Genomic DNA, 116,957 nt, shown 5'->3' with positions numbered 1-116,957 from the left:
GCAATACAAAAAGAAAACAATACTTACTGACATCTGCAGAGCGTCTAATGCACCCTCTGTCTGAGAGAAGGAACTGTCACAGCAGTAGATAATATAGAGTTCTTATAGCAGTTTCTTTACAGTAGTTCCTATTATTGGAAATACAGTTCTGCCGTGTAGAGGAAGCAGCTTTTTGTTAGCTGTGGCCATGGCCTTGGAGAAACTAGGACAGAGATTATGCAGAGAGAAAAGAGATACAGATGTATTTCTCAAACCAAAGGATAGAAGTGTATAGGAAGTTCTGGGTCAAGGTTTCTCTCTCCAACATCAGCTGAACCGTGTGTACACTGGTTTGATATTTTACCTCTGCAACAGATTTAACATTTAATTTGAGGAGAAGAAGCAGCCCTTAATCTTTTTCAATTTGTGGCCCCCCCTTTGTTGTAGCTTCGTGATAAACCACATTCCACCGTCCTTGCAACAAATCTACGACGAGCACAACAAAAAAATATTCTCTCTTCACATCCGACACGTCATTTTTGAGTCAGATGTCCCTGGAATCCCTATGGCAACCGGCTGTGTGTACAGGAGGTGATTTGGACAGCAGTGGTTGGTTCGGAGGTGCACGACTGGTGAAAACTGGGCAGCAGCTGAATGGCTCCTTTCCAGGATGGTCACCTAGCAACCAGCAGTTAATCATGTGAGGTGAACTTCCCCACAGAACCCCGTCCACACCCTCAAAAACAAACAGTATCAATGCCTCTGCTGCCATTTCATGATGTTTTTGTTAGGAGTGGTGGAAAAATGATTCAGAGAAGGAAAGTAAATGTTTTTAGGAGAATAATTGTCCTCTTTGTTTGAATGGTATCAGCGATATATGTGGTGACTTTGCATAGTGGTGGCTTCAACTTCTGAAGCAAAATGTTATAGCCTAGTTAATGTGATGTTTGATGCTTAAGTGACTACTGATCCTGCTATTAACAAAACATATTGAGTTTGGGGGAAGATGCAGTTGCTCAGTTCTTAGAGTACGCATCCCATGTAAAGAGGCCCTGTCCTCACTGTGGCGGCCCAGGGTTCGAGTCCAACCTGAGGCCCTTTGCTGCATGTCATCCCCCCCTTCTCTCATCCCATTTCCTGTCACCTGTCAGAACTATTCTGTCAATAAGGCCAAGAAAATACTTTAAAAAAAAGAAACTTTGGAGCCGGACATAAATATGTAGTCTATTTTACTTCTATGTTGAAGTTTTGTCACTTCTAGTAGGTACAAAACTCACTTTAAGTGAGACCATTTCACTTTTGAAAGCAAAACATCTCAACCTTTGCCAAAAATAGTTGAACTAGCTAGCAAGGCTGAGTAGCTTAGTTCACTTAGGTGGTTGACCCTTATTTGATGTTCAAGAACTTAGCATTTAATAAGTATATTTGTAAAACAGAAATTTACAGGGATTAAGGATGTGGAAAGAAAATTTACACTTTTGCATGTTGATATACTTACAGTTCATAGTTACAGTGATGCAATAAGTTAAAATGACTTAAAATGTGTGTATAATCTCATTTATATTGCTTTTGTAATATTTTGGAAGTAGGTTACTATGATTACATGTTTCTAGTAAATGTGTAATTTTACTTCTACTTCTTCTACCTCTATAATGCCTGATGATGATGTGTTTAAAACAACAGTTTGACATTTTGGGAAATATGCTTATTTGCTTTCTTGTGGAGAGTAAGATGAGAAGATCGATGCCATTATCAAGTTTGTTCATCAAATGTAAGGCCAAAGCCAGCAGTTCTTCAGCTTAGCTTAGCTTAGAATTGAGACTAGAAACAGCAAGCCGGGCTCTGTCCAAAAATGTGTCTTTTTAATTATTGAATTATTGTTTCATTATTTAAGTATCGTGTGCTGTACTATTTCGTGACCAGTGGCCAATGTAACATGATTGACATTGACATGTTTCAAGATTAAACTAGACTAACAAGTAAACGGAGCTTTAGGGGTGCTGACAGGTGACCTTTGCTACCTTTGAATGGAGCCAAGCTGGCTGTTTCCTCTCGTTTCCAGCTCTGCTCCATAGTTACGGCTTCAGGTAGGCTACATTTAGCCCGAATACAAATGAAAGTGGTATCAATCTTGTCATTAAGCTCTCAGGGAAATCAAAAAAGCCTGTTTCTCAAAATGAACTGTTCCTTTAAAGCAAATGAGTCAACATAAACCTTAAAGTTAGGAGAAAAACAGTGTGCTATTATCCTGTAACTGCTGCTTGTGGCTTCAGTATAAGTCGCACAGTCTCATTTAAAGATTTTTAATTCTTGTAAATGAGGTGCGTTCTGAATATGAGATCCCTCCGTTGCAGCCCCGCAGGCCCATTTAGGCTAATAAGACTTTAACCTGGATATCTTGCCAAGTGCCTTCAGAAAGGACAAAAAGCTGCAGATACACTTATACTTATGAGAGCCATGTATCACATTGATAAAGGAGTGAGGCTGAGTGACCAGTGGAGAAATTACTACTGGCAGTCCATTTGTGCAAAAATGGAGCACCTCTCTTATGAGGGAGCAGATGTCCTTGCCTTGAATCCTGCAGCCAAATAAAAAAATACAGCGGCTATCAGCTGGGTCTCAGCTGGTGAAGGCATTTCAAAGTCCAATTTGAGAAATGTCTTTCATCTCATGACTGATAAGAGAAGAAACACTGGTTCAAGTCGCAATCTGTAGACAAACTGGGGTTAATTACATCTTTTGAAGGATTTGATCCATCAAAAATAGTTTTGATTATATCAACAGATTCAGCAACACGTATTGCAACAGTCTTTGATCCTTGATCATTAAGTTTCTCAGTAGCCAGAAAATACTCAAGCTAAGTCAAAACAGGGGAGCCGACTGTTTTTCAAAGCCGAATTTCAAGATGTTTTTTTAGAAATTTGACTCACGCATCGACACACCCTATTCTGTTATGACACTGCATAATGAAGCAGGTGTTGTCTTGCAGCTTCACATCAGTGTAAGAGGAAGGGGATGTCTATGGGGTTTTTCAAACCGGCTCCTCCCCTCACAGATGTTGAGTTAAATTTGGCCCTCGACACCTGCAGCAGGCTCAGCAGGAAGTTCTGGAGCTCGAGAGGAGCCGCCTCCGCAGCTGCTCTCACCACTGATCAGACGTACACATACATATCTTACCTACACCTACACTATGTTTACAGTGCACACATTCTTAATTAAGCCTCTGGGAGTGTTCATCTACAGTCTACGGTATGCTTCAAGGCAGCTGAGAGGAAATTTGGAAGCAACATATTTAAAAATGTAAAAAAAAAAAAAAAGAGTGAAATACTATTCATTTAAAAGTTGGCAAGCATTAGGTATGATTTGCGATGTAAGTGATATATGGCTAGCATTAGCAACGTTAGCTACAACAAACTGGTCACCACTTGAGGGGGCAGATGATTTCAACAACATGTGACAGGAATGCAATGGAAGAGAGGAGATGCAATGCCACATTTAGTGGCTGAATGTCACCAATAACACCTTTAAAGGGATAGTGCAGGTCTTTAGATGTGGGGTTGTATGAGGTACTTATCCCTAGTTAGTGTATTACCTGTAGTGGATGACCGTCAGCTCTCCTCCCGTGTGGAGGGGGGGAGCTGCACCGACAGCAGGACGTATTTTAGCCACCTAAAAGTAGGCACACCTAAAAAAATATATATCCGATTAAACTGATGCTTTATTTTGAAAATTTTTGGTGCCTCTAGTTACATTACATTCAAGAGAAGGCCAACATCTCTAGGGCCAATGTCTCCAAAACTTTGCAACTCACACCAAAACAATCTAAATGGATACATAGCACTATGGGTAAGAGGAACATTTTTTGTTTTGATTTTGGGGTGAACTGTCCCTTTAATAAGCTGGTGATGATGGGTTTCATGATCACCTAACATATCCCCAAGATTAGTGTTGATTGAATCACTTTCATAACGTCTGACTGCTATAACAAGCTTGTGCAATGACCGAATCTTACCTCAACTTACTGAACATGTCAGGCTGAGACTAATCATGTGTGACCTGTAACACTTTTTAAACCACGAGCAACAGCTCCCAGACAAATAGTCAATCCCAAGAGTTTCTGTGCAAACTAAGCTGTGAAAATCCCATTACCGGTCCTTTCTCACCTTTGCGGCATCCGGCACAGACTTTGTCATCATTCTGAAAATGTGACCTCTATCATTTAGTTATTATGTTATTTTTATATAAGCATCTGCATTTCATTGTATTAGATTTGTTTCACGAATGCTGCAACCAAGTAAATTAACTGTAGAATGATTATAATATAAGTGGATCTAAGTCAGAATGATGTTCATGCATGTATGTAGTTTTTATGTGTATATTATGAATAATATAGCATGTACACAGACTGATTTAGGTAACCAGGTAGGTTATAAGGTGTGGTGAAAGTGAGGCCAAGGCTCCTACAAGCCAACTGATCCTATTGGATTACAGTACCTGCAGTTAAAGCAGCTTACAGAAACGGTGAGTTCAGACCACTGCCTCCTTGGCTATTGTTCTCCTTCAGCGGGATTAGCTCAAACAGAGTTTAAGCAGCAACAATGCACAAAAACTACTCATATCTGTCAGACACCTGGCAGATAATTTCCCTGGCATACGTGCACGGTCTGGCATATTGATTATACCGTAACCAAGGGGATGTGCTGAAGTGATCCTCCCCTTTGTGCACAGTGCTCATGAAGAGGGGACTAGCTGAGAACAGCTGGGTATTTCATCAATTCTGATTTCCATACACCACCTGTTGTAAGAGCCGGTCAAGCACATGAAATTTGTTACCACTAATACGCATTTTCATCCAGTCCTATCCAAGATGCAGTACAGAATGTGAAACTTATTTTTCTTACATTGGTAACAAGTTATGGCACAAAATCACAAGGCCTAATTAGAATATCTCTGCAGCTGGTCTAATCAGATTATTTCCACTGGGAATATGCAGGCCATTACACCAGCATAATTGTCTTTTATTTTTAGTGAGGTAGATCTCTACCTTATACTAGGGTGCCGTACCAATACCTGTTGTCTTGCAGGCGAGGCAGGAGGTGGGACGTTGAGTGTGCGTCAGCGTGAAAATCAACTAAGAGGCTGCAAGTTAATAAAAATGCGGAACAGAAAGAGTCTTCACTGTGTCTTAATCTTGTGTCTGACAATTCAGCTGCATATTCTCATATAGCCCTTCTTGCTCAATGGTGGTCTGCAACAGAAGTGCAAAAGAAGAAGAGAAAGCTGGTGACAGGCAGGGTTTCTTGGGAGGGTGTATTTACAAAGTGGCACTCTACTTCCTCATCTCTGAGTCCTGTGTGTGATCTGTGTGAAGTGAGGTACGGTAAACCTCTTAAGCTTTGACAGTGGAAATGACACAACTCTACGGGGACGTGATGTCATTAACGGATTATCAATGACATCACGTCCCTGTAACAGAGTCCAAAAGGCTGGCAGACAGACAGAGGGAGGATAATAGAGCGTTGTTTGGATGACCTTCCTCTCACACTACGCTGGAAGGTCCTGTACTCGGTGAGGGATCACAAAGTGTGTCATCCAGTTGTGCACGCTGCATGCTGATCCTCAGAAAGCCTTGACTCATTGTTCCAGCTGCCAGAGCTCCAGTAATAGAGTTAAAATTGTCAAGTGGAACAAATTTGCGCGGAGTTTACGACTGTGGATGTGAGGTTGCTCAAGTGAAAAGAAGTTCTATCAGTTTTCTATTCTAATGAGCTATTATCTATGTTTCTTGCTCCCAGCGGTATCAATGTCTTCAGTGGTTCACTGTCCCAGATCCAGAACTGCAGTTAGAGGCCACCACATTGTTTATAGAGTTTTTATCGAGCCCTCCATCTCTCCTCCTAACACGACTGGCGGATTTAGAGGGACTTAACAATCTTTAACATGGAATCAAGACATAATGAGGAATAATGGAAACACAAGAGACTCTTTGTTCCTAATATATTTAGCTTCGCTCTGACATTTCCTGATGAATGCAAGGATTCGTTTGCAGGCATGGCCCACACAGAGGACTATGGGAGCCTCAGACAAGAAAACTACCAACCATTGTGCCCACACATCATTGCTGCTCAGGGAAGGCCTGAATCTGCACATGAGAATACTCGCTCTAACACATGCACAGTGATGCACAATCTGTGCACCCACACAGACGGTGGCTGCATTTTGTCGTCCCTCTGTCTCCGGTGCAGTCAAAGCATGCAGATGCTGTGTTCATTCATTTGTTAGTCATTTTGTCAAATCTGTTTGGAAAATTCTAAGTCAGCTGTAAGTCAGACTACCAATCAGAATGAATCACCTCTCCCTCCCACTAAACTTGTGCTTTGCTCATGACCCTCACAGAGAGCACTACTGTCTCCCCATCTATCCCATCTCCTGTCTATCTATATCAATGGTTGTGGACTGTTGTTGTCATGCATTGTGTGGGGAGAAAGCCCTCTGGCAGTGGAAAACTTGTCAGGTTAACGCAGGTTACTATAATAAAACACTGAGCAGAATACGCAGAGAATAAAAAAAGGGCTTATTTTTATCAGATCATGTCTGACATCAGAATTGCTGCGATTCACAAACACAGCAGCAGCTGTGTCCACTTTTATATATATACAGTAAAGCCCTTTTTTTCCCACTCTGGTTGATTGGTAGCCAGTCGTCTGTACACTGTATCCATGACAACTGAGTTCTCGGTGATCTGTATTCAACTTCACTTAATGTCAAATGTAACCAAAGCCTGGAAATACTTTTTTTAAATGGAATATAGGTTAGCTACTGTGATGTCATTGAATGTAGACGCACATGTTTGTATCAGACAATGATGCTGAGCACTTATCCTTCATCCTCCCCTTTCACATTCAACAAAATGAATAACAATGTCTGTTTTTGCACAAGTGGTTTTGGATGTACTTTTAATATCTTTTGTCATATCACTTGATAACAATGACTGATTGCATAACCAGTATAGGGGAGAGTGGCACCACATGAATAATGTGTGTTTCTTTTTCTTCCACTGCATCATACCAGAACTGGATTTGATATCAGCACCAGGAAAACTGTGCATTAAAACACGAACCGCAGTGGAGAAGCTTTTACAGCATAGCAATTTACATCTTAAAGACCTCACTTTGCCTGGTGAAAAAAGAAGCGAAGCACTTTAATGGAAATGGCCACTTGTATACCCCCACTTACTCCACTCTGATTTTCCCTCCAGATTCTGTAACAAAGAAACCAAATTAACAGCTCATCACCGGATTTGGTTAATATCATTGAATCCAATTCTATGGATGAAAGTGCGCTTTCTCTTCCTGTCTCGCTCTGTTATTTATAGTGCAATTAGGAATAATTATGAATAATGATGCTTTTACACATTTTCAAATGTTGCCATCCACTCTGTGCAGGCTTTCACAGAGAAATTGGAGGTGAGCCGGTTTCTTGTTTTGGAAGAATTTATAGGATCACCTTGGGAACAGTGTGCCTACACTTTACTTTATTAATATGGCAAGTTATGTGTGAGTTCGGTATCTGAATATTTTAGTACAAGGTCTGTTCTAATTCCAGTAGCTGAAAATGTCGCAGTGTGATTTTATTGGGTCAATTTCAAATAAATCAGATCACTCGAAGTTGTGAGACCACAAGAAGCTCTATCTGTATGACTATGGTGCTTAAACCCTGCAATATTCAACAATCGTCTCTTTGAAAGAAAGAAAGAAAGAAAGAAAGAGAGAAAGAAAGAAAGAAAGAAAGAAAGAAAGAAAAAGTGGCTGAATCAGTGTTTCTGACAGGAGACTGCACACATAACAGATGTCTTTATCTCATGTCCTTTCACACTTTGACACGCACAGCATGGCCCTCTCTTTGTGAGGCAGAATGTGTGCTTCTGTTCTTGACATTATATACATGAAATAATGTAGACATTGACAAAAACCTCTGGTCACATGGATTTGATCATTCAGCAACATGTTCACTACAGTCCACAACATGTCACATCTAAAGGCGTCCATATGTACTTAGGGGTAGACAGACATGATCGAAGAGAAGCTGGGAGCTTCTCCTCTATTCTCTTCTCTTCTATTGCAATCATTGGATGAGTGAAGTGTCAGCTACCGGGGTTTCAGACAAGACTAAGATTCAATTAGTCTATAGCTGCTGTTCTGCGAGGATGTACTTAGGCACAAGGGTGCTTTGAGGTAAATGCTAATGTCAACATGCTTGCTTGGTCAGAATGACAATGTTGACTCATAAAAATTATACTCACTCAAACATGATTTAAAGGTCCTCTTTCACATCTATCCATGTTTCCACAGTTGCCCATAACAGAAAAAACAAACACTGGCTCTAAGGCCTTTAGATTTTCATATTTTTAGCAACTTCCTTATGAGATGATGAGACGAGGGGTCTTCAGTTAGTTGCAATCTTTAACCTCACTGCTAGATGGCACTAAATCCTACACACTGGACCTTTACATGTTAATGTTATTTGCTATTTACCTGTCTTTTTTTCTTATTCATTTTTTTTTTCTGTTTTAGCATGTTTGAAATAAAACACTCTATTCTAAATCTAATCTACAACATACTGATGTAAGAAGGCATCATGTTCACCTCCTTATTTTGTGTGCTCATCACGCCATCGTAGTATTAGTATGCACTTGGTTACATGTTTGCTAATTAGCAATAAATACAAAGTACAGCTGAGTCTGAGGGGTATATTATTAATTTTGCAGGTATTTGGTGTTGAATCAAAGTATTGGACTAATGGAAACTTTGAACTGATGATGGCTCTGGAGGAAAAGCCAGAGGATCCCTTAAGTCATACGATGCATCCTCTGGGAACAATGAGTTTCTATAGTACACAGTGATAATCCATCCAATAGTTCTTGAGATCCATCAGTCTATATCAATAGTGCAGTCAATGAAGGACTGATAGACCGACCGCCATGGCCATCCCTGGAGCCACAACACATTTTCTTTAACTTAATACAATTATTATTATCATCTTATTATTTTTGTTTAAACAAAATAAAACAGAATAAAATAAAACAAAACAATAGGGGTCGATCCAGACAACAATGCCTCTTTGACTTGTAGAATCACTTATTATGAGCACTGCAGGTGACAGCGCTTTAAAATGCCTGAGGAACTTCATTACCCAGAGAGCTCCGCTGCAGTATAAATAGTAACGAAAGGGGCGTTCCCTCGGTGACATGTGGAGGAGGTAAGAAGAGGATTGTTGCCGAGGACGCATTCAGCTGTCAGAGATAACGCCGCTCAGCCTGCTCTTACCTGGAGTTTCACCACCATGGACTTAACCGAGGATAGCGCTGTGGAAATTATCCTGTGCTGACCCACTTCTTCACACGTCTGTCCTCCTCTGTCCGTCTTTGACGCCTCCTTGCCTATCTGCCAGGTAAAGTCCGTCTCCATCCGTAGTTTTTTCCAGCGAGGTTATTGTTCATTTAGTCACTGAGCCGAGCATCCCTGTCAGGAAGTAGCCCACGCGCTCATTTGTTGCTGTTGTTGAGCTGACGCTCGTGCGATTAAAAAACGAGGCTACTTGACAGTTAATGTAGCTAGCAGAGATGTTTGTGTCTCATTTCTCACCGCAGAAAGCATTTAAAAAGCTGAAATATGTCACAAGACGTTAAAATTACGTGGTATATTAAGAGAAAAAGGCGGTATAGAACAAAATACAAACTTTACATAGTGTATTTGCTTTGCTTTGCTGTGGTGGAGTGGTGTGGGACATCTGACTCTGGGTAAGTTAGGCTAAATATGACCTTCAGCTTCATACGCACACATTTATTTGACAGAAAATAAACATATATTTCATTAAAATGGTCACATTGTGTGCTTTCGTCGTTTCTAAGACGTTCCCTTCTGGTGGCACAGCTGCTGCATAATGTGAGTTCACGTCAAAGTTTAAGCTAAAATTCTGGCAAAATGTCTGCGGTTTGAACGAGAGCATCATCTATGGCAGTAGTAAAAGGATTGACCACGATAAAAACCACTTCAACTCTGTACGTGCTGCTGGGTGCTTTCATACAGGCTTAGGTTCTCTCAACTTGGAAACAGACTCAAGAGTGGTGACCTAAATTGGAGGTGTATTGGTTTCACACAGCTAACAAAAGCACTGTGCACAGAGAAACCTTATTTCGTTTTTCTTTGCAGGATTTCATTCATTGTCATTTTCTGATGATTCAGTGCATTTGTACAGTTGTAATAAGCTCATTCATGGTATCTGTTAAATGTTTAGCCTATTCTTTAAAGTGAAAAGGAGAAAACCATATTAACAAGATGCACAGCTCTTTGCTTTACAGCTAAGTTATTTATGTCTAATGTAAAAAAAAATATCAATTACTCCACAAATGTTACTCATGGTCTTACAGTAGGTGGTGCTCTGAGGATGAGCTGAAAAAACATTCAGATGCTCCGTAACCAAACAAACTCCAGCAGTTGCAATGTCCAGAGTCCAGAGATATTATTGCCTGAATATTCCAACATGTGATCCAAATATAATGATATCAACAGTGATAATCTCCAATCATGATAGTCACAGATTTTATGTTAGGAGAATATCCTACTCCATACTCCTAGTATGGGACCACTTCTATACTGCTAGAACCTGGAGTTCATGTCATCCCAGATACTGAAGAAATGTGCTCATATTTGGACATACATCTTCAGTATAATATATGTCCTCATGAAGTATACTGAGTCCATATTTTACCCTTATATGGCTCTTATCAACGAAACTCAGAATATGCATCAGAAATAGTGTGTATTCTCCAGGGAATCTCAAAGATATGCGATCATAATATACCTGGATTCTGGCTCTTTTTCACTCAGTGAATGTTTAGTTATAAATAACTGTCATTGTTGATCAGTTAATTGACCATCTGAGTGAAATGTTTGATAATAATTCCAAGTGAGTGATGTGACTGACTGCTTTAAAGACTTCTGGTGTCAATCTTTTGCAGGTGTAGTCCAACCTTAGGAACCATGTCGGACAAAATGTCCAGTTTCCTCCATATTGGGGACATTTGTTCCCTGTATGCAGAGGGCACCACCAGTGGATTTATCAGCACTTTAGGGTAAGTCTGCTTGTTTGTATGTGTGACTGTTTTACTACCTCCACTTCCCCATGACCTCATGCTGCAGGATTCTAGGTGAGCTCACTAAATGGATGGAGCTTCAGATAATATAGTCCCACTGTGCAGAATACGCAACTATTACACAATAGAGGCTCCAGAATAAACACAGTAACCCGTGTAATTATCTACATGGTTGCTGTTTTTGAACCACAGACATGGCTGTGCTGAGTCGATGGGGTAGTTTAAGAGGTGGATTCACATAATGGATGGATTTAATGCATCTGTCTGGCTGGTGGAAATAACCAAAGTGTCAACATGAGCTTTACCTATTTGGTTCTCCACATTTTATGGCGAATACTAAGTTATCTGATTTCAGTGAAACAAGGGAACCCATTTAGTTGAGGTATGCAGAGACAGAGTCGATTTTGATTATATGTCAATTCATTGTGCTCCCCTAATTCCATTCGTTTTCACGCCTCCATTATAGACTAAATGATGGAACAAACTGATGTTTTTCCGTGTAGTCGCTACTCTAGGGAAAATGGAAACAATCCAGTTATCTTTGTGACAGCAGTGGCAACAATAATCCAACTTGGAAATGCGAGAGGAAGGGAGTTGTTCCCGCTTTAGAGTCAGGCCGACCTCCTCAAAATGAATCTGGTCTGAGCCCTCCTTTAGATATTTGTTTTGTGTAATAAGCAGGACCAATTTGTATATTTTAACAAGAACTTTCAGAGCTGTATCTTGGGGTATTGTAAAAAAAATCATATTTAACACAATTGGTAGCTCTACTGAGAGTACATTTTCAAGATCTCTTAAATCGATGTTTTGACAGGAGAAACACATGAAGCCTTTTTAATTTTTTCTCAGCTTAGAAGTTAATGACTACCAAATGCATGTACTCATTTGCTTTTGTGGACATTGACTGCAGTCACATGTCTATTCTCGCTTAGTCTGGTGGTTTTGACTCAACAATGAATATAGGAAGGTATACTGAGTCCCTCTTCATAACACTGTCTCCAAAATGTTGTAAATAAAGAATGAGGTTAGTCTTATTTGAGAAGTGGTGGATCCTGCAGCAGTCACAGCCTTTTATTTCCTTTTCTATTGTGTGCTCAGTTGGCACTCTGGATTCAAATTACCCTGTCTCTTCCTGCTGCATGCTGAACACCATTTATTTAAGCACTTGACTTCTTCCCTCCTTCCTAATTGTAGGCAACGAGTTAAAAGTGCATCTCATTATGTACAAATTTAGCAAACCTTGACATACCATTGACAGTCAGAACAGAAGGCTAAATGAAGAAGATGCAGTCAGAGAGAGGGCAATCATTAATGTGATTTTCCCTGTCCAGCATGTGACAGCACATCCAGCGTGTGAGGCTCCATTCTCTAGACTTTATTTTCTTGCATCAAGCCCATCTCTTGCTATTTTCTCCCCCAGGGTGTTTGTTTTTCTATTCCAAGGTGAAAATGAGCACAGCATCTGTGTTATTGTCCTCCTCTTCCTAAGTGCTGCAGTCATCCTCCTCTTGCCATGTCACTCTAATATTTGCTACTAACCACAGGCCGTGCCGAGCCCTCCTCCTTGCCAGCTCTCAGACACCATGCTCTTTCACAGTTTAGAGTTGTGCGTCACCCACCATGGCAACAAATGTGTGCACAGCTTTGAAGACTGCCACCATGACAGTGCTCATTTGTCAAATATCCCACCTCATATTGCTATGCCCAGTAATCACCCCCCCACCCCCCACTGTTACTGTGAGCGCTCCTGTTCAAGAAAAGAGCTTAGAGGACGGTCGGAACTATAAATAGCATTATTGTATTAGGTGTTTTGCTGTCAGCGTACTGAATGTGACCTCTGAGAGACAGCTGCAACCACCTGGACCACTGCTGGCTCAGAGAGGATGCCACTTAGGGCCGTGATGCTGGGAGACTGGGATGTAGATATGAAGCTGCATCCCAGAATGTGAGAGGAGGTTTCTTCATGACCTTGGAAACTGATGACCATTGAAACTCCCGTTCTTTTTGGACTTCCGCCTAACAGTGCATCAGTGTGATCAAGGCTATGACTCTTTATTGGATTGCACAATATAGATACATTTTAGGCTTGATAATGGGCAATTGATATTATCGGCTATCAGCCAATAATGAATATAGCCAATAAATACAGTTTATAATATGAAACCAAATTGTTTTTCATTTACTTTCAATGGCTTTCATAATCCCCATCGCTACGTGAAACAACAACAACCTCCAAGCTAGCTAGCAAGTTACTGTAACACTAGAAAACCTAAACAGGCTAGCAGCTGTTATCTTTCCTTTTGGTAGGATTTAGCCATTTTAATCCCAGGCCTCCACACATGCAAACCAAGTTCCTCTTTACATTGTTTTACAGGGGCACCATCGCTGCATCCATGATTAAACACCGCCCAAGATGATTGTCATTGGTTTAAAGACATGCAAATAAGCCAGAGTGTGTGTTACCCATACCAGAATAAGAATTGGTGTAGCCAGACCTTTCTCCAGCACTGACATAGTGCATAGGAGAAATGCGTCTGGCAGTCTCATCGACTTAACAATTTCAGCATCTATACACTAGGTGTATGTGGCGGTAGACATCTTTGAAATTGGTTTGCCAATAAACAGGAGAAGAATGACGTGACACATGACGTCAAACTCCTGCATCTGGGTAGAGCCACACAGTGTATGTTGGAGACCCAAACATGTTGTTGCCCGTGTGGTTTATTTTATTTTATTGTTTTCTTATTTTAGGAAGGGTTCTGAGTGAAAGGAAATAGTTTTAAGAGTTTTGACACAACAAATCTGTTTAGAGCTATGAAATATTAAATCGTCCATCTTTGGTCACCTCCCTCAGGTGTGCATTAACTACAACGTATTTTTAAAATACAAAAATGTTAAATTATTGATTATCTTATCAGTTGATTAGCATGAGAAGCAGGTCATTATTGGTGATCGGTATTAGCTGAAAGAAATCCATATCATACATTCCTACTTTTTATTCTTATAGAGGAGATTCTCTGTGCTTTCTACCTTCATCATGACAGTGCTCCTGCAGTACAGTGTATACTGCATGAGCTATAAAAAGATGTAACTGACTGGACTGGCTAGAGCCTCCTACTGAAGTGTTGTTTTTGTGCTGATCTACTATCTCATAGTATTCCCAGGGGTTTCCCCAGAATTCCTTGCTATGATGGTGCTAAGTTCAAACAAGTGTTTTATCAACACATTGTGTTATATTATCTGGAAGAATCGCAAGATAAGGTTAATTAATGGTGCTCCTGAAGAGTATAATTAGGTAGCACTGTTGTTGAATTCTTTAAGGAAGGCCCTGGGTCCCCTGTTTTTGTACAATGATGGTACAATCTATCACTTGTGCTCCAGTTTAGAAATCTAAAACCTCATCTTCTGACTCCTGTGTTAGTTTCTACGACACCACATATTTTTTAATAATAATCAATATATTAATTTCAGGCCATAATGCAGAGGAAACCTGTTACCCCTGCTCCAATCATTTTTAACTTTGGGAAGCTTCAGTATGTTGGCACACCCTTTTGTAGTGTGGAAGAGGTTTAGACAGTTTAGATAGCCTGATATCAGACCAATGCTTTGAACTAAGATGCTTGACAGTATTGACCACAAGAGCTTCCCTGTGTCTCCAACATAATGTTTGACAGTATTCATGTGCTATGAATGAGCTGGCTTTTCTGATTAAATTGAACAGTTTTTATGTCCAATAAAGATGCCCTGATGAGTTTTCTTATAAATAACATTACATGGTGTTAGTCACCAATACTCACCAAATTATTGCAAATCCATCCATCATTTACATCCATGTTTGCTGCTAGCTTCTGTGCTAGCTTCCTTTGCTAGCACATTGCTTGTTGAATAGTGTGACACCATTGACAGGACTGTCCACTGGTTTCTATTAGCTAAGTTATTACACTCATTAAGAATTCTGTTACAACAGTATTATCAGTGTGATCTGATTGTTCATGTATTGAAAATGAAAGTCTATAGAGGTTTAAAGTATATTTAAGTAGCATGTGTCTTGAGTGATGGACTCATCATAATGACGGCTGTGTCCCCAGGCTTGTGGATGACCGCTGTGTGGTACAACCAGACACAGGTGACCTCAACAACCCTCCCAAGAAATTCAGAGGTAAGGTCTCAAAATCACATACTTCTTACTTAATGATATCTTGAGGTTTATGGTATACTATAAATTAGGATTTTTGGCAGTTAAAGTGGTTCATATTAAACATTATTTTCCTTATGTCACTGTTGTAGTTTAATTTTCAGATGATAAAATGTATTGGTTTATTTTCCTGACATTGTTATTTAGTATCATGATGTGGTCCTGGCTGCTCTTTCAGAAGGGTCAGATCGGCATTTAATTCCCTAAAATTCAATGGATAAAATAGGGTCAGGAGAGTAAATCGGAAGTGATGTAAAGAAAAATGCTTCACATGAACTATCCTTATCCTTATCCAACTGTTTCATGGTGCGTTACAGAGGTCTCCATCAAGTATCTGCAATAGGAATTCCCATATGTTGTGTCCATTGAAAGATACAAGCCAAGATAAGACAGACTTATATAATTAAATCAATAATAATACAAACCTGTCTTGTCTCAGTAATGGATAAAATCATCCAAATGAGGCTATACATGTAGAAAGGTTAAACACTGGCTTGTGCCAGTCAGTATGCAGTTCTTGATTTGTTTTAATTTCTTTATTTGGCTGCACTGATGATCACATTACTTAAAGCTTGGTTAGATGAATCTCTGTTAAGTTGATTGGGGCATTGACATGTTGAAGGAGTACTAAATTCATAACTACCAGCTATGACAGTGGGGGGTAATATATTCAGCTCGTTAGTGTGCGTGTGTCTCATCAAGGCCAAATTGGCATATGATGATGTCCACAGTGAAACATCGTGATGTACATGGAAGTCTTTGTTGGGTGGGGTCTAGTAGTTGATGACTGTCAGCGATCTGCGATGGACCATCATGGCATCGTTTATTGGCTCAAACCTAGTTGCGGACCATTGTATCCTGGTTTCAGTCATTCCCGTCCACTCGAAGACATTACTGTATGTAAAACTACAGACTGTCCTGCGATGGGATCACATCAGCTGCAATGCAGGTGAAATGGGTGAACTGTACCATGTTTAATGTTAAACATTTCTCGTATTAAACAAGAGAATATTTCAGCAAAACATATATATCAATACTAACATAGGTTAGAAGTTGACCAATCTGTCAGGATGGTTAGGCATATTGAAAAAATCCAGCCCAGTTCACCTGTTTCATCAGACTCTCATGTGTTCCATTGCACCAAACACACAGATTTGGTGTAGTGGCTGGTGTGACACCATTGCAAGATGGTCTCTTGTTCTAACTTGATTCTGGTGCTGTTAAATCTTTACTTAACGTAATAGTAGAGTAAGTACTGAGTTATATAAGAGGCCATTTGGATTTAACAGTGTAAATTCTTTGAGGTATTTTTCTCTTTGATTTTGCTTCATACTGGTTAAATATTGTTGGTCAATAGTGCTTGCAGATTTTAGATAATGCATTCATGCTTTGTCCCTCTCTTTCTATCAAAAGATGCTGTACTGTTAAAATGTGGACTCTGGATTGAAAAAATGTTGCTTTCATGTTCCTGAAACCATGTTGAGATGACAATGGTTATGTTGGCATAGTATCTGTTTGGAAGCATCTATTTGAAAAAGGGGTTGACTGTAGCTGTGATGGTTAGCAACAATACCAGTGAGTGCTGTTGCATTCAGATATGCTCACTTGGAAGGAAATTAATGAAAACATTTGGGACACATTACTCAACCAACTACTGTCCGTTAAACACAAGAGGGGGAGACATTAACCTTTACAGCAAATTCTGATCCTCATTACAGAAAAGGATGATCATCTGACCAGCTGACAACAGGTGTAGATAATATAGTAGCCACTGAGTGTATCAAATTGGCTGCCAGTTTCTACAAAATTAATTTATAGATGTTTTGGCAGGTTTCAGACGGAGATCTTTAGTAAATTTGAGAAAGTGAAATGACACAGTTGCCAATGTCATATCCATTTACTCGGATCAATATGCTTCCAAATGGATTCAATTCAGTTGACCTTATTATACGTGGAAAACAGCAACTTATTTAACGTGTCCCTGTCTTTGTCATAATTCGTGCTTTCATCCTTGCACGTACCAGGAAGAGGGTAATGCACACAGACTCACTGAGCGGAGGACTGTTTTCTTTGAGGTCCTTTTACCACAACATAGATTTGTAAATGCATTGTCTCATGGTTTTTTGTGTGTGTCATGGAGTCATTTTGGACACAACATGAATTGAATCTCTGAATCAAATAAAAAATTGCTGAGTCATCACACAGCTTTGTTTGTTTATATCGATGTCATTACTATCCTCTAATGTAATGCAATTATAGAACGTATATTCTGAATCATCTAGCAAGAAATGATAGAGCCCTTACATTGTCTAAGTGTCCATCTTTATCTTTTTGATAAAGATGACCAAGGGTTAACATTTTCCCAACCAAAGGCTCTTTTGTTGTGTAGGCATACGTAATAATCTTGTATCTACCGCATGTAGTGCTTTTGTTTTTAGTTCTGGTTCTCAGAGTGAATAGTTTCTCTTCGGGCTGCCACTCAGAGTTAGGCATCAGGCCCATGACAGCAACCTGCCATTACATCCAAACATCCAATAATAGGCTGTAACCTGACAGCCTGAACATCTGCACAGATTAGCTAGCTAAAAATAAAGTATAATTTGTCTTTTGTGAAGAGCACGTGCATTTCTATTGTTTCAGCTTCCCTTTCTGTCTAAACTGTTGTACCTCATTATATATATATCATCGCAACTGTCTCACCCTGCAGGCGAAACTCCTGTTACCACCATCATACATCCCTGTGCCAGGTTTAAAAGCATCCTAGTCTCAACACCACATGTCCATAACTTAGCTTGTTCAACCTCATATGCATAAAACAACTTTGGCTAACTAGCTAGCTAAGGAAGCTAAGCTAGGAAAACTGTGTATGAAAACGGTATGACTGACAGAAACAGCGGCCCATGGGAAAAGAAACACTGCTGCCCCAAATTTAACGAGTGTCTTGGGTTCACCTAAGAAAATAATGAATGGGACATGGAGACATAATGTTAGTGCACTGAGCAGCAACGTACTTCTTTTCATTTCCTCTCCCCACATATCACAGACAACAACTCTTGCCCTGTGGCAACCATGAGGGACACGCCTCTTAATTGTGCTCTCTGGTGGGGAGCCTTTTGAATCACGATGTTACGATGGTCAGGGATTCGTAGTCGATGGCTGTAAGCCATCGGCGATGGACGATGGCATCATTCATCGACCAAACCCTAGGTCTGAGTATTATTTTTTCTTAAAGTGTACTAAAGTCACATGTCACATGACCTAGTTAAGCTACATTTGAGTAAAACAAAAATGTTAAAAATACAGAAGAACAATAGTTTCCACTTGTATCTTTGAAATTGAAAGAGAAGTTATTGTAATTAAACAATTCTTAATATCTGTTAACTCCCCTTGCTCTTTCATCACTTCTATCCATGGATGTTTCTCGTTTTTGTGTGAATGTTTGTCAGCCTGATTGTTGTTTGGGATGCTTTAGATAAGTAATATTACATGAGAGGGTGTGCTTTAACGTCAGCTGGCCAACACTTAGTAACGACCTAGCAACAGAGGCAGTTTCTTAGGCAAAACTGCTTAGCTAGCTCAGTCTTGCTATAAATGTTCAATATGTGCTGACTTTTTAAAAAACATTTTTTTACGGGGACACAATTAGCTACTACATCCACAAACACATGTAGTAAGCTAGCTAGTAGTGCTGTGCACCCTGCTCACCAGCACAGCTGATGAAGGATGCAGGAGTGCCTAGTAACATCAAGGCTGAACAGTTTCTGCATGATCTAAACATTTCCAATAACTATATGTTCTTGAAGTCTAAAAGTCAAAATGTATTGTAAAAAGATGGATGCAACAATTCCAAAATCCACCATTTGTTTTTATCTTAAGAAATATTCTGCTTCAATACATATTTTTTGGCATTAGCTTTTCAAAAACAACATTTTCCCTACAGTCATAAAACTGAAAGAAAAGAAAAGAAAAAGAAAGTAGATTTAATAATAAAAAATGACTTACACTTTTAATTAAATTACTCACTTATATAAATATATCGGAGAGTTATGCAAATGCAGTGGTTAAGTTCAAGTCCAATCGCACCTTGTATATAACAGCATATGTGTGTGTATATGTATATATATATATATATATTGGCTTTTGCTCCAACTCTGGCAGTTACAATGTTACCATGGAAATGGCTGAGTAATATTTTTAGTGATGAGTAAGGTGTGCTGTCATGCTGATTTGATTACATTCTAAATGTCTAGTTGGCCAATCGGATTGCTTGGTGGGAACTACTTGTTGTATAACAGTGCACTCCATCATGCCTCTCGGTGTATAAAGACTTGTTTTCTCTCCTCTGCTCTGCTGGACCGTTACAGTGTGCAATTATTGTCTCCACTTCTCACAGCAGTTGGTTATACTGTATGTTGTTCACCATGGGGGAAGGACATACAGTAGAACCATCGTGAATCGTACTTTCTGTGCCATCTGTGCACTGTGATGATTGAGCTCTGACACATTGGTGAGGTATGAAGTGGCTATTGATCTCTGGTGAAGTGGTAGTGTATTGTGTGTGCGCACCCAGTGGCTCATGGACCATATACTGCTTTGCCCTTATCCCACTAGCAAGAGCGCTGGAGGGATGTGCCTATACTAGTAATGTCACGATGCTGGAATTTCTGACTTTGATACAATATCTTGATATCCATTTTTTATACCTGGGTCAAAGTTGCCGCTAACTCTGTGGCTAACCCTGTTCACTTTAACCTGTGGTTTGCAAGCAAGAGGAGTCACACGTGCTTTTTCTTTCTTTGCAACTTGTATAACACATTTTACTTTAAAAAACATCACATTGCAAGGACGTTGGTCTTGCAAATCAGTAGTGGCCTTGCAATATGATGTTTTTTAAGATAACTACTCACACTAGCAGAGACCATGATTTGTGTCAATTCGATCGAGAGCAACAAGGCGCAGCTGGCAACTGTATCAATCCTGTAGAAAATGAGTATTAAAGAAAAAGCTATTTTTGGATTGTCTGGTCTCAGTCTTGGTGAGTCGAAGTAGACTTTAAGTCTTCAGTCCTGTGTGTTACAGGCCTCGTGTTTTGTCCATATTATGTTTGTTTGCCTGCTTGTGCTTTTGTTTTTGTCCAGGCCCTCTCACTTCCTGGTGCTGATTGCGGTCACATGGCCCCCTGCTTAAAAGAGCAGGCCACACCTCCTTCTCGCTCTCTCACACTCCCACCGACAGCAGGCCAGGCTGCAGCATCCCTGGATGCTCATCCCTTTGTTCTGTTTTCTGTTGTTTTCTTGCATTAATAAACTGCCTTGCACTTAGTTTTGTCCCCCTTGTTTCATTATGTTGCTTCCCGGGAGCCGGGGATGTAACATAATGGGGGCTCGTCCGGGATATGAACCTGGGACCTGAGTGTGTGAGCCATTGACAATGGTGTGAAAAAAAGTAGTAATAGTAGGGCTGAGCCTATGTATCACTGGAAATAGTGATTTGTAAAGGAGCAGATGTTTTATTGTTGTGATAGTCTGTCAGGGTGTGCTCTGTTTATATCATTTTGCAGTTCAGGTGATTCACTGCTCTTTGGTTCACAGCAGGTGAAGTTTGATATTACACACAAATTTTTCCTAAAACTCAGAGAGCACCAACATGGCTGCCAGACCGAAACACATCCTGATGTTGGAACAGCACGATGTGCCCTGCTGGAGCTCCATCAATGCATGACCAGTAAAGGCATAAACAACTTTATAATTCTTAATAAGATACTGTTGGTGTGTTTAACACACACTCAATAGACATCCTGATCTGAACCATTGAGAAAAGGGCATGCATGCGTTAATTTAAATCATTACATTTTCTCTGGTTGATTTAAGTGATGGAAAAGGACAAATGAGTTGGTTGGGTGTCATGATTTTTGGGATATTGTCCCATAAACATTTAAAATGATTCAGCAGCAGTTTTTTGACTGATGCACCTGTATGCTGGTTTTCAAGCACACATGATTTAGCCTCATGAGCCTCTGTTAGTTGCTCAATATTGCTTTGAAAACAGCTGACTGATTTATTTACCAGTTCATTGTTAAAAGTCACCCCTCTCCTAAATCAGTAGGTTTTTTTTAACTCAGATTTCAGAAATGTTGCTAATAAATGCCCAGGACATATATTTATATATTCTTTGACACACCTGGTGCATAAAAGCTGCAAGTGCAAGCTATAACTCACTGTGTTATCTGCTGCTGGCTGTAGTGGCCCTGTACATTCAGAGGCCTATATGCGGATTTTCTGTAACAAGAAGAGTTGTATAGATTGGGTTAAAAGCAGATGGGTAACAGTGCGTTACGCATTTAAACAAGGCACTACCTTTTCATTTCAGCATGCAAAGAATCAACTGCACTTGTCCGTTTCTAACTGTGCTATTCAAATCATATTCAAAGTCATGGTTCAACACCACTGAAGAAGAGCAGTAACAGCAGACTAACCCTGCCTACACTCAATGTGCTGTTGGCCTATCAGTCATGTAAGTAGTTTGTTATAGGCCATTCCAATTGCCACATCCCCTTTTTAGCCAATTGGCCAAATGTCAGCCTCCCACGGTGAAAAGGTTGCCAAAGGGTGAGGAAAGTGTTGTGGACCAACTGACAGAGTGACCTATAGAGATGCTGGTTGCAGCTGTATGTTTGACCCCACATGTCACACTGTATCTGTTATTTTGAAAAAATTGCTGTTTGAAAACATAGTTTCCAGATTACATATTATTGCTCACTTGGAAATGTATTGTATTAAATATCTATGATTAAGTCAAATCAGTTTCATTTATGTAGCCTGATATAACAAATCACAATTTGCATCAGGGGGCTTTAGCATCTGCACAGGATACATCAGCCTCTGTCCTTAGGGCATAGATTCAGATGAGAACAAACACCTCCTCTTTATCCTTTTAGCTGAGAAAAAATTAAGATATAGTGAGGACATACTTAACTCTACCACAGGTTGTAGTCTTATTAAGGCCAATGTTGGACAGAAGCAAAGTGTACCAGGACCAAAGCCTAACGACCCTGTCGAGTATTATTAGCACACATGAGCTATTTAAATAGTCTGTATTATGGAGAGCTGTAACACTGCAGTTTAAACCTCTGTCTCTCTGATCTGAGTAGCTGATACAGTACATAAAATTAAGTATGTGAATATGTGTGTGTGTGTGTGTGTGTGTGTGTGTGTGCTTTAGTAAAATACAGGTTGATTGCTGATGCTGATTGCCTCGTTAGAAATTAGTAGCAGGGGGCTTCTGCACATCCCTGTTAGCTCACAACCATCACTACAGTACAGTAATATACTCTGGATTCATTTTGTTTTAAATGTTAAACTGTTAAATATTATAAAATTACAGCGATTACGTGTGAGGACGTAAATTTTCAGTTGTGCTACTTGATGCATCTTGTTTGTGTATCAGATTGTGTGCTGTTTTTTGTGAGCATTGCAGGAGTGCTGCAACTGTTATTCTATTTTTACCGAAGGAAACAAACTGTTTATCTAAACAATATTCATACAATCATTGCAAGCTCATAAAGTACAAAATAGGGATTATTTAATTAGTCCAAAGCAAATCCTAGGAAAACACTTCACAGCATGATATTGTCTCTGGTAAAACACAATGTTGCCAGATTTTTCAATGCTGTGTGTTGTACTGGGGAGGTGGCAGAAGCCTCACAGACAGACATCTAAAAACCTGGACAAATAAAACCAAACTATCATCTTAGGTAGCACCAGGCTGACTCTTGAGTCAGAGTCAAACCTCCACATTTATATTCTACAAGCAAGTACCTCTGAGGTCGAGGTTTATTTATTATATGTGCGACAACCTCTGTTCTGCAAGAACAACATTTTATTGTACCCGTAGACCTTTTTCACAATTTAACTTGTCAAACACAGACATGACTATAGTACCATTACCATAAATTACCCCCTGTTCACTCATTCACTTCTCCCTGTATAATAAGCCTGTCACCACTGACAGGTGTAGAGTCACTCAGCTGTAATTCTCTCATCTATAAAATGTGACACAAGTCACGATACAGAGTATAAATTTCACACTCAGGATTTGAGAGACTGTAATAAGGTGACCTATATATTAAATAGGGAGTGATTTCAGCCACAGCTAGCTACTTTGCTAAATTAATTGTTTACCAGGTGTGTCTGTAGAGTTTGGTGAATGGTTTGGTGTCAGAAAAAGTTAGAATTTCACTGCCTTGTAAAGTTTGTTTAGCAATTTAACCTAGTTGAAATATACTACCTACAAAAATTAAGAATGCAGAAGACGGAACCCTTTTTTACCGTTACACAACATCAAGTTATTTTCTTATTAGTGACATTATACATACATATGACATTATACTAATTAGTGACGTAATATTTCAGCTGTGTTGCATCAGTGTTTTGTTGCTTTTATTAAAACCTAATTTAACTAATACTCTTAATCTTAATCTTCATTATCACTTAATAGTTTTGTGCTGTAAACGCACCCTCTGCTGAGTAGCCCCCTGCCCCAGTTTATTTCTCCATAACCCCATTTGTTCATTCCTGGCAGACAGATGTTCTCCTAGTGCCCCATTTTCTTTATTGGTCCTTGGCCTCCTCTCCTTCACCCCCTGCCCCATGATGGCTAATCACTGGAGACTCCTGTGTTGGCCACATTTCTGATGGATGGCAGAGTGGCTATTTTTATCCTGGTTATAGCTCGGCAGGGTCCCCTGTACCAGTAAGCATACAGCTGTACTGTGTATGAACACAATGACTACTAATTAGTGACATATTTATATCCTGTGGAGTGATTTTTAACAGTATTATTCCCAACATGGTTTTCTTCCAGCTTTTACACAACAAGGACAAATTAGCATATTTCATCCTTTCTGGCACATAGGGTTTGTTTAAAACAGTATATTATTGTTGGACAGCTGTGCGAGTAAACCAGGAACACTAAATGTCTTGACTGAGACTGCATTGTTAAAATGTGTATGTGAGAGATGAGGTGTGAGGATTTGGCAGGAGGTTTGTACTGACTGTGGGTGGGATGTCTGAAGGCATCAACAGTACAAATAAGGTGACTGAGTAGCTGTCCCGGTTAATCCACAGGTTTTTTTGGTGTTTTTGAGATGCCAAAGAAAAGTAAAATTTTCTGTCTGGTTGGTGATAGTGCCTTGATGCCCTTTAATGGCCACACCACTAGATCTGCACCGTTTCATAGCCTATGTTCACATCATAGGAAGCTTGAATGATTTTTTAATATTGTGGTCTCAAGGAAGCCTTAAGAGAAGGGTTCACAGAGAGTTAAGAAAATGAAAGTGTTTCTCCTGTGGGCAGTATGAAAGCGGTCAGTAAATGTTGATGCAATATTTCCATTAGATTTTTTTATATAACGCTTACAAATGGAAGTTGTTGCCCAGTTGTGAAGCTAAAGGGAAAAAAAGGTTCATGCAAATATTTGGATTTGTTTACTGCATATCCAAGTCATGACCGCCAAGCTGGGCAAAACTGTTGTAACTCCTTCTCTTTAATGTTAATATGGTTTTATATATGCAGATTTTGTAGATTCTCAGGAGAAGATGGCCCAGTACGATTTGTGCAGATGAATTCACGGGTCATATATTTTTTAGTATTATAAAACAAGCTTGGGAGTAAAGTTATGTAGTCTGACTGAGAGACTTGTCTAGTCTTGTTTTTACCTGAATTTGTGCAGGATTTACTGCTTTCTAGCACAAAGTGAATCACATATACAACTAGGGTTGTCACGATACTAAAATTTTCAACTCGATACCGATACTCAGGAAAATATTCGATACTCGATACCATTTTCGATACCACAAGGATAAAAAAAAAAAAGACCACAACATTTAAAAGAAATATTATATAATATTAATATTTTAATATTATATTAACAAGAAAAATGCAAAAATAACCTCTGTTACAACATGTAACAATTAACAGAACCACACGTTAAATATTCTGGGGACTTGGCATCATATTTTCGTTGTTGGTCAAACAGATGGTAGAGTCGGCTGTGTGTGTTGCTGTTTGGTTGCAGGTCGACTTTTCTCTGCTTCATTCTGGGACTTTAACAGAGAAAATAACACTTTTCAGTCACCAACATCTATGTAAACGTAGTATACTGACACTGTGTCTATTAACGTAATATGGGCATGCCTGATTTATTTATTTATTTATTTTCGTTGTTTCTAATCATTAACGGGGGGGGGGGTCGGGTTAAAAGTATCGATACTTTTGAAAATGAGTATCGTATCCGGATACAACATTTTAGTATCGATACTTTTTTGAATTTCGATACTTTTGACAACCCTATATACAACACACCCCATCTAGTCTTACACAAGCTCTCATTTTGTTACACTTGAGATCAAATAAGTGGTCTGCTATTACTGATATCACATTGAATGTAAATGTGTTAACCTGGAGTGTTAAAGTGCAAGATAAATTAGATGATTTTGTTGTCTATTTTTTTCTCATTGCTAATATTTCCAGTTGACTAATTTCTCAAAACGTTGCTGTCTTTAGAGTTGCACTTCTTTAAGATCAGGTTAGGTAATTTGTTGAGAAAAACTAATACTCTCCCTTCTTGTTGTCTTTCCTCAGACTGCCTTTTCAGACTGTGTCCTATGAACAGATACTCAGCACAGAAACAGTTCTGGAAGGCGGCGAAACCTGGAGGCAACAGCACCACCGACACAGTTCTCCTCACCAAACTCCATGTACGGGCCCTCTTCACCTTTATTTATCTGCTCTTTGACTATTTTCATGGTGATAATAATGGATACGTTTTAAGTGACATAAAGCAACAGTTTGTGGTCCCTTTTCTGCGTTTCAGCATGCTGCTGACCTGGAGAAGAAGCAGAATGAGTCTGAAAATCGCAAGCTGCTGGGATCAGTCATCCAGTATGGAAATGTCATCCAGGTGCGTTCAGGAACCGATGAGATAAGGTGCTTTGGTTAAAAGAACTGCAGCACCATGTTTGACACTGTGTGCCTGATAATAGTGACTATAATTCAGTTTTAATCAGAGAAGAGTTTTAAATAATTGCCTCAGCACAAAGGTGTGCTGTCAAGTTGTCTGTTGTAATGTCTAATCTTACTTTGCTCACCGCCCAGGAATAGTTTGCACACAGGTATGAGATCATCTGAAACCAAGAATGGTCATGCATTCCTGTTCGAACATGCACACAATGCACACAGTGTAGGATGTCCTAGTTGCAGAGCACTTTCATTTCAGTGGTAAAGTGAGCACCAATTGGTTTCTTGGTATGCCATAGGAAATAATTGATAGATTTCAGAATTTCTTTACAAAGATGGTCTAACTTTGTTACATATAATATTAATAGCATCTAATACAGAGAGGTGCACTTAGCATTTTGCATCCAAGTGTCACCGGGTCCACTCTGCAAGCTCACTGGTTCTAACACCATATATCATGTTATAGGATTAAGCTGGGCATTTAGTTAAGTTTGCTGGGGATTCCCAAAAATATGCAGAGCTTATAGGATTCCAGTCTAGTTGGTAATAGATTATTTTTGACAGGTCTGGGAACTGCTCATTAAACAGATGAACCAACAGAGGTCATGGGAAGCATTTAAAGAATAGAGATTTCAAGTACTTAAATAATGTGAAGATAAAGGCACCAAACAGTTATGGAGATGCATATTTTCAGTAAAGCGCTCCCTCAGGTCCAGTTGTGGCCGACTGTGACATATTTCCATCTTTGTTCCAGCTTCTGTCCACTGTCTTCAACAGTATGTCATTTATAGTAGCCATGTGTCTTGTAACCATGTATTGCTGTTTCTTGTTTTATCAACAGTTGCTGCACTTGAAAAGCAATAAATATCTGACAGTTAACAAGCGCCTACCTGCACTGTTGGAGAAGAATGCCATGAGAGTGACTCTGGACTCAGCGGGAAATGAGGGATCCTGGTTCTACATCCAGCCATTCTACAAGCTGCGATCCCTGGGAGACAGTGTGGGTAGAGTGGGGTGTGGGATTGAAGTTAATTATGGTACATTACTTTTCACAGGGTTTGAAAACAGAAGTCACATTGACACACAGACAGCTTGTGTTTATAAGACAGAGGAATTAAAGATAGAAGACAATCAGCTCAGGCTGCACTTCCCTTTGTTTAGTTGTGCTTGACTTCCCAGGCATGAGGAACTGTTGACAAACTGATTGCAATCTGTCTTTTTAAAGATTGTTTATGAGTTGTTTTTGACAGTCAAAAAAGATGCAGTGTTTTCTCAATGTCAACAAAACATCCTGCATTTTACTTTGGACATATCTCCGAAATTAATTTTCAGGCACTAGGGTTTGAGTGGCATTTCTATAACCTGTCCTACAAGACAAGCTGAAAGAGAAAGGGGAAAACCCCCTCTGAACATAACTAGTTATCTAAACTATCCATTCATTTTAGCTGCAAAATCACCCAAATATGTCTTAGCATCTTGGTGGTTCACTCGTTGACATTCAGCTAGATTAGTTGCATAGATAATGGTGAACACCTTAGGCATTAGGATAGGACTATATGTGTGACTGTGTAGTTTTACAAGAGGTTTGTGTTGATAAAAGAACATAATAATATTACATATGCAATATTTAATACCTCAAAATGTCAGTCAATTGCTCCTCAACTCCGCTTAAGGCTAGTGGCTCGAGGCTACATCTACTCGCACAACCCCAATGAATCTCTGCCTGAATCACCTGTGGTCTGGCTGCATTGTGGGTAATGTTAGGGCTGCGTTTTGACAAAGAAGAATAATTCATGAAATAAAAAGGATAATATCTCAATGCTATACAGTGCAATCATGAATTGGTAGCTGTGTCTTTTAAGAATGTGAAATATGGTTCTATAGACTTGTGAACCATTGCCGATCATGCTGCAGTCTCTGTAAGTGGCTGATGGAAGTTGATGGAGTTAAGATGGCTAATTTGCTAATTAAGTTAGAGGTTATTAATCCCCTTGGGGAAATTAGGGAAGGCAATGGTCAGGGATTGGGAGTAACTGCAGTTTGGAGGCCAGTGTCTTGGTCAAGGGCAGTGGAAAGAGAAGCTGTATGAAAACTCAGGTTTCCATTTGAGGTCAAATGAGCACTTTTCTTCTGTCAAATAATTACACATAATACGTGTTTCTGTGGATCTCTTACAGAGTTCATCGTTGTGTGTATGCACGAAGTTGTGTGTATGCACGAAGTTGTGTGAATGCACGAAGTCGTGTGAGCAAACACAAATGAGTTACTGATGAGTAGACCAAAACTTATTGGGGCTTGCTGTTCATGTCTTCACATACAGAATTTCTTTGTGTTTGGTCAGTGATGCTCTGGGTCAGGGCTACACCTGTCTGATCCAGTCTTTTCATACACAATATGGTCCACGACTCCCTCTAGTGCTGATGTGGTGACTAGCATGATCCAATGTAACCAGATCCCCCTTACCTACAGTTCGTGTTCACCTTGCGAGGAAAGGGAATTGCAGTGTTGAAGAATGACGGCTAATATCTTGGGACCTGACATACTTATGGTTTTGAGTTGGAATTGAGCGCTCACTCCCACACAGGGGCCCCCTGAGCAGCAGTATTTCATCTTGTTTCAAGATGTTCTGTTGCCCTTCACTCAATGAGTCTGTATTTAAAGATCGTACTTGAAAAAGACATTTATATTTTATTCCGTCTTGCAATATGGTTTCACTTCTTGATTCTGAGTGGCAGTAGCAGACTCCTTTTGATTGAAGTGATCTAAACCCAGTAGTCATTTGAATGCAGTATGATCCGTGTATTTATATTGCCCCTGCAGGTGGTGATTGGAGATAAAGTGGTCCTTAACCCTGTGAATGCTGGACAGCCTCTACATGCTAGCAGCCACCAACTAGTTGACAACCCAGGATGCAATGAGGTACATTAACACTTGTTGCTTTCCAGAGCTGTACAATAAATTAGATATAAGGTAGTTTTCACTTTGTCTTTATCATGTAAAATATGTAACTTACATAACTAACCCTTTAATGATAAAAAAGTCTTGATGAATGTTACAATGTTCACAGACGTCTCTGTTCTGCCTTTCAGGTTAATTCTGTAAATTGCAACACGAGTTGGAAGGTTGTTTTGTTCATGAAATGGAGTGACAATAAGGAAACAATACTCAAAGGGGTAGGTACCCTCACATTTCTGTATAAAATTCACAAAGCAGACAAACATTAAAACATGGTAAAAACTAAAACATTGTAAACGCAGTATGTGAGGAAAAAAAACATTGAGAAGAGAATAAAGACTGTAAGGAAGAGAATAAAAACTAAAGCAAAATATTGACCAAAGAGTCAACATTTTTGCTTTATCTGTTACACACTATTCATGTACTTGTGTCTTTGTGCGTGTGTGTGTGTGCCTTTTGTATGTGTGTCTGTGTTTAATTTCAGGGTGATGTAGTACGGTTGTTTCATGCAGAGCAGGAGAAGTTCCTCACATGTGACGACCACAGGAAGAAGCAGTATGTTTTTCTAAGAACAACCGGCCGACAGTCTGCCACTTCTGCCACAAGCAGCAAAGCACTGTGGGAAGTAGAGGTTAGCACAATGTCTTCTTTTATCTGCAGATAAAAGCTAATTTGTTGTCATTTGTGACTTTAAGACTTTAAGACTTCAGTTGTCTAGTTAATAAACAGAGAGAGTGCCCTTACCATTAGAGAGAAAGCATAAAGTTGTTAGGAAATATGTTATTACAGAAATAATCATACTAGAATTAAACAAAAAATGCAACTCTATACCAATTTGACATGAGAAATTATTTATGCCTTCTTTTTGATTTCTTTTGTCATCATCAGGTCGTCCACCATGACCCATGTAGGGGAGGTGCAGGCTACTGGAACAGCCTGTTCAGGTTTAAACACTTAGCCACAGGGTGTTATTTGGCTGCTGAGATGGGTGAGGTGTGTACTTTTTTTATTTATTTTATTTTGTATTTCTTTACACTTTTAACATTTTATAAGTAGGAGGACAATGACAAAAACTGTAAAAAGAAACAATAAAACATGAGCAACAACAGACCTTATAAAACACAAAACACACAACCCATTTCCTTTCATATGCATGCAATAGTATAGATCTGATATACAGTAGTAGCATTAAGTTCAGGTTTAATCAGCTGTGTTCTCTGACACAGTTGGTCTAGAGACATACACATTTGGATGCCAGGTTCAGTGACCACAGTGTGAAATAAATGATGCTGAGGAGGATATTTGGCATGTGACTGTGTTTCCCAGGTGAATCAAGACTTTGAGGAGGAGAGTGCCGAGCAGCGATCCTCGGTAAGACTTCATCTCTTCTCCTCTGAGTGCTTAGCAACGTCACGCGGGTTGCCCCACTGCTATTGATCTAATCTGTTCAATAATGTGCTGGGTCTTTGCTTTCTGCTCTAGGTGGTGGACTTTACTCCCTTTAATTTCCAGGTACTGTCATATAATCTTTACTTGGCTGCAGCAATATAGCACAAAATCATTGTGTTGTCTACACATGCGCATTACCACCTTTGCTGCTTTTCTGTCCAGTTTCTCTTTAATCATCAATAACCCTTTTGATTTGGTTTGTATGTGCCTTCATTTGAGTAGCAGTAGATTACCACAGGGTGTCATCATGCCATTGTCTCAGCTGATGTTTATCTCACCAAAAATCACCATTAGGTGGCAGTGTTGCACAGACTAAATGGGAGTGTTGCGTGTACCTGTAGTTGTCAACTAGGTGCCAACAAGGCCCAATAATCTGTGGTGTGATGACTGAAGTTTTTCTCACTGATCTGCACTACTTCAATCCAGAGTGAAAGCTAATCTGTGAAATTAACATCAGTGGTGACTGGTGGGTTAAAGTGAAAACATGCACACTCCTTGGCCTCATCATTGTGCATGATCATAAGTGTATTTTATCACTGGCTTTTGTATATTTTGTGAACTTCACTGCCATTTGTAGCCGATGCTTTGCTCCTTCTCACTGCATGTTTTCTCACTCCAGCTGGATGCAGATAATGAAGCATTACGAGGTCGTCTGCGAGCTCCACAGGAGAAGATCATGTACACTTTGGTGCCTGTTCCCGATGGCATGGACATCTCTTCCATCTTTGAGCTGGACCCCACTACTCTGAGAGGCGGGGACTCAATGGTGCCCAGGTATAATATTCCCAGACACCAAAAATATAGTTCTTCTGCCTAGATTCATTTGAAATTTGGGTATAATCCAGATATCACAGAGGCAGAACATGACTTTAGGACATCTAAGGACACAAACATGATTACCTATGTATATAATGCTAAATGCTGTTGAGTATTCACACCATCAGTGTACAAACATGCCCAAGACTGCTGAGAAGTGACAAAGACGTGACACTAAAATATCAGCGATAACGTCAGAGACCCCTCAGGGTGAGGTTTTTTCTGTTCTGTAATGGAAACATAACATCAGGGATGTAGGAAAATATGGAGGGAAATGGGTGGAATGACAAATGTGTCAACACTACAATCTAATCAAGACCACAGTGATGTCAAGACTACAGCGAATCAAACAGTGGCTGGTAACATTTGACTCATGTGTAGAGTTGAAGGGGAATTTGGAAGATTACTAAGAAGGCAGTTTCGGAGGTAATGACGGTTTGTTTTGTTTTGCAACTCTGACCAGAGCAAACAGCTGGTAACCAAGACTTCATAGAAAGGGTTCTTGTCCACTTATTGACTCAACAATCAAACGTGAGACTGTTGTTTCTTTTTAGTTGTTGCAGGACAGATAACGGGGACACGGTTTTAGAAGTGTGGTCATACAGTTAGTGGATTTTTTTATTTTATTTATTTATTTATTTATTTATTCTACGGATCAAAAGTTGATTATTTCTGTGGCTTCTCATTGACTAGATTTTTGTTTTCTATTCAGACTGTCCTGTGTGTAGTCAGTTCAACATATGTTTAAAAAATAGTTTGTCTGTTATTGCGATATATTCATTTTCAATGAAAAAACTTTTAAAATCATAATAATGTGAGAATTGTTTGTGTCTGCACTTGGGGTGTTGCAATATTGTGATATTCAGGATACCCGTGGTACTAAAGAATGAGATATTGATATTGTGTTAATAATACAAATATGATAAGATTGTCTGAATAATCCAGCACTGTTTATGCATTCATCTGGATGCCTTAGTATTATTGTAATTGTTCTATTTGTGCATTTTATTTACAGTTATGGTTACAGACTCGCTCCACCTCCCTGCACTCATGCTAGCTTTTTTTTTTTTCAAATTTCTATAAACATCCTGATAATTTCATTATCGTGAATTTGTTTGGCCATGATAATCATATAGTGAAAATCTAAAACTGTGACAGTCCTAGTCTGTACCAAACAAACATGTTTTCTTACACCTGGACGACAAGATTTATGGGCCAGGACACCTCTGCAGCACTACAGTATTTATTATAATGCTGTTTTACCACACATTTGACCTTTTTTATAAAAAAAATTGCAGTTTCTGTTGATTTGGATATTTCACTATATTTAATACAATTGTGCAGCCCTAATTCAATATTATTTATAATTCCTAAGATAGGATGGTGCTACTACAGTGAAAAAGTCAAATAATCATTGACACAACCTTTAGATGGGATGATACTCACCAAAGACAGCAAGGAAAGTCCCACCGTTGCATATAAAAGGAAACTGCTGTTATCAGGCTGACAGTAGGCATGGATAGTTGGCACAGTAGTGAAATAAACTACATTGTAAAATGCCGTTTAAACACTTGTGTGTCTGAGCTAAAACCACAAACTAGATGCTGTGTAAACACTTACAAACACTGAAAAATGATGTGATATTTCATGCACTTGTTTTTAATATCTACTATTCACAGGTTGTCTGTACAACTGTAATCAGACTCTGCTGTGCTCCTTTAATCTTGTCGACAGTGTTGTGTGATGGAGAATGTATAGTTCTAAAATTACAATAGTACATTTGTCCCTGTCACCACACATCAGATAAGAACACAGGCTCTCCGCCTCGTGTCAAAGCCTTCATTGTGTCACATCGTCAGGTGTGTGCGTGCATGCTGCGGTCTACTACTGTTAGCACCACCCATTCCTACCTGAAATAACCCTGTCCCTCAAACTTTAGCCAGGCGACTGATTAATGCCTGAGAGAACCAGTACACAAAGGTAAGCCTGTTAGCTTCAGTAGGCGTTTACATAATGCCTGCCAAGAATATGACTACGGTCTGCTGTCTGCCTGAGTAGCTACACACACACGCACGTCAGACACACCCACCTTCTGTTACTCACGTGCAGTGAGCATGAAAGACGTACCTGGCTCAGACTTTACTATCTGTAAAGGTTTAGTACTTAATGGAGGAGAGATGATACTGTACAGGTCACTATCGGCTTATCTGTACTGCCACACACAAAGTAAGCAGTCTCTTCCCTACAATCCAAGTTTGTTTACATATCCTGAGTAGAGAGGATATATATTCACTGACTTGCCACTTTATTAGGCGCACCTGTCTTATACAATATGCAATAAATCCCATCTTTGTGTTGCACTTAATCTTATACTTCAAACGTTTATGTTGCCACCTTTTCAGTGACGTGGTTATTTATGATCATTTTATCATGATTTATGAGGCCATACAAAATGATGTGGTGTTTGACTGTGTTGTAATATTAAGCTCCCCTCATGTATTTAAATTGTTCAGTATCAAGTGAAGGTTGATGTGCTCGTTACTTGTAAGTCTTTTTAGATATCAAGATGTCATGTCATCACTTTTAATATTCTATGGCTTTGTGGTACTCAGTCGATCCTGTTGAGGTTTGTAGCTGCTGACCTTTAAGACACACACACACACACACACACACACACACACACACACACACACACATACACACACGTACAGGTGAGGACAGATATATAGACATCTGTAAAATGACGGTTTTACTGTTTGAAGACCAGCAGCTGATTTAATTGACCTGGACTCTAAACAAATGCCGTCTCACTGGAGATTTGAACGTAGATGAGAAATATGAGTCTTTGGCGATTAGGCCCCATTGTGATATCTATTATGTTTAAAGAGGGAGGGTGAACTCGTGAGTTGTGATGGGATGAAGATGATGGCTGAAGATCTGGATATGATGAGGTGGAGGTGAACAACGTTTTTTTGCACTGAAACGATGGCTGACAGCAGAGTAGAGAACAGATTTAAAATTTGCGTGCAACGACATGATGGGTTGATCATGGATGCTGTTAAGGTAGTGCTCATTTTTTACGTTTGTGCAAACACTTGCTATTTACTATTTTGTAAGAAACAGGAAGTCGCTTGTGTTTATACGTTGTTGTTGTTGTTGATTTTGAGGATTCTGATTGGCTTGCATGGCTTTATCCTTCTCGTTACACTGCTGCCTACAGGTTTGGTATAGTTATGATGGCGCTCGACGGCATATTTATGCGGGTTCATGTAAACGAAAACTTTTTTGAAAATGATCTTGTGTGTACGACGTTATTTTTGAAAACGGAGGGGGAGAAATATTTGTTTCTGTAAATACCTGGCTATGTGTAAATGTGGCCTTATACACAGTGCCCTCCAGAAATCCTGAGAGGGAGGAAGCCTTCTTAATGAGCCTATTAAACTGCCTTAAATTTCTCTTTTGATTAGTTCCCCACAAACACAGGTGTGTCTGTGTCTAATTGAAGGATAATGTAGAGTCCTGGTCATCCTGGTTAAGGCATGTCAAAGAGTTGAAAGTTAGTCCAAAGCAGGTTCATCCACAAAAAGGCACTTTTTCAGTGGCAGGTTCTCAAAAACTGGCCAGATTTTCAGTTTTTTCTTATGCCCTGAATCTTCATTTATTTATTTCCTCTGTTGCTTGTAGGAGCTCCTATGTAAGACTAAGACACTTGTGCACCAACACGTGGGTCCACAGCACCAACAACCCCATTGACAAGGAGGAGGAGAAACCTGTTATGTTACGGGTGAGTAGCTAATGGTTAGGTCAGGATGTAGAGCACAGCTGAGGTTTTTTTGAACTGATAAACACATTTTTTTTTTTTCAGATTGGAACATCGGCAGTAAAAGAGGACAAGGAAGCTTTTGCCATCGTACCAGTGCCACCAGCAGAAGTGCGGGATTTAGACTTTGCCAATGATGCCAGTAAAGTGTTGGCATCCATTGCTGGGAAGCTTGAAAAGGGAACCATCACACAAAATGAAAGAAGGTATCAACTGCAAATTTAATTGATACTATATTTGTAAATATCTAATAGAAGGAACACCAGATATCACTGAAGTAGCAGCTAATACAGTCTGTTTTACTGTTGACGTTTTGTACACTTTTCAGGTTTGTGACCAAGCTCCTGGAAGATCTAGTTTTCTTTGTTGTGGACATCCCCAACAGTGGGCAGGATGTTTTGGAGATAATGGTTAACAAACCCAACAGAGAACGACAGAAACTCATGAGAGAGCAGAATATCCTGAAGCAGGTTGGTCTCAAACCTCACAGCCTGTAATTGCACTGATTTAAAATTTACATTTTTGGATATTAAAATCCTATATTTCCATTTCAGATTTTCAAACTTCTCCAAGCCCCTTTCACAGACAGTGGTGATGGCCCCATGCTGCGACTGGAGGAACTCGGAGACCAGCGCCACGCTCCTTTTAGACATATTTGCAGGCTTTGCTACAGAGTGTTACGCCATTCTCAGCAAGATTACAGGAAGAACCAGGTAGGTGGACACAACAACTCCACTACGAGACCCCTACGTTCTACCAAGACCTTTTCTTTGCAGTAACCGCCCATCTTTTTGCTTCTCTTTACAGGAATACATAGCTAAACAATTCCGCTTCATGCAAAAGCAGATAGGATACGATGTGCTGGCAGAAGACACAATAACAGCTCTGCTCCACAACAACCGGAAGCTGCTAGAGAAACATATCACTGCTGCTGAGATAGACACGTTTGTCACTCTAGTGAGGAAGAATCGGGAGCCAAGGTGAGGCCCGCAAGGAAGGGACAGGCCCTGGCTGGTGTACTGGCACAGGAGAAGTGTCTGTGGTCAGTTTGGGTCAGATTTGTTTGTGTAACAGCTGCTGAGGAATGTAAATATATGTAAATGTATTCAGAGGAGTATGAGTGAAACTGCTTGTGCATGACCTTGGCACTGCAGGTAATTTGCTGACAGTGTGTGTTTTGGTTGTGTTGAAGTCCTGTCAGGTGTTGTTTATGACATGTGAATCAGGCTGATCCAGAAGTTTGGACAAGTGAGGCCCTCACAGTTTTAGCTGTTATAGTACTGAGTGAAGCAAGGCATTCGTATTCTGACTTTGTGTATTCCCTAACCGCATGCTATATAATATATAAAATTGACCAATGCCTATGTCTTACATGTCCTATCTCCAGTGCCTGTGAAAAACAAATTAAAAGTGTAATGTATTGTTACCTGTCCCCAGGTTTCTGGACTACCTCTCAGATCTCTGTGTGTCCATGCACAAGTCCATCCCTGTGACACAGGAGCTCATCTGCAATGCAGTACTGGACCCAACCAATGGTGACATCCTCATCGAGACTAAGTTAGCCTCTTATTCTTCATAAGTATTAGATTTTTTGTGAAACTGAAACAAGCATTTAGAAGTAATATTCATGCTGTTCAACAGATTGGTCCTGTCGAGGTTTGAGATCGAGGCGCCGTCAAACGGAGAGAGTCCGGTGGAGGCAGAGGATGAAGAAGAAGTCTGGCTCTTCTGGAAAGACAATTGTAAAGAGATCCGCAGTAAGAGCATCCGGGAGTTGGCCCAGGATGCAAAGGAAGGCCAGAAGGAGGACCAGGAGGTGGTCAGCTACTACAGGTGAGATCTTTGATTGTACACATACGAAAAATATATACACTGTATACCTGCAGTGATCATTCGATTAATTGATTAGTTAAAGAGAAGGAAAATTAACTGCCAATTATTTTGATGATTGGTTAATCATTTGTCAAGCAAGAATGCTAAACATTTGCTGGTTCCAGCCTCTTAAATGAAAAGACTGACATGATTTATACATAAATAGAATATGACAACAACTCAATTCTGATACAAATCACTACATACTCGCATATTATGTTCTCACAGGTGCCAGTTGAACCTCTTTGCCCGAATGTGTCTGGACCGTCAGTACCTGGCCATCAACAAGATTTCTGGTCAGCTGGATGTGGATTTGATCCTGCGCTCCATGTCTGATGAGGATCTGCCCTTTGACCTGCGGGCATCTTTCTGCCGCCTGATGCTGCACATGCACGTGGACCGTGACCCCCAGGAGCAGGTCACACCCGTCAAATATGCCCGTCTTTGGTCTGAGATTCCCTCCAAGATTGCTATTGATGAGTGAGTTTGTCTCATGAATGCTTTCAATTGCCTTTTATTGCCTTTCCAAAGATGTCACAGCATCTCTTAGATTTGATTCTCCTCTAATTATCCAGCTATGACAATGATGGAACCACCAGAGATGAGATCAAAGAGCGGTTCTGCCTCACAATGGATTTTGTGGAAAACTACCTGAGAGAGGTGGTGTCACAGAACATTCCCTTCTCCGACAAGGAAAAAAACAAGCTTACCTTTGAGGTAATGGGTCTCTGTGGATGTGTGAACAGATTAGAAGTCACATTGGTTTAAGTCAATTATAAATCATTGTTTTGCATTTTCTTGTCAACAGGTAGTGAACCTGGCAAGGAACCTTATATACTTTGGTTTCTACAACTTTAGCGACCTGCTGCGACTGACAAAGATCTTACTGAACATTTTAGACTGTGTCCATGTCAGCACCATTTACCCCATCAACAAGATTGAGAAGGGAGAGGAAAACAAAGGTAAACATCGAGCTCCTTTGGCTAAAGTTGCTTTACTGTTCATCAGAGAAGACTAATTTCCTTTACTGCCTTTGGTGTAATATCACTAGTGCTGCAACAAATTCTTTTTTTAATTGTTGATTAATCTGTCAATTATTTTCTCGATTAATCAGTTAGTTGTTTGGTCTATAAAAATGTCAGAAAGTGGGGGAAAATGTCAATCAATGTCAAGGCCCAAGAGAAAAGAAATCAAGCCCAAGACACCAAAACATATTGACATTTTAGAAGCTGTAATCAGCGAATTTTTCTGCATGTGCTGTAGCTGGCAGTAATGTGATGAAGTCCATTCATGGAGTCGGGGAGTTGATGACCCAGGTTGTGCTGCGCGGAGGCGGCCTGTTGCCCACCACGCCAACTCATCAGCCTGAGGGAGATGTGGTTAAAACTCAGACTGAACCGGAGAGAGAGGACATCATGGTCATGGACACAAAGCTCAAAGTCATTGAGATTCTACAGGTAGAACACAAGGAAACTGATTCTTCCTTGATGGTAAACACTTTGATTCTCTTTATATATTTTTGTTTTGTAACTTTTTGTCTTTTCCTTTAGTTCATTTTGAATGTACGACTAGACTACAGGATCTCCTGCCTGCTTTGTATTTTCAAACGTGAGTTTGATGAGAACAACCCACAAGGAGATAACACTCCCAGTCAGAACGGGACTAACAATATCACAGGACAGATGCCAGGTATGATGCCACTTAATTCATTATACCTTTTTTACAGCAGACATGGTGGCTTGTAATAGCAGGAAAAGCACAGATGTACTGAATAACATAAACAATGAGCGCATTCCAAATAACTGAGCTACTTCCAAGGTCCTGATACTTGGCACGCTGTCTCACTGTCTCACTTTTCCTGCCATGAGAAGGCAACGCTGTCATGTCTGCTGTGGTCTATAAAAGGCCAACAGTATTCTGAAAAAGTCAATTCTGGTATTTCTTAAAAGCATTTTATCCCATTTAAATGTTGAAAGTGATCTCTTTGAAAAATTGACTCTTCGATTATTTTTTAATGACTCTAGGAAACCTTGACTTTGAGAACATTGAAGAACAGGCAGAGGGGATTTTTGGAGGAAGGTAATCCATAGCTTGCTAGTCTTTCCTAACCCGTTTTCACGAAAAATAAAGCAAGATAAAGTTCAAGTAATTTCTGCTCCAATGATCTTTTAGTGAGGAGAACACTCCACTAGACCTGGATGACCACGGAGGTCGTACCTTTCTGAGGGTCCTGCTGCACCTGACCATGCATGATTACCCTCCTCTCGTGTCTGGAGCCCTTCATCTGCTCTTCAGACACTTCAGTCAGAGGCAGGAGGTCCTCATGGCCTTCAAACAAGTAGGCGTTTACACTCTTTATCTGACCATGTATACTTCTGGGCTAGCACTCATAAGTTCACTAACTGCTAATGGCAGATATCTTTTATTAAAGTTTAAGTTGCAAATGTACACTTTTCTTCTAAATATAGGTCCAGCTGCTGGTGACCAGTCAGGATGTGGATAACTACAAGCAGATCAAGTCAGATCTGGACCAGCTGCGCTCTATTGTGGAGAAGTCTGAACTGTGGGTTTATAAGAGACAAGGAGAGGATGGGATGGATGGAGATGGACCTTCAGAGTCTGACAACAAAAAGAAGGTGCAGTCTTCTGAACATGAGAACATCAAACATTTGTCTAACTGATGAAGAAGAAATGTTCATTAAAAGGCAATATGTCTCAATATAGATTGTATTAGTCTTAATCTTCTAGTAATGCTAGTGACTTAAAGGATGTCTTCTTATTGCTGATTGTTTTACAGGGAGATTCACCCTGTTCAGACAAGAAGAAGACAGAAAGCACCAGCAGTTACAACTACAGGGTTGTAAAAGAGGTATGCTCATTTGCATTGTAATCCTGTATGTTCATGTTTAGGATTTGTTTCCTGTGATTAAAATCATCCTGCTGTGTGTGTTCAGATCCTGCTGCGTCTCAGTAAGCTGTGTGTCCAGGAGGGGAGCTCAGGGAAGAAGAGTAAGAAACAGCAGCAGAGGCTGCTGAGGAACATGGGAGCTCACAGTGTGGTGCTGGAGCTCCTACAGATCCCCTATGAGAAGGTGCAACACTGCAACTGCAATATTGAAAAAATTATAAGGAAGCTTTAAAGCAACATTATGCAACCATTTCACATTAAAATAACAGCTTCAAAATCATTTCGATGGTACACTGACTTGTAATAGGGAGAATGCCGCCTCTTTCATTCCCACCCTGCGCCCAGAGCACCTATTCTTGCACTATATGACCTGAGTTGAGTGGACAATTTCCTGCTATGGAAAAAAGCTATCTCAGTAATCATTGCTCATCTATAGGGCTAGGTACTCTTAGAAAAATGTTGCTACTAATACCGACACCAACTTCAACACCGGTTCTTGAACGATACTTATTTTGATATCAATGTTATGAAACATTACGTTACACATACACGTGGTGAGCCCAGTCGCGTAGTGTTTTTCCTGCAAGCCTCTAGACAACCAATCGCCAGCACTTTTAGTTATTGGCAACACAAGCATGCTGCATGCTTATTGGCTCACCTACGCTGATGAGATTAAATGCTAAAGTATGGAAATTTGACATTTTTTGATACTTATTAGTATGGAGGCTAGTTAGCTCATTTCGCTGTGCAGCTAACGATTCTATTAGCTGAATCTGCTCCAGACTAAAAATTTCTTAGCACCAGGGAAGTGTTGGTGTTCCGACCGCTAGCACAGAAGCTTTGGACAACTGGGAGAAGGAGATTTTCAGGCCAATAGGATTGCTAACTGCACAGCTAATTGAGCTAGCTAGCTAACCACAGCTTCAGTTAGCAGCATTTAGTGATTACTGTAGCAACAAGTAAAGCTATCTGTCTAGAAAACTCTGTAAATCAGATCAGTCTCCTGATTGGGGCCACTATAAATCACCTCAGTACAATTGGTGTAAAAGTGAATTGTACTCCAAACTGTGCCAAGTTGACAATTCTTGCATAATGTTGCTTTAAAGCTGTGCATAGCTTTTACACATTTGCAGTTCTCCACTAGTGTAATGTAAATAATAAGGACGTCTTACTCTGTTTTTGTGCATTAGGGCGAGGATGTTCGAATGCAGGAGATAATGAAACTGGCTCATGAGTTTCTGCAGAATTTCTGTGCAGGAAATCAGCAGAATCAGGTTCTTCTCCACAAGCACATCAACTTGTTTCTTAACCCAGGGGTGAGTCATACAGGCAACTCAGCTTTGCTCCCAGGGATTATTTTCACAATACTGTCTTTTGGGAAAACGGATCTGAAATTCACTCATCTTTATCTATTTAACAGACTCTCTGTTTTCTCCCCCTTTTTTCCATCTCTCTCAGATCCTAGAGGCAGTCACCATGCAGCACATCTTCATGAATAACTTCCAGCTGTGCAGTGAGATCAACGAGCGAGTGGTTCAACACTTTGTCCACTGTACTGAGACCCATGGTCGACACGTCCAATATCTCAAGTTCCTGCAGACCATTGTGAAGGCCGAGAACAAGTTCATCAAGAAGTGTCAGGACATTGTCATGGCTGAGGTCCGTTGTATGGTGGTTATAATGTACAAATATCATTGAAAAGAGTGGTAATACTTTATTAATATGAAAATAATGATAACTGATAGATGTACTTTAATTTAAGACTGTACTCTCTTCCGTGTCTCTCCACTACTTAGCTGGTGAACTCGGGCGAGGACGTCCTAGTCTTCTACAACGATCGCGCCTCCTTCCAGACCCTAGTCCAGATGATGCGGTCAGAGCGGGACCGCATGGATGAAAACAGCCACCTCATGTACCACATCCACTTGGTGGAGCTGCTGGCTGTCTGCACTGAGGGAAAGAACGTCTACACAGAGATCAAGTGTAATTCCCTGCTGCCACTGGATGACATCGTACGGGTCGTCACCCATGAAGACTGTATCCCTGAGGTGTGAATAATTTTCAGTTTCATTTATTTATTTTCATCTGAAATGTGTTGTTGTGAAGTGAAACTTCTCTGATAGTGAGAAAAGGTAGAGTCAGTGTGTGGGCGTGTGAGTGATTCAGCTGTTTTATATAAGATTTTGTTGTTTTGACTCGATACGTTAGGTCACTTAAGGTGAAATAAAACTGTTGAAATGAGGTGCATCTGTCAACTTCAAACTGAGACTGTTTATATCCATAAATATTTAAAATGAAATTGTTGCATATTGATGCGACCAAAAGTAGTTTTATGATCAACGATTTGTTGATTTTCTTTCTTTCACTTTCTGTTTTTCTCTGACCGTTGTCTCTAATCTCGTCTCTCATCTGTGTGTGTCTGTTTGACTTGAATAACAATGCTCATCGCAATAATCAGATTTGATTGGCTGAGTAGCATCACGTGAGTCTTTTACAACACATGCAATTGTTCTGTGAGTTTCCCGGGATGCTACTGCCATAAAGGCTAGAAAAGCTGTGCCATTTAAAATATTACTGCTCATCTGAAATAAAGTTTCAGTTCACTGTCATGCCCCTTAAGCATAAAAACAAATCTTAAAACAGACGGGGGTCCTACCTTAAACAAGGCAGCCGTTTCGGATAATAAAGTTGATAATGTGTACAATGACACTGTGTGTGTGTGTGTGTGTGTGTGTGTGTGTGTGTGTGTGTGTGTGTGTGTGTGTGTGTGTGTGTGTGTGTGTGTGTTTACAGTAGATGTTTCAGAGCTAGTTTCAGAGCTGATAAATGTGCCTCATTAATTTTGTTTGATTGGATCCTAACAGGTGAAGATCGCCTACATCAACTTCCTAAACCACTGCTATGTCGACACAGAGGTGGAGATGAAAGAGATTTACACCTCCAATCATATGTGGAAGCTGTTTGAGAACTTCCTGGTGGACATTTGTAGGGTAAGACAACAATGTATCTGACATCTCAAAGTGAGGCCGACAGTGTGATAGATGGATGGAGAATGCCATCCTGCTGTACATTATATCATGGGTTTGGGTTATTATGGACACACAGCATGCAGTGTTTTACCTGTCGGCCACATGCAGGAAGTGTGATCCAGTGGCTGTGCGTCATGCTAATATGTTTTCTGTCTTTGTCTAGGTGTGCAACAATACCAGTGACAGGAAACATGCGGATACTACGCTGGAGCGTTATGTAACTGAGACAGTCATGAGCATTGTCACATGTTTCTTTAGCTCTCCTTTCTCTGACCAGAGCACAAGCCTGCAGGTAATCTGGACTACGAAGTATAGCATTTGAATTTTATATAACAAGCAGCAGTAGTCTCTGAATCATTCATTGTTAAGTTGAGTTGTTTGACAGTAAGATATCATGCTCACCTACACAGTATAAATACTATAAAATATGGTTCTTCCCTCTACATAGATCGCACACTATATGTATGTAAGTAATGGTAACTCGCCCCCTCACTTTGTTTCCCAACCCTTGGGTGCTTATCAACAGGCTCTAAATGTTAAGGAGTATCTACACTGTGTGGGTTGTCAATTTTCATAGCTTAGTCAGCAGACAGACTCTGTTGTTCCCAGATCTGTGGGTGTGTTGCACAAGGTTTTAGTGGGACATGGTGCAGATGATGTACTCACCCAATGTGGTCACTTTGTTTCTCAGACCTTGATGTAGCGGTGTCCTGTCACCCACGACTTTCCGAGTAAACTATTACCAATACCCTCTATAAAATTCCAAATCCCTCGTTCAGTAACTTTGTGGTGTAGTTTTACATACAGCAGTTTTTTTCTTGTTATGTGCAGTGGTCTTGTTCCAAGTTGGCCCCAGTAGAAATGGTTAACTGTCTTCTATGTAAGCCTTTGCACAGTCTGAGAATTCTGCTTGCTGAGGTTTACAATTTTTTTGATGACATCACAACCCTCTTTTTCTCGCAACAGACCGCCATTCTTGGAAAGATATCTGAGGTATTTATTGTACTGTAGGGCTGTGGCCAGCTGATAGATTGCTCCTTCGTCATGGTGGTAGAAATCAGTCGTTCTCTCTGTTAAACACTGGTTGGTGTGTTGTGTTGGGACTGATTGTAAACAGCTGGCCTACTGGACCCAAAGCTGTAGACCCCTCCACCATAGGTGCTATAGTATCCTCACAATGATATTTCTAGCACAAATTTGGTTAAGAGTTCAACCTAGTCAGGGAACACAATAGTCACGTTGTTGGTTATTTAGTTGTTCACATCTATCCTGTTCAGCACGTGTTTTCCTTTTATTAAATCATCTCTCTCTCATTTTGTGTTTTTGGTCATGTCTTCTGCGCTCTCTTATAGACTCGTCAGCCAGTGTTTGTGCAACTGCTCCAGGGAGTGTTCAGGGTATACCACTGTAACTGGCTCAACCCTGTCCAGAAAGCCTCAGTGGAGGCTTGTATTAAAGTACTCTCAGACGTGGGTAAGATACCTGGCTAACACCCACCTCCAGCCTCTGTTATTGTATCAGAAAAGGTGTGGTTGCACATGTAAAAAGCATTAAATAGAAATATCTACATTATTACCTCTCCCCAGCTAAGAGCAGAGCTATCGCCATCCCAGTGGACCTGGACAGTCAGGTGAACAACTTGTTTGTCAAGTCTAATAATGTTGTGCAGAAGAGCATCCTCAGCTGGAGGCTGTCCGCAAAGAACACTACCAGACGAGACTCCGGCTTGACTAGCTCCAAAGACTACAGGAACATCATTGAGAGGCTACAGGTCAGTAGCAAAACATACTTTACTGTAATTTAATTAATAATTTAACCAGCTGGAAGGAAAAAAGTTAAAACATTGGTTGAAATAATTGAAATGGTTGAAGAGCAACAGCAACTGTAATTTAAAAATATAAACATTTTTATTTCTAAAATCACTGAGGTGTGTGTGTGTGTGTCAACGCCCTATGTTTATGCTAATTAATTCATTTTTAGTCACATGTTTTATAAATAATTAAAATCAATTATCTTTCATAAAGAAGTTTTTTATATTTGTAACCTTTCTTTTCTTGTGGAATCATTTTTCTGGGGAAGCACCTAAAAATCACATTGTCCTCAAACTATTATCAACTAGATTTGCACTCAATAGAGCACATACCTCCGTCAAGGCCTCAAATTCAATCAAACCTCATCCAATATCACACATGGAATTTTGTATTCAACCACAGAGAATGTACAAGCGCACATAAAGGCACTGACACAGAATCCAACGGCGTACATTTCACAATATAATAGGGATGCTTTTTTGACTGTTATTCTTTCATTGCGTCCTGGCTTCTCCTTTACCAGACAGTTCATTCTTTTTTATGCATTTGCCATTTGTTTATTTAGTCTAAATATTCTTTTTTAAATAATATTTTCCTGTCTGAAAAGCTGAGCTGTAATCCAGTGGCCATCTGGTGTGTCTGAGCCACACATTGTACAACAATACAACATTTCAGGGAGAAACTGGAGAAAAGGAAAAGTCAGACAAGAAAGAACACTTTGCCAGGCCCTCGGAAAAGCTCTATTTACAGCACAGTAATTAACAAATACTGCTACACGGTGAGATGTAATGCAAAAATGTAAACCTTGTGGTTCGTTGGCACTCATGAATACCAGGGGTTACTGCTGCCATTTAAGCACTGTGGCAGAAAAAAGTCAACAATAATTAGGAAAGGCTCAGTCTGCATTTACATCTTTACTGTAATCTGCATAGGCATAAAAGTGGTGTTTGAGACCTCCAACAACCTATCAAGACTCCCCCATCTTCATTTATTGTTGGTAATAAGCCACAAGTGATGTAACTCCTAACTTTAAGACAAGGAAAATTCTCTAGAAGTGGTCTCTATTTCCATCCTGGAAACAGTGTCTGTTGTCACATGCCAAGTTGGTACAGCCTTTTTTCTTGTAACGTGTGACTCAGTGTTCAGTGGAAGTCTAAAAATTCCAAACTGTCTGGTCCAGTTCAGCTGTTATCTCTGCCTACATGGGAAACGCAGGCTTTCGGCTGAAAAGCGATTCCTTTTTTTTTATGAAAAAAACAATTGCAATGCCAAGACAAACGGAGTCATTGGATTGTTGTAGAGTTTCCCAAGATTGTTTTGGGATATTCACTGAACCATTCCCCAGACAGAGATTAATGTGGTTCCCAAAGTGGTATCCCTCCCACTTTTTTCTTGCTTTTATTTCATAGCATTTCTCTGACTCTATGCTTCAAATCTTTTAGTTGTCCCTTCGGTTTTTTACCTCCTAAAAGCCCTTTTGTTCTACCTCTCACCCACACAGTTCTATAATCACCACCAGACCAGAAGTCTTCATGATGCAACTTAACTTATTTGCATATTTTCACACTAATCATAACCAGACGTGACAGGAAGTGCATAGAGAAGTGGGATGTTGTGGTGCGTCATACATATGGTTTGCTTTGTTTAAGTACAGTGTGCAGTGCACTGGATGAGTCACTTCTGTTTCTCTTACATTAATTCCTAAGTCAACCTGGCAGATATTTTGAGGTTCATTGCAGCTGGTTTCCTTGGATGAAGGAACTGATGTGGACGCATTAACAGATGATGTTGAGAGATGTAAAAGTCAGAGGCTGTCAGAAAAGCACCTTTTTAACATAGAAAAATATGTGGTAGTAAATATGACGGAAGAAAAATGGGCTTTTGATTTCTTCAGTTAATTCAGTTCCCCTTGTTATACATAGATATGTCTTCAATCATTTATGATAGCTTCATTAAAACTATCATGTCACAGTCAGTAAGTGGAGATCATGTGATGTGGCAGCTGTGATGATAATTTTGTGACTTGATTCACATTTTAAACAAACAGACAACAAATTCAGTAGTAATAAATATCCAAAGCCGTGGTTTCATTAGATGTTTCAAGGGGAAGCCTTAAGTCTAAGTTTGTGAACTTTTGTAGTGAACCTACAGTTTCTGGACACTAAGCCCTGGTTGTATGTCATTACACTGTGTAGGACATAGTGTCAGCACTGGAGGACCGTCTGAGGCCACTGGTCCAAGCTGAGCTCTCAGTACTGGTGGATGTCCTGCATCGTCCAGAGCTGCTCTTCCCAGAGAACACAGAAGCTCGCAAGAAATGTGAAAGTGGAGGATTCATATCAAAGTAAGTTTAAATCTCCAAACACAAAGGCATCTTTGTTTGGCCTAGGCTTAGGGGAGATTTAAAGGTTAATGCACTATTTTTGTTATACTAGATTCTTTGTATTGGGTTGTGTTTTCCCTATACACCTACATCTTTACAGTGGATCAATCAATTTGGAGAAAATCTAGCTTGTAAGGGGAGAGACTGACTCAGGCAGGACTGCACCCCAGCAGATTTTGTGAGTGAAGGGAGTTTTGTCAGGCGATGTTCTTACCCTTTATTGAGCATATCATTTAGGTTTTAGAATTGAGAATTCAAAAAAAATTCAAATAAAAAGTTTATAATTTGAGTTTATAGTTTTACTCTCTTTACTCTACACTTCTATGGGTTTAACTTTACACCAAAACTATGTGTAAATACATTTCTGGTTTGGATGCAACTTAGTCCTGGGTGTTGAGATTCCTGCTATGAGTCACCAGAAAGCTTGCTGACTTTTTAAACCAATTTGGCCAATAATGAAGACATTTTGACAAGTGAGATGCTGTGGAAGATGCTTGGTAGTAATAAAAAAAAGTATACATTTAAAGTAATAAATATTACATGAATAAAATAAGGACCTGCCCTTTAAATAACAGGCACCAACCTGCTGTTTTGTTGTACCTGTTAAGAGCTCAGATTGGATTACAAGGAACCTGACCAGACACATAGAGCCGTTGTTGTTGCAGGGATTAACCTCCTACTTATGGCTACCATTGTGAAGAACGGAAGTTTGTGGAAAGGTGTGTCAATCACCGGGCTCAGTATAGGTTTCTGAGAGCTTAAAAACATCTGCCCTGCTGTTAAGAAGTTTTCTAATTGCACTCTAAATAACCCACTTTATTGTGGTGTATCATATTAGGCTGAAAAATCAGCCAAAATGATATGTTGTGATTTTCACAGATGTTGGGGTGTGTTCAGGGGTACAGTTAGGTGGTTGGAGAACTGCAGCTTTCATTGACTCATTAGTATGTCCTCACTTTTCTCTCTCTTCCCCTGACCAGACTGATCAAACACACCAAGCAGTTGCTGGAGGAGAATGAGGAGCGTCTGTGCATCAAAGTACTGCAGACACTGAGGGAAATGATGACAAAAGACCGGGGCTATGGGGAGAAGGTACATACCTTCTGTGTTCCTGTTTCTCATCATCTGCGTGTAGTCGTTCCCAAGATTCATCCACATATGAGATGAAACACTTTACTGACGTCTCAGGATACAGTGTCCCCGTCCCTCTGCACCAAACTTACTGGAAGACATAAGATCAAAAAACGGTAAAATAAAAGAAGAGGCTGAGCTCTGCTTGGTTGCCTCTGAGGCCTGTATAGCATACTGAAAACTATATATAAATATATTTATATACAGTTTATGTCCAGCAAACACTGGTGCATATTTAATATGGCTTTCTTACCAAATACCTTATCAGACAGTAGGTTCAAATGATTAAAGTAACAAACATCAACATTATTAACACTATTAACAACATGCATGCCTTAACTCTCTCACTCAGCCATTTGACACAACATCCATTGGTTACTAATGACTTCATTGGCTGCAAATGACCTCTTGTACTAATCTCTAATTAATTGCTTTCAACATCAATAGCAGTAAGTCTTCACAGGCTGAAACAAGTCAACCCACAACTGGAATTCAGATTTTGACACATGAAACGAAAGGCAATATTTTCACTTGTGATGCAATGGCTGCATTACGTGTTAAAGGTACCTGTGGAGTTTTTTGCCCACTAGTGGCACTATAGAGCATATTATTGTTTTATCAGCAAGTCCCTGTTCTATTTGCATATCATCGTTTTGCAAGAGGACGCATATGCAAGAGGATGCAGATACTTCCAAAAATGAGTGATGATAAAGCCAAAAGAGGGTGAAGAGTGAGACTGCTAAACTAACTAAACATGGATGGGCAGGTTTTAAATAACTTATTCTAAGGAATTTTAAAAAAAAAAAAGCTTCAAGAATTCACACAAAATGTTCAGGGAAGAATCACTGGATGGATATACAAGGTAACTTTTAACAAACCTCCCCCCCAAAAAAAACTCCACTGGCTACCTTTCATAGAATAGATTAGCCATCATTTATGAGTCATGGCTCAGCAGCCATATATCAAACTATAGAGATCTACTAAATCTCCATGCATACAAAATGAAAATATTTATTTTATTGTCGTATTGTTGAATGTACGTATATACAGTATTTGCCGACTCCCAAATAATATCTAGGTATCCAGTTAACGACAACGTGAATACAGGAGTAGCACTAAACTGCATCAACTTATGCACCTGTAATCTAAGGAGAACAAAACAATCACATGTTTCGTTTTTAGAGAATCCGAAGCACTGTTTGCACATATTTAAACATGCAGGTGCCGCAGGGGAGTAATAACCTGCTCACCACTGTGGAGACCCATATTCAGTTTTTTTAACGTAATTGGCAGTGATTACAGGTGGGAAGCCAGTGAGGGATCATATAGTCCTAGTGCCTCCTGCTGGGTGGCCAGAGCTCATGTACAGATGAGTGTGTGTCAGAAAAAAAGACATTCAAAATATGATCAAAATGTTTGTACTCATGACCAACTTCAAATAGTTGAGCACTTCCAACAGGTACAGTACATTTTTAAAATGCAGCACCTTTTGTTTGATACACATAGTTCTCTGTTTTAGAGACTAGAACTATGTCATCTGCATACAAAGTGATAGATAACTTTGACCTACACTTAGTCCTTTGTTTTGGGTTTACAAAACACTATTAATACATTATTAATATTTAACCCAGAATCTAGAATTGCTGTTGTGAAAGCGTCTAGTGTCACTGTCAAAAAGGCCACAAAGATGAACGGGGTTAGGGAGATATTTACTATTTTTTAACAGACATATCACCTTATACAACTCCACTTAAAGGAGGTAAATACTTACAAGAATGTCAATATGTAAATGTATACTATGCAGGATTTTCCTCATAAAACAATGTAGTGGGTCATACAAAATATAACCTCCCTTAATTTTCTCCCACTAGGAATGTGTGGCAGTGCCTGTATGTCGTTGGTATTATACATCGAATGAGACTCAACCATCAACGTTCAATTTGGGTGAAAACAAACAGCAACCTTCACATCCTGCAAAATATGCTTTAAAATTTTTATGCAGATCAGTATCTCGTGAGCTTAATTCGATGTGTAATTTCAAACATGAGAGTGCGAGGGTGTTTTTACAATTGTCTCACTGCGACAACAAATTCATCTGTGTTGTGGTTTTGAGCCCTAACATGCTATACTATCACTTTTCTTTACTAACTTTCCATGTCCGTGTGCTTTACACTTGCAGACTTGTGAGCGAGCTTTCCTGTAACTCACTAATCGAGCTCTACTAACTCTGCCCCTTATACTTTTTCTCTTGCAGCTGATTGCCTTTGATGATGAAATGGATGTGGCTGAGGTTGATCATTTTACTTACTACTGTGATGTACATCTGATTTGTCTCCCACTAACAGCATAGACATGCTTTATGCTGCAAGTAGACATTGTAGCATCACATTCTCATCTGTGACACCTGTGGGTAGCTTAGTCCATCCGTCCCTGTTTCGTGCCTCTAGAGTTGCTCCTGATCTCCATGTTAGAACGTAGCATACTGCTGGCATGTCGAGCTCACATTATGCAATATGCTTCTCTGTTGTGCCTCTATAAGGTTGCATACTTATTTATTGAATTGGAGTGCACAGTAAGTAAGGCTGAAAGAAAATAGTTTTTCGATGAGTATAAAATTACTTAAAACGTTGCATACAACATTACTGCATTTTACCAACCTATTATTTTGAATCCATTTTAACAGCTTTATTTGAAAGTCTTTTTGTAACAGAACAGTCCTACAGCTTGCCTGTAGCAGCACCCATATGCAGGTGCGATTACTTATCAATAATTTTGTGGGACTTTTTAGGCCCTGGGATTTCCGTGTGACTGAGTGACATATGGTTATTGTTTTGTTTTTCTTTCTTTTAAAGTCTAAACCTTGTTACTTATTTTGTTCACATTGTAACAATCGGTTGGAATATTTTCTCTTTAAACCTCATACTCTTGATCCATTAAGGAGTTTTATACCAGTCACATTCCATCAGCTGTTTAGTAGTATTTTTTTATTTCCCACGATGATGGTTTAAAGCTGAAACCATCCTCTGAATCCTTATTTCTCTTCTGTTACCTTTAATTTATATTGACTCTATAAATACCAGAATAAGCCTATAAAATACCTATCATGTGTAAGTTTTTAATGTCAATCTTATTTTTCTAAATTTTAATTTGAACTCCTGCTAAACCCCTGAGCCCTGACCTGTAGGTAATACAAACTTACTAAGTGAATAACAACTTTGCAGTCGCTATAAAATCTGGTATTTTTTAGGGTCATTGTGTTACATTGCATTACATTAATAAGATGTTTCTATTTTTCTGGTCACTTAATCTACTTGTCATACAGCCAGTATACTCTTCAAAGTCCTTTATATATATTTATATATATATATATATATATATATATACTAACATCATGACAGAGGGAGGCTGTACTGTGTGTGTGTGTGTGTGTGTGTGTGTGTGTGTGTGTGTGTGTGTGTGTGTGTGTGTGTGTGTATTATAAGTGTGCTTTGCAGAAATAAGTGAGTGGTAACGACCTGTGGCCTTAAGGATGTGGATGAACCAGGTTTCTCCCTTCTGTTTTTGATAACATGGTCACAGGGATTATGGGTGTGACAACAGAGGAACCGTATCTCACATGTCACCGGTGACTCATTTTAAGATTATTCTGTAGGAGTGATGAGTGACAAAAAAGTACTTGAATGACCAACTCAGTGGAAGGAAATCAGATAAATTCAAGTTTTAAAACTTTAAGAAAGGAAACTGAAGTCTTTCCATAGTTTGAACAGGTCCCCTCAGACATTGTACCTCTTAAACCTCAATTTGTTGCTTTTATTAATGTTTTTCTTCTTCTTATTATTATTATTCTATTTCATTGCTCTTTTATCTGTTGTTTTTATTGTAAAGCACTGGAGAAATACTCCTTACTCAGTTTTTTATGGAACATTCAACCGTATCAAAAGGTCTTCATCAGCAGACGGAGATGATTTATAGGTCACCATCTATCTTGAATTCATTCATAGCACTTTTCGGACATCTCGTTCATGTTGGATTAAAGTTAAACCTCAAAGTGCTTTCTTGACCTTGGAAATGGTAGTTTGACCAAATGGTTACAACTCAAGCCTTTTAGATGAGAAGATACTATGGATAAAATCACAGCAGCAACTGCGCTCACATGTCAACACATTCATCTCCACGACAACTGGGCAAACACTGATGAGGACTACGTAATGTGGTTCAAAGCTCCAGAGAAAAGCTATTAAGTGGACTTTGTTGGGATTGTTTTACTAGCTCTCTTTAGTACACATGTTTTTGTTTTCAGCCCGCTCTGTAGCTTCTTATGAAATCACTAAAGTTGTCAAAGCTGTAAGTACATGACAGACAGACAGACATGACAGAGTGAACAGGCCAACAGTAGACAAGTAACTTAATCAAGAGTGTGGTGAGTGCAAGGGAAGTGAACAATGATGATAGTTGGGGCAATGGGACAATTGTTGTAAAGGGTCTTTCCAGAGTTTTCAGGAAGCAGCATGCTCTCAGTTTCTCTGTTATGTCTCTGTCTTACTTTCCCTCCTTCCCTCCCTCCTTAAACATGCCGCTTGGTACTGTAGCAATGGAAATCCCCGGCTTCCACAAAAACAGGGCTGTTCTCAGAGAGCAGCGCTTTGTTCCATCAGCTCCTCCCTTATGCATCTTAAGAATGTACACATACTCCCTCACCCCCACAGCATGTGCTGTGTGTCACTCATCCTCGCACAAATTAACGACAGCGTACAGTATCCTGACTGTTGGCTGGCAGCATGTGTGTGCATCTGTCATTCAGACGGAAGACAGGCAGGCCAAAACCCCAACTTCCTCTCAGCAGCAGCAAGATAAACTGCCATGATAGTCGTTATGTAACCTCAGTGTTTAGCCTGCGACTGCTCTCTGACCTGCCATAACACACCCGGACTCCCACCCAAAGGTCCCTGGGAATGAATGCAGCTGTCAGTTTCACTATTGTTTGATGGACCCCCATCATACTTCTAGTTGTGTGTCCAGTGTGTGTGTGTGTGTGTGTGTGTGTGTGTGTGTGTGTGTGTGTGTGTGTGTCCAGGGAGAGTGATGAGAGAGCAGGATAAAGCAGAGTGGCGGTTCACCCATTTGCAGAGGTTATCTCACTCTTCCTGAAATAGAAACGTGATAAAAATGCGAGCCAGGGGAAAACAAGACATGACTGGCCTGCCACCCCCGTTGTCAGACCCGATCATATCATTCACTGCATGTGTGTGTGGTGTGCGTTTCTTTCACGTGCATGTGGACTCCTTTGTCTGTGAGACCGTGGGAGGTCGAGGGGGTCAGATGGAGATGATGTCTCCCTCTTTTTCTGGTGATGTAATATGGTTCGCTGAGGACAGCGCTCAGCACGTAACCCATACATTAGCGTTATATAAGGGGCTATTTCTATGCTAGTGTGGTGGTCTGTTTGTGTGTGTGTGTGTGTGTGTGTGTGTGTGTGTGTGTGTGTGTGTGTGTGTGTGTGTGTGTGTGAGAATGTGTTTCTCAATCTCTGTCTGTGTTGTGCCAGCCCAATACAATCTTCTCATTATCTGACCAATTTGTTTAGCGAGAAATTACCATTTCCTCTTTTTTCCTCGTGCACTCTTCTGACCACATCCCTAACAATCATTTCATAAATATTGTTTTTGTCCATTCCACTTTCACTTTCCTCATCGTTCTTTTTTCTCCACTCCTCCACTGTCTGCCACTCCTATCACTAACTCTGCCAAACTGCCTCAGATAAACTCGGTTTGTCCTGGTTTATCCTCTTGCCTGCTACTGAGGGTGAAGTCAGGAGACTCGGGGCCGTTGTTCTTTTTCTTGGTCAACAGGGGGAGCTGCAGACGTTCCTCAGCAACACGCAGGGCTGTCCCAGTTTCCTTAACTTAATGCTGCACGATTCTTGGGCTCCAGCCAACTCTCAGGCAGCAGTTACATAAGAGCCAGCAATTTGCTTTACTTTTTTTTTTTTTCTCCATTTTCCTGGAATTTTAAACTCTCTGCTGATGTGTGACCTTCACTGGTAATTGGCAATAAAAGTGCAGAGGAGATGTCTTACAGGAGACAGTAGCAGTGATGCACCTTGTTGGAGTCATTACAGGGTAGACTGGGAGGGTCATGGGAAAGTTATGTATTTGCTTTGGTCGTGAGTGTGACATCATAACACCTGTTAATTATTTGAGGTCTGCCTCTGTTATAAGCAGTGTTGTACTGTCAGCAGAGTGTCCTCTTGGCTTTATCCCTCAAGACTTGTTTTGTGTAATTATGAACAGCCAATTTCCTTTATGACCTCCGAGTGAGGTGAGGTAAAGCATTTTCTCATTGTGTATGGCTGTTTTGGGATGTGGGTTAAGGCTCTTATTTATGTTGCTGTAAACAAAATGGTTGGTATGATTGTTGGCAGCCATTTGAGAACCGTGCAGCATCCCAGAGGAATATCTGTTTTTCTGGTCTGTGAGATCGTATGACCTTAACTGCCTCTGTCCTCATTGTGTTTATTTGTCTGGCACTGCCTCTGTGGATATTTTATCACAGACTCTTGGAAGCATAAGAAGTGGAACCGATGCTGTCAATTATTATCCGTTCAGCTGATGCATCTTTTTATAGGCCAAGAAAAAGTTAAAATTCAAACTGTATTAAGACGTGAGGTAAATATAGCTTCAGCTGCATGCAAAATGAATCACCGTTTTTCTGTGGAAATTAATGTGTTGACATAAGAGGGGGCTTGATAAAGGGAAATTCCTGTCCAGTTGCACTATTAATCAGCATGAACCACCATAACTACGTAACAGAGGGAGACATATGGCCGTGATAGGTTACATGTTTGTTATTTAGTTTCTCTCATTCGCTGTGAGGTCGTAGGTGTGCACTGAGCGTGTGTGTGCATCTTTTAATAAGCTTAGTCAGTTAGATGCATCGTTTACTTTCTTGAACAACAGGTATTTGAGCATTTTGTAGCTGTGAATTATGAATCGAGGGACATTATTATTATGATAAGAAACTCTTTTTTATTCATGCTCCATTATTTGGTAGCTCATTTTTATATTATCATTTTTATGATCAATTAATCTGTTTGTTTTTTTATAATCTTTAATCAGACTATATAACTAACTTGCCATTAGCAACTGGTGTTGTCATGATACTGGAATTTCTGACTTTGATGCAATACCTTGGTTCGATACCATGGGGAAACATTTTTAACATTAACATTTAGTGATGATTTTCTATTTTTTAATTTTTTTTCAATCAAAGATAAATATAGGTATATAAGTGTTAAGCACAAAGCACAAGATAGCTAACTTCGGCCCATAGTCAGAAGAGTGGGAGGATGCGGGCCGCTGGCCAGCGTTGTGTGTGTCAACGTGTTGTCGGAAACAAGAGAGAGCAAGAAAGCCTAGCTAGTATCAGTATCGATACTGTGGAAAAAGAGTTTTGAGACAGTTTCAAATATTTAGTATCGCTAGTTTGATTTTTTTTTTATCTCTTTTTTTACAATTAAAAAAATATATATATTGGTTCCCCTGAAATGCACTGAAATGGAGTTGTTTTTATAACCCATTGCAGCTCTTTACATTCAATCCAACATTTATTGTTTAAATGAGTTGTGCTTTGTCATCACATTTCTGATGAAAAAGTGTCATTTTGTGTTCCGGGAGTTAGTTATTCTTAATTATACTGTTCACTGTTATTTTGTTTGTATGACTTTGATATTTGTTGAGACACATTTTCAACTTTACGCCTCCATTGTACCACCTGCTCAGTCTCAGTTCTCACATGCTAATATGCACACTTAGATGAACGTACATATTGGCATTCAGATGAGCATGTTTTGCTTTTATTGACTCCTCTTGTAATGTACAGAGACAGGCAACAGCACTTTGCAGCAGTGAACTCCAAAATAATTAACGCACCACATTGTAGAATTGAGGCCAAAGGTCTGTAGCATGATGAAGGCAAAACAATTTGTATTTTTTATTTTTTTATGTTCTTTTTGTGCACACAGTTTCTGCTTTCTCACTGCAGTAGGTTAGCGCTGCTTATCATCCATGCTGTCCCATAAGTCTAACTCCATGAAAACACGAGACGCATCGAAATGAAATCATTTCATACCTACTGTGAACAATCCATTATCTCCAAGATCTCAGAGAGCAACATGTTTTTGTCAACCTGCTCTGCTCCTTGCTCTTAAAGTCACGCACATTTATGATGTGAAGTTGTGCATGTGACTGGGAATTTGAGCGTGCTAGAAAGCCAGTAAAGGATAGATGCATCGGTGTAAAGCAGCCTTTAGGGACAGGAAGTTTGCTAGTTAGAGGGTGCTACTCTTTGAAGCACAAGCAACATGACTAATTCAGCATCTTCAAACTTTTACTAACATCATCCTCTTATTTTCCAATCAGCTGGCACCTCCACCTGAGCCTGAAGTCCCTGCAGAGGTGTGTTTTAGACCCATATTAACACGCTGCCTGCTAATATGGGTCACTGCTGATCATATTTACTACAGTATATACCCACTCCAACCATCATACTTGTGCTCACTCTTAATCATCGCTGATCATCATCTCTTTATCTGACTAGATAAGAGTCACAACCCATCCTCACTTTGTACTTCCTCTTTTGAGGGCCCACTTGTGCACATTACTCACTCTGTGGAACTTGAATTATGCTACATATCAGCCCTTGTTTGTGCACCGCCTCCCACTTGTCCACTCATCCATTCTTCCCTCCCTTTTGCCTTTCCTTCCACTTCTTGCTTTTTGAGCAAAGTCCAATTTCCTGACCTTCTTTCAGTGGGGTGGGGGTGGAGAGGGGTGAAGTCATGGGTGAGGTGTTTTTCCATGCCAGATTGGTGCTTACAGTGTGTGTCAGTAGCTCACAGCTCCATTATGTAACCTGGACAGAGCTTTTTTTCCTTCTTTTTTCCCCTCATTCTCATGGCTTGTGTTTCTCTCCCTGCGGCATCTTGTCATACTCTTATGTAAATGATTTTGGATCTTTTGCCTCTGTGACTATGAAGTAATGAGGGGATCACTACATGACAGACTGTTTGAGATTTCCTACACTGGACTGTCAGGAGTAGGAATTGAATCTTCCTAGTTTCTATATGTTAAAGAAAGACTTTTGAACTTAAATAAGCTATGAAGTGAACTTTTTCAGATTAACATTATGTAGGTCTACGATGTTTTAGAGTGAATATCAGTCCTTCCTCGCATGAAGCCTTGCATGACTCGACCTCACATCTTCCCCGACACAACCACTTCCCTCTTAACTGCATGATCTAATTTGCAACCAATTTCCTGCATGCTAGTAAAGTGACTAATTTGCACTGTATTAACACCCTTTTTTGTTTTCTAATTTCTTTTCCAAAATATCCTTTCGGACCTTTATTTCACTGCTTTCTGCTAACTCACCTCACCTTTAAGGAGCTTGATCCCAACCAGCCGCAGAAGCAACTGGAGGATCAAAGGAGGGTAGGTACCGAGTTTGGTTTGCTGTGGTCTGGTTGGGGCGCAACTGACTGACTGGCTCACAGTCACACTGCTTCCACAGCATGGCACTAACTCCCCTGTCAGTTATATAGTATGTAACATACAGTATGAGGACATTAGCTTTGGGTGTTCATCTTTTCTTAGATGGCTGGTGACATGTTTGGCCCAGAGGGATCCTGAAGGTGACTGTGCTGCACTTATTTACACAAAACCAATCTGAGGAAATTCTCAATGTCGGCATATGTTGAGCTGGGAGAGGTTACAGTGTCACCTATGAACATTACTGACTGAGGACAAAGGGCAAAGGTCAAATAAGAAGATGCTGCGTGTTGATTCTTTCCCCCTAGTTCTTCCGTAGGGGAGTCTTATCAGGATCTGCCTCCAAGGCTATGGCGCGCTAACCTTTTCTTTTTGGTGTATTTCTTTTACTTTTATTCATGCAAAATTTCTACGCAACTGCTGTAATTTTAAGGCTTTTTACTTTACCTTAAGCTTCTCTAAAAGAACCTAAAAAGGATGAAAAACAAAGGGCAAGGCTCTCAAGTGGGGCAAATTTATTCTTTATGGTAACTTTTCACTGCTTTATATTGTGGGATTTTTGATGTGGTACTTAAAAACTATTGAAGTGTGATGAAGTAAATTCTCTCGTGCTACAGAAGTTACGCAAGTACCACAGAGTTTGGGTTCCAGCTCCTGTGTAATGGTAACTCAATAGACTTCATCTCCTAACATCCATTTTTCACTGATAGGGCGAAGCTCTGCGGCAGATCTTGGTCAATCGATACTATGGAAACATCAAAACTGGCCCAAGGAGAGATAGCCTGACAGCCTTCAGCAATGGCCCACTCAGTCCTGGAGGGCAGGGAAAATCACCTACAGGTGTGTATAACAATATAGTATCTGTGCGTTTCCTATATATGGTTATGCTTATGAAGATCAGATAAGATGTTGCTGACATGATTCACTTTGAAGCTGTGCTAGTGTTGCAACAGGCTCGACACAAAGCACAAAAAAATATCCAAATATATATAGCTGCCAGCTGCGATATGGCAGACGGATAACTTATAGCTAAAGAAAGACATGAAACTTTTCAGTTTTAGTCACACCATTCACACTTCAATGGGATTAATAAAAAAAAAAATAACTGCTAACCTAAAGGTTTGAATTATGGTTACACCAGCCACTAAACAATCTTCACAAATAGTGTTTTATAAAGCTCTAGCGTTTTTCCTGAATCCAGAATCTACTTCAGGGGAGAAGGCACAAGAAACGTTTCAAGATAAATTCTGTATAATTTGGTCGAAATGCGTGTGTAGCACTTGTACTTGGTAAACATGCCCGTTTTAAATCGATGTATGAATTTCACAGGAAATTGTTTACAGATTATGTGAAACTTCCTTTCATGTGGGAAATGTTTCTCTATGAGTTCCACTGATAACAAAGAATAGTCATTTAGTGTCCAACGTCACTGACAATTTCCATTTCACTTAGCAGTAAGCAGTAGATAGCTTTGTTGTGGGTCAACATCGCCCACCTGATCGGCAGTATACATTTTAGGCACATGTGCATTGGGTTCACAGTAACACATAAACAGAAGGCCAGACTGAGGTCCAGAAGGGCTCACTTTGGGAAATCCAAGCAGACATAGCCACCTTTAAATAATATGCCCTGCTTAACTAACCGGAGTGTGCTGCTGTCTCTTATTGTGTGTCACCACTGAGTGTTTGTTGTCTGATGTGTACACTGCTGTGGAAAGGAATTCCCCTTGAGGACAATAAAGTCTTAAGTCTACATATGTACATAAAACAGTTGTTATCACAAACTACAGCGGTGTCTCCATCCATCCATCTCTAAATCTTTGCTCAATCTAGGCTGACATTCACAAATGTGATAGATTGTTCGTAAGTGACATTTATTCATTCCAGCGAGTCGCTCCGTGTCTCTCATCACAGCTATGACTCATTGTTCATCTTTAATGCTTCAGAGCGGAGAGAAAAAATGAGATCTTATTCACAGGCATGGCCTTGTACTTCTTTAAGCCCTTGGACCTCGGCTCTGCTACTGAGCATGCTGCGGGCCGTGTTGTTGCCAGGCGACCAGAGAGCCAAGCTCCGTCTAGAATGGGATGTGTTGTTGATTCAGTGGCTCACCCAGCCAGAGATGGCTCTGATGGGTGCTGTTATCTCACCACTGCTTCTCTGGCTGGCTGCAGTCACCAGCAGCAGCAGTAGGAGTTAGAGTACCTCCATCGACTACAGACACATGTGATGTTATTACCGTGCTATGGCTGAACGGATAAAAAAGACACCTGTGGATCAGTCAGTCTGTGGATGCAGAAACTCCTTTGTTAAAATGGCATCTTATATAAACCTGATTTAAACATGATCTAAGCTCTGTATTATAACCTCTTAATCTACAATTAATATTTACACACCTCTGACGATTCTGATGGTTTTGTTTTGGAGGAAAGTTCACAGAGTACAGCTTTTGCACACCTGAGGATCGACAGGTGGACGCTGGTGGAGAAGACCAAGGGCTGACAAAATCAGGAAGAAAAAAAACTCTTGCACACTGTTCACACTTTCAAATCGTTTGATGACAATGTTTCAGTACTCAGACCTTCTTCAGGTTATCTCCAGCTTTGGAGGAAAGTGAAATAACCCTGGTGAAAATTGGTGCAGTCTATAAATTGAGTGTCCCGCAGTTGTTTTTAACAGATGCCACTGGTTGCAGCAAAGTTAGAAATGTTCAAATTCTACATTTAAGCCCTGTTTGCACAGGACTAGTATTCCCCTTTGGGGCCTCTAGTAATTTGTAATAACTGCGGAGCACATGTCCCATGTGAATCTGCCATGTCTGTAATTTGTACCATATTTAGCCAAATACAGAGGTCTTACTTACTATATGATAATGTAGATGCGGTAAAACAGACGCTGCAGTTGACATCATACAAATGAGGATATGTCAGTATATTCAAGTAAAATACAGACTTTGCTTTTCCTGTGTGAACGTGCCACACAAATACAAACTTAGGGTAGTAATTTATATTCTGCGATTAGGGCTTCAAAATCGCTTTTTGTTCCTTACACTGCTTATTTGATCAGTTGTCCTTTATACCCTCAAAAGTCTGGCCTGACAATTATTCTGCATGAATGTATCAGGCTCTGATCTCATTTTCTATTGACACTGAAGCTGTGGTAGCGGTTGCTAGGAGCAGCTAACTTCTTCACACCAATGAAAGGAATATGTTGATTAAGAGTTGTAATGTCTGTATGTGGACTTGTAACAAGCTTTACAGCAGACTTCTGTTCCGAAAAAAAAAGGCAAACGTCAAACGCTTTAAAGCCTGATGGAAACGGCTGTAACACTTTATAATAACCATCATTAATAAATAAAATATAATGCTGTAAATGGTTAATAAATGATGTGTAGTTCATATATGAATATTATTTGGATGGCCATTATAAAGTTGCAACTAATGTTTATAAACCTTTACAATCGTTTAACAAATGGTTTATAAAGATTACATTGTATGCTAATGCTGGCGATTATAAAGTGTTACCCCAAACTCTTAAATTGTATTTAATATGAATTTAATAATCAATTATAATAATAGGTTGTACTCTGTGTTCTATTATGTAACCTGACTGAAATCTAAATACATCAGCATTAATGTAAATGTTACTCATTTTCACTTCTTCTTCTGTAGTTGTCAGCTCGGGGGTCGGAGGTCGAGGGGAGCTGAGTTTGGCGGAGGTCCAGTGCCACCTGGACAAAGAAGGGGCTTCTGATCTGGTCATTGATCTCATCATGAACGCTACCAGTGACCGGATCTTCCAGGAGAGCATATTGTTGGCCATCGCACTGCTGGAGGGTGGAAACACGGTCATCCAGGTAAGTCGGGTTTACTGGGTTCAAGAGTACACAGTGCACAAACGGTGCGGAGGAGGATGAGTGTGAAGTGTTAATGAGGTCCAACACTGACACTGCTTGCCTGCAATTAAGTAGGACACCTAACAGCATTCCCTTCAGAGAGGCATGAGCAGAATCTCAACAAGGAGATGTTATCTCAGGGGTTCAAGCTACGGTGTGAAGACTTTGACTTACTGCCCTGGAGCTCCGTTCTGTCAATAAGAAAAAAATGATCAGTTGTCAGTGTAGCAACCTTGGCACATTTTGAAATCTGGACTTAACAGTCGGGTGCAGGAAGCATCCTGACATGTTTGAACTTATCGACGTTTTGAGTTATGAAAAAAAGGAAAGTGAAGGACGGGAGAAGGGGAAGTCAGAAAGGAAAAGGAACAGTAGTCTGCTGGGAGAGGTCAACACTGTGTAGCCAAACACGTCATCACCTCCCCACAGCCAGCCAGGGGTTGCTAGGGCAACACTGACTCTTTGCGAACCTCACAGCAAGCAGGTTGAGAGGAGAGAGAGCTGTTGTGTTTGCACCTGCATTATTTCAGTTTTGCAGGGTGTGTGTATGCGTGTGTCTGTGTCTGCATGCATGAACTTTGTATATGCGTGTGTTTGTGACCAAATGTGTGAGTATGCACTGCTTGTAAGCCGTCTATCAGTGTATTCTGGTTTTGAGGTTTGTGTATTTGTGTTCTTGTGTGTTCTCTTGCATAAACCGGTCTGTTGCATAACAGACTTGTATTTGCATAATGTTGTTACTACTGTCGGTAATCTTTGGGAATCTTATGATGCATTTGAATCCGGTTCTTGACTGTGTTATAAACGTTGTTGTTAGCGTTTTGTCACCAGCACTGGAGGACAGCCTGTCCCCTGCGACGTTAGCAACAGGGCAAGCCATTGTTATCCGAACTGCTGCACAGGTGCAGGTCAAGATGAATCGAGTCATCTTCATTAATCGTTCAGATTTAGCTGAAAGTTTATGTACTGCCGTGTTTAGCTTAGTTTGGTTTATTTATTTGACATGGACATAACAGGAACATTGGTGCTGCAGCATGCAATCATGCACAAGCGCCAGATGCACTTAGTGTCTATAGCAAGATGCTAATTTACAACACCTGCCCACGAGAGGGTTTTTTAAAAGTTAAACATAGAAAGACGAATACAGAACTATATAGGAACAGATATATCTGTGCAGGTGTGTTAGGTGTGATAACAGTGCTTCTCTTTCAGAAAGTGCTACAGTTTGAGTTGTTCTCATTTGTTTGTTCGTTAGCAGTGCAGTTCGATGTATAATGTCACATCTTTTGGACTGTTACGGAAAAGTCTGACCCTAGTCCTTCACAAAGAAATCCACAGTCCAGCAGCATTAAACAACTTAAACAAATCATCCACAGGCTAGACAGGGAAGGTCACATTACAATCCACTCACATATGGCCAATAAAAAAGTGATTAATACTTGTAAATTAGTAAAACTTGTTGCATAGAGCCCCTTTAATTAACACAACATATATGCACATATAACATACATATAACATATAACAACAAATTTGATTTGGGAATCAATCCAGAGTGTAAGAATTGCAATCCCTCTGTGAATCCCCACCCCTAGTCATTACCTGATAACGCCTGTCCTCGTACACAAAGACACTCACATGACTCCTGTTGCATAAGCTGCTGCATGGGCGAATGACGCCCGGAGCCCTGGGCCTCCTAACATTCCAGCCGGACTCTTAACTGGGTCGTGACTTGACGGGGGAAAAGAGGGCAGTAAAAGGTACAAGTTCTCCAGAGAGCTAGCAGATCCCAGTGTCTCTCTGGTGCTACCTGAGGTAAAGCTCCCTATGGCCTCCCTTAGGACAGATCAGTTCATCTGACTTATTGACTTTTTGGCTGTTATTTCATGTGCTGATTGACCTGTTTTTAAGGTCAAGGCATGAAGAGGAAGCTTAGTGTCCTCGAAGTAACCTGTGGCATACATTTTGAACTGGCTGTGCAACATTTTTGTTTTGTCTACATGAGGCCAATGTATATATTTGCAGTTATTTGTCTGGTTTGAGTCACAGTTTTGAATGTAAGTGTTTCACACATTCAAGTATCAGAGAGTACTTAGGGTGTGAATTAAAGCCTGAATTTCTACCTCTGTATCCCTCTATAATACAGTGTTTTTTCTACTTTGGCTTTGCTGATAGAAATGAACCTCAAAGTGAACTTTTTAAGCACAGCAGTTTTTTTGGCTTAAACAAGGAGAAGACACAATCACAAAGAAGCTTCTTGTTTCAAATCGAAGTTAGGTGTTTTTCTCTTTCAGCATGGTGCTGAGACAAGCGAGCTTTGTTGAAGGATCATGTATGGTTCAGAGTGAATTTACAACATATCAGCAGATGCACCACATTACCCTGTCTTACATAACGATGGCTTGCCTGCCCCCTTTTCAAGACAGAAGGGTTTTTGTTGTCTAAATGAAAAGCAGGACAAAAACATGCCCAGAGATTTCTCCAAGCAGTCTGTTTGTTTGTTTTTGAGGTAATTCAGGGTCGTAGCCTAGCCAACCAAATTTCTGGGAAAAAGGAAGAAGCAAGTATAAGCCGAGAGAGAAATGGAGAGATGTTAGTTGGCTTTATTCAGGGCTGGACTTGATATGGCAGAAGTCTGGATATCTCGGCCCAGCGTCAGAGCTGCAATGCTTTGTCGATTAGTTGTCATTCACTATTCAAATAATCTCCAACAGTTTTGAAAATCGATTAATCGGTTTGAGTATTTTTTTGTAAGAAAGAAAAGTCAAAATTCTGTGATTCCAGCTCTGAATATTTTCTTGTTTCTTTACTCCTCTATGACAATAAACTGTATATCTTTGAGCTGTCAACAAAACGTCAGACAAGTCAGACATTTGAGGATGTCATCTACAGCTTCGGGAAACGCTTATCAACATTTTCTAACTTTATAAACCGAAATACTAATCAAAGGAAATAATCAACAAAATTATCAACAGTTAGTGAGTTGCATTCTAACCAGCACGCTAATTAATGAGTCATGAGAACCTGTCTAGCCCTGCAGATGTGTGATAAGTTTGTACAGAAATAATCAGACTCTGATGTCACTGATACACTTAGTCAATACACAATCACTAGAAATACTGTTGATGCAATCTCAATACTTACTCTAAACTTGTAATTCCTTATCTTGGCATCATCCCCTACACTGAAAAAAAATATTTGTTGGTTGCTTAACACAAATTAACTCAAATGCGGGATTCTTTGGAAGTGCACAGCTGTGACCAGTGTGAACCAGGACCTCATACCAGCAGTTTGTATTAAATACTTGAGCAGTCACGTTGTAGCAACCCTCACATAGTTGAAATACAAAAAGAAACACCAAGAACCCAAGTAAAGGAAGTGGGTTTTGTCACATGGTTTTAATAGAATTTAATGCACAGACTTAATGGGAAATTTTAATGGCACACAGTGCTTATACAATGGTGCACACACAACATGTCAAACATACCTACATAACTTTCCATTAATAGCATCAAGACAACATGATGTTTGACACGTGTGCTCACACCCTTCAGGTTGCTGTCCAATACCCTGACACTGCTAGTGTAATTTAAGCAGACATGTAGCCCACGTACTGTATCACAGCATCAAGCTACACTCCTGCATACTCATCTGTGCACCTCATTAACACATGAACACACTCCTGGATATACTTAGAGGCTCGAAAGCTCATTCCAAAAACAGCCCTTGCAGAGAGAGAGAGAGAGAGAGAGAGAGTATGAGTGTTATGTAAGAAAAGAAGTGGAGACGCTCTGCTCCTCCCAGCCCTCCATCCATCTACCCGATGCTGCCTTCGTGACCTCAGATCTGTCACAGGAGCAAACAGGTGCTGCCACTCTTACTCAACAGGCTTGTTGTGACACGCCGCTGCCCTCAGCCCTTCCAACTGAAAATGATTCACTCCCCCCTCCCCACCTCCTCTCGCTTCAAGTTCATTTTACAGCTACCTCGTGGAAAGCTTTAAAAAGCTTCTGTAAAGTGAGTTTCCAGGCATCAGTGTCATCAACATACCAGCTCTCTTCTAACCACAGAGTGGGCAGGGGATTCTCCTTTTAAAGTCTAGTTTATAGATGTTTCATTATTTTAGTCCTGCCTTGTGCAGCTTTTTAGTTTGATCAGTGTATTTTGTTGATGTCACTGGATACATTTTGCCTGGCTCGTTTCCAGTGCAGAATCCTGAGATCTCACGCTCATGTGCATTTCTTTTTCACCTCAACCTCCTGTCTGGCAGTCTTGTTGTAGCTCCCAAGAGCACATCTCTGTGGTTACCAGCAGGGCGTGGCGGAGTACGCCACCGAAGCCCTCAAATAAGCACAGAGATAGCTTTGTCACTCACAAAGGTGTCAGGCTGGAAAGGCGGGAGAAGGATAAAAAGAAAGGAAGAGCTGGTGGTGTAAACAGGCCTTACATAACCGGCCCGTGTTGATGCCAGGAGCCGCGGTGGCAGCTGACAGGGAAGGGAGAGAAAAGTGGGAGTGCAGAATAATCAGAGAGGAGGCCCCGCTGTGCCGCCATGTTGAATCTGTAGGATAGGAGAGTGAATCATGAGTCTACCTGAACCTGCTGTGCTGAACATGACTGACAACCACAGGATCAGCAGAGCTCCCAGGTGGCTTAATGGCCCTGTAGTGGGACACGTGAAGGGCTAAACTGCTTCAGGGGGAGAAGCTGAGGCTGAGGCTGATTGGCTGACTGACCATTTTCTTCAAAGAATGACTCAGCAGGGAGAAGTGGAAGCTAAATTTTGTTCAGATTGTTCTGGTTTGTTCTGTGTTCCATGTTTTGAAGTCATAGAACAAAACCAAGTAAATTGCTTGTAATCCGTGTTCTCATGATTCATGGATATGCCAAAAGCCTGATCATCATGTCAATCATAGAGCTTGATATGTCTTTTTTCAGTCCCTTACTGTGAGAGATAAAATAATTTTTTTCATTAAATAAAAGAAGTCAAACTTTTAAACAGTTAAATGTTTGTTTGTTTGTTTGTTTGTTTTTTACAGAATTATTACTTAAAAGTTTTAGTATTTAACAATTTTTGATACTCATAACATTTTGATTGTTACAAAACAGTAGAGGCCAGCCAATACAGGATTTCTGGGGTCGATACCAATATTGGGAAGTAAAAAAAAAAAAAACATTTACACAGAATATAAACATAAACATGCATGTTTTGCAATTATCTCTCAAAATAGATATGAACGTAATGCATATGATTCATTAAGATTACCCAGATTATGTTCCTTACAAAAAAAGTTTTCATATCGGCACATATCAGACAACATTTCACCAATACCGATATATCTGTGATAAGCCAACTGATATATTGGTCAGGCTCTACCAAAAAGTACTGGGGTTTTAAACACAGCCCTAGTTAAACTGATTCTGCAGGCAGAGCAAAGAGACGGGTTGCTCTGATACCAATAACAATATCCGAAATGTCTCTGATGCTGCCTAAAATGCTGGAATTGGTATCAGCGGGTGCACAAGCCGAAGCACCGTTCCAGTACCACATAATTTATTTGTTACACCTACGATACACCTGCAATCAACTGGCAGGTTGCTTTACTGCACAAGTAGCCAATATCCATAAAAATCGATAACATAACATCCATACATGGTTAGTATTGTACAGCTGTTAAAAACAATATTAATTTACTGTATATATGTATTTTAGCGCACATCAGATCAGGATTAGGTTTTGGTTGAAAGGTATCTGAATCAGTATTTGAGAGGGGAAAAAAATGGTATCAGTACATCTCTAGCAAAGAGCAACGGTTTTTGCATATTATTTTCATTTTGCCTTCGGCATGTTTGACAGACAAGCGTTGACAAAACGATTCCCTTTGCAACAGTGAAGAAAAACAATCTTTTATGGCCATAGTCATGAGGTCTTCTTAATATGGTAATCTTGTAAGGTTGCTGTCCTGGAGCTGTTGTCTGGAGAAGTCGGTCTGCTTGCATAAGTCTTCTGCTGACTCTTAATCAGATCATTATCAATGAATGGCTCTATATTGTCAACAACATGATGTTAACAGCTTGAAAAACAAGCAAGAAGACACTGTTGCATAAAGGAGAGGAGGAAAACAAGTCAGATTTGCTAAATGCATTAAGTGTTCTGCATCCTTCAGGACTTGAGTCAGGTGACTCTGCAGATATTCTCACTAAGTAGGTTTCTTATTTTCAAAGAGCTTTGATGCAGACACGTCGCGTCAGTGCCGTGCACGGCACTTGCATGGAAGCTCACGGTTTGCATGTCTCTCCCTTCCTTCAGAATCTTAATGTTGAGCTAGACCTGGAGAGAGTATTGTGTAACAGGCTTTCAGAACTGCCTCAGAATCTATGTATGTGATAACTCCTGCTTGCATCGAGAGGATGCACACACACACACTATCGGACCCTTCCTCCTCTCTCTCACACCACCCGCTCACTTCGTGCCGTTCTGGCACTGAAATGTAGGCCAGGGTTTTCCTCTCTGCCTCTCTCCAAAGCTCACCCTCAGTGGGCTGATGTAACAGTGTTAGTGCTGAGGCGCCGTGTGCCCTCACTGTAACCACTCAGCTGATTACAGGTCTTATGTAAGGAGGGATTGTGGGGAGGAAAATGGGACAGAACATATGAGCCTGTTGCAGAAAAACAACAGCTCCGTGCACACAGGGCTTTACACAAGACAGCCCTTTGTGTAGTAGAGCTATAGGCAGAACATTTCCTTCCTCACCTTGACTTCACAAACTGCTTACTCATGCTGAATCAGACTCTTACTGTTGTGTGGTTGTGAAGCTCATACGTTTGTGGTCAAGTGCAGTCACACAAATTTGGTTTTTATCGCAAGGCAAGTGAGGCCATTCCATGAACATGTTTCTACAGCTGTGTGTTTACTGTACGCGCAAATGTGTTGTGTTGGCACGCCTTTGTTTATGTGTGTGCACAGGCACGCTTGTAAAGTTGGTGCATTTACAGTACTGTGTCTGCAGCAGGGTGTGTAGCTGTGCATGTGTTTGTTGCTGCATGTCAATCCCACTCTTGTCTTTGTTTTCACCGTGGCTAGCCTGTTTGTAAGTGTTAATGCCCAACATAGTCCTCAGGGTGCCAGAAGCGTGTTATGCCCAGGGAGCAAAGAGCAGATGGTGTAAAATCAGGTGAGCATGGTGCGGCCTTGCAGCATGTTTTCCTGGCACTGTGAGAGGAGGCTTATGTAACTGCTTCTAACCGAACAACTGCCTCTCAGCACAGTGTAGAAACTATAAGAGGGACAACAAGACCTTGATAAGAAATGGAGGGAAAAAACTAAGTTAAAAAAATAAAGTCCCCTGACCTTGTAGATGTTCTTCTCTGATCAGGGTAAAATGAAAAGAAACATGCTACTGGTAACATGTTGTTGAAAGTCAACGACCTTGAATCAGTATGTTGGCATAACAGTAGTTCCTAAACAAAAAGTCAGAGAGCAGAAAGTGGTGTGTAAACTCATCCGTCTGGAGCAAAACCCAGAAGTGTAAGCATGATCCAGAAATAGCACCCGCCACTTTGCAAAATGCGGGTAAAAAATTACAGTGGCAAATAAAATAAATGGGTGACGTGCTGCAATGTGGGCGGTGCATGGTTTTGGAAAGAAGTCAGTTTTGAAACAGTAATGCAGCAAGTTGGGAACAAACAATATTATATTACAGCTAAACAGTCCACTAAAATGTGTGATATGTCCATCCATTATCTGGAACCGATCCCAGCCGACATTGGGTGAGCAGCGGGGTACACCCGGGATAGATCGCCATTTATTCACAGGGCTGACATATAGAGACAAACAACAATCACACCCATATCACACCTACAGGCAATGTAAAATGAATAATTTAATAATTGAATCACCTGATTATAGTCTCCATTAGCCAATTGATTGATTGTTTGGTTGGTTTGCAAAACTTCCCAAAGATAGTAAGAAATGCCATCACAATTACCCTGAGTGCAAAGAGACACCTTCACAGTGCTTATTTTGTCCAACCAACAGTTTGAACTTCAAAATTCTTCAAACTGTGAAGATGGAGCCTTGAAATGTCATTGCATGAAAAATTACAATTATTAAAATAGTTGATACCCTGCAGTAACATTGCCCCCCAGCAAACTGGTTGGTACAAAGGAAACACTGTATCCATGTACACCCTATCTTATAATGTTTTATGGCCCATGGACAAATATTTGTCCTGGTAATTCTTTTTTGGCAGAAAAAACAAAAATGTCATATTTTGGCCCTAAGCGTAAGACACATTTAAAAATGTCAGACGATGAAGTCTTTATTACATGCATTGTCCTCTTCTTTTTTTGTTTTACTCCAGCGGTCATTCTACAATCGTTTGACGGGGGACAACAAGTCGGAAAAATTCTTCAAGGTGTTTTATGAGCGAATGAAGCTGGCTCAGCAGGAGATTAAAGCCACTGTGACTGTCAATACTAGTGACCTGGGCAGCAAGAAGAAGGATGAGGAGCCGCCAGACAAAGACACACCAGCACGCAAGAAAGGTGAGGAGTCCGGCGTTGAGGAACATGTTAGATCATATTCTTAAAGGAATCACACACATGGGACCATCGGAGTGGCAAAAAAATCTATCTTCTGTACACAGTCTGTTTAAATAGTCTCCAAATGCCCCATTGATTGGTCTTAAAGTCATAATGTTCTTTATGTTTTTTTAACTTAAGACATGTTAATAAAACCTAATATTATTTCCATGAAAAAAGGACTATATATGTTAATAATGAAACAATCAGTACATCAATACCTGACCTGTGTGTTTATATTCAATGGTCTGTCTTTGACTGACGCTCCTGTACCTGTGATTAGTCAAAGATGTGCCTGTGGTAGCCGTGGTGACAGAGGAGGTGAAGGAGCAGCTAGTCGAGGCCTCTGCTGTAACCAAGAAGGCCTTCACGACCTACCGCCGCGAGGCCGAAGCCGAAGAGCACCAGGCAGCCGCTGACGGCACCCCCGTCCCGACCCCTGATAAGAGTCAGGATGAAGGCGAGATGAGCGTCATAATCACCATCATGCAGCCCATCTTGCGCCTCATGCAGCTGCTCTGTGAGAACCACAACAGAGATCTGCAGGTCAGCCATTAAATCAGCCTCTTCTCGCTGTAGTGTTTTGAATTTGCGTAAACCGCACCGCCCCTGTCGCCTTAGCCCACGGCATGCAAACATTTCCTGACCTGTGTTCTGACTTTCTATCACCACACTGGCTTATAAAGAAATGAAACCATGTAGAAAATAGGCACCATTTGCAGAACTTCCTGATGCAGCTGTTTCCATATCTTGTATGTCTTGGTCTGGTTTCACTATGAGGAGAGTGTTGTTGTTTAGTAATGGCTCGCTCCAGCAGCCCAGACACAAGACTTCCTTCTTGCACTGATTCTGTTTACACCCCAGACCAGGGCAGGCCTTCATTAAATAATAGTTGGCTCTGTGCTGAATCGCTCTGTCTCGTCCATCCTGACCCAGCGTGGGTGTGAGATATTGATTTACTGCGAGCCATGCAGCACAGATTCAATGATCAATTCATTGAAATGTTTCTGTTCCTTCCAAAGACATGGAGTCATTGTCTGGCCGGTGTATACGCTTACGTAAGAAGACTAAAGTAGATGGAGGCTCACAGCTCTCAAATTGATTTATTTATTTCTCACTCACTCACTCACAAAATGTCTTTAGGTTTCCTGAGTAGAAACTTAAAGGAGTGCTTCTGGTACCAACCATCTCCTCAGACCATGACTTATCGCCTTAGCCCCTAACAATCTGAAATGTAAATGTCATTTATCTTCACATTGTTTATATCCGTGAAATCTGTACAATCTAAGCTGAAAGGTTGCAATGAAAATTGTGTCTTAATAAAAAAAAAATGCTTTTTTTTTCATCAAATTGTACTAAATAAACACAAAAATCTTGATTCAAAACAATTATGAATCTAGAAACATTAACTAAACATTTCTTAACACTTCATAAGTGATTTAAACAATTTAAATGTTTTAGTTTTTGAGATATTTGCAATTTTATGAGCAGATTATGGATTGTGGATTTATATACAGAAGGGTGAATACTGTTTGAGAAGTGATTGTCTTGACAAAAAATATATATCACACTGCCAAGATCCATATAATAGCATAAGTCCTGAGAAAGAAGGATAAGCCCATTAGTGTATATTTTATCTCCATCCATCTCCAGAACTTTCTGCGCAACCAGAATAACAAGAACAACTATAATCTGGTGTGTGAGACGCTTCAGTTCCTGGACTGTATCTGTGGCAGCACCACAGGAGGACTGGGTCTGTTGGGACTCTACATCAATGAAAAGAACGTAGGACTCATCAACCAGACTGTGGAGAGCCTGACTGAGTACTGCCAAGGTCCCTGCCATGAGAACCAGGTGAGATACGAACACACAGAACATGTGTGAGTGTGCAAGCTCACACTTCAACAGTTTTCAGCAGTGTATTTAGTCTGCAGTTTGTCTGTGTAGTCATTTTCCTAACTGCATACAGCCTCTTTCACTTGGATGTTAATATGCGGTTTCCTTTGAGCACTTTATCAAATTATCCTCAGCTTACATCACACTGACCTTTTCATTTTAGTAATTGTACTGGTGGTTTTGTGTGGGTAGCACTGCAATTAGTCCTGAGCATTTGTCTTTTCATGACCGACACTTGGCTGCCACACTGAAGCCATGCAGTCACTCATCTTTGTTCAACAATGAAACACCAGCCTAGACTGGGCAGCATGCCTGTATTTGTTCTTTGGTATGGATTAGCATTGCTTAGTCTCCTCACATGATGGTGGCACTCTCTGTTCAAGCCGCTCTGGGGTTGTTTTATGCGGAGTGTGAAACAGGCATGACTAAACAAGAAACTGGCTAAATGCAGTCGCTGTTTGAACTGTTTTCAGTTCCTTCAAACAGTGCTAAAAGGACGACTGCCAGACTAAACAAAGCTCTGTGTTCAGATCTACTGAGACGGGAAAGGGAGGGACAAGTGCTAGAATTATTTTTGTTTGTGTGGTATTAAGTGTTGTCGTTAAATGATGTCAAGAGACTTGTTTTAAACCGTTTGGCTGCCACAAGCCATTGTTTTGCTTTGAGGTGTGGCACACATTGGGTGAAATAAAATGTCATTTGTGAGAACAAAGCCAATACTCCTGAAACTTTACCAAGAGTTATGACATGTACCCAACCTCAGTGGTAAACTTAAGGGAATTTGATCGATATGGTGCACCACAGAGGAAAAAGAAAACAACTCGCACCGAAAAACACACTGCTATCCAGACTGCAATTTGATTTTTTTTTTAAGGCCCGCCAACATGACTTGAATCATTGGTTGTTGAAAAAACAATTCTTGATGGCACAATTTTTGTCAAATTTGTCATGCATCATTTGGGACTTTGATGACGGGTTCACCGATGAATACCGCAATCTGGTGCTAGTATCTCTGTCATGACTTTAGTTCATCAAAATCAATTTCGTTAAACTAAAGTGGTAATTTTGCGGTAGTGGTAGTTGTGGTAAGTTTTACCTTCCTGGTTCGTTTTATGACATTATGATTTAGCATCATTGCTACCGCTAGCAGCCTCGCTGCAGTCCAAAGCAAAAAAAAACCAGTAAGAATCCCAATTTGACCCAGAAAACCTCGATCTCAGTGCTATGAATAAAACACACAACACCGGAGCTCTTCCATCAAATAAATGCCCTTCCAGTCACTCTGGTTTTAATTCTCTATAAGTTTCTATATTTGCCTTCTTTGCCCCTCCATCAAGGGGGTTCTTCCTCTTTTGCAGGATGGAGTTTACACAATTGTCTCGGTTATTCCACCATTTCCCTGGCATAACTACCGAAAGCTATCTTATAGCTAGCTTATAATGATAAGTTTAAGAAAAAACACAAATCAGTTATAATTTGTGTTTGAAATCTGATCATAAGTGGCCTGCTGTACTGCTGCGTTTACTGAGGATGTCAACAAAACTCCAGCAGCATCAGCTAACATAATTATATTGTATTGTTGATAGTTTACATAAAACTTCCTGTCACTCTGGACTCTCCCTTCAATCATAATGCTGCTTCTGAATAAAACTAGTAACTACTGTTCCTGTCCATACTTCCATTCACTTTTGTTATTTGCTCCTCAGAACTGCATTGCCACTCATGAATGCAATGGCATTGACATCATCATCGCTCTCATTCTCAATGACATCAACCCTCTGGGCAAGAAGAGGATGGATCTGGTGCTGGAACTCAAAGTGAGTGATTATAGGTTGGTTCAGTGGTTTCAAAGAGGAAACAACGCTTCAACACTGTTAGTGTTACATAACAGGCATATTTGTTTTGCTGTTTGATGTTGTATTTTTCTTAATCCTGTGGAAAAGTGTCCTCCATGTACACATGACATCACACTGAGACAATGTTAAAAGTCCCAGAGATTTAGATGCTTAAATTAGTGAGAGTTTTAAAACATCAGACCTCAAACATGACATGCAAAGTGAGAAATGAATCATTGAATTGCAGAGTTACTGTACAAATTACAGCAGTGACAGTAGCTCTAAAACCAAAGTGCACTGCAGTGTAGTGATAGTGATCACAGCAACACCCCAATGTTATGAACTACTTGGATAGCTCAAGTCAAGACACATCATTCTCTAGAGATTATCAAGTCAAATTCTGTCTTGAATTAAGGATGCCAAATATGTTATTACATCATCTCATGATAAAGTGCTTCAACGTGAATTTAATTACAGTGACACATGGCAAAGTGAGAATATTTACAGATAGATGTCACAGTCTGAGATGCTGAACACCAGGTAGCGAAAATGAACCTGAGTTGATTCTGTTGGCGCTGTTATCTGTACTCTCATCTTTTCTCAGAATAATGCCTCCAAGCTTCTTCTTGCAATTATGGAGAGTCGCCATGACAGTGAGAACGCTGAGAGGATACTGTACAACATGAGGCCTAAAGAGCTGGTGAGTATGACTTCACACGTATCATCACACGGTGCCACTGTAAGTGGATGTTATCTGACGATCAAAATTCTTGCAGGTGGAAGTGATCAAAAAGGCCTACATGCAGGGTGAGATAGAGGTGGAGGAGCCTCCAGAGGGTGAGGATGGAGAGGAGGAGCACTCTGCATCGCCACGCAATGTTGGACATAATATCTACATCTTGGCACATCAAGTAAGCCACCAGCTATCTGTAGAATCAGCATGTAGACAGGCACACCCATGAAGTGAATGAGTGAATGCTGGTCGTAATATAGCGCATAGCCAGTAAAAAAATAAATGGCCAAACTGTTACTGTATGTCTGTGTCATTTCCTGTGGTTGTTACAGACATGTGATACCTGCCGTCCTACACTCATCTCCTCTTTTTCAGCCCTCGGGCTGTGTACGGCTCAACAGCAGAGTGTCTGTTCAAACTATGATTTAGCTTAACAACAACAATTATAGTTACGCAATGCCCACTGTCAGTCCACACCCTGCAGCCTTGTGGCTGAATGGATGGAACATTTTTCATTCAAAGAATACAGAGCATGTACTGTGGCTCAGCATTGCAGCACAACATGTGTACACTTTAAAGGCAAACCTTTCTGATAAAAATAGAAACAGTTTCTGTATTGATTCTGTCATTGATCAGTTTATCGTTGATCTGATGGTGTTTGTTGCCATTTCAGTTAGCGCGTCACAACAAGGAACTGCAGGCTATGTTGAAGCCAGGGGGGACATATGGAGAGGGCGACGAGGCCCTGGAGTTCTACGCCAAACACACAGCTCAGATTGAGGTCAGTTAATGTGTCCATGTGCCATTTTGTATCTGCAACTGTCATTGTTATATTTTATACTTAACTATTGCAGTTGAACACTCCCATGATTTCTATGTTGTCTGCCCACTGTTTTTACAGCTATTATAAGATGTCTGTTTTAGCTACAGAGGCTTGCAACATGCTTTGGCATCACAACTGACTTTAGGCATGTGATGGTGTTTTTCTTGGCCTGCTTTCAGCCTTTTCGAGTACACTGAAAGAATGACAAGCACCTTTGGCATGTTGGCACGTTTCCCCATGTGCGCCCAACGATAAGAAGGAATGCTGATTGTGAACAATGTTCTGAACTTAAGTTGGTTTAGTCTATCAAACACTATTGTAACCAAACCACCCTTTTATTTGTATTAAAAAGTACAGTTTGTGACCATTTTAAATGGCAGGGTTCAAGATTTATTTGCCCATCACAGTAACGGAGAGTGTGGTTGTGTCCAGATTGTACGACTGGATCGCACCATGGAGCAGATAGTGTTTCCTGTGCCCAACATCTGCGAGTTCCTCACCCAAGAGTCCAAGCTGCGTGTGTACTATACCACAGAGCGGGATGAGCAAGGCAGCAAGATCAATGACTTCTTCCTGCGCTCTGAAGACCTCTTCAATGAAATGAACTGGCAGAAGAAGCTGCGAGGTACTCAAGAGGCTACTGGTAACACGAACACCGTTCCCTGTGCGTTTTTCTCCTCAACTCTTTTATTTATCTTACTGTATCCTGGTTTACACTCTGTCTTCTTGCCATCCCTCCAGGCCCCTGAGAAACCTCCCCCCTAAAGCCCCTTTCACACATACATATACTCCATGAAGGTTATGTTACTTCAATATGTGTTATCATGTGTGAGCAGGAAATGGAGACATAATATCCCTGCACGTGACTCTGGCAATCCGTCAAGTCGTAACATTTTCCAACGCTTCCTATTCACCTCTTATGCAAACCAAAAGCCATAACATGCTTCACAATAGAGGAAAAAAATGCCTGGACCGCCAAAAAAAGCTTCTTTCTGATGTAACAGTGGAGAAGTCTATATTAAAAGTGGTAGGGCAGGAAATATAAAGCATTGTACTTCTCCTTTGAGTGTTTCTTCGGCGTCTGACACTGAAATTGACAGCCAGCTGTGATAAAAACCCCACAGCAATAAGGGGAACCACAGCCACACATTAACTGGAACTCCAGGATCTCCATATATGGCAACGCAAACATAAAGTGTAATCATACGCACAGATGTTAGACCATCAGGTCCAGCCTGTAACTTGAAGTTTCAGTTGTGCCAACCACAAAACTCTCACATTTTGTTCTCAGCAGTTGAGTAAAACAGCACTGAAAGATCAAAATCATCACATAATCACACTGAGTAAAACTTTTGTCTGATTCAAATAAGAATAAAAAAAAACATTTTGGGCGATTGGACACAATCTGTGCTGCCTGTAGTTGCCAATCAGTACATAAGTAGTCAAATTATTCACTTGTAAAATCACCTTTAAAATCTTTTAGCCAGCCTTTGTCAGACTACTCCACATGCATTGCTGTCATCCTCGTCAAGTAGAAAACAAATCAATTCCATCTGTAATGGTCAAACTAAATAAATTGTCACCAAAGTCCAGCAATGTTGCAGATTCCATGTGTGAAGGGGCTCTACTCTTAACTCTGAACCCTGGAGGGATGGAAGTGGGGAAAGCATGTAAACCCTGTTAAGCAAGTTATCAACGTATTTAAATTACAATACAAGTTAATATAAGATGGTTTAACACAGTATGTTCTATAAAGATGTAAACTGATGTTTTTCAGCCAGGAGAGAGTGATGTCAGCTCTGTGAGTGTGATGTTGTGGGTGATAAAAATGACAGTTAAACCCTTTTTTCACATTGCGAGCCCATTCACAAAATTTTTTACTTTTTTTTTTTTTACACATGGTTCCTGTATTCTTTTCGCCCATATTTAGTGTAAGGAGATTAGTGTGTCAGGTTACTGAATTTGGCTTTCTGGAAACAGAGTAGACAAGTAGGATTTCAATCAGTAAGCTGGGATTCATGTGTATCAGCCTCGACAAATTTCTCTACTTTGGTCTCGTGCTACCGTGAAAAGTAAATTTGGATCTTAAACTGAATTTTACAGCGTGAAAGATTGATCAACTGGTGTTTGAGAGGCCACACAAGTGTAGAATGTTGATTTTTCTGGGAAAAACTGTGACAGCTGTTCTGAGTCTTTAATTTAAGTTACTTTATGGTACTCCTGCTTTAGTATAAACAAAAATAGGACAGTCAACAGTGAGCAGGGACAGGATAGTGGGCTGAGAAATGACATGTGAGGAAGATTGTTGGCTGGATGCCAACTGAGTTAGCAGGACGCTTCAAGTCTGTCTCATCTTAATCGGATTACTGGTTCGACCTGTTGACCCTGTCACTTTGAGGTCATGCTCAGTCGCATATTCTTTACTTCTGACATGGCACAACCTTGCTGAGAAAAATCAAGGCAGTGTAGTGGACACAGGACAGCCATCGAATCAGTTGAAAATATAGTGAGTGAAACTTTCAAGAGGAGTCTCACAGCCCTCATGTTAAACTGAAGATTGTTTTTCCACAGTTGAGCATACCTGAACACCACTTTGAATTTGTCCTTCAGCAGGGCAGGTCCCTGTTGACCCCCTGGCTGATTCTCTGCCAGCTACTGCAGTGAAGTGATGGTTCAGTAGTGTGTTGTGGCCTCTCTCATTGTCAAGCTTGAAGGAAGATTGTTTGTCTATAATGTGATTACACGTGAAGACAACCCCTGCTCTCCTATCCAAATGAATCAGCACAACCGGAGACCATATTGTTCCGCTGGTGTTAACCACTTGACATGAATATCGTGACTTCTGTTGCTAAAAGTCCCCACCCGCAGTTCTTCTTTTTATAATGAATAGTTGGGCCCAAAATAGCCTCGGCCATGACACTGATCTGCTGACCGAGGTCTGGATAGTGTATGTGTGTGTGTCTTTGTGTCTGTGTCTGTGTGTGTGGTGTGTGTGTGCATGGGCAGGTAAAAGTATAAACATGCCAGTTCATGTGTTTGTACTCTCCCAACAGTTGCAAATCGTGTAGTGTATGTGAAATGATCATGACGACTGGTTTTGTGTACTTAAATAGATTTACATCTTGCCTGATTTTACCCTTTAAAGTGAATCATTTGATTACAGTTTTAGGGCCTACAGTGGCACCTAAAACCACATAGACTCCTTCTGATTGTGTTTGATTTATGTGTTTCACCCCAAACGGAATACGTTTTCTCAAATCACTTACAAGACTTCCCACTCAATTTAGGAGTGATTAAATTGAAGGTTTAGTTAATAAAACATGCCACAAATGTTCTACTCCAGTGGAGAAACATTACAGACATTTGACACTGAGCACAAAAGGACATCATCAACATGGTGGATCTACAGTACATAGGGGTCCCATCATTGTCTTACAGCAGCTTTGACTACAGTTAATTACTGTTAATTTGATATATTTTCTCCTGTTTGGTGTGAAACACTCATTATTAGATAAATTGTGCATTGTGTATTGCACCTGCTGTCACTGTGCAGTTCAATGACCTGTGTTCGCTGCAATACACTGCCCTCCAGCTCAGCCCATCCTGTACTGGTGCTCCAGGAACATGTCATTCTGGAGCAGCATCTCCTTCAACCTGGCTGTGCTCATGAACCTGCTCGTGGCCTTCTTCTACCCTCTGGAGGGTGTCCGTGGAGGTCAGTCTACTGAAGTCTTCACCTTCTTAAACTTCCTCTTTCCTTAAGCCCAACAACAACAAACAGCAGATTGTTTAATGAAGCCCTGATTGTGACCTTGTGTTTGGTTCTATGCGCACTGTGGTTAATACAATGGGTGTGACTAATGCAGTGGAAGGAAATAGAAGTGAGTGGTATAAACATTAATGTCAGGGGTGGGACAGGAGGTATAGATTACCATGCCTCGCTAGAAACCTGTATGGCAAAGATGAACAAAACAAGAAATTGGGCCGTCTCTTATGCAAAATTTAGGGTTAGTATTGCACCCTTTGCACGTCTTGTCCTCCAGGCACAAACAATGATGTAGTTAATGTACTGATCACACATTGTGACCCAATTAATTATTGAGTTAATGCCAATATGAATTAAGTTTCTTTTAGGAATCAGAAAGCAGTGACAAGCTTTTTTCTCATATTTGGAGAGGAAGTGGCATCGTGTTGACCAATTTTGAAAGTTTCCGAAACTAATAAACTGACGCGCACACACACTTTCCACAGTAATTGCCACGTGTGAAAATGAGCAGAGCTCTACCACTTTTTTTCTCTGTCACTTTCTCCTCAGTCCATGTCTGAAAATGACACAATAAACGTTAAAATAAGAATTGAGCCAAAAGGGGAACTCCTATTTCACACATTGTGAAGTGTGTTTACAAGTCTTGTGGAGCACTACTGCCATAGGTGTAGTGCTGCCAGGGCGCACTGGAGCGCCACTCCGCCACTTGTTTTTCCCTCCAAGTGAGGAAATAAAATGTTCACAGTTTGCAAAATCCGGTTGAAAAGCATATTCATTTTAAGCGCTTGAAGATCTAATCTTTACCAAGTGTCTGTTATGCAAGAGAGACAAAAAAATATAATTTTTTTGGAACAGCTAAAAAGGTAAAAATTATTACTTGGCAAGTATGAATGTAATCAGATGTTTTGGCTGATTGCCTCATTATATTTCATCATGATGAAGGCAGTCTACCATTTAACCATGAGTTATAATTGACTAATGCAAACATGCCACTGTAGGAATACGTGACCTTCGAAACATGCCATAACATACTGTACCTATGTGCGCGTACGCCCAAGCGCACGTCGTATGTGGGTGCATGCGTCTTAGGTGCTCTTCGATACTTAAACAAATAGCACTTCACCTGACTGGAATACTTTTTTAACTGTCCATTTTGAGTCCAACACTGTTACAAAGGCACATTGCTAAACTGGCTGAGTTCTCATATCAGGACTTTTTGCACTGCCAGCTTTAAAAAAAACCTGAAAATCTGAAGTTTTCATGAACAACACAAACTTTTTCAATTTGAGAACTGACAGCAGGAAATCAGGATGGAAAACATTTGCTTTCTGTCTGGACACATGATTCCTTGAATGCCTCCTGATTTGAACAGAGCATTCACATTGGTTGTAGTCATACATGTATTTATAGCAGTTGGCATGTGATCCAACACATATGGTAAGATGCATTATTAGGGATAAGTGTGCACAGGACTTTAGAAAACACTCTGTGCTCTCGTGCCTGTGGTTTGGGTGTAGCCTCACACCTCCCTAACCAAAGTGAGTTTCACCACAAGTGGAGGTGTGATGAGAATGTAATCCTAGCTGAAGATTTGGATCTCAAACTGCAGCGCTGTCACAAAGACCAAAACGGATTTGTTTGTAATAAGGTCCTGACCTGTTTATTGATACTGTAGCTTTCCTGAGCTTGACAGGTGACTTAACATGTTATCAGATTTCTAACTTCATTCTCACACTGCTCTTAGTTTGAGTAGTCATATCTATATGTATCACTTCTAGTAATAAGATTGTGTCTGTGTGTGTACAGACTTACATAAATACTGTGGTCTCCCCATAGGGCCACTATCTCTAGCAGGAAACATAATACCGCGCTACTGCCTGTTTAGTGTGAGATTTCATTGAAAGTGACTCCTACCTGATAGAAGGCAGATACACAAAATGAAGAGTGAAGAGTGAAAAGAAAGATATCAGACCTCTTGCTTTAATCCACAACATTACGTCCTAAACAAAACTGCTGTAGATCATGTCAAAATGTTAAACTTGCTTCATGAATGCAAGCTTTTTGCCTATTGCATTGGTACAGGATTGGCTGGTGTCATTATAAAAGCATTATAAAGGAATTCTAAAATTACCAGTATGAGACTTGTAAATACTTTTAGCATTCGAGTCAAAATTATGATTGGAAAAGCTCTGATAAATCCAGTTTTGCACTCGATAATAACAAAGTGCCTGAAAACCAAACATAGCAGCCAAACTCCATCATACAAAGTAATTCAGACCAATTAAATGGATTTAGTATTATTTTTTTCCAATACACACTATTTTCAGAAGTTCCACTCAACATACAGACATCTTGAGTCGACAAATTCTGTCAAAACCCGTAAGTCATAAACACCTTTTTTTTCTCCATAGGATGAGTACGCAGCACATAAGGGAACTCAAGTCTATAAAAACTCAGCTGGTTCTCAATGAGATATCGATTTCAAACAAACAAACAAACAAAACATAAATATCAATGATTTGCCAACCCTGAAGCATTTCAGATGTCAATGTGATCTCAAATATATTTTAATGAATATGTATAAAGAACAGTCCTCCAGCACTCAGTGTAGACAATAGAAAATGAACAGAATCCTTCGGATAAGATAAACAATTTTATCAGAAATTCCAAAACAACAGTGTTCCTTTGTGGGATCTACATATTTGACCTTGTTCCCCACACCACATTAACCCCTGGTCAGTCCAGTTCTGTCATGTGGTCCGTATGTAAAGATTTAGGGTTGGGGATAATGTGGTCTGGTGTTGGGTCACAAAGGTGCGACAGACTGCTAAAGAGATAGACATATCCCTTTGAATGAATAATTTAAGTGGGTGATTCCAAACCAGAGGTAATGAAACACAGGGGTATTCCTGCTGTTGACAGCAACATTGAGAAATTGTAGCATTGATAGCTCAATTTAATTCATGATTTGGTTAAAAAGCTATCTTTAAAAAATAAAATAAGATGTTATTGCAACTAATAGCATGTTAAAACTAGTTGGTAAGCAATCAGGAGATGAATTGGTCAACTAAAAGTAATGGGTAAACTGTTGAATAGATCAGTAAAAGTAATAGATAAATGGTTTGAACATCCAGCTTTTGCCACTCCATGTGGTTATAGTAGAAATTCAAACTTGATCAACCTGAACTAAACATTGACACCTCAACTGTATGAAAGTATCTTACATCCTCTGTTATATCCACTTTTATCTAATCAATAGTTAAATAACATCCAGTTAGAGATGAATGCAAATAAACACATTGGGAACATAAATGTTGGCCCTGATGAAGGGGTACTTGAATTCATCGGACCGGGCTAGAGGGAACCACTGGTCACTATACTAATTCCTGTAAGACGGGAGGTTTTCCTCCAACCATAAGAATGAGCGACAGACATGAGCATTATTTTAAGTACAGTTTCAGTTTTTGTTTGTTTTGTTGTCTCTTATCCCTTTCCTTTTTTTTCTCGGTTCTCCTTGAGGCCAGTATTTGTGGGGATGTGAAAAGCCGCAGCCACTAAGGCCTGCATTGTTCCAGCGCAGAGTAGCAGAGAGAAGACACACATTGTGATTCACATAAACTTTCAATTGTTCTGTCTGGGGTCAAACGGCGAGGTCCCTTTTGTTTGAACTTCCTCACAGCACTATAGAAGAGACAAAAAAAGAGGCTGTTAGCTTAGCTCTAGAAACTCCATGTGGTTTCCAGTGTCAGAGGTCTTCTGAGAGCTTAACGGTCAATCCAGGACATGCCAATGTTGGCCTCAAACTGAAGCCACTTGTCAAGCAAAAAGACAAAAGCAAAAATCCCAGCCACTGTTAAGCTGCAATGGGGAATATTTAATGTTGACATGAATACACACACACTGTCTCCTGGATTGATATGACCTCAGACATCTCTTGTTAATATTCAAATCAAGTGCTTGTAAACGAAATTAACCAAACTACTCTAATGAGCGTCATTTGGGCATGACAAGCAAGTACTGCAAGCTTCTTCGCTGTAAAGGTGTGCCTAATTTGCAGATTGTACAGTCAACCTTAACACCATAAAACTCCCTTAAACATTACTGTATCAGCTGCACACCTCACTCACATGTTTGTCAGTGGATGGTGGTTTGTTTGAAGAGAGACTGTCATTGGGAACATTTCCCAGTACTGGCCATATGTGCTAAAGTCCTAGAAAAAAATACCTTTATCTCCAGTTTGTGCACCCTATGTGGGTTAATGCTAGGGTTCAAGTCAGGTGGGTGTAAGTACCAGAGCCTCAAACCAGCCAATAATTAGACAAACATATCCCATCTGTAAAGTTAAATCTCCATCATGTAGCATACATCAGGCTGTGTGTACAATTTCCTTTCTGAATGTAAGTGTTTTAGTATAAAGGTCAGTTTATCTTCTAATAGCTGCAGAGTAAGCAAATAAGAGAGATGAATGGTCTGAAGCTGTAGGTGTGTGTGACGTACAAGCTGCTGTGTCTGGGTTGGCTGCCAAGTCCGAGCGCCTAGGCGACCGGTTACGATGCAGTACCTAGGACCATCTCTGATGAATTTAGCTGGAGCCAAGTGTATTTTTAGCCAACCGAGGGGGTTATGTAACGAGTACCTGTCATGTGATCTGTAGATGGAGAAGCGAGAAGAAGGAGGCCTCAGAAGGGAGGGCATGGAGGGAGATGTTCAGAGTGGTGTTGTTGGTGCGTCGGTTAACAGAAAACCTGGCTTAGGAATTTGATTAACATTAACAATGTGATGCAGCCTCTCTGCTACACGCTGGTCAGGAGTTGGCACTGAGCGAACGCCTGGTGAGCTCATGATAATGCTTTGCTGACCTACAATGCTTGATGTGGAATACATAACTGTTGAGTAAAAACCAACACACACACACACAGGCAAATAGCCCTGCTTATACAAGGCCAAAACTACTGGTCCATGTCATGAATGAAACCACTGGGATATCTTTATACTTGTCTGGCTCTGGCTCACCAGATGTAGATTGGTATAAGTCTGCCACTGGTTGACTGGCATTTTCCTCCCCTTCAACTATCTGCATGTCACAGTTTTAAAAATCCCAGTCTCTACAGGAAATCAACAACAACCTATAAACTAGTAACCCAAGCAAGTGGCAAGTTACCATTAGCATAACAGGATTGCTAACAGTTGACGCTAACATCAACAAGCTGGAAGCTGTTACCTTTCCTTCTGCAGGGATTTTGCTATTTTAACACCAGGGCTCGCTTCCTCACATGCAAATTTTCAACCAAAACAAGTTCCCCCAACACTATTGCCGTGTTGCAACTGCAGCCAACCTGTGATGACCCCCTTTTCTCTTCAAAGAAGCTTGTGTTGTGATTGCGTGACTCATGTCTTTGCAGGAAACCAGAGAAAAAGGCCTTTTGAAAGTCAGTGTGTTCAGCTCTCAGCTCTTAATTTCTATGGTTTGAAGTTTAGTTTCTCTCCAGTGACCCTGTTTGTACTTTAAGATATGTGCTGTATTTTACTGTTTCATCATGTTTGCCTTCAGCTGTTTCAGGAGTCATGTTAGGTTGCTGCTGGTGAAAACCCAACATTTCCTGGTTTCGTGGCTTCATAATAAAAGCTTTTATATAACTAAAAAACGGCAGACTTTTATTGTGAAGAATTTATAGGAAATTAAATGCTAATTAAATTAAATTGCTAACCAAATTAGCAAATCATCAATTCTTCGGTCATACTGCGGGAAGTAAGAGTATTTACTGCCGCTTTTTCGACAACTACTCTAGACGAGGCTGGCTGAAGTGCCGAGTCAAACAGAGTCAAGTCGAGCCAACACATGCGAATGGAAAAGCCCCAGTGGAGCCAATTAATTACACATCCTCTAAAAATGGTAGATACGTCTCCTTCAGTTTCTTCATCTGTCGTCCAACTTGGTCATTTTACCTCTATTTCATGAAGACACATAATCATCCAATTGTAAAAGTTGTGTTTTTGTATGCATGGTGACCTCAAAGGTAGAGAAGCACGAGAACTGAAAAACAAATCTTGCTGAAAACATTGCTGAAAGAGCTTACTTCATGAGTGGAAAGGCTCACAACTCTTCCTAATGTGACCTTCATCCTCAGGTACCCTGGAGCCCCATCTGTCTGCCCTGCTGTGGATGGCCATGCTGGTTTCTCTGGCTATCGTCATCGTCTTGCCTCAGCCTCACGGCATCCGGGCACTCATTGCTTCCACTATACTGCGCCTGATCTTCTCTGTAGGCCTGGAGCCCACATTGCTCCTGCTGGGGGGGTTCAATGTAAGAGCACACTCAGAAAGGCTGCGAGCAGATTTAGATGTCAGATTTAGATATGCTTTATTGCCCAGTAGATGTTTGAATAGAATTTGTCTTGACAAAAGGTGCAGTCACATGCCAAATATTGACTAAACATTAAACATTAACTTAAATGTTTACTTAATGGTAGAGGACTTACAGTGTAGTGCAAAACCAGCCCTCAGCCAGATTTTACATTCAAGTGGACATGTGTGCTTACTGGTTTAACAGTCGAGGTAGCATTACAGCTGCTGATAGAAATGTCACTCATAGCTGTTAGGTGTTGATGCATGAGCCAGGCAGATTCAGCAACAACATCCACTTTATTTTTAACCGACTGAGACTTCTCAGCTCGAACATTGTGTGCACTACCATGACATGGCTGCTGTCTCTACATGTTGTCTCTGTGGTGTCCATCGTTGTGTAGTTATGTAATAAGGTCATCTTCCTGATGAGCTTCGTTGGGAACCGGGGCACCTTCACACGTGGCTACAAAGCCATGGTCACGGATGTGGAGTTCTTGTACCACCTGCTCTACCTGATTATCTGCAGCCTGGGGGTCTTCGTCCACGTCTTCTTTTACAGCCTGCTGGTACGTGAGCACACACAAAACATTCAGTCTGAACCATGCATGGACACAGACACTGTAACACACAGACACATGAGATAAAGAGACTCAAGTAGGATTTAGATGCCATTAGATTGGTCATATAGTGCACATATACTCCATCAAAATCATTTAGCCAAGGAGATTTAAGTAAAGGCAAAGATCCAAATAAAAGAAGTGTCCTTTGTCCACTGCAGCCTTTATTAGTCCATATCCTTACATTTAGAGACACTGTTCTCTTTTTCTTGCACATTTCCCACACACAACTCTGACTCCTTCCTCTTCCTGCAGCTCTTTGATCTGGTTTACCGAGAAGAGACCCTGCTGAACGTAATAAAGAGCGTGACCCGAAATGGCCGCTCCATTGTTCTGACAGCCGTGTTGGCTCTTATCCTCGTCTACCTCTTCTCCATTGTGGGCTATATCTTCTTCAAAGACGATTTCATCTTGGCTGTCGACAGGATACCCAACAAAACACTAGGTACGTCGAAATACAGCGTTCTTCTCTTTCTCTTCAGGGACGAACATAAATTACTCGCCCTCCCTGAACCAGACAGTTAAGAGACTGACACATGGAGTGTTTTTCTCCTGCACGAATACACACATAAACTGGATGTCTGAAGATATTGCCTTTAGCATCAACAACAATCTGTGTGTATAAAGGATGAAGGATACATACAGATCATACAGTTGCATAATATCTTGTGTCCCCAACTGAACAGAGCATGGAGCCAGTATGGTGGGAGAGTTCTTCTCAGGTACAGTGTGCCAGAAGGAAAATGGGGAGAACTGTTCAGCAGAGACTGTGATGGATGGTAGGTTGACAAAAGTGAATTTTGTGTGTGTGTGTGTGTGTGTGTGTGTGTGTGTGTGTGTGTGTGTGTGTGCGTGTGCGTGTGCGTGTGCTGCAGGGGAGGTGGGCAACGGGGTCGAAAAGTTCTTTCAAGTTTGAATCCACGTGTTTGTTCCTGCATGTCTCTCAAGAGATTCCTAAGTGTTTGTGTGTGACTGTGTGCTTATGTCCGTCTGATTGTGTGAGTTCAAGCTTGTATGTGAAGGTCTTTATGTCTTTGCGGTCGTCTGACACAGCCAGAGGAGATTCGTCCCACTGAGCTGTAAATCTGGGCGGCCGGGTGGTCATGAGATTAAATCTGGTTGGGCCAACTGGGGGCTTTTAGGAAGCAGGGTGAAACACCAAGGGGTTTAGATCTGTTGTGCGTCTCAGGGTTAGGCCTAAGACCTCATGTAGGGGCCCAAGGGGTGAGAGGTCAGGGATTAATTACCATTAGGTACAAGCAGGTCGATGGGTCCACTCAGGGTTGATGCAGAGAGCTTCTCACCGCAAACAACGAGTTCTTGCAAACCGACTGACCTTGATGGGAAAAGCCTCCAATCAGCGATGAAAACGTCCCCCACCTTGAAATTGATCAGCCAACCGTGTTGAATCCTCAAACTGCCTGGGGCTTGACCTTGTCTAGACTTCCCTATCCATCATCTCAAGGCTGGCTAATGATCATAGTCTGGTGACTTGTTCTTGTGTGAATAGATGCCCTCACAGACCCCTGATGATTCAATAAACCAATTGCGACTATGAAAGAGGGTATGAAATGAGGGTTCAAATGTGTCTGTTGTATATTGGATCTAAGATTTTCTACTTTTAATGGAGCCTTTAGGCCTCATTGACTGGTAACAGCTCTACAGCTGACAGCAAACAAAGTTTGATTCAGCCTGTACAAGAAGGTGACTAACGCTATCGGTGTGTCTCTGTAGCGTCCATCGCCGTCCAGCCGTCAGCGGTGGTGATCGAGGACAAGGAGCGAGCATGTGACTCCTTGCTCATGTGCATTGTCACAGTATTGAGTCACGGCCTCAGGAGTGGAGGAGGGGTTGGGGACGTCCTGCGGAAGCCATCCAAAGAGGTACCGAGCACAGGAACGCAACAAGGAAGAAAAATCACAGCTTGAGTGTAAAAAGCTGTATCATTTGATTTTTTTTGTTCCCCCTTTTGACTACAATCTATTCAATTATAGTACATTTGGACATCTTACCACTCTGATAACCAAATGCAGTAGACATCAAATAGGCTTGCACAATCCCTTACCACACACACAGATTCAATTAAGTTGAATTAAATTAAAGTGGATGGAGAACACTGATAAGAGATGAAGGGGGCATTCAAGTTTTAATGAGGCCACAATTTTATTTAATTAACTCAAACTTCAAAAAAAGTACAGAATAGATTTGACCCAAAAAGCAAAAAATAGAATGTTTGGCTACTCTGGTGTCAAAAGGATGAGTTGGCTTATAAGAAGTGCAGTGAAAGGCTACTGCATGAGAAAAGATCTGCTCTGCTGTTCGGTGATAGACACTACATGAACATGCCTGAAAAAGCATTAATGGTACTTCATCCAGAATGAAGACAAGGTTGTACGCTGCCACAACATCTGTCAGCTCAGCAGCTTGACCCATAGAATAAGAGCATGACTTGTGCATACTTACTGTATATAAACCTCAGTTAGCCTTACATTCATGTGAATTCTACACAATGCAAACCTTCTTACGTACAATTGGATAGTGGAGGACACTAGCACAGCAGTGCAACTAGATATAAATGGGCTTTACACTTACATGAACATAGCTTTCCCCTTCCTAGTTTTCAGTAAAACTTCTGATATATTTTAGCAATTACTTGTGACATCTCAAAGCTTTAGAATAGTTTCTATTCTGTTCTGTTTTCAAAATTAACCCAGATCACTGTCTATATATGTGGAGAATGTGATTCTAAGCTCAAAATCTGGGATACACATAAGAAATACTACAAATATAAGTAACTTAATGTGTATTTAGTGGCTGTCCTTCAGCCTCTAAATCTCTATCTTTCCATTGGGTCATTCTATGGCAACTCGCCCAAAATTAAAAAATGTTCCCATTTCATGTAAAAACCCTAAGTTTTCATGAAAAGCCATGACATTAACTGGGAGATCCTAGGTGAGTTGGTATGAAATTACCCTATGTAGTTTGATATCATTTGTTTCTGAATTGGTCAGAAAGCAACTGCATTGGCATATCTGCACATTAATAAACATTTTGTATATAGTATAAAAGTGTTTCTCAGCTAAATCAGACATCTGTAATAAATGGATAATGAAAGATTGTAAGCCTAGATTTGTGAGTAACTGAGTTATAGTTAAATATGGCCCATATTCCCAGTGTGACACCAGCTGATGTCGCTTGTTCTCACAAGTTTTCTCCTGTTTGGCCTCAACAGGAGCCCCTATTTGCAGCCAGGGTGATCTATGACCTGCTCTTCTTCTTCATGGTCATCATTATCGTCCTCAACCTCATCTTTGGTGTCATTATTGATACGTTTGCTGACCTGAGGAGTGAGAAGCAGAAAAAAGAGGAAATATTGAAGACAACATGTTTTATTTGCGGTGAGGAAATAAGTAAAGATGCATTTTCATTGTTGCTAATGTTGCTCTCCCTTTGTTTTTACCATTAAAGCCATTCTGCCTTCTCAGCAGTTTAAGATACAATGGAATGTGACTCATGACCTTTGACACATCTTTTCCTGTCTTATTCCAATCATAGCTGTATAGAAGCCGTACTCCCTTCTTAGAACTGAATAAAGCGGAAATGCTTCACAGTTCATTTGAGCAGAAGCTGCAATCGATACTTGATGCACTGCTGTATAGTCTTAGTCGTGCTGTACAACAGACAGCACACAGCAGGTGTGAATGCCAAGGCTTGCAGATGATGAAATTTAAGAGAAATCTAATGAGTGGTCTGCTCTGAGCCTCCTCTTGTATGCGGCTGCTGTTCTGCAGCTTCGCATCAGGCCTCTGTGCAACATGGGGGCTGTTTTTCTAGGTAGCATAAACAACGAAACGCCTCCTCTTCCCAGAATGAATGGTTAGTCATGGCAGGTGCTGCTGTGGAGGAGGAGTGTTTCTTCCTGTTGTCATATTTGTCTTGACCATGTTAGACTGTACACTCACTCAGACGCTGGCCTCATCCACCACTCATCCGTCACTTATTGGCGTTACATCAGAACAATCATTGGTCAGTTGTGGTCATTATACTTCTTTATGTGCTAAGGGTTTTTCCTGTTTTGCAAATGCACTGCAAGAATATATAAGTGGCAAACAATCCATGAACATTTATTGCAAGTCTCACCTCTGACGTTTTGTGTGCCCATTCCCTTGTGACACCATTTCCTCTTGTTTTTACACTCGTCCTCATTTAGGTCACAAGACTGATGATGTCATGTTGCCAAACCAGTGAATTTCTTAACTCTTCCAAAGAAATGAGTGCACTGTGTTTATTTGGTGTGTGTGCTGTTGTCTGTGTGTGTGTCTATGTGTGTGTGTGTCTATGTGTGTGTGTGTGCGTGTGCATGCTTCTGCATGTCTGGTTGTATCCTTTCATTTTTTCTAGGTTTGGAGAGAGACAAGTTTGACAATAAGACGGTTACCTTCGAAGAACACATCAAAGTTGAGCACAACATGTGGCACTACTTGTTCTTCATCGTCCTGGTGAAAGTCAAGGATTCTACGGAGTACACTGGCCCGGAGAGTTACGTGGCAGAAATGATCAGGGTAAGGATGTAGTCACACACAAGCATTTAGCTTTTTAGCTAAGTCCTACACAACAGGGCCTATTATAGTTACATTTAGAGAGTCATGTTTGGAACAAATTAAATACACTCCCTGTAAACAAATCCTCAATTCTACGAACTCCGCTCATTTCAAAATGCAACTCTGCCCCACCTTGTTTGTCACCGCAGACAACAATACAAATGCGTCAGAGACTACACCTCCATAAGTGCCGTGCACTAACTACATTAGCTATAGTTGAGGTTAACCTTCAGTCCTAAACAACACTGTAGGAGCTGCACTGCTGCGATCAGGTTTATATAGGTTTGGACACAGTTGATCACTGCAGCCTTTGGTTTCTCTGCCTCGACGATGGCGAGCATTTTCTTTCTTGTGTTTTATTTTTTATTTTTTTTACCTCATCTGTCCCACATTACCAGGACTGCATTATGTAATCCCTGCCTACATGACCTTGAATTCTTCCAAGGTATTATCACATCAGTCAGCTTTTTGAATAGAGAATTAACTTTCAGACAGAGGCTGCCACTGACATAAAATGTGTTAATCCCCTGAAGCAGCCATGCCTTGCTAAACACACACACACTCACACTCAAATACACTCACACAGGTTTCACCCTGCGTATCACCTCATGATAGGCACGTAGACAGCCAGAACATTGCCTCAAGTTTTTTTGGTTAAGGATATCTCCTTTAAAAATAATGTTTCGAAAAGTGAACGCAAAACATTTAGAATAATTTGTTGTCTTGTATTTGATTTGATTCTACTGTGACATATATTGATTTGTGTACTATACTTGGAGAAGTTTTCTTTATTTTTCTTATGTTTTCCTTGTTAAGACAGTGCATCTAAAACTAATTAAAAAATAACTAAACTAAATAAAAAACAAAAGAAATGCTGTCGCAGTATTTGAGTTTGCAGCTGCAAATACGAAACAAGAACACTTCAGATACACACATGCGCTTCCAATCTGCCTCTTGTGTCACAACTGATTCAACCAGACCAACTGTGTGGAAATTTTTCGTTAGAAAATAAAGACCAGAAAGAAAATGCTTGATTGTTTTGATTGTTGCATCATACTCTTCGGCTGTGAGCAATTAGAAAGCATTTTAACTGCCAAAGGAAAGCCCCTTTTTCTGAAGTGGTTGCCTCCCTGACGCACTTGTGCTGCCGGCAGTTTCTGACACAGTTTCTCTTTAGATGCCGTTTACCCCACTCTGCTACTTTTTGCCCTGATCTGCTACAATCGGTCTTGTGAGGAACCACCTGATTCAGGATTAACCCCTATCCTCGCTCCCATTAACCTTGCACCCCGCTGAGCCAAAATTAGTTTGTCAAGGGTGCAGGTTGAAGGGGCGGGCTGAGCAGAGAAGCTCAGCACACATGGTGTGAACGACCCCGATGACCCATCAGCTGACCTAGTCATCCTTAACATTAACGCTCAGCTTCACATGCAATTGTTTGATGCGGGGCCTCTGTGTCTTGTTGTCTTAGTCGTCAACAAAGACTGCAGTGTTCGCAGAGATTCTCTCAGACAAGACATTACTTACATCATTCATCGATATAATCTTACATCCTTAAGTTGAGTAAGGTTGCATGCAAGAAATACTTTTTTTTACTGGTACCATTTTTTTTGTTAATTACTTTTTCTCTACTAACTGTTTTTTTTTTAAAGATTTGGGTTTTTTTATGTCAAGCACTTCCCAAGTTTTCTTTGTACCATGAAAGTTTACAGTAGCACTGGTAGAGGAAAAAGAAAATCAGAATTATATAGTATGTCTTTGTGTTTTTTGCCCATCTTAAGAAAAAAGCTCAATATACTTATCTTGCTGTATCAAGCCACATTTTTCCAACACATTTTGTATCTCTTTAAGAAGCAGCATTTGAGACTAGATTTGTACTGTTTTTGTAAGCAGAATTGTTTCCTCTACCGAGGCGGTTGTGTTTTTACATGTGTCCATTTGTTGGTTAGTTGGTTGTTTGGTTTGCCAGCAGGTTTACAAGAAAAATACAGATTTCCACAAAACTTGGATGGAGGATGGGTCTCAGCCCAGAATAGACCATGTTAACTTGTGGTGTGGATCCATATAAAGGGTCGGATCCAGGGATTTTGGTTCATTTCTGGAATATGCATGGCTCTTGACACAAAATAAAAGCAGGTGTATTTATGTGGCTATTATTTATGAGTGAGTACAATTTGATGCAGATCCAAATAAAAATCCAGATCTAGCAGATTTAAATATGTTTTATTTGATATTGGATTAGGCTTGATTAAATTAAAGGGGACGGTTGGGTCTTGGTGGTGATTTTTTTTAATTTATTTTTTTTTACTTATTTAGTTACATTCCATCACTTCATGTAAATATGTGTAAGATAAGTACATTTATTCAAGTAAAGTACAAGTACCTCAAAATGGTACCTAAGCACAGTACTTAAGTATTTCCATTTTCTGCTACTTAATACTTCCACTCCACTACATTTTGAAGGCAAATATTATACTTTTACTATATTTATTTGATAACTTTAGTTACTAGTTACTTGCTTTGTCTCCAAAGCAGCATGTTTATAAATTAATGTATTTTCTCAGCAATCGCATAAATAAAACAATGATTCCAGTTATCAAAAAAATGCTGAATTTCTAGTAATTGAGCGGCTCGACAATCTATTCATACATGTAGATATATGTGTCATTTATTTTTACTTGTACTTTTGATGCTCAAGTACAGTTAATATCGGATACTTTAAAACTTTTACAAAAAGTAATATTTTTGCACATTATCTTTACTTTTGCTATGTATGACTTCAGGGTACTTTATAACACTGTTGACATGTTATTTGACTCAGACTAATTGTAGCACAGCGTTGAGTAGTGATTACCATAAAGATGGTCACAATGCATTATAAATGTAGAAATCAAACAAAAACTGCTAAATTAATCAGATTAATTACGCCTAATAGAACTAAATAGTGTTCAAATAAGGTATTGGTTATAAACCTCTGTAACCTTTTTACTTCCTGCTATATTTTATGCAGTTGATCACAGATTTATCTCACAGTATTTACCCATGACTTGCATCAGAAACATGACTTGTAGGATCAATTTCTTCAATCTGTTGTGCCTCTCTCCCACTGTGTTTCGATTTATTTGATGCTGCAGTAATGTGGAAGAAGTAACAGGACAGAAGGGGGGGGTGTAGAAGTCAGACTACTCTGACAATGACTGGGACTGACGTCAATGAAGTGAGTGAAGTGTCACATCTAAGGTGTAAAGACATGATGCTACACTCACAGTCATCGCCCTCATTCTTACTGCGCTCAACACTGCAGGATGCCCCGGCTCCAAAAGCCGATTTGAAACATCCAAAAACAATAAACATTCACACCAGTTATTATCTGAGCATAGCAAAATATGCTCAAAGCATATCAGTGGATGTGTGGATGTGATTATTTTTTTTGTCATCCATTTGCATATTTGTCAACTGAGTGGGCTGTGAGCTCTTCAGGTGGCTTGTGGCATGACTGTGACGTTTTCTGTTGCTGTTTTAACCACACAGCATCCTGTTTCTCTGTCATGGCCTTGCGGTTTTAATAATGAAAAATGCACTTCCGTCATTTCCATTGAACGGGCGTGATGTAGAGTCTTAAATTCGTGGCTGCACTTCTCAGTTTACTGGAAGTGCTTTCATTTGTAAACACGGGATGGAAAGAGGGGCAGGCGGCGTGTGAAGTCGCCAAACAAACATAAGTGTGCCTTTGGCTGGCAGAAATGAGGACACGTCCTCTGTCATGTTGAGTTCATATGTTTTTTAAAGCATACGAGCAGAACTGAGTGCGAGTGTGGAAAACACTGGTGACAGAAAAATATGTGTGTGTAGGGTAGGAGGGGGGCAGGTGAACTAGGTAAACACAGCCTCTGTCTTTTTGCATTCAGGAAGTGGAGCTTGCTCACAGCAGTCGTCTCTTTCAGAATGAGTGTGTGCTCATTATCTTAGTGTTGTGTGATTCCCCTCGGGCTACCGTCTGACCCAGGCATGGTTTGTGGTTCACATGGACACCTCACTTGCCCCTATGTCTCCAAATCAACCACTGAAACCAGGGGACTTTTCCAGACCAGTTCTTTGACGCTGCGCTGTGACCTCAGTGGCTACGTAGCATCCTCCCTTTTCATTCATGCAGAGTTAGAACTGATGGTTCTTCTGGTTGCAGGCACATGACATTGACATGGCTGTGTAGGCAGTAAAGGATAAACGTAAATGCCTTACCTTGACTTGAGCTCATTTGGAAGCAGGTTCAGCCAGAGCACAATAACAAAGGCATGTGGTGGTCAAGTGTCGGAGGAGACAGAAGTGTGAAAGAATGTAGCCGACTGCGCAGTTTGAACTCAACAACCCCTGAGGTGGCAGCTGGGTTTCACGTCTCTGCCATTTTTGCGTATGTGTACAAGTAAAGTGCATCAAAATGACCAAAAAATTACATATCATAAAACACCTACCAGTTTTATTTTCCATTATTTAAAAAAGGAATGCTACTTCTTCTCGTTTAGTTGTAAAGGTTCAGTACTGGCTGATTTGGACACCTGCGGTTATTGGTGCCATCAACAAGTTTGGTCCAATACTACAGGTCCCAGAATTCTGCAAACACTTAAAATATCATGCTAAACTTCTGTGACAAATTTGTTAAACTCCTCATAAAAAACATCCAGTGTTTTGCCAGTTGAGTGCTTTTAATGTGAAGGAGCTGCATAGAGCTCTGATACAGCATTGGGAGAATGAGCAACTAACAGTGAGGCTTACATCAGTGTAACGCTGGATTATGTGTGTGCATTGCTTCTATATAGGAATAGGGATGGCGGACTTCGCCACGAACAATGGAGACTACTTTAAGGATGCATAATTACTGAACATAAATACATTCAATGGCTATTGCTAAAAAATATACAGTGACAAATATGGTTGCAATGATTAGTTGTAAATTGCCAGCTATTCTGATGATCAGTTGATAGTTTCAGTAATTTTTTTCAACAAAAATGTCAAACACTTGATGGATCCAGCTTCTTAAATGTAAGGATATGCTGCATTTCTTCGTCATTTATGATAGTAAATGAAGAGGATTGGAAGCAATATGAAAACGTCACTTTGAGCAATTTTCCCTTCTTTCATTTAACTTTTTATAGACAGAAAAGTAATCTATTACTCGTGAAAATAATTGGCAGATTAATTGATAATGAAAATAATCATTAGTTGCAGCCCTAATATCAACAACGGGATACGATTTCTGAACATCTTCAGGATTATGACCAACAGAATTTTTCATTTGTTTTCTGCATTATTTTATAATTTAATAATTAACCAACCAGTAATGAAATCCCACACCTCCAACTATGTAAAACTGCCGTATTGCTCTTATCAGATATTGCTGGCCTAACATTTCACACCATCAACCACACCTAAACAACGTTTGTGCCCAGGTTATGCCAAACTTCAACACTTCAAACTTCAGAATATTCTAACAATCAAATAATGCATCAAAGGATTTGCTGTTGAAATACCTTTTCACTGGCATATTCTTGAATTGAGTGCACTCACTGGCAGTTAAAATCTCCTTAAATTCTGACTTTGCAACAATTACTTCAAAATAATAAGAGAACCGATAAAATCAATACGTTTCACCCTGACGTTTTGTGGTTGCAGCTGACACCTGTAGTAGTACAAGTGTCAAAGATATCGTTCATGCAGGAGATACTGTAAAGTTAAAGATTCCAACTCCACTCCACATACACACACACACACACACACACACACTTAACTGCATCTAAATCCGCTCCTCAGCTCCAGCTACTGTAGCCAGTGTACTTGATTTCAGCACTTAGTGAAACGGCTTATTACAGCTCTCATCTGTGGCTCAGGGAGCTTTCAAGAGCTGGGTGTTTATCTCAGCGCTGCATGTGAGGGAAAGTCGTTGAAGTTTGCCAGTTTTGTCGTGTGTATGGAAAGACTAGATTTGAGGGAAACGGATCACTGATACGTGAACTGCCTGTCCCGGGTGATTTCAAGAATGCCCTCATATCCCATGTGATTGTAAAATGGAAAGTCCCTGATGATTAACTTGATTCCGCTTTAAGAGTAGGCTTCAAATCACTGCACATAGCCGGTGGTGTAATGTGTGAAACATTTTCAACTGCACTGAAAGAAAAAAATAAGACCAGCTTCTTTGAGGAAATAAATTCAGTGAACAATAACCACTTCTTAGAAAATTGGAGCAGAAAGTACCAGTAATAATCCGGTACATCAGTTTCATTATGTGTTGATGTGCAGGCCATAACCGTTCAGACCTCTGTTTACCAGGACCACAACTTGGATTGGTTCCCACGAATGCGGGCCATGTCCTTGGTCAGCAGCGACGCAGACGGGGAGCAGAACGAGATCAGAAACCTGCAGGAGAAGCTGGAGTCCACCATGAAGCTGGTGTCCAACCTGTCAGGGCAGCTGACAGAGCTCAAAGAACAGGTTTGTGTCAATAACGTGAAGCACTGACAGACACAAAAGCAGAGACGTCATGGGGAAAACATGAAGAGTGAGAGAAGCGTTTTTCTTTAGATGTGGAGAGAAGACATTGCTCAAGGTTTGTTTGCTCTTTAGATGCAGAGCTCACTGAATGCAAAAGGTGATGAGTCATAGTTCACAACACGGCTCATGAGGCTTCAACCTGATTTTGTTTGCAAAATTGAGCAGCAATCCATCCGGATTTAATTATTGACCTGTTTACTGAGAATGGAGTTTTTATTTCTTATTTATTTACCGATAAAGCCTTTCTCGACAATAAGAAAGGCAAAGAATTCTCCCAAAAGAAGTGTTTTTCATTAGACTAACTCGTGAGATAGTTGTTCTGTAGAAGAAAAATTTGAAAAAGGCTGTTTTTAAATTCCACGTAGACTTAACCACTTCTAAGTTGTGTAAGAATACATTCTGCTGATATTGCGTATCAAGGAAAATAATTGCACAATTGCTGCAATCGACTGTTTCTAGTAAACAGAATTGTAAAAAAATGTCTTTACCCTTGAAATGAGAACTATCTGTGAGGAAGTGAATGTTACCGAGACATTTTGACCCAGACAGGGGGAAATGATTATTGTGTTGCTAAAAGCTGTGAAGGGCACAGAGGAATAAGTCACATTTCTGTCCATGTCAACATTTGTAAGAAAAAAAAACCCACAATGTCTAAGTGTCAGGTCACAAAGTTAAATTAAGTCTCATTGTTTTCAGGAAGAAATTATTTCATAGTAGAGCACAAACAGGAAAACTGTGGTACAACCATTCTCTGTTTTGTGTCATTCCAGCGAAAATTGGCTTAATTAGAAAATTATAGTGTAAAGAAAAGCCAGCATTCATCTCCCTACTGAGTCTGAACTGTCCACTTGAAGTGCTTGAATGATATTTTTCTTTAACTACGCAGAACTATTTCTCCTGGAACACTCATTACAAGACCACTTAGTCCTCTCACTTGTAATATTGTTGTGTTTCAGTGTTGAGATGCAAATCAGTACCTTATGTTTAAAGTTAAGTCTTAGCAGAAACCCATTCTTATTCCTGTTTGTATAAAGGTTAACACCTGTGTAATGACTCATGCACTTTGCTTAATCTCAGATTTCTTCTGACTGAGTTTCAGTATTAGTAGTTTGTATTCTGCTGCCTTCGTCAGAAGACGGCGCAATGTGAATGACGAGGCTGGCAGGATTTCAAACGTCTTTCAGTTCAGCAGGGTGCAGAGTTTGTGCAGCGTTTGGTAGTTTCTGTAAAGTGATATGAAAGAACGAATCGATGCAGAGAGGCTGCCGGCATATTTAGCAGAAGAGGACGTGCACGCCAACAGAGGTACAGGTGGGATGATTTTTTGAAAATATCTCTTTTGTGTTTTCTAGATGACAGAACAGAGGAAGCAGAAGCAGCGGATTGGCCTGTTGGGACACCCTCAGCACATGAACGTTAACCCCCAGCAGCCTGCGTAAGATTCAGCCGACACGGCCCTGCAGCGGCTCGGCGTCGGCTGTGAATGTGCAGTCCTCCCTCCAGAGGTTGCACACAATGTGAACTGCACTGAGTGTGAGTGTAACTTATAACAGTAGGGAAACACTGTAACATAGGTAGTCATAAGGCGATGTGTAGCTACTACCCCACGCACGTGTTACTGCTAACGGTAACACTCACCCACCTCGTTCTGTTCAGTCCGGTTGGAATTGGTGCCAAATGTTTTCTATGTAGAAATAAATTGGACTTTCAACACATGGCCTTTACTGGTTGAACTTGAAACAAGATATAGCTGACTGGACAGGAGGAATTAGTCCCATTTGTTTTTCATTTTTTATTTTATGTTTTATATTTATATTTCTGACATAATGAGCAGTATTAAATGTCTTATTTTTGTATGTTGTGCAATATTTTAACTTAAATATGCAACCTCATCAGTGTGTGGATTTAAGTTCCATCAATCATGTCTTATTTAAAAGCGTGGGCCAACGTCTCTGTTTGTACTTTATTGCCACTGGATAAAATAGGGAGTAGTTTTTTGTCTTTACTTACGCGAGTATAGAGATAATATTTAATAAGCTGGCCTTCTCAATTTTACTTTCCTTTTATTTCTTGAAAATGTGCATATTTCTTGAGTGTCAGCTGCACTCAGTAGAGATAGTATATTGTGTGAGAGCAATATATACAGATAGTTTTCTTTCACCTGTTTAAATCCATTGGTGTCATATGTCAGTGCTGACTTATTTTATGATAAATTTGCTTTCTTATTTAATTTGGATCTAATGGACATTTAGATTGTTTGACTTGTCAGTCAAATATATACTGTATAATTTATTCCGGGACACTCATGCTATTACAACTTGCTCAGGAGTTGTGTAACTTTTTCTGTAATATTAGCATAATTTCCAGTTCTGCAGCAAACTTGTTCCATTTGTGCCTGTTTTTGTCCTCATTAAGTCTGATACAAGTTTGCTGAGTCACAAACTTTTACGTTCATGTTGACTGAGATGTTTTAGTTGGATTTCATGCTACTGTTAAAACGATCTCCCTTTTTTTTGGAGTACTTTGTGTACATAAAGTTTGTTGCTTGTCTTTGCTTTTGTATAGAAAAAATGAGATGGAGAAAAAACGGTTACTCATGAATGTTAAGATAAACTAAAACTCTAAGTACTGTCAATTTGTATATTAAAGTAGAATTATTTATTAAAATTGATGTAATTATCCTTTACAACCTGTTGTGTGTCTTTATTGTTGAGCTGATATTATAGGATGAGTAAGTAGCCACATGGAGTAGTGTTAGTAGTGAATAGTGTTTGGAAAAAATGCCTTTGCCTCAGAGTGTATTACACTGTTGTACACTGTCACCTATTCAGCCATCAGTGCATCTAAGGTAACTCATTTCTGTTAATACTGATACTACTACTTATAAGAATGTATTACCATTTTTAGTTTAGTAGCTATATAAAGGCAGTAAATTCAATTTATTATTAAAAAATAATACAGAACACATCATACTTCATTGTACGGAAATTGAGGGAAAGCCTTCCGATACGTATCCTGTGTGTGATGGTTGAGTCACAACTATAAATAACACCTGTTGACTAAATATGATATATTCCATGATTCAAATGCAAGTGTTTTTCATTTCAAGAATTAAACTAGGCCACGTCCTGAATTAATCTTTTGGCCTTGATTGAAACTACTTCTGTCAACTGGAAACATGCGTGTCTAAAAACAGCAGTTGTCGACAGCACAGTACAGTCCCCGAGTGGAATGTGTGTAATTGGGTGGATATAAAATTGCGTACATCCTCATTATTCAGGGGCTTTCTTAAAAGATTCTCTGCATGCCAAGTATTTATCAAGCTACTTTCAGTCCAGCGAACAATTGCGCTTTGTGTATGACTGAGTATGAAGATAAATGTGGACAGTCAGGAAACTGATGTCTGGACATTTTCAAATTCAAACCGATGCAAAACTACGCAAATTGTTGTGTTTCACTAGAGATCAGTTCACGACTATGTTGACTTTCTTCAAGCTTAGATCTTCAGTGGAATGTGAGAAAACAAACAGTGAATCAGATTAAATCTAGTCATAGATCCTTAACAACTGTAATGTCCTTTACAAACATGTTGCAGCTTTAAATGTAGGGTGAAGTGGTGCAACATGGGAGCTCCACTCAAGGATAAAGGGTTGGTCTCCAGTAGAATTAGCAGTGGAATAACACTTCCAATTATTAATATCATTAGTACATAGGCAACATTTGTAGAGCCAGCAGTGTCCCTGTTTGTAGTGCTGTGCTATACGACACTTCACAGTGAAGATCCGCAGTAATGGAAAGTTACTACATAAACTTACTTGTACTTTTACTTACTTGAGTATTACCATTTTATGCTTACTTTCAAATTACTATGCAATACTACAGAAACAAATATAGGCCTACTCCAATAGGCCAACAGTTATTTACCAGCTAAGTCATTTAAACGTTACTTGTTTAGACTGCCCAACACTAATTCTATGTATACTGGTTAACATTAGCTCTGACACTGCAGCTCTGCAACACAGTATAAGTTACATATTGATGGATCAATAATAATAAATGATATATTTAGATAACACAGACATGGGCCATGTTGTGCTTTTACTAAGTAGCCTACTGCTACTAATACATCTTCATTATTGCAATGGAGTATTTTTATATTGTGGTCTCTAACATGTAGTGTTGTATACTAGAGCCTTGGCAAGAGCAAGACCCCCTCACTGCCACCATCAAATATTTCTCTCCTGTGGCTTCTTTCCGCAGAACCACCAAATCGGCGGAAGTCAGAAAACAAACGGTTTCATTTTTTACTTCAATCTCCCGTCGGCAGTTTGGCAGTGTGATTTCCCGCTCCTTCTCTTCCGGCTCCGTCGTTCTGTGCCCGGCTTCTATCTTTAGTCTCCGGCTGCTGCTGCCGCCGCTGCCGCTGCCGCTGCTGCAGCTTCGGGACGTCGGCGGGTGGAACCGAGCGACCAGTCGGCCACTCTCGGTTGACTGCGTGCGTGACGTCACCGAAAGGGATGTGCTCCTCGGCCATGAGGAGCTCAACGTGACAGCCCGGCGGGTACAGGCTGGGTCAGTACTATCAGTATAGCAGGCAGGCAGGCAGGCACGCGGCCGGTGTGAGGACAACACAACAAAGGGCTCACATACACATACAACCACAGTGTATGGTTTTACACTGACATGTTGTCATTTTATAATTGTTTGTATCATTAACTTCACTTAATTAAACCTATAGCCTAGGTAAAATTTTATATATATATATATATATATATATATATATATATATATATATATAACTAAAGATAAAAAACACCAGTAAAATTATTATGACTGTTATCATTATTATCATTATTATTAGTAGTAGTAGTAGTAGTAGTAGTTGTGTTATTATCATCTTATTCATCTCATTATTATTGTTTTCATTATTTTATTATTGTTGTTGTTGTTATATCACCTTATTGAATCCCGCATATCATTACTACAATGTCTTTATTGTGACCTTATCACACTTTATACCATCTCGTGCTGTTGTTGTTTGTCCCTCCAGCTGCTTGTTTTTTTGTTTTTTTTAGCTCTTATTAATAGGCTGCACGTTTAAAGATGAAGGTGGCCATGTTTGCAGTTGAACTATTTATATTTAATCTCTTCGTAGCAGTCGACGAGGACACTGTTGCTCCACTTTCCGTCTCTGTAAACATGGTGGACTGTGTGCGAACACGTCCCCGCCTCGAGAGTCGGAGCGTGGTGGTACACGGGACTCAGCCCCTGTGGGGGAGTACTACAGGAGAGGGTTGTACTCCAGCAGCAAGCCGAGGGGGAGGAGGTGTGTGTCCGTGTGTGTGTGTGTGTGTGTGTGTGTGCGGGGAGGGTGAGGAGTTGAAAGCGCCGTCCAACACGTGAGGCTCATGTGACGGTGTCGAGTCTCTCGCCGAGAGACGTGCCTGCAGTCACAGGGTTTATTTAACACGTAGTCACAAACCCACCCAGCTCTCACACATTGAGCCGGGCGTGGAGCCTTCCCCAGACATACTACTGAGTCCGGACCTCAGGGTGACAACACCGCGCCGCGTAACTCCAGTTCTCAGCGGGAACACACTGTATCTCTCTCTCTCTCACACACACACACTCTCACACACTGGATAACAGGAGATACTTTTTTCTTTGCTTTGGGTTTTTTCTGTGCGACTTCTTCCTCGTGTTTGGAGAGCGACCGCAGAGACGCATTTGGACGTTTTGAAGTCATTTCTTCGGGTTTTACAGTGAAGCGACATGGAGAGGATTACGAGTGCGCAACCACCTCCCTGTGTGCCAAAACACCCAGCTCTGGATATAGCTGACATGCAAGGGTAAGAGAAAAAAAATGCATTTTTATTCCTTTTTTTATTTTATCCTACCATGTAAAGCTTTAAACTTTTTTACTGAACCTTCACCTTCCCCCCCAAACTAAAGACTAACTATTTATTTTTTATTTTGTCTCCAAAGAATGGATTTTCCAATTTATGTCTACAAACCCAGGAGGGGCATGAAGCGTGGGGGTGGGGACGAGAGCAAGGTAACTTCAACTTAAAATGTATATTTTTTTATTTTCTGAAAACATCTGTTCAAAGTGAGCAGCCTGGATCTCACTGACAACATTTCAAACATGTCTCTCCAGGAGACGTACAAGTTGCCACATCGCCTGATCGAAAAGAAAAGACGTGATAGAATCAACGAATGCATCGCCCAGCTGAAGGATTTGTTGCCAGAACATCTTAAGCTTACAGTGAGTATTATCCTCCACATATGGCATGTCTGCTGAAAGGCCAGGGAAATGTGAGACGCCACATGGTGCTTACTGAGCAGGGCTCAATTTTGGAGTCTTAAAAAAAAACATAAAAGTTTGGGATTTTAAAGAAAAGAATTTTTAAAAAAAGATTTTTTTCTTTAATTTTGTAATTTTATTAATTTTACTGTCTAAATTGTAACACGCTTTTAGATTTTAGTTCGCTGTCGAGAATTGTATGTGTGTGCGTAGATTGCATGACTTCCCGGGGGTTTGAGGCTTGTCCTCTGTTCAGCTGCAGAATGTGTTACATAAGAAAGATCAACATGCTTATCGAAGGTCTTCCTGTTTTAGACGCTGGGTCATTTGGAGAAAGCCGTGGTGCTAGAACTCACTCTCAAGCATGTGAAAGCCCTGAGCACCCTCCTGGAGCAGCAGCAGCAGAAAATTATCGCGCTGCAGAAGGACCTGCAAATTAGTAAGTTTGATGCCGTCATGTGTCGACGTAAAGTGAAGCAGACAGATGTTATTTTTATCCTGCGATCTGTTGCATCTATCAGAATGACTTCAAGGGAAATTGTGCCGTGAGGTTAATTTTTCATCTTGTGTTTCTATTTGACTAGGTGATCATGGAGGTGACAGTGCAGAGAACAGCGAGGAGATGTTCCGCTCTGGCTTTCACCTGTGCGCGAAAGAGGTCCTCCAATACGTGGCCAGCCAAGAAAGCGGCAGGGACCTGACTCCTTCCCATTTCCTCAGCCACATCCAAAAGGTAGCAGCCGAAGTCCTGCACCATCGAAGCAGCCTTCACCCAGACGAGTGCATCCCTCAAGCTGCGGAGAAACTGAAAAAACCTGCCGGACTGCCCCAGAGGGTGATCGAGGGCCCAGCGAAGAACTGTGTCCCTGTCATTCAAAGGACTAATCCTCATGGGATGGGGGAGCAGAGCGGCAGTGACACAGACACTGACAGCGGCTATGGGGGAGAACATGACAAACGTGACCCGAAATCCCAGTGGTCAGAAAGGCACGCAAAGGAGGGGCAGCTCAAGCACGGCATGTCTGAGAGGACGACTGGTGCCATCAAGCAAGAGGGCGATGAGCCTCAGGCCAAGAAGTCGAGGTCTGATTCCTCAGAGGACGAGAGTCTCTCCGGTCGCTCAGTGGGAAGCCCTGGCAACTACATGAGCTTCTCCCCCAACCAGCCCCCGTTTTGTCTCCCCTTCTACCTCATCCCCCCTGCGGCTACACCAATGGCAGCCTATCTGCCCATGCTGGAGAAATGCTGGTATTCCGGAGGCATGCCGGTTATGTACCCAGGCATGAGCGGCTCCGCAGCGAGCTTAGCCCCCGATACGCTCCCCTCATCTCTGGTGATGTCCCCAAGGGCAGGGTCTCCGGTACCCCACCAGAACCCCATGGACTCCCCTGCTCTTCACAAAGCTTTAAAGCAGGTCTCTCCGCTGAACTTGGAAACCAAAGACTAAACAGATGCGTCTCTGTTGGAATCTTGCCCTCTGAATGTCGATGGGGTTGAATGGTTGGCCCGCTGAAAAGAGGGTGAACAAACACAAAACGCACTGGTATCCCTTCAAACCGCAGCCATTGATTTGGCCCATCAGAACATTGATCCCGGCAAAGAGCCCCAAACGGCCGCCACCGTCTATCATCAGCTCCTCGCACGCTGAACAGGACTTTTGTGGGCAACTCGGAGTGCCCATGTGAAGGCTCATAGATCACCTGTCGCATGGCTCGGAAACACTGTGAAGATGGTCAGTTTAGAGACGATGCAAGAGATTGCGAGGGTTTTTTCTTTTTTTAGCAAGGTTCGTCTACTCTACCCTCCATGTTGAATGTTAATGAGTTAAACCCAGAATGTACGGCACAAATAAGCCCCCCCAAAATTATTTGGACCTACTTTTTGCACACACACACACCGGTCTGTGATGAATGTAAAGATTGAACAAAAGCCCCTTGTAGATGCTGCTTGGATTATTTTACCTGCTGTAGATCTATGAATGGAGGATCTACCTTCAGTGTTTGTCGCTCCTGTAACTGCAACAAACCTTTGTTTAGTCTAGAATGTTACCAAAAAAAAAAATGGAAAAAAAAGTTGTCTGGCTAATGTTGACCATTGTCATCACAAAAGACATTGCTCTTTTGACCCCTTCAATTACCTTGGAGCTAATTGAACACAAGTGTTTATGATGTTAAAAGAATTCAGGGCGTTGTCACTGTACCAGGTGCGTCACTCATGTCTCTTGAGGAGTCATGTGGTCATACGTGCTTTTTACAGTTTAAGTTGTGACTCATGAATATTTGTGCATCTAGTTGGAGTTCCTGTGAAGTCATGTTGTGTAATTATCTTTGTTTATACTTCTCGTACATCTCTATTTTTGATACGTGACCCACTGAGTGTATTTGCATCGCTACCAGAGGAATGGTTGAGGTAGTCTTTTGCTGTATGCCAAGCGATCGTGTACAGTACATGGCATTGTGCTCAACCAGATTTGCATCTTGCCCAACAAATTCCCGTTAACGTTAAGGCCTGCCCTTAGCTCATGCTGTTGCCTTTACTCGTTTAACGCAGACACAACGATGGCAGGTGTTTAAATGTATTTGCTTTAAATGTTGTGTCTGTGGCGAAGAGAGTGAATGTAAAGTTCATACAAAAATAATAGTTTTGTATAGAAAGAGGTACTTGGGATTTTTATTTTGAAATGTAACAAAATGTTGTTTGTTGTACATATTTTGTATATAAAGTATTATTGATATATATTAAAATATTAATAAAGCTTTTTTTCCCCCTCCGTGGAATTTGTGTTTCACTGCCTGGTGGCTTGAACGTGTTGTAGGCAGCCAACCTGACAGCTCCTCATAACAACACATACTTACATAACACTTACATAACCCATCAAGCAGCCGAGCCTGTGTAAATCAATAGCATGTCTTAGATTACAGGCTGTAAACATTTCCAATTCTAAAGCGATCCTGAGGAATCAACCGTGGGATGTTGGTACATTTTGGATAAAGCTCACATCTATAAATCTCTTTTATGGTCATTAACACTAAAACTTTTAACTCATTACAGTTTGGATAATCATGCTGAGCAAGATCTTTCCTACTAAACACTGACCCTGCTAATCCACAATATCAGTTTAGAATTTTTGACTATATGTATAACTGTAGACATAAATTACAAATCACTAAATTATCTGAACTCTACCTGTAGGGGTTTAGTCATTTCTTTCCCATACAGTTTATATGGTTTATATACTGTGTGGCAGCCACTGTAACAATACTGAAAGTGTGCTGAGTAGGAGCAGAAAATGTGTTTTGCAACTTAAGAACACCACAGTCGATGGAAATGGTATTTGAGGTTGCGGGGGAAAGGACTTTATATCTTTGATTTACTTTCACATTTAGCAATATGGAAGACCAGTCTGCACTCACCTCCTGATGCTTGCTGAATGTTTCCTGGGTAGTCCCACTGCTGTAGTGTAGTGATAGTGAAAATTAAAAAAGGCCTACATCATATGCTTACCACCCACTATGCCTCCCCGAGAAATATGGAAACTGCACTTTTCCTTTTCTTGTAATTACAGTGGTATTTTGTAATTTGCTCTGCTGATTATTGAAATAAACAGTTGGCCGTCCTTGATGTGCTCAAAAATGCAGTACTAGCTCCACCCTGTGGAATCAGTGTGTCACACTGCACTCACTACCATTCTCACACAGTGAACTGTGGTATAAATCTTCATTAGACCACAACTGATATGATGCTGCTGTAAGGAACACCAACTGAGAATGTGTCAGGTGCAGTTTATCAGGGCTGTATTCTGTCAGTATGAAACTCCTCCTTAAAATATCATGACTGTCGTTTTGGTCATTGTCCTGTTTATTATTAAATACTATTGAGCTTGAAGAGAACAGAAATATTATAGTATCCATAGATCAAATTACTTTGTGTAATGTAGAAGAGATTGCTAGAAGTAACAGACCCATGGTAGTTATCACCCAGCTTTGTAGTTCCCCTGGAGCCATTCAGCATATTCTCTCCATTGTTTTGGTTTTACTGTCCACAACTTTTTTTTTTTTTTTTTTTGTGGGGGGGGCTCTTATCAATTTAGCCTCCAGCCAGAGCAGGAAGTTGTTTTCAGTGACAATGCTCTGATATACCTACATACAGTACCTGCCCAGCACCAAACCGCAAAAAGACAACATTAGCAATTAGCTGGTGAGCATACTGGAGCATTTAGCAGCTAAAGAGCAACTTGCACAGAGATACGATTCCATATGAATGTTAATGTTGTTTGTATCAGACTAATGTATGAATTAGAAACTAAAACAAACAAGTTCAACCCAATCAACCGATCAGCCACTGACAGGTGCAGTGAAAAACATAAATCATCTTGTTACAGTGCAATGTGTTGCTGGGAAAACCCAAACACAGTTGTAGACCAAGTACACCACTCATGGCAATGCAATCCCCGATGGCAGTGGCCCTGCCAGTAGGACGGTGTTCCCTGCTAAAATGCAAAAACTACTAAGGAATGGCCCGAGGACCCTGACAAAGAGCTCAAGCAGTTGACCTGGCCTTCAAATTCCAAAGATCCCAAACTGATTAACATCAATGGAATGTGTTAGAACAAGTCTGAACTAAAGAGAGCCCACCACGCAACCAACAGAACCCAAAGAATCTGCTGCCTGGTTCCCTGGTGCCAGACACCAAAGGCTCAATGGGTCAGAACCAAGTCCAGTTCACCTTGGGGCCTCTGTAGATCAGACATGTTCCAGGACATCTAAAGGAGGCTAGTTCGGATTAGGATCAGGACCAGGTCGTGGCCTCGAGCCCTTAGTTACGTTCCTCGAGCCAATCCTGAGCAGTTTTTGCTGTGTGGTTGTGTTCATTGCCCTCCTGAGGGGGGTTTTGCCATCAGGACACCCCCTGAACCACCCACCCAAACACCAATGGAGACCATGTCAGTAACACATGAATGCCAGGACCCAAGGTTTCCCAGCAAAACATCTGAATGCAATGAGATGATAATTAGTTTTAACTTCACCTGTCAGTGGTTTGTTATGGCTGATTCGTGTATAAGGTGAAACATGTTTACAGCTGGTTTCTGCTGCCACCAAGTGGACAGACAGAGGTTGCTCTAGGTTTAAAATCCCTCAGGAGCAGGGTTAGGGTTACTGACACAATGGACGAGGGAACCACTATACATCCACAGAGGAGGCTGGATAGTTCCTCAAGATGTCAAAGGACATTCAATGAATTACAGCCACTTTGGTGGGTCTTGGTGCACCTAGCACATAACATTCACTGCTACAGTAGAAATCATCATCCCGTGCTCTCACAATTACCATTAAGCTACACCCAATTACACTTTGAATGATTCTCTTTATTCATATTGTTTGGTTTCTTTCATCCTTAATTGGTTCACAATTTTATCCAAATGCATCTTTTACTGAATGGAAGAGAATTCATAATTAAACTGAGGCAGAATGTGGCCTCTCTGCCTAAAGTGGCAACCCTGATGGCTACAGCAGGAAACACTGACACCAGTGTTGAAAAAGCAAAAAAAAAGATTGTCACAAGATAAAGACTGGCTTCCAAGAACCACAGAAGTATGATAACATCAAAAAGATGACCTTGTTATTGAGATACTGGCTGATTAATGTCTAATTTGGGAACTTGGTGTCACAAAAGGACATTACAGTTGAGATGACTGTAGACCTTATTTGCATTGATATGGCCTCCATGGTTAATGTTGCTGAGAACAGTGTGTGCACTGTTAATGATGCAGCAGGGAGAATTGTCATGGCTGTGAGAGCTCATCAAAGGAAAGGATGACCTTAATGAGAGGGTCCAGAAACATCACGACAACAAGCGACCAGAACCTGATGCAGAAGCTGGACGACTAAATGTGACTGTACAGAGAGACTTTACTGAAGTAAGATTATGTAACTTTTTTTTTTACACCTTAAAATAACAGCTTCAAAATCATTTTGATGGCACAGTGTTTTGTTATAGTGTGGATGGCATCTCTGTCTCAGCCACTCCACTTTTATTCAAACTGCTGGTGGTGTCCACACTTCCTCATTAGGTGGAGTGCAGCAGGTTCACTGCAGGCAGGCAGGAAGTGATAGTTACTTGTTCCTGTTTATATCAGCTTCATGCAGCCGCAATATAAATTGTCTCCCTATATTACTAAAGCTATACCTTTGTGTGCTGTCACTACTCTTGCCATTACAGAGGACATAAACCTGGAGATCATAATTCTACCTTCCACACACACACACATCATAAACTGACCCAGCTTAGAACATGTACAGTATGTATTTCTGAATTACTGGAAATACAAAAAACTGGATGTGTTTCAGTTCCTTTCATGCAACTCCCCTCCAGTTAGTTAGAAGTGAAGAAGCTGCTTGGATGAGAAGTGAAATACGTCCAGTTGCTTACGATTCAGCACTTATACTAATAAATAGGGATATTTATACCAAAAACGTTTTCTGAAAGCGTCACATATCACTGTTTTAACTCTTGACTGAGTAAGCATCCAGAACCCTTTTACTCTGTTCATCTAGCCAGCCTAGATCATTAAACTGTCATGAAATTCTTAGTTTGTGTCCTTAAACGACATTGTGAAATGATGCCACCCATTCTGTAATGCTGTTTATCAAACTACACAGGCTAATGACTCAGCCTAAAACGTTTCAGTCAGCTGAAATAGTGAAGAATAGTTTGTTCAAAGATCTACAAACAAAGGTCACTCTGTAAAGATATAATGACTGACAGGGTCAGAGCTGCCAGGCACTACTGCATTCCACTGGCAAGAACAATAATGCGATTTCCGGTCAGATATATTTTTCAAAATAAAAGCATACCTTCTACTATTACGAGCCACTGGCAATGTGGAATACTTGACTGTGTCAGACATAAAACATTAATGACAGGATGGAGCAAAATGCAGGCCTTGTCATCAGTAAGCATTAGTGCATAATGCATTGTTCCTCTGTCCTTCTGTAATGCAAGCTCAATGACATACCCCTATTTTCAGAACAGTTCAGAACATGTGTGCCTCTAACACATTTAGAGGCATGTGCACAATATTTGCCTTTTCATTGCTGCTTCAACAAAAAGTCCATATCAAGAGATAAAGAGACAGCCCGCTGATAATGAGACCGTGCAGGGAAATCATGGCAGGGCCTCAGCAACTGTGAGAACAACCAAACCATAGGGTTCCTCTTTAGACCTCATTTACCATGGTTCCTCTTATTGACTTCCTTTAACATTGTGGGTAGGCAGGTTTTTTCCTTTTTTTTTTCTCACCCCTATACACCCTGTAATCTCAGTATATAATTTATACATATACAATATATAATTATTAACTTCCACAAGTGAAACATGAAAAGTACAATACTGTTGAAAAAAACAAAAAAACAAACTATTATTATTATTATTATTATTATTATTATTATTTTTAGTAGTAGAAGTAGTAGTAGTAGTAGAAGTAGAAGTAGTCACTTTCCACCACTAAATAATTACAGCTATGTACAGTACAGTTGCGAGGTAGGCCTACTAGATTATTTTCATTGACTGACTTTTTATTACATTTTAGAGTAAATATTGTACTTTCTACTCCAGTGGTACATTTATTTAACAGTTACATTAACTACTTTGTTTGTTTTCTTTCTTTTACATTTGACATACACATTATCTGTTTATAATATACGATGCATTGTGAAAGGCTCAACTTCTCAACAGTTTATGAAACAGTTAAAATTAGCCTAATCTCGACCAACTACAGCACTGGATTAATGCATGCGAACAAGTGAATGCATTAATTATAATATATTAATTTAATAATCATATAATGTAACACTGACAGAGATCAAACCCCTGAGTGCTTTTACTTTTGACAGTTGGGGTAAAATTAGAAGTAGTTTTATTTCAGTAAATTCTTCTTGTTATCATTATCATCACCATTATTATCATTGTCGTTATTGTGCCATCCATATTGCTCTTCTCTTGCTATATTATAATTAAGCTTAAAGCCATGGGTTTGCGGAAGCTATGACCTGTGTATTGACCAGCTTTTATTGTGAAAAGTGGGAGCGGAAGTGTGCGTCCTGTTGTTGCCTGCTGCAGGCACGCGGCGGAACCCCGCCGTCCTCACTGTCCTCAGAGTGTCAGCCAGCCTGTGTCTGTCTGTGTCTGTCTGCGGCTGTCTCGGACTGGACCGGTCATGATGGTTCGGGCTGCGGTGCTCCTGCTCGGGCTGTTCGTGTCGTGCCGGGCGGAGTTCGCTCCACCTACAGTGAATATCAGCCTGGACGAGGACCCAGAGGTTCGGTGGGCGCCTCTCACCAAAGTCTTTGACGTAGAGTACCTGAATAAAGCCGCCGCTGAGGTCATTGAGTAAGTTTGGCAGAACACCATGTTGTTATAATTGCCTATAACACACAGTCGAAGTTATGCTTTGACTGTTTTTACGTGTAGAAAGTGCTAATTACAATGTAATGATGTTTATCAGATGCTGCAGAAGTTAGCCATTAGTCATGAGTTATAGTGCAAGGCTAGCACATTTTAATCGTTTAGGAATTATCCATTAATATGCTATTGAAAATAAGATTGTCACAATCATATGTATATCTGTTTATAACCATTCTTAAAGAACTAATAGAACACTGTTTGCATGGTTTCACTTCCTACCACTTTATCAGTGATGGCAAACAAAGAGCAGGCTGAACTAGCTGTAATCATCACATAACCACAAATGGCAAATACATCAATCCAGTTTGAAAGCTAACATGCTAACATAAAGTTAAGTATTAACACATTATGTCAGCCCTGAATCAGCAGGCAGTGTAACTTCTGGGTTGATTGAGCACTGTGTTGTTCTGTTTATCTTCCAGTTGTGCTGACAGTGACTGACAGTAACTGCACTCTGACATGCTTTTATTCCCTTGTTATCAGCTCCACAGTACCAAAATGGGTGCATCAGGCAATAACACCCATTGTGGCGGCCCTGGAGAAGTACGTTCCTCAGCCTTACGCTGGGGAGATCCGCGGCATGGCCGCAAACCTTGGAGGAAGCCTTTCAGATGTTATCATTCTCAACTTTGCCTATGAAGTGTCTGCGTATGTATGACTTTATATCTAATTACACATTTGTGTGTACAATGCAGGGGCACAGAATGTGTAACACGTATACAGGATAAAGGTTTAAACACCGTCTCATGCATGCAAACAAACTTTATGCGTTCCTAGATTTTGCACTAGCATCGTAGCTCAGGACAAAAATGGGCACGTGTACCACGGCAGGAACCTTGATTATCCACATGATGTTCTGAGGAATCTGACTGTCAACGTAGTTTTCCTCAAGAATGGAGAGGTACAGTATGTATTCATAGCATTTAAAACTGACTAACTATGGTGCCTCCTCAGACTGTAAAACAAAAACATTTAGCAGCTAAGAATAATTTATCCAGAATCACAAATCAAGCAGTGCATGAAAATAAAAGTCTGTGTCTTGTATAACGATGAGGTGACCAAAGATAACATTTTTTATTGTTGTCAGGTGGCGTACCAGGGAACTTCATTTGCCGGCTACGTTGGCCTGTGGACGGGACAGAGTCCAAACAAGTTTACAGTCTCTGGTGACCAGCGAGGTGAGACAACATTTCTTCTCAACAGCCACGTGTGGCCAGAAATGTTATCTTCATGTTTATTAACATCTTTGTGATCATCAGGTACTGAACACTGGTGGAACTGGTGGAAGAATGTGGTGTCTGCGTTCCTCTTTCGGAGGTCCCCAGTGAGCTGGTTGGTCAGAGAGGTTAGTAGGTTATATAAGTTAATGATAATGATGTTATAACTGTGTGAGGAAATGAAACTCTGATGGCGTCCAAACTGTGCAGACGCTGGAGGAAGCAGAGGACTTTCAGGACGCAGTGATGCGCCTTTCAAAAATCCCCATCATCACTGGAGTGTATTACATTGTGGCTGGGGTCCGAGCTGGGGAAGGGGCCATCATCACCAGAGACCGGACGGGACCCGCTGATATCTGGCCGCTCGAGCCTGTGTCGGGAGGGTAGGCAAAATAAATGATAGGAGGAGAATCTAGTACATCAATGCGTGTGGTGGACATCTGGACCTAAATTTATAACATTGTTGTGTTCCTCTTTTAGGTGGTACAGAGTGGAGACTAATTATGACCACTGGCTTCCTCCCCCAGCCAGAGATCATCGAAAGTGAGTCATCTCACATGATGAATACTTCCACAATATTCTTGTTGTCGTTACTATTAATATGCTGTCATGCAGTGTTGTGGTAACGTGCTACAACAATAATGCGTTACGTATTAATAAGACACTAGGTGCTGTATCATAGGCAACTGGACTTGATTCAGTTTCTTGAAGACGTTTCGCTTTTCATCCAAGAGGCTTCTTCAGTTCTAACTAACTGGAGGAGTTGCAGGCTTTTAAACTCTGTGTGGGAGTGTCCTTAAAGAGTCGTTAAGGACACGTGTGAGCTCTGAGTTTCAGAGTCGTCAGGGCCACTTGTGGGTCGTTAGTCAAACCGGCCTTCATGTGGGTTTCTAAGGCTAGGTGAGCCCAGGTTAAGCTGTCTGGGGAGAGAACTCAGAACAGTCGTTGAGACAGAAAAAGGTGGTGACTCCCGACCTTTTGAAACAGTCATTAAGTCATCCATTCCTGTAAAATTTATATTCCTTTAAGAGTCCACTGATCAAATGACCACAAAGGGGTTTTCATGACATTTGATCCGAGTTGTGAATATTGCTCACTGTCTGCCAACTCTGTTCGTCAAACAAAAACACAACTTCTTCCGACAGGAAACATATTTTCTAGGACAGCTCCTGGAGTGTTGCAAGCGCTACCAGTTTAGAAGGCCAGTTGGCTATTTCAAGTATCTTTGCTGCCATGGTAGAAAAAACTGTAAATGGCTGCCAACAAATCAATCACAGCAGATCATTTTCCCCTTCCAGCAGTGTTTGAGCGGGTTAGTGGGGTCTCATGAGAGTCAAGCTAACTCAATACATTGTGGAGCCAATTCCCAACTCACAGACTGCTTTAGGGTCACACAGAGCCAGTTTTTGCAGCGAGAGGCGTCTTTTTCCAGTGGTTTACTAAACACAGCTTAACGCAGAACATCAAAATTATTATACGTTTGAATAGTAAAAGATTTTTTGATTTTTTTTACAGTGAATAGAGACCAGTTAATCTGAGGCTATAGTAGCAAAACAACAGTACCGTCTTCCATTTATTTTATAAGGCCTTGTCATTCTTTTGCAGTGATTTGGGTGAAAGTAATGCAAAAGTAGTGTAATCAGTAACACATTACTCAAGGTACTGTATTACTATCAAATGATTGCAACTCAAAACATGTAAAACATTACACTGTGGAACTAACTTGGGACTAAACAACGCTGCTGTTATGTGTTCACCTTATAGAGAAGCTGCTGAAAAAGCACTAAATGCTACAGGCCAAGCTCACATCAGCATGGAGACACTTTATCAGGCAAGTACTCACTTATAAATCAATAGGTCAGGAGACTGAAGTACACATGATACTGAGACAAATTAAACCCTGGACATTTTTAAAGTCAATATATGGATTTGTAACAGAGTCCTGCCCTTACAGGTTTTGTCGCTGTTTCCAGTGTGTAACGGGTAAGAAGAACGTTATCTCTTCATTATGCTCTCGTTTTTGTTTCAAGCAATCACATGACTGTTAATGTTGCTGAGGTGGGGCTGCTGTGTGCATACCAGTTTCTGTTCCCTTTGCGCCACCTCAGCAATAATGTCAGTAGGCCTTTGTTTGACACCACACTTCAACACATAGCAAGTTGCATATAGAACAGCAATTGCTAAGTTAACCAGAACATTTTGAGCGCCCTGCAGGGTTATTATTTATATGATCAGTGTTTATAATTTTATATTTCAAGCAGTTTGTTCTAATGTACTTGTTTTGCATGTCGTTTTTATCGTCTGATGTTGATTATCTTCCAGAATTACAGTTTACACAACAACAATGATGGCAGCAAAGCCAGAGATGTACAACACACTTGTCAGGCCGCAGGTAATTACATCACAACCTGAATGCATACTGTATTTACGTCTAATTTCTCTGTCCACCGTTTTGTCCTGAATATATGAGACTTACTCGTACCTTTCTCTTTCAAGGGCTGCCGACCGTACTGAGAGGCGTGTGAGCAGCTAACAACATGCAGATTGTTGCTGCGGAGTGCCCTGAAAATCACAGGCCTATGCAGATTCATCATCCTGCGGAGATTATATAATCATCCTGTGGAGATTATATAATCAATGAAGGAAGGGAGGAAATTGAACTAATTTTTAGGGTGACAGTGCTTTTCTGCCTCTAATGAACAAAAATTGTAATGATCATTTTTATCACCTGATGTACTGTAATGTTCGTGTCAAGCTTAATAAAACTTTGGTTACATTGATGGTTGCAGTCATCTGGAGTCAGCTGAAGAACAGTTAAGTGACGGAGCAGCACACGTTGATATAAACCAAAAGTATAATGGGGTAAACTGAGTGTGTGGATAAACTAGTCTGACCAGTCTGTGAATCCCTTAGTTTTTAAACATGAGCCACTAAACTCACCTCCAAGAGATTGACAATATCAGGCTGGGCGTACAATAGGACGCATGACAGTGACGAGAAGGAATTCTTGGATTTTTGTCCCCAAGTGAACTGTAAAATATAATGAGTTTGCTCCACAGAAATAAAAAAGTATGCAAGTTATTAAGAATCAATTAGTAAACTTACACATACTGCAAGAAACGTAACTTATGAAATAGTGTCAATTTAATAATAATGATTCCTCTGTATTTTCTACCTAAACAAATGAGACCATCAGCAACACAATCAACTATTTCTGTATAATTAATAGTTATTTTTGATGCCTGTCACTGAGTCAGATTATATATTATCCAGGTTG

General features: G+C 40.5%; 3 protein-coding genes across 6 annotated transcripts; all 3 read left to right on the top strand.

Annotated features, from left to right (window-relative positions):
- The first annotated feature begins 9,250 nt into the window (after positions 1-9,250).
- Positions 9,251-100,381, top strand: itpr1b (inositol 1,4,5-trisphosphate receptor, type 1b). Of its 4 annotated transcripts, XM_084348053.1 has the most exons (62): positions 9,251-9,429; positions 11,000-11,113; positions 15,223-15,293; positions 25,970-26,085; positions 26,202-26,288; positions 27,186-27,344; positions 29,165-29,263; positions 29,434-29,517; positions 29,784-29,930; positions 30,188-30,292; positions 30,626-30,670; positions 30,782-30,811; positions 31,368-31,522; positions 35,249-35,348; positions 35,430-35,590; positions 35,713-35,854; positions 35,939-36,097; positions 36,192-36,364; positions 36,822-36,941; positions 37,026-37,217; positions 37,485-37,736; positions 37,832-37,973; positions 38,065-38,218; positions 38,520-38,713; positions 38,807-38,945; positions 39,281-39,335; positions 39,429-39,594; positions 39,725-39,892; positions 40,054-40,125; positions 40,211-40,348; positions 41,355-41,480; positions 41,623-41,823; positions 41,961-42,212; positions 43,029-43,154; positions 43,357-43,485; positions 44,546-44,666; positions 44,780-44,964; positions 47,200-47,348; positions 48,368-48,479; positions 50,773-50,808; positions 56,936-56,971; positions 57,959-58,006; positions 58,774-58,903; positions 61,734-61,918; positions 70,318-70,501; positions 70,821-71,083; positions 72,191-72,391; positions 74,140-74,250; positions 74,873-74,968; positions 75,045-75,179; positions 75,675-75,782; positions 76,257-76,488; positions 79,417-79,539; positions 85,719-85,894; positions 86,337-86,501; positions 86,808-86,997; positions 87,239-87,331; positions 88,287-88,435; positions 89,785-89,950; positions 90,954-91,114; positions 97,475-97,636; positions 99,049-100,381. In XM_084348053.1, the coding sequence occupies exons 2-62, from the start codon at positions 11,022-11,024 to the stop codon at positions 99,133-99,135; spliced, it is 8,355 nt and encodes a 2,784-aa protein (XP_084204179.1). In that variant the 5' UTR covers positions 9,251-9,429; positions 11,000-11,021; the 3' UTR covers positions 99,136-100,381. The 4 variants fall into 4 exon arrangements, with proteins under 4 accessions (XP_084204179.1, XP_084204180.1, XP_084204181.1 ...); XM_084348054.1 differs by lacking the exon at positions 30,782-30,811; XM_084348055.1 differs by lacking the exon at positions 50,773-50,808.
- A 2,682-nt stretch (positions 100,382-103,063) lies between these two features.
- bhlhe40 (basic helix-loop-helix family, member e40) lies at positions 103,064-106,771 on the top strand. The gene is made up of 5 exons (XM_084349915.1): positions 103,064-103,545; positions 103,682-103,751; positions 103,854-103,961; positions 104,316-104,439; positions 104,585-106,771. Exons 1-5 carry the CDS (start codon positions 103,469-103,471, stop codon positions 105,445-105,447), a joined length of 1,242 nt encoding a protein of 413 aa, XP_084206041.1. The 5' UTR covers positions 103,064-103,468; the 3' UTR covers positions 105,448-106,771.
- A 5,353-nt stretch (positions 106,772-112,124) lies between these two features.
- LOC311255017 (N-acylethanolamine-hydrolyzing acid amidase-like) lies at positions 112,125-116,460 on the top strand. The gene is made up of 11 exons (XM_084349141.1): positions 112,125-112,388; positions 112,947-113,111; positions 113,241-113,364; positions 113,551-113,641; positions 113,723-113,808; positions 113,891-114,063; positions 114,161-114,223; positions 115,445-115,511; positions 115,635-115,663; positions 116,003-116,072; positions 116,177-116,460. The coding sequence occupies exons 1-11, from the start codon at positions 112,216-112,218 to the stop codon at positions 116,192-116,194; spliced, it is 1,059 nt and encodes a 352-aa protein (XP_084205267.1). The 5' UTR covers positions 112,125-112,215; the 3' UTR covers positions 116,195-116,460.
- The last annotated feature ends 497 nt before the right edge of the window (positions 116,461-116,957 follow it).

Source organism: Pagrus pagrus (assembly GCF_965226575.1).
Source record: "Pagrus pagrus genome assembly, chromosome: 3".
In the NCBI taxonomy this organism is placed as follows: domain Eukaryota; kingdom Metazoa; phylum Chordata; class Actinopteri; order Spariformes; family Sparidae; genus Pagrus; species Pagrus pagrus.
This window is presented reverse-complemented; position numbering and strand designations above follow the sequence as displayed.

What these genes read in the sequence shown, in the direction of transcription:
- itpr1b (XM_084348053.1), top strand. Translation starts at nt 11,022, where the DNA reads ATGTCGGACAAAATGTCCAGTTTCCTCCATATTGGGGACATTTGTTCC. An exon ending in CCCTCCCAAGAAATTCAGAG is followed by an intron (nt 15,294 to 25,969) that starts GTAAGGTCTCAA and finishes GTCTTTCCTCAG; the next exon opens with ACTGCCTTTTCAGACTGTGT. An exon ending in TTACTCCCTTTAATTTCCAG is followed by an intron (nt 30,812 to 31,367) that starts GTACTGTCATAT and finishes TTCTCACTCCAG; the next exon opens with CTGGATGCAGATAATGAAGC.
- bhlhe40 (XM_084349915.1), top strand. Translation starts at nt 103,469, where the DNA reads ATGGAGAGGATTACGAGTGCGCAACCACCTCCCTGTGTGCCAAAACAC. An exon ending in CAGAACATCTTAAGCTTACA is followed by an intron (nt 103,962 to 104,315) that starts GTGAGTATTATC and finishes TTCCTGTTTTAG; the next exon opens with ACGCTGGGTCATTTGGAGAA. An exon ending in GCAGAAGGACCTGCAAATTA is followed by an intron (nt 104,440 to 104,584) that starts GTAAGTTTGATG and finishes CTATTTGACTAG; the next exon opens with GTGATCATGGAGGTGACAGT.
- LOC311255017 (XM_084349141.1), top strand. Translation starts at nt 112,216, where the DNA reads ATGATGGTTCGGGCTGCGGTGCTCCTGCTCGGGCTGTTCGTGTCGTGC. An exon ending in CTCGAGCCTGTGTCGGGAGG is followed by an intron (nt 114,064 to 114,160) that starts GTAGGCAAAATA and finishes TTCCTCTTTTAG; the next exon opens with GTGGTACAGAGTGGAGACTA. An exon ending in CCAGCCAGAGATCATCGAAA is followed by an intron (nt 114,224 to 115,444) that starts GTGAGTCATCTC and finishes TTCACCTTATAG; the next exon opens with AGAAGCTGCTGAAAAAGCAC.